At 37.4% G+C, this 121,896-nt stretch overlaps 3 protein-coding genes and 1 non-coding gene across 6 annotated transcripts; 3 read left to right on the top strand and 1 right to left on the bottom strand.

Annotated features, from left to right (window-relative positions):
• Nucleotides 1–324: 324 nt before the first annotated feature.
• On the bottom strand, nt 325–54,693 carry ZFC3H1 (zinc finger C3H1-type containing). The gene is made up of 35 exons (XM_010370729.2): nt 53,881–54,693; nt 47,726–48,142; nt 39,002–39,066; nt 36,163–36,361; nt 35,385–35,608; nt 33,750–33,873; nt 29,829–29,926; nt 28,257–28,466; nt 27,897–28,061; nt 26,865–27,002; nt 26,123–26,244; nt 25,574–25,723; nt 24,672–24,846; nt 24,300–24,431; nt 23,393–23,935; nt 23,198–23,307; nt 22,248–22,379; nt 22,022–22,143; nt 21,020–21,121; nt 20,324–20,443; nt 19,159–19,342; nt 17,664–17,850; nt 15,488–15,676; nt 14,676–14,913; nt 11,193–11,298; nt 10,908–11,106; nt 10,285–10,379; nt 6,216–6,326; nt 5,846–5,950; nt 5,547–5,712; nt 4,358–4,458; nt 2,498–2,599; nt 1,786–1,825; nt 1,423–1,485; nt 325–1,293 (listed from the first exon to the last, which is right to left on the bottom strand). Exons 1-35 carry the CDS (start codon nt 54,476–54,478, stop codon nt 1,156–1,158), a joined length of 5,970 nt encoding a protein of 1,989 aa, XP_010369031.2. The 5' UTR covers nt 54,479–54,693; the 3' UTR covers nt 325–1,155.
• LOC115900197 lies at nt 30,799–30,922 on the top strand. Its single transcript, XR_004059867.1, has one exon. It is a non-coding gene; the product is annotated as a small nucleolar RNA SNORA17 (small nucleolar RNA).
• Nucleotides 54,694–54,806: 113 nt separating the features above from the next.
• On the top strand, nt 54,807–71,844 carry THAP2 (THAP domain containing 2). 2 transcript variants are annotated; one of them, XM_030938604.1, is made up of 3 exons: nt 54,807–54,908; nt 65,373–65,568; nt 67,855–71,844. In XM_030938604.1, the coding sequence occupies exons 1-3, from the start codon at nt 54,901–54,903 to the stop codon at nt 68,278–68,280; spliced, it is 630 nt and encodes a 209-aa protein (XP_030794464.1). In that variant the 5' UTR covers nt 54,807–54,900; the 3' UTR covers nt 68,281–71,844. The 2 variants fall into 2 exon arrangements, with proteins under 2 accessions (XP_030794464.1, XP_010369030.1); XM_010370728.2 differs by having other exon boundaries at nt 54,848–55,424.
• Nucleotides 71,845–77,304: 5,460 nt separating this feature from the next.
• TMEM19 (transmembrane protein 19) lies at nt 77,305–95,600 on the top strand. Of its 2 annotated transcripts, XM_010370735.2 has the most exons (7): nt 77,319–77,544; nt 77,990–78,028; nt 80,871–80,984; nt 88,051–88,188; nt 88,870–89,124; nt 90,469–90,678; nt 92,400–95,600. In XM_010370735.2, the coding sequence occupies exons 2-7, from the start codon at nt 78,001–78,003 to the stop codon at nt 92,561–92,563; spliced, it is 909 nt and encodes a 302-aa protein (XP_010369037.2). In that variant the 5' UTR covers nt 77,319–77,544; nt 77,990–78,000; the 3' UTR covers nt 92,564–95,600. The 2 variants fall into 2 exon arrangements, with proteins under 2 accessions (XP_010369032.2, XP_010369037.2); XM_010370730.2 differs by having other exon boundaries at nt 77,305–78,028.
• Nucleotides 95,601–121,896: the final 26,296 nt, after the last annotated feature.

The raw sequence follows: 121,896 nt of genomic DNA, 5'->3' as shown, positions 1-121,896 counted from the left end.
AGCCAGGTCTCCTTTGCATTCAATCACACTGATATTCAACATCAGATGGCATGTCACTAGGCAAATCATTCAAACTACAGTTGGGAGGCACCTTCTAAACACTGTGAATTTGAGAACAAGGAATTTAATGGTAGTGGAAACCTCTCTGTTCACTGTCCTCACAACAGTATCCATCTTCTCATGAATTAAGAAATCATTAAATTTTTTTTTAATGGGAAAGCAGTTTCAAGATAAAAAAGTATTGCTATAAGTTATGGTAAATATCTTTATCTCCGACTTCGACCCTTTCCCACCAGTGTGAAAAGTGAATAAAGACAGCAAGAGTTTTTAGAAAGTTAACTTATATTAAAAAAGTATATAAACAATTTTAATACTACAAAGTAGTATTTCAATACAAAGCAGTTCAAATATTAACTGTTCTTTAAACTGTTAAACTTTATTATAAATTAAAATTTCTTTACAAAAAAATTGCACATAATATTTGACCACTCTTAGGTTCTGATGCACTGGCATTTGCAATAGTTTCTTTAATCTTCAAGTTAAACAGTCTCGGCAAGGAGTCCAGAACGTAGAAAGGGCAATAAACAACCCTGATAGAGCATTCAAGTGCAACTAGCAGACTTGTGGCCATGGCAGTTACACTTTCCTTAAGATGGACTGCTATAGTTTTAAATCCTGAAATGAAGAATCTCAAAAAAATTTAAAAAGGAAAAACTAAAAGGGACTGCCTGCTTTTTTACTGTAAACACAGCCCTGGATATTAAATCCCAAACAGGAATCTCTCAGGCATCAGAGAGTGTCAAGTGAATCAGGAATAACACAAAATAAAGGAATGGGGGAGAAAATAAAAAACAAAAACAAGGCAAAATTAAAATAAATGTCAGTCACTTTGAGGAACTATACTTACGTATATGATGTTATGAGAATCTGGCAGGGCCTAGAAGCAGGCCAAACAGGAAGTTCATTTATCCAACCGAAGAGGATCATATTCATTGCTTCCGGTTTTGAGGACAGGATATTGTAGGGAACTTGATATGATCAATAATGCTTGTCTGCCTTACACAGACCTTAGCCAGGGATCAGCCTAATCTTGAAGAATCATTCAAATAATTTTGGCAATTATTATAAGGACTTAGAACTGACTGCACCCAGTGTTCAGTGATTCTTGCTTTCTGTTTTGTTACTGTTTAAATTTAAGAGCTCATTTAGGCTGACTCCAATCTCTTGGCACTTGGAAACTAGTTTTCTCAGGTTATCAGTTTTACCTCCTTCTGATGCTTCAAACAAGAGTTGCTGTAAAAGACAGGGAAGCATAGAAGTAAGACTTAGCTAGAGTTAGAGCATTACCACATCAATGGATATGGCACATGCAGAAAATTTACAGGAAAACATCGAGATAAAATAAAAGATAAAAAGCATTACATCTTTCCACAGTGATGCACAAAGAGGTAACTTCTGTAAGGCTCTCTGATATAAACGGTGGACCTGTAAGATAGACATACACACAATTCCATCAGAAAATATAATGAAAAACACCTTCATAATTCTATCTGTTTAAAGAATGGTAATTCACAGTAACATCTGAGACAAAATGGTTATGCTGAGTTTTGGAGTTTCCGAATATTTGGTGCTCTTAAAATGTTAACTACTTTTGTTTCCCCACCTGGTTCTTAGTGTGCATGAAATGCTAACTTCTGTGCTTTAATTCTTTTAAATTGAGAAGTCAACAAAAGGGAAAGAAAAACTTTTAAAAAGTGACCCATCTGAGATTCAACCATGGCTTACCTCTCTTTGTCCCTTTAGAACAATCTCAGCAGCAATGGCTCTAAGAAAAAAAAAAAGGAATACAGAAAAAGGAAAAGAAAAATTTATATATCTTTGAACAAAATGAACCACCACCACTGGCAGAATACTGACTGTGGGAATCTGAGTACAAAACTTCCTGAAAGTTAACAGGCTAAACTTCCAAGGAGGAAAACCTATAGTGAAAAGAAAAATTCAACAATTTTTATCAACTTTACAAGAAAAAAGCAGATCAGTGTTTTGAACATAAATAACGTTCACGAGAGGAAAAAAAACAAAAACAAAAACAAAACACCTCATAATTACTAGTCAAAAATACCTAGCACTAACACCTTTAAAAGAAAGAAGAAATCAGACTATAACAGGGTAGACACGCCACATTTCAAAAGAGGCGGTCTTAAAATGACTGTAGCAGATTTGTTTGATAACAGTACTGTTACTTAAATGTTCTCCTTCAAAGAAAATTAAAAGTCTATGCTTTTTGCTTTTAGAGGCAATTCTTAATGAGTACTCACTCTCATTAAACCTCAGTAAATGCTAAAAACAAATCTAAATTAAGAACAGCAATCTGTCCAGGAAAAAAAGAAAAAAAAATATATATATATATAGATGTCATTTCAGATTTACCTGTCTGGAGCAAACCTTATAAATAAAAGCAATAGCTATAAAAACATGTACATGATTGTTGCATTACATTTTCCAGGTGGCCAGGCATGTTGGGATATTATATGTAAACATCTTGGCTTGAAGTTTCAGAATCTGAACATTGCTTTCTTCCCATTCATGTTGAAGTAACCTGTAAAGTACATTCAGGAAAATGAACAAAGCATTGCAAGTGTAGGGAACCCCAAATGTGCTCTATGAGCACAATGATTAAATCTTTTTTTTCTTTTTTTTTTTGAGACGGAGTCTGGCTCTGTCGCCCAGGCTGGAGCGCAGTGGCCGGATCTCAGCTCACTGCAAACTCTGCCTCCCAGGTTCACACCATTCTCCTGCCTCAGCCTCCCGAGTAGCTGGGACTACAGGCGCCCGCCACCTCGCCCGGCTAGTTTTTTTGTATTTTTTAGTAGAGACGAGGTTTCACCGTGTTAGCCAGGATGATCTCGATCTCCTGACCTCGTGATCCACCCGTCTCAGCCTCCCAAAGTGCTGGGATTACAGGCTTGAGCCACCGCACCCGGCCAAGTATAAATCTTGATTAGTTCAATTCCATAAAGGCTACCCAGCAAATATTTCAGAATGTCTCTTACAAAAATTACCCTGGGACAGGAATGTGCAAACTACGAAGAGGTCAAGTCAAGATCTATGCTCATCTTACCAAACTACACTAAGGTGCATGTATTTCTATAGTACATGAAAGCATTCCCACCAAGTAAGAGTCCCTATTTCCCATCCCAATTTTTTTTTTAAACTAATGGCTTGATACTAATGCAATTTCCTGGTATTTTTCTTTCTTAGAGTATGATCAATCTTGAATATTTCTTGAACTAAAATGCATGTATAGTAACTATTAAAGTTCTCTATTCTCCTGGAAAAAAAGAACAGGGATGACCAGAGGAAATAAGTATCAAAACACAGAGGTAGGGATTTACCAACAAAATAAACAAGTAAACTACCTACATTCTAAAATGCTTATCACAATAGAAAATTATGTCAAAATATGACCACATTTTCTATTTCACATTTTATCAAAGGTGTTTCATAATTAACATTTCTGTAATGAGCTTCTACAGATTGGCAGGCTTGCTAAGAAAATTGTAAAATACTACCATTATGTTTGTCTCAACTGTAGTTTTTAAACTTTTATACGATTTTCCCCACATACATGCTAAATGAAATGTAAATCCTTTAAAACACAAGGGAACATTTTATAAATATTTTAGGCATCTTATGATCCATAAAACGATAAGATACAACTGATGCAGTGGGAATGACTGTACAAGTGGAAGCCAACGCATTAGCGTGCAGGGTATCTTTTTGAATTAAAAAGCATAATTCTTGTGGATGAAAGTGGGTTTGCTGTATCAGAGCAGAGAAAGTACAAAGAAAGGCTAATAAATCTCGTTCTGATTGAATATATGAAATCCCTAATCAGTGCTTCAAAAATGTGGTGTGAGGGCTCAAGGTCAGGAATCTACATTTTAAATGAGCATCCCAGGAGATTCTAATGTTTGCCAATATTTGAGAGCAACTGACCTATGTGAAAATATGAAAACCTCTTAAATAATATTCCCTTGCCATGGAAAACAAGCTTACTGCTTATAATGCACATACTAAGGACAGATGGTGTGTGTTTAGGAAACACAGATGAACTTTACTTGAATGGAATTACTTGCCCCCTTGTAACTTGAAGTTTTCTGAAGCGACCAGAATTTTTACACTGACTTTTGAATGAAGAGCTAAATATTGGCTTAACAACTCTGAAATTAAGTAGTATATATTCATGAGGACATAATGGAACAACAGACTATTTTTATCAAGTTTTCAAGAATAATTTTATATGAAGAGCCTATTCCATTAGGCAGAGAACCAAAAGAATGTTACTTTTTCTTACCTCAATGCAAGTCCAGAATTAGCTGGCATAATTGAACAAAACCGTTCCAAGGTTTTGGAATGCTGGGTCTTTGGAACACAGCTCAAATAAAATAAAATAACCTGTAAAGGTTGAGGGGGGCGAAAAATGAATGCAACCAAAATGTGAAATCCAATTACCTATGTGTTTTAACACGAAAACCAAAATGGTCTTTAAGATATGGATGTATAAATTATAGTAATGTATGATGTTGTAAGTTACAGTTCCTACCATTAATTTTATTAGTGACTTTCCAAATATGAATTAGGAAATATGGTCTAGTGATGAGAACCATGGGCAGAACACTGACAAGAAGCCAGGAGTCCGGGTTTTCATTCCTGAGTCTACCTTTACTTGCTGTATAGCTCGGCAAGTCATAGGGCTAATAATACCTGCCACATCTTGCTCATAGAATGCCCGTGTGTAAATGACTTAATGTCCATAAAGTGGTTTGAGATCCTGGGATAAAGAATGGCATAGAAGTACAAGCATAGTAATTGGTTATCCTGATTAGCAACAAAACCACCCCACCAAAAATAAATAAATAAAACATATATATGTTTTAGTCTACAATGAGCTTTAGCAAGGAGCTTTTTAGCCTATAATGCGCTGAATAAAAGTAGTGCCTGAAAAAAAATTTTTAAAAAGGTAATCACAAAACTATCTTTAGATTCTACTTTTAGAATTATATGCAGCACCTAATTTTAAACTTCCTTATGCCTTACGTATAGCTATATTTGCTTGACAAAATATTTACAAAAAGAGCAGCTACAACACATAAGCCCATTCTTACTTATTTTGAAGTTACTAAATTTTTCATTCAGTAGAATTTTCAACTACTCAAGCAAAACATTACAGGTATTACAATAGAATCTTTGATTTGATGTGTTTTTTCATTAATACGCATTACACCTTAATATCCCTTCTATTTTGCTTCAAATGTTAAATTTTCATAACTATAACATAATAATTAATGCACATTTTAATTGAGCCTCAAAGGGTTCTATTGCTAGACTCTAAATAGATAAGAAACATGGTCAAGAATAATAGTGAATGTTAAGAAAGTAGTCCTAGAAAAAGCTCTCTTGATATAAAACAGGAGTTTTGCTATCATTTTTAAAGTCTCTTTGTTTTATACAAACATCTAAAGAAAAAAGTTTTGAGTTCTTACCCTATTATGAAATTCATAGTTGGACCAGTAATCAGCACTGCTATAAGGAATGGGGTATCGGGCAGGGACTGTAACCAAACATCTATTCACTAAATCAGTAAAAAATTTGAATTCTTGAACTTTGTTTCTGGATCCAGCAGCTCTATTATTCGCAAAGACAAGATAACTGCCAAAAGAAAAATATTGTAATTTAGAATAACTAAGCCAGTAGTTCTCTCACCAAGAAAGCTGGTCACCCCTTTCCCAACCATACCCCTTTATCCCCAAATCCCATTCTTATCAAGAAAAATTAAACTTACTCCATCCATATCTTCTGTACTATATCACACCTCATGGCCACCCCTAATGCTGCCTCATATGCCTCCACTGTCTCTTTAATACTTGATTGAAGAGGATGACAAAGGCTGTTTAAAAAATGAAGGAAAACATGTCTATCATTCAATTCTATCGGGTGAAGGAATGACAAAGGATTTTAAACATTACAGATGTTATTACAATAGAATCCTTCTTTTGACCTTTCTTCTCTAGTATAATGTAAACCTTAGCATCTCTTCAATTGTGCTTCAATGACTTTAACATCAAGTTAATTATAACAAACACAGTGTAATTCAATAATAAACAGCAAATGCAGGCCTAGTATGCAATATCTCTCCACAGTGGATGTCTCACCAGTATATCAGCCACAAATAAGGAACTTGGTGGTTAAACATATCATCATCAAAATTCCCTTTACATAAACGAGATGGAATGTCAATTGGTCCTGGAATATTTAAAAGATACCTGAAAAAAAACCAAGTATTGTTTTAAATTATGCCTATACACACATGAATTATACACATATTTTTTAAAATCATTGTTTCACTTAAATTTCATTTAAATGTTTTTTAGAAAGCAACGAGACTTTCTTTTCATATGCATACCATACCTCTTTGGTCACATCTCTAGGTTTACACGTTATTCACAATGTATTTTTTGTTTGTTTGTCTTTGAGACAGAGTCTCGCTCTGTCGCCCAGGCTGGAGTGCAGTGGCACAATCTTGGCTCATTGCAGCCTCCACTTCCCAGGTTCAAGTGATTCTCATGTTTTAGCTTCCTGAGTAGCTGGGACTACAGGCATGCACCACAGCTAATTTTTGTATTTGTAATAGAGACGGTGTTTCACCATGTTGGCCAGGCTGGTCTTGAACTCCTGGCTTCAAGTAATTCACATGCCTCAACCTCCCAAAGTGCTGGGATTACAGGCATCAGCCGCTGTGCCTGGCCACAATTTTATTATTTTATACCTATATGAAAAACTCTCCTCCTAAAATGAATTTTTTATTCTATCCCCAAGATTAAACGAAACCCCATAATCCTCTAATTAAATCTAGTTTAAAAAGAACAAATGAGTCTACCAAGTATCTGAAATTTTCCAATGAAATCTGTACTTTCTTGTTAAAAAAAGATTTACAAGGCCTTGGGCTGTGGCTCACACCCGTAATCCCAGCACTTTGGGAGGCCGAGGTAGGTGGATCACTTAAGGTCAGGAGTTCAAGATCAGCCTGGCTAACAACTTGGGTGAAACCCCAAGATCTCTACAAAAAACACAAAAATTAGCCAGGCTTGGTGGTGCATGCCTGTAGTCCCAGCTACTCCTGGGCTGAGGCGGGAGAATAGCTTGAACTCAGGAGGCAGAGATTGCAGTGAGCTGAGATCACAACACTGTGATCCAGCCCATGTTAAAGAGTGAGACCCTTTCTTTAAAAAAAAAGGATTTACTAAACCTTATGTCTGAAAGTAGTCTCTCTCACATACAGCCATATACACATAAAACCCATTTAAGTTTAATTTTAGACATGATATCAAAGTGTATTCCGTAACACATTAGCCCATAAGGTACCTGTCAAAAGAGATATATGATCAAATAAGGTTGGGAAATACTACAAATTATAGCCCCTTCTTGAAAAACCACAATACTTACTAGGATTGTAAGTCGATCCCAGTAACTCTAAAAAGTCAATCAGTAAAGAATTCTACTGGACTAAGTCCACTTTCCTTCCAATGTATTTTAATCTGTGTGTAAGATACCACCATCCTTAAGAATAACATTTTTAAAGGAAATACATTGATCACAAAAATGACAATCTAGTATAACTATTTGTCTTAAATTTTTAAATAACTGCAAGGGGACAAGTCTTAATGAATTAGGCTGCATCAGGGGCAAACATAAGAAAGAAAAGAAATAGAACATCTAGAAGTCAGGTTATCATCCTGACTTTGCCAAGACAAGCTACATTACCATGAGTTAATCCCTTAAGTTTCCTCACTGAAAACTGAGATGGTCAGAAGAGATAACTTCAAATCTAATCTACTTAAGACTATAATCCCTAGTTTAACTTTAGTAAAGTAAATGATATCCCCAAATTAATTTTTCTAGCTATCTACTTAATCTTCAAATTGACTTGAAACACATGAGAAAATTACCTATCTAGTTCCTTCTGCCTGCCATCTTTATACTAAATGTCACATAGAGAGTTGATTCAACTCCAGGTAAAAATTACAGTGCTAAGTATTTTGCTTAACAATTTCTACTCATGAAATTTTTAAAGTATTTTGAACCAATTAAGAGCAGATTTCTCCTATTAATAAACATCGACAATTTATAAAGCTTAAAAACTTGTATCAATATACAATAAGTATGGCAAGGCCAAAAATTATCTCATCTATCATCATTCTCCTAATATCTGATGAAAAAGACTTTCTAAATTAACAGAAATGCACAATCTTTGTGTAAACAAGGCTTTCATTATTGTCGAAATAAGCTATAAACAGAATACCTTTTTCTCTTAATTCTCAGTGAATTATGACTATTTCCACAAAATAATTTAATAAAGATGACTTAGTAATGAGAATATATTTGGAGACAACTCATTTTAAAATTTTTATTGACGCTTACGTATTCTGCCTTATTAAGCTGGCATCAAGAAGATCTGAAGATCTTTGATTAGTTACCAAGGCAGAAATTGGTAGCATTTTCTTTTAAACTAAACCAATTATCTCCGTGCCCAAGGGAAGACCAGAACCAGCAATCTCTAAAGAGCTTGGTTCAGCCTTGAATTAGTCCTTTGCCTCAGCTTGAGATGTTACAGTAAACTAATTTAAACGAGGAAGAAATTGAGTATGGAGAAGCTGAAAAACCTCTAAATTCCTTATAGAAGTTTAATTATTTTCTATTAATTTGCATTTAGAATTATTTCATTTGCAATTATTTTTAAATATTAATATAGATATAACAGAGCAGAAAGAAGGGTCCTTTGGGAAGGGCACTAAAATCGCTATGGCAATAAATTGCTACCATAAGAGGACATATATAAAGACTCAAGTCTGGAAGGGAATAGTGTCCCCAAATCTCAAATGAAACTGCCATGTTCACAAAAAGTTCCAGGGTGGGCCAGGGCACAGTGGCTCACAACTGTAATTCTAGCACTTTGGGAGGCTAAGGCAGGCGGATTGCCTGAGCTCAGGAGTTCGAGACCATCCTGGGTAACACGGTGAAACCTGTCTCTACTAAAATACAAAAAATTAGCCGGGTGTGGGGGGTGTGCGCCTGTAATCCCAGCTACTCTGGAGGCTGAGACAGGAGAATTGCTTGAACCTGGGAGACGGAGGGTTGCAATGAGGTGAGATCGCACCACAGCACTCCAGCCTGGGAGACAGTGAGATTCCATCTCTTAAAATAAAATTTAAAAAAAAACAAAAAACAAGGTCTAAGTTGGATAGATCACTTACTTAACAAAATTTGGGCTTTAAGATTCTATTTTCACTCATCTGTATTTTCTACAATAAATTTTTTTGGGAGATATTCAGCTTAGGTCTTTCTTCTCTCAGTTCTTCCTAATACAAAATAGAGTATGTCATGATAAAATATTTTCCTTTTGATGCTGCTTTAACTTAGGATCAGCAAACCATGCCTATTTTTGCAAACAGCTGTACTGTTACACAGTCATAACCATTCATTTACATTTCATCTATGTCTGATTTCTCAATAAAGCAGCATAGTAGAGTAGTGGTAATAGACTACATGGCTACATGGCCTGCTAACCTAAAATATTTACTTTCTGGCTCTTAAGAAAAAAGTTTGCTAACCCCATAAAGAGATGAGGAGGACAAAGGAAAGATAATTTTAAGAGGCTCCCCCCCAAAAAATCATTATTCAAAACCTGCCACGACCTCTTATTGTTGGAATAGGAACTCTCAGGAAAGACAGTAAGTACAGCTCTATATGAGCTATTAAGAAATTAATGGTTGAGAAAAGGATGCTCTGAAACTTCTTACTCCATGACATATCAGGGGCTAGAGTAGTTCTCTTCAGAATTAAAAAAAGAAAAAGGCATATTATTTACATTCACTTTGATTGAAAATATATTTTGTAAAAAATCACTGAGATTGCCTTGGGATAACTAAGTGCTATAATATTCAGTACTAAAATTAACAACAATAACAATAAAGTAAAAGAATGAGTTACTATAATATATGCCTTACTTTGTATAGTGTGTTTAATCCAAAGAATGTTAAAGAATTTTCCATCTTGCCTCCATTTTTATTGTTCTATTTACTCTGTTTCGAGTATTCTGTTAAGTGGGTATTCAAATACTAAAAAGTCAGTCTAAAATATAATCATGTAAGAAAAAAACTGTAATCTTTCTACTGAACTGTGCTATCTCTCATTCCTCTACAAACTAAGAATTCTACAACTTACCGAAACAGATCCAAGTTATTATACTTCTCAAACCCCGGTTTAAAGAAGGATGCAATAAATTTCCGCAAAAATGGAAGAAGATTATCGCCTCGATTCTATTTTAAAAAGAGGGAGGGGGATATATATCAGGCTTACAATGTTTAATTAAAATGTCACAAGGGAGAAAAAAAGCCTTAAAAAAGTACTCATTAGATTAAGTTTCTTGGGTGGGTAAGGGGCGGAGGGGATGAGTTTGAGACATACTCAGAAAATTGTTATTATATTTTACTCTCTGAATTAAGTTCCATTAACGATTAAACAGCTTAACCTCTAATACTACCATAGGCTCACACTTCATCCACCAATTACGTATTAGCCATCTAGCACTGTGGTAGGCTTTGGGCTGCAAATATGAGTAAACATGTTCCTTGCCTTCAAGAAGTTTAGTATAGCATATATTAAAGTAGCTAGGAATAAAATTACAATGCACTGTAGTAAGTATTAAGGTAGAACTATGGCAGAGAGAGAAGGAACACCTAACACAGCTTGCAAAGGGTAAAAGGACCAGGAAACACTTCCTGGTGCTGACAGGGAAATTTGAAATATAAAAGCATCATATTTAAGAATTATGCATTATTTTTTACCTGTAAGATGAAGAATTTGCACATATGATAAAAAACCTCTGCATTCTGAGGATTTTTTTCAAATGCAGTAAGCCACAATGCTCTGGCTTTGTCATGCTGATTTGTTTTCAAATATAATGCAACGAGGGCTTCCAGCAACTGGCAGTTAATGGGACATGATTCCAGTAAAGATTTACAAAGCTCCATTGCAGCCTCATACCTTAACAAAAACAAAAACAAAAAGGCTAAAGACGTGAAAAGATCACTTTTTAATACAAGGTTAGCTGCTTGGCAATTAAGTTGTACCTCTCCAGGAGTTGGTGCAGAGCAATCATGTTTGTGTAAAGTGGAAGGCAGGCCTCTATTCTTTCCTCAACAGTAAGGCTCTCATCTGTGCAAGCTTTCACCGCATCTACTCAAAAACATCACATGAATCATGTCAATCATAAAAATGAAATATTTGACTGTGTTACTTCAACTCCTAGAGGCCAATGGGAAAAGATGACCCCTCCCTTTGATTACCCATCCATCATCTTATTCACCTTTACTGAGCTTCTGGCTTTTACTCAAAGGAAGTTATCCAAGCAATCTCCAAAATCCTAAAATTCAATTCCTTTCAACTTTTCCTCAACTTCCCTGGTAAGAATAAAGTCATTCCATATGAGCTTTTGCATCTATCAGTGTTTCCATTTAAACAAGTATCTCTGTTGTAATTATCCTAAATTCTTTAAAACCCATCTCAAAAAAAAAAAAAAAAAGTTATAGAATAAATTATCTTTTCATCTTTCCCTGACAACTGCAAAGGAAGTCTTGCCCTGCTGCCCCACAGCCATTTGATTGTCTCTCCAAACTAGATCCTTTCCTTACTCCATCAAACACACTTTTCCCCTTGTAAAGAGTTCTTTCTTGATCTTGTTGCTACTTACTAAATGGTACAGTGTTTTACTTTGCACAGCTGTGACCATTTCCTCCTTACCCAATGGTACCACAACTTCCCAGATCCGTGGAGTTTAAAAGTGAATGCAATCACTTTAAAACTCCACTCCTGAAGTTCACTTATAAGGACTCCTATCTAACCAAACATAAAAGCTCACCTCTACCTTCATTTTATTTAACATTTGACAGTGTTCTTCCCCTTCTTCTTAATTTCTTCTTGCCTCTGCTTCCAAGAGATTGTTTAAATTTCCTCTTATTCCCATTTTAATGACTGCACTGTCCCTTTTACTCCTTACTGTTATGCTCTTAAATCTCATTTCCTCAGAGAAAATATCCCATAGCCTCAAGTACTGCATAATTTACTTCAAAAGCACATTATAAAAACTGTAAAGCATTCTGTAACACAGTAACTTCTATGTGAATAACACTCAAATCCACTTATGTATTGATAATTGTCCAAGTACGGTCCACTTCCTTTTTTTTTTGAAACGGAGTGCGCTGTTGCCCAGGCTGGAGTGCAGTGGCACAATTTCAGCTCACTGCAACCTCTGCCTCCTGGGTTCAGGCAATTATCCTGCCTCAGCCTCCCGAGTAGTTGGGATTACAGGCACACACACCACCATGCCCGACTAATTTTTGTATTTTTAGTAGAGATGGGGTTTCACCATGTTGGCCAGGCTGGTCTCAAACTCCTGACCTCAGGCAATCCACCTGCCTCAGCAGATTATCAAGTGCTGGGATTACAGATGTGAGGCACCACGCACGGCCAAGGTCCACTTCCTTACTTCCTACCGCCAACAATCATTTCCACTTGAATGACCAATTACAAACACAAATACTACTCCTACCATCAAAATCAGTCTTCCCAACTTACCAGTTTTCTACTAATGACATTTTCCTTTTCCCAGTCTCAAAACTCTGAAACCTTTCATTACTCCTTCTCCTCTTCCCTGACATTTAATCTGCAACCCGCCCCTGCCTTCCCCTCACATATTTCTATGTGATAACTTAAAACGTCTCTAATATCCTCCTTCCCAGGATACTTTTCTTGTACTTCAGTTACTGCCATCAGCTTCTGGTTGGTTTTCCTACCATTGGTGTAATTTCTCTTCAAGCACATTCTTTCTTAAAGAACCTCTACTGCCATCAAGTCTACCACATTTTCAAGGTTCTTAAAAATCAAGTATCATTCTACTTATCAGGCTTAATCACTACGATTGTCCAGCACAGAACTCTCAGTTTGATAAGACCTATCCCTTTTCCCAATCACACTTCAAATCCATTGCATAAATTCCCATCTACCTGTTGCTTTTTGTTTAACTCCCCTAACAATAATGTCCTTTCTTTTCTTTCCTTCCTTCACTGGGTATTTAACAAGCATTTAATAAGCACTTAATATTTTGCCACACATCCTTACAGGCCCTTAGAAGTAAAATGATAAATAAGACAAGGGTCCACCTCCATCTCTGAGGAGACCCACTTTGTCATACTGATAGCCATGCTTCAACATCTAGCTCCAGGTCCCCATTCTTCTATGAAGACTTCCTTTATCATGTCAATCTATAATAATCTCTTTCCTTTGGGTTTATGGCCAGTATCAAATAATTCTATAAATCACAGATCCTAGTCTCTTTTTTTTGAGACTGAGTCTCAGTCTGTTGTCCAGGATGGAGTACAACAGCGTGATCTCAGCTCACTGCAACCTTCGCCTCCTGGTTCAAGCAATTCTTGTGCCTCAGCCTCCTGAGTAGCTGGGAATACAGGCATGCATCACCACGCCCGGCTAAATTTTGTATTTTTAGTAGAGATGGGGATTCGCCATGTTGGCCAGGCTGATCTTGAACTCCTGACCTCAGGTGATCTGCCCACGCCTCCTTGGCTGGGATTACAGGCATGAGCCACTGTGCCCGGCCCTAGTCTCTTTTATGTAGCATACAGTTTAGACTATATACTAACACACAGTTATATGACCTTGTATGTTTAATAATTATGACAAATGTATAGATTTTATCTTCTGACTAGGCTATATACTTCTTTTAGGAACAGGTTTTACATCTTTTTTTTTTTTTTTTTTTTTTTTTTTTTTTTTTTTTTTGAGACGGAGTCTCGCTCTGTCGCCCAGGCTGGAGTGCAGTGGCCGGATCTCAGCTCACTGCAAGCTCTGCCTCCCGGGTTTAAGCCATTCTCCTGCCTCAGCCTCCCAAGTAGCTGGGACTACAGGCGCCCGCCACCTCGCCCGGCTAGTTTTTTGTATTTTTTAGTAGAGACGGGGTTTCACCGTGTTAGCCAGGATGGTCTCGATCTCCTGACCTCGTGATCTGCCCGTCTCGGCCTCCCAAAGTGCTGGGATTACAGGCTTGAGCCACCTGCGCCCGGCCAGGTTTTACATCTTTTAATGTGTTCCACAACAGGCCTATCATTTAATATAGAGAAGCAACCAACCTCACTGACTCCTGGAGAAAATATTAATTGGTTGAAAAGATACAAATCTTTAAACTTCCACCTTAATGGACTGCTAAAAAAAAAAAAAAAAAGGTGCCTAGTTCTCTGATTTAATCAATTCATCAAACTTACATAATTTATTTTCTCTACACATTTAACAGATACCCTTTGCCACAATCAGAAAGATAATGTAATATCACTGCAGTTATTGGTTTTCAAAGATGCCAGTGTCCATCTTCTCTGATTCAATACTTAATTTGCCTTATAAATTATGAAACTAAAACTTGCAATATAGAGATATCAATTTGTTCCACTTAATTATGGAGAATCACAATAATGGGTAGTTAATGTTCTAAACACTGATGTTATAATATAACAGTTGATATTACAATTTATAAACTTTATACTTACCTTCAAAAACTGCTAACAACATGTCAGGATTAGTCTTTACATCTTTAACTGCTTGCCATGGCATTACAAATGATTCTGTGTTAACAATTCTTGAAGGATTATCATTAGATGGATCATAAAATTTTGAAGGGAGAATGTTGAATTCAATAAGATGTATGTAGGCCAACCATGCCAAACATCGATCACTTGTTTTAAGGTATTCAGCAACTATTCCATCATTAGCAGATTTCAATGCATTCTAGGAAAAATTTAAAATTTTTTGATAAAAAAATTAATTAGAGATGTCAATACCAGATAAACATAATTTTTACCATGCTAAAGTTTATAAAATAATAAAATGGTCACATTTGTTGGTACATCTTAAGTGTCCTGATACTTAAAATCTAGTAAGACAAAGACAAAACAGTAAAAAGAAAAAAAATTTTTTAAACCACACTCATATAGATTATTTTCATCAGACTGATTTTTTTCCCTTATGGCTTGAATCTTGAAGTTTATCTGTGGATACTTAACATAAAATACTTTCATTGAAACCTTATAAAAACTCTACTTATTATAAAACTCTACTTATTAGTATCTTATAAAAACTCTACTTATTAGTATCTTATAAAAAAAGATACTACACCCATCAGGCAAATGAGGAAATAAAGTCATAGACTTACCCAATGTCACACGACTTAGCAGTAAGTGGAAAAACAAGGATTCAAATCCAAATCTTGTGCTTTCAACCATTAAATAATGCTATGGATAACGGTGTAGACCTTTTAAACTTTTTCTACAAAATGCAATTAAATGCTGTAACAAGTGCTTACCTGTAAAATTGCCAGTGCACTTTGGCATCTCCCAGTAAATATGTGCAGTTGAACTCTAAACAAAAGAGCCTCTAAAAGCTGAAAGGACAAAATATTGGATGTTTCCCGCTTGGCTGCTCCCATTAGAAACTCCAACATTCTCTCACATACGTAATCCTTCTCTTCAAAGGTGCTTTCTAGGTGTAAAAACTGCCCAAAGGGCCTTTATATTATTAATCTTGCCTTACAGGAATAAACCAAAACTACAGACTTTACACATTTCATTAAAAAACCATCTCATAGTAAATCTTCAACTTCTGCAAAAAGGATAATTGTAAAAATGTATAAATCCATCTTCTAGTACTACAACCTAGACTCCCTCTTCTATCACATATCAAAAAGTGGAATCAGATGAAAACTAAAACAATACAGATATACTCTTATTGTCATCACTGAAGCAATTTCATTTCTCTTTTCCCTGATTTAAAAGGTAAATCGCAGCAAGATCAGGATGAATATCCAAAGTTCACATTTATTATCACATACAATTTGTGTTGCTTAGGTGTGTGACTATATAAAAGTTTTGAGAATAGATTTATATTAGAAATATGCTGGGCACAGTGGCTCACGCCTATAATCCCAGCACTTAGGGCGGCCAAGGTGGGTAGATCACGTGAGTTTGAGACCAGCCTGGCCAATATGGTGAAACTCCATCTGTACTAAAAATACAAAACTTAGCCAGGCTCAGTGGTGCATGCCTGTAGTCCCAGTTACTTTGGAGGCTTAGGCAGGAAGACCGCTTCAACCTGGGAGGCGGAGGTTGCAGTGAGCCAACATCGCACCATTGCACTCCAGCCTGGGTGACACAGCGAGACTCCATCTCAAAAAAGATTTTTTAAAAAAGAAAGGAAATGCATGACAAAATACATTAAAGACCAAACAACTTCAAAGAAAAATATTACAACTTTTGAATATTCTACACCCTATAAAATCTTGTGGTGATCAACAGCATTCACTTTGGTACAAAGTGCTCTAGGTTTTAAAAAAGAAAAAAAAAAAAAAACAAGCATCCTTTACTATCTAAATCTGTTCAGTACCTACGTTCAAAGAGTAAGAAATAGAGTAGGAAGTTTATTAAGGGGTATCATGTTATCTAAATCTATCAGGTTCACAACTTCAGTTGGTAAGTAAATGACAGATCTGACAGCAACAGACTTATTTAAAAATTTATCTGAAACTAATGGCTCCCAAGTTCAGGTGATAAAAGTTCAGGTGAATATTTATTTTATTTCTCAAGTGGATCAATTATAATTTTAAGTCTGGGTAAAAAACATCCCATTCTTGGCTGGGCATGGTGGCTCACATCTTTAGTCCCAGCACTTCGGGAGGCCCAGGCAGGAGGACTGCATGAGCCCAAGAGTTCAAGACCAGTCTGGGCAACAGAGCAAGAACCCATCTCTACAAAAAAATCTAAAAACTATCCAGGCATGGTAGCACCCATGTGTGGCCCCAGCTACTCAGGAGGCTGAGGTAGGAGAATCGCTTGGGTCCAGGAGGTAGAGGCTGCAGTAAGTCATGACTGCACCACTGCACTCCAGCCTAGGTGACAAAGTAAGACCCTGTCTCAAAAATTGACAGCCAAAAAAACCATCTCATTCTCTTGGAGAAAGAAGAAGAGGCCACTTTTTCTCAATCAAATGTTTTTAGCTTGGCAACTTTAGATATTAGTGTGAATTACAGATTGGGATTATTTCTATAAGCATGGAAACAAATAATAAAAAGACAAAAATGTTTCCTGGCAGTCATTATAATTTTATAGAGGCAATTTAAGATAAATTTAAAAGAAACAATTATTTCAGGTGTTTTGCAAAAGCTACACTTAACTTTGCCCAAGCTAAAACTGTGTAAATATAGGTAAGTGTGAAATTTTTAATAATTTTACATTTTTTCTTTACTAATAAAGTTAACAAAAACAAAAAAATCACTGCTTCACTAAATATTTTCTTCTTGCTTAGTCTAAATTCTGATCCAGAAATGGCTTTGTGGTTACTAAAAACTGAAAGTAAGATTATTATATCCATATTCAGATAAGGCATATGCTCTATTAAGCGACATATCAATATTTAAGATGATCCAAAGGATTACACACACACGCACACACACACACACGCACATGTACGTTATCTTTTCTACTCACAGTCCAAAAGCTTTGATAATCTGGAGCATATTCAACAGCTGTTTCACACATTTCCTGCACCTCGTCCTTGGTTCCTCTTTTTGAGAACAATCTGAGGTAATGGCACCAAATTTCTGGATTATCTTTGTTATTTTCCAATGCTCGCGCCAGAACGTTTAAAGCAGAATCCAAGGATTCTGAGCACTCCCTGTATATATAAAAGAAAAGGCGGGAGTGCTTTTTAGAACCTGCTTGAAAATTTAAACAGGGCTAATACAATGAATCAATTTTAAAATTCCATTTTTATTAGAATTTACCAGGAAGCCAGGATCACTTATGAAAAGGGGTACTAGATTAAGATTTTAAATCACGTGTCTGAAAGTTTCTGATTTTCCACAGACTCAACAATGTTTTAAGTGAATGTTCAGTAAGTATTTACCACAGACAAAAGTACAGTGTTATAAAACCACTAAGATTATCAACTTCAAATGTGCTTTATGTCCATATTCAGCAACACCTTTTATGATTTACACTGTTCAAGAATGGGAAAAGTTAAACGACTCTCTCTCAAGGCCAGCTACTGCACGTACAAATATCAAAGCTTTCAGTATAATAGTTCTTTTCAACGGTCAAGGGCTTGCTATCTCTTGGAGAAGATAATTCTTTCTCATGATCCTATTCATAAAATAATGTACGGTTCTTTTGGTCTTCACTCAGCAAATGAGTCAGAAAAGAAAACACTGTACTTATCCCATTAACATGGAAATGACACACAGGAAAGTTAAATAAGCAACACATCCAGGCATGTGTGGGTTTATTAGCACTCTGCAGCACTGCTTTATTTAAAAGCTTTTAAGATAGTCAAATATTTCAAAGAAATGTGTTAAAAAAAAAAAAAAACCCTTGAATTATTGTAACTATAAAGTTATAATTATGAAAAGACTATTCTTGGCTTATTTATACTACCAAGAAGTTAGAAGATGCCATTTGCAATACAAACTATTGGTTGTATAAGTTATTACTATTTACCTTATTTAAATACATATAATTTAATATGACACCGAGACAAAGAAAATTCACCATAACTTGGAGGTTCTCAGATAAGCTTTAAATATCCATTACAAATTAACAAAATTTAACCTGTTCCACCATTATTTTATCATAATTTTATTTAAAAACTATGACTACTATGATTTTTTAAAAAAACAATAATCAATCATTCCACCAGTCAGAATTTACTGTTTTAACTAATCCTACTTTGAAATAAGAGCCTACTGGAGTAAAAAACTTTAGTATAATTTATTACCCATACACTGAGCCATGCACACAAACTCAAGATCTAATCTTAAACTTGTCTAATAGCTTTTAAACAATAAAATGCTTTTGGCTTTGTCAAAAAACAAAGACTCCATTGATACTAGGAAAGAAACCTAACTGATTACCATAGGTAAAAAAAACCTCAAACATAAAAATATAAATGTGCAACCGTTTACACAAAGATTTGAAGCTGACCTACCCCTCATTTTGATTCAAGTACTTGTACGCAAGCTTGAGCCAAAGTTGTACATGAGAAGGATTTTCAAGCACACTTGCTTCTAAATTAGCGATGTCATCAGTCTCATTTGTAAAGTATCTGACATCATCTGGAGTGACAACTGTATCCAGAGCTGGAACATTTATTTGGTTCTCTGGCTGGAAAGCTATTTAAAAAAAAAGTGTTATTAGCTTCATATTTTCTTTAGTCCACAGATGCAAGAAAAAGAAAACAATTGTTCTCATCTTTAAAATAATTTAAAAACCTAAAGATTCTAATGATATGTACTAGCTCATAGCTTTAAGGTAGAGCTATGACATAATTTATTGCCCAAACCAGGACCCTTCTAAGTGGAAAGAGGAGCTATTAAAGATTACACCAGAACAAAAGGAGTAATTAGGCCTCTACTATTTTAAGGCTAAGTGACATTACCTTTTCAGTCGACTTATCAGTAACCATGATTCAACTGCTTTTTCATTATTATCAAATGAATTCACATTTGTTAAATTGCAAATTATAATTAAGAAATTAAAAGTCATACTTTATAAAGATTATTTTACTATATCTAAACTAGAAAAAAAGTGTTACATTAGTGTAAATAAGTATATAATAGTATTCATCTCTTGGATACTTGCTAATTCACAAATAATGCAAACTTGAAATTAGAAAGTAAAATGAGCCAAACATACAGGCACTCATTCATACATTATTCTGTTCATTAGTTCATCTATCATTTGTTCATTCTCATTTTTTGAGCCTTCTGCATGTCAGAAAACATATTCAAAGATGAAGTAAAATAGAACACCTGCCCTTAAGGAGGACACAGGCTAGGCAGTGGTTCTCAAATGGAAGCTACCTTCCCAGACAAATAATGTATGTTTGGAAATATCTGAAGCAGTCATAATTATTTACTAAGCAGTACTGCTTGCATTTACTGGAGAGAAGCCATGAACACAAATATTGTGCAATTTCAGAGGCAATCCTGCACAGTGAATTAACTGTATTGCCTAAAAACCCAATGGCATCGTTTTTACAAAAATTTTTTTTAACTAGGCAAGCTGATACACCAAAGGATTAGCAAAGTGTTAAATAAAGATGGAACACCACAATTTAATAATTCTGGATCTTAAATTACATAACGTCTTACCATACTTAATTGGTCCTGTAGACTGTTCCTCATCACTACTGAAGCTATTATCTGAAATAGGTTTTCTCCAAAACTTTGGCTTCCACTTTCTTTTATCTTTGTAGGTTGTAAATGGAGGAGCTAAAGTAGATAGGAGAAGATTGTTAATTGACATAACTAGTTTTTTTTTTTTTAACATTTTGAAGGATATTCAATATTTGAAAAGAACTACATTCACTCCATCTTAAAAACGGTATGTATTTTTTTTTTTTTTTTGGACACAGAAGTCTCGCTCTGTCACCCAGGCTGGAGTGCAGTGGCGCAATCTCTGCTCACTGCAACCTCCGCCTCTTGGGTTCAAATGATTCTCTTGCCTCAGCCTCCCAAGTAGTTAAGGCTGCAGGCACACGCTACCACCACCCAGTTACTTTTTATAATTTTAGTAGAGACGAGGTTTCGCCATGTTGGCCAGGCTGGTCTCAAACTCCTAACCTCAAGTGATCAGCCCGCCTAGGCCTCCCAAAGTGCTGGGATTACAGGCATGAGCCACCGCACCTAGCCTGAAATGATATGTATTTTATATTAAGAACATAATACCAACAAAATCTGTCATACAGAAACTAAAAAGTCCTTTTCATAAAGAGATGCAGTACACACACACACATACATACATACACACACACACACACACACACACACTCTTATATATGTACTTACTATGACCTTTACTTTCATTGATATTGCTAACAAGGAGAACAGCCATCTGGTCCATTGACATTCGATCTTTGTTTACTCCAAAAAGTTTCTCAATGTATTTTTCTGAAATACATGCAATGCAATCTTCATGACAAATATCAATTACAGACTAGGATAATTAACATGTATGACGTGAACTTGTTTAAGAATTAAAGGCGAGTATATGGTACTAGGCAATAACACCTATGGCATTTGAAAGGGCAAAGCCTGTATTAACTACTATAGCAAATCCTACCACATCATATACCCAATTTGGGCTAAAAAAAAAAAAAAGTTCCTGAAATGAACTAAATAATTAAGTTAAAGTCCCAATTTGGGAGCAATAAAATAGATTCAGTGACATTACAATCACTCTGGGCTGTGATAACACCAAATTTAGTAATTATTATTTCCTTTACTTTCAAAAGATTTGTAGCTTAAGGTTTATTACTTGGCACCAAATCTGAGAAAAAGTTTAATAATATTTGCGCACAATGTGTGACAGTAATCTCTGCTTTCTACAAAGTGTATGAAGTCTTATTTCATTATAGAATTGGAAACAACAGCCATCGTAACTTCCAGCCTTCCTCTATTTTTGAAAACAGTAAGTAAAAATAGGGTCCTATGTTAAAATCAACAGGAAAGTTTCTATACAAACAGCTTAATATTTTCTTTTAAATAAATGGAACTAAATATTTAAATGAGCTCTGTCCAAAGAACTTTCTGCAATGTTGGAAATGTCTTAAATCTGTGCTGGCATGCACTTGCCACACGTGGCCATTGGGTACTTGAAATGTGGCTAGTATAACAGAGGAGGTAAATTTTTACCTTAATTATACTGGATACAGCAAATCTAGATAAAGCATTATGGGTAAACACACTGAATTATAGTAAGTATTTTACAATTTCAACAACTAAACATATAATTTTTAAGTTGCCTAAATTCAATTTTCATTTGAGAGAGACTAAGAAATCTTTAAAAACCTGCTGCAGCAGTAATTTCTTCACTAGTACTTGTCTCTGCACAACCAATCAATGACAGATTATATGACAGAATGTCCTGGAATAATTGTTTTCGGCTAAGCGTATAGTCTTGTATATGCTGCCTAAGATAAAAAAAAAAAACACAGAAAAGATAATCATGTACATATCAAAGTTAAGCAAACAAGACCGTTTTTCAAATTACAGAAGGTTCACAAAAACTACTCACCATTGACAATCATCATCATTACATGTTCCTGTTAAATCAAAACGGCAGAAACACTGATCTGGTTCAATCATATTGCTGTATGATACTGAGCTCAGGGGAAGTTTTTCCTTGGTTCGATAGTATGGACTAAATCTAAGGTGAAAAGAGTGAACAGGTATATTATGCCCAATTAATATTCCTCTGAAAACTAAGAAAACTTTAGTTTTTCTTTTTCAAGTTAAAATTTCCATACTTACTATTTATGAGGTTTTTAATCTAATTACATTAATGCCAAAATTAATTCGAGAAAAGACCCAGAATATCAAGTGATAGAAACAAGCCGCTTACCAAAAACATAAAACAGTTGAAACAGAAAAAACCTTGTATTCTAAAAGTAGTTTCTCACCACATGATAAAATACTATATAATACTGGTATTTCTTACACACATCACCAGCTAAGACAAGAAAATCTGGAAAAAGTCTATACTACCTGGAAGGTGCTTTACAATTTTCAGATAAAAACATGCAACCCTTTAACATTCTCACAACTTTTAAATGTCTAAAAACTTTGGGGGACCCACAAAGTTAATCATTTGAAAACATCTAAATACTCTGAAGGCTGGCCAATGCACTTCTTACCCTGAATAACAGTAAAATTAAAAATCAAAAATTAAAAAAACCTCTAAGACTCCAATTATTTTTCCTAAAATCCCTAGCGAACAGAAATCCAAAATTCTCCACATTTCTACGAATAGCCAGAAACTGGAATTTGATACGAATTGATAAATCCAAGAGTGTGGTTTGAGCCCAACAGCAGGACACTTAATTTTTACGTTCCTTAAAAGGGTAAGTCTGGTTATCGAGAGCAATGATTCAACTGCGTTTTCATTATCATCAAATATTCAAGGTAAAATATTAAAAACCAAAGAGAAATCCTGAAATTCAAGCTTATTGAATCTTTCTTTTATACCTGTAGGACTTAAAAACTAGAAGAGGACTATGGTAGGGTCTAAAAGGACATGGCTTCACTTCCATTGTTTTACTTTGTGCTGTGACAAAATCCACATCTACAGAAATCTCCTGCAAAAGAAAATAATAATTCTGTAAGGCAAATAAGGCCGGGGTGAATTTCAGATTTTAGAGAAAACACGAAATGTTCAATTACCTGACCATGCAAAACCTTCTCTGTAATGCCTGTGGTGGTTTTTAAAATCAGCTGTTTTAGGCTGTCAGCTTTTGAATATAATTTTTGCAATTCACCAATTTTTAACCCTAGAAAAAGTTCTGGTTTTTCTACCGTATTTTTATTAAGCTTGTTTATGCATTCTTTGTTAGTGGTATCAGTGTGCTTAAGGTTAGGTTTAGTAAAATAATTGGATTCTAAAAAGGATCTTCTTCGCTCTCTGCTTGAACCAGACAAAATTTCATCATCAACATCATTTTCTTCAGTGTCCAGGGTTAATTTATCTTGTGTCAGATCATGAAGTGAGGGTTGAGGTAAAGAAAATTCGGGTTCCTCTTCCACAACTGGAGAGATATTTTGTTGTTCCTTTGCTTTAAGGGCTCGGGCTTCTTTTAATTTTTGAATTTTCAGGGCATATTCATATTCCAGCTTTTGTAACCGTCTTTTCTCCATAGCAATTAGTTCTGCTGAATGCTTTCTTGGACTTGATACTGGAGAACTGTCCAGTCTCATCATTTTGTTTGGCTAAGGGAGAAAAATGATATAAATACTTTACATTACTGTGATTTTATAAACAACTTCTGGTAAGATAATTGTGCTATCCCCACCATACAATGCTAACATTCCAAAACTAAATCAATATGGAGAACAGAGCTTAACCTAAGTAGCCAAAAGTTTTGCTAGTTAATCTATGACTTATGAAAAAAACAAAGTCAAGACAAAATAACAAAGTAGGCATCCAAAAATGTGGATGTCATTTAAAAACAAAGCTTTAATCTTAATCTCTTGGAATTTATAGCAGAGTTACTTTATATATACATCTTACCCTTAAAACTATCATAAAAACTTCCTGCTTTCTAAAAGTAAAATATTTCTATAAAAAACTCACCCCAAAGCGATCTTGTTCCAGTTTACGTTTTCCTATTTCTTTACTAGCCACTGCCTTTGCCCGAGCAAGCTCTTCTCCATATTTTAGAGTCAAAGCTTTCTTAATTGTAACACGCTGTTGAACTCTGTGAATCTGAAAATATAGAATAATCCTGAAAATGTAAATGAAAACCTTAAAACAGGAAATTTCTTCTTCTCAAATACCGCAGCTTTATTCAACTGAAAATAAAAATATTCCAATATTATTTATCAATAAGAAACTATAGGTTACACATATTTTGCTGGCTTTAGTATATGGTGGTTTGTCTTACAGAAAATTTGGCCTATAAAAATGTGTAGTACATGGGAGACTAGCGTATTTTAAAATAATTACTTGTTCCTGAAGCTTCTTCAAAAACATTCTGTTAACATTAAGAATTTTTTCAGTTGCTTGAAGCTGTTCTGTAAGTTTTGTAATCTTTGCTTCAGCATTTCTAACAGATTCTTTCTTCTTGGCTTCTTGCTGCACAAGATTCTTTAAAACAGATTCATCTTTCATCAAGAGAATCCTAAATGAGAAATAACAAAATTCTTGTTAATGTTTCCCCACAAGAGCAGACTAACACTGTCAGAATAAAAAATTTTCAAAGTAGTAGCACAATTTTTAAAAATGCATCTACAATGAGACACAGATAAAAATTTAAAGGGATGAATATTTTTATATTCATCACACAGGTATTTAAAGTAACACTGCTGCACTGATAATAGTAACTATGAGGCTGATCTCTTAAAAAAAAAATCCATTTAAGCTTGAGGTAATGTCAATTACTGTTGAAAACTTATAGTAAATATTCAATGTTGGGCCAGGTGCGGTGGGAACACATTTCTCTGGTTGAAGCGATTCTCCCACCTCAGCCTCCCAAGTAGCTGGGATTACAGGCATGCACCACCATGTCTGGCTAATTTCTTTTGTATTTTTAGTAGCAACAGGGTTTCACCATGTTGGCCAGGCTGGTCTCAAATTCCTGACCTCAAGTGATCCACCCACCTCGGCCTACCGAAGTGCTATGATTATAGGAATGAGCCACCACACCTGGCTGGTATTTTTATTTAAACATTAATTTCATTACTTTATGTAAATGTAGTATCATTCAACAAAATGACAGACTTCTACATTCTACAAAGTTTAAGTGAGAAAATGTATAATTCTACAGTATGCTTATTAATAACATATACCACAAAAATATATTTCTCTACTACAGGAACAATTAGATATGTGAAGATAACAAGGCTCACCTATGTTTTTTCAGTTTTGATTCTGCATCTGTAACCTGCTTAGTAACCATTGCTATCCTGCCAATACCATCAATTTCCACATCAGAGTTTGCTGGAGATGATGAACTTGTCTTCAGCTGATCTGATTTAATCAAACGCTGTTTCTCACGGCTAAAATTATCAAAAAGGATATATGCATTATACCCAAGAATAAACTTAAACTAATTTTAAAACGTATTCTATTTCATGCAGTAACAATATTAATCACACCGACTAACAATAAAGATGATGACCAACATGCATGACCCAAGTTAACATTCAAAGTTGATAGTGGAGTCCTTCTCTTTGAGAGTTTTCATCTTTTTTCTAAGCTGGTTATGTCGCAGCACATCACTCTATTCAAGTCTATGTATGATCATCCAGCTCCCTTTTCTGTGTGAGTTATAAAACATTAACTCTGTATCTTGGATAAAACTATCATCACTCATTTCTCAGTGCCAACGAACTCTGTAAGAGAAGTTTTGAAAACATCACATACTTTTAATGTAAATTACATAAAATTACACTTACTTGGCAATCTCTTCCTTTAACAATCTATATTCAATCTTCTTTTCTTCAGGCAAAGCCTCCGGTGTTCGCAAAGGATCATTTTCTTTTTCAGATTTTGGAGGTACTTTCGGTTTTGAAGCTTGCTAAAAAAAAAAAAAAAATTGAAGTCAACTAGATCATCAACTTTCCAAAATTCCATACTAAGATTTATATTTTATATTGCAACCCAGCGTATACTGAATTTATTTAGAAATACCTGAATGTCTTCATCATTTTCTATTCTTTTTTCTAAAACAATGTTGGTTGATAACTACTAAATTGTATATGCCACCAAGCAGTCAAGATCTACAGTCTGAAAATCATTGTATTAAATAATAGCTGAACAACAATTGAAATAGGGAAAAAAGGATAAAAGTTGTACTTAGATAATAAATTTTAATAAAAACTGTTTTCTGGTAACACAACACAACTCTAAAACAACAGTCTCCCTACTACAAAGAACAATTATCCAACCAATTTTACTATTTTGAAAAAGGAAGTACTTAATAGGAAACACAAATAATGGAAACTTTTAATAGTAAAATGAATCTACATTGATACATGCTTCATTACATAAAGTCCTAATAGCACAAATACTTAAAATATGTCCAAAAATCAATGTTATTAAAAATCTATAACTTTATGGTTTAGTTTTCAGGAAAAAATAAATTTTACTGATTGTCAAAAGGTAATCTTTCTTACCACCTTTAATTATTACACTTACCTCAGCAGTTCGTCTTGCTTCTTTAATCATGGACTCTAATCCACCAAAAACACTATTTGTTGACTTAGAAGCCTCTCCATCAGATTCGCTATCATCTGAATCATTTAGTGTTACAACCACTGATTTATGCTTTGGAAGCTGCAAAGACAATATATTTATTACTCGTGATAACAAAAGGACATCATTTAACCTCTCTGAATTTCAATCCACAAAAATAATGGGCTCCAAGTAGACAGTCTATGTCTCCTTCTAGGGTTGTATTATATAATCCACTGTGTCAACCAATACTGGTTATATGCCCGAGACATAAAATGTATATTCTTTAAGTCTTTCTATACCATAATTACTCTCATTAAAATTTTATTTTCGCTTTCTATATAAAGAACCACAATGCAATTTAACTCTTTTAAAACCAAAGAAAAATTATTTTGTTAATTTTACATAATTATCAAAATTCTGTACTTTGTGGTTACATATAGAGGGTCAATTGCCAAAACTGGCTTACCTAACAGAGGCAAGATTTCAACTTGTCTTTGTTCTATTTATTTTACTTTGAAGCCATTAGAAAACAAGATAGAAACAAACTATCATTTCAACCTCCTTAATAAACATCACTAATAATTTCTTTCATAATAGTGTAGTCATTGATTGGAAAACATACACAAAGTATACAAAGAGATGGGAGAAATAAAAAACATGTAATTTGTTAAAATTTTGACTCCAAAAAGATAGAAAATCTGAATAAGCCAATTTCTATAGAAAAAAAGTTGAAGAAACGACAGAGGAAAGTATACCACTCTGATGAAAACAATAACTCCCCCAACATACTATCACCAAACTTTACCAGTTTTCAAGTGAAGGTGTTGCTCTCATTTTATCAATAAATTAAAAATAAATTTTAAAAATTTGTATTTATATGTGAATATATGTGTGTATATAAATAAACTAAGGGGTAGAAAACAGGACAACTAAACTTCATAGAAATTTCTCACAACTGTTTGAATAAAAGTAGCATTAAATTTTTGTTTTTACCGAGATCACAGTTCGTGGAAGACGAGGTCCTCTGTGAAACTTTGGATTCTGTATCCTAGGCTGAGACACTGTGTTAATACTGACTATTGATAGATTGCTTCTTGGCACAGTATGTGAATTGTTCAGAACTGGAGGTGAAGGTGGGTCACTATTACTGGATGTTTCCTATATAAGGAAGAGAAAGATATGAAACATTCCTAAATAAAAATAAATTTCTGCTACCTTTAAAAATCTGGAGCATGTTAGAATTATCCCCACTTGGCAGAAAAGTCCAATGAAACCCAAGTAACCAGAAAAAAGTAGGACTACCATAAAGCTAAGCTCAAGAGCACCACCTAGAGGTTCAGATACCTAAATTACCTCTGGCTTAAAAGCTCTTTTATTTGCTAGAGATTTAAGTAGTTCTTCTCGAAGCAGCATTTCTTCCTCCTCTTCCTCATCTGCAAAAGGTGGTTTTGGAGGCTGTTCTGGATCTTCAGGTGGGAGAGGTGGTAATGGTGGTAGAGGAGGTAGAGGTTCAAGAGAAACACACAAGCCTTCCACATAAGGCTGGCTCAAAGGTGGCAAAGACTATGTTTTAAAAAAAGAAATAATTACAATGCAAATTTTATCAACTCAAATGCTTATCTCTGCAGCAATATTAAACTAGAAAAAAATAAACTTTATATTATTATTTTAGCTGTAAGTATAGTAAGCTAAGTATATGTTAACCTCAAAACAAACCCAGAAATCAATAGCCAACCATGAAAAAGTGTTATTTTTACAATTAAAAAAAAATCAACAATATTTGAAACATTTATTAACTTCAAGGAAAATTATAGAAACTTCTCTGTTCTCATTCTTATATACATTTAGCATTCTAGAAAATATAGATATCAAACTATACAAGGTCCTTCCTTCTAGATGACTATCTGAAAGCAAGAAGAGATACTGAAACCCAAGACATATTTCAGTAAAAAATAAAAATTAGAAACCAAGGGATTCTGTGAATAATAGTCCAGAGTACCTTAATCATTAATTAAGTATCAAGAAGAATCACCACTATTCTCTTAAAATGGTTTCTTAGAGAATATCTATAAAGGAAACTAATTTTACACAAATCCCTGAATTTGGGTATGTATTTGCATCAAAGATTTTCCAGTATTTCTCTCGGCATTTAGTTTATTTATTTCCCAAAAGAAAACATTACAACGAAGAAAGTGCTGTTTTCTCTCTCACTACTGGCTCTAATATTCGCCTCACCATATATGTTCTAGAAACACACTACACATCTTTCCTGAAACGGAAAGGTTCCCTCTTACACCTACTGAGTGAGAGATACTCAATTTGATCTCTAGGCTCTCACAATCTAAAAATAATGTCAAAACTTTTAATGTCTGATTCCTCTACTTCCTTTTTTTCCTTTTCCTTTTACTGTTTTCGTTTTTTTATTTTGTTTTGTTTTTGTGGGAGGACTGGAGACAGGGGAAAAGAAATTAACTTCATAGAAAATGCTTTTCTTTTGCTGGATTTTCAAGTTAAAAATAACCATCTTTCTGAAAAGAGGAGAAAGGAGAGAATATTAATTTTTAGAAGCATCCTAATGCACATAAATTCCAATTCCCTAAAAAAGAGACAGTCCAAAACAGTAGATAACTTCTGTTTTTGAATAAATTTTCTGAGTAGCTACTAGATGAGAGTAAAGAGAAGAAGGAAACATGATAGGTACCGAAAAGTCAACATGAAATTAAAAATTAGCTATGAAAAAAATCTATCAAATGGATAGCTTGCTGCTTTAATCAACTGTTTATTCTACATATTTCAATGCTATTAATTCTCATAAGCAATTCTGATTTTTTAAGCCCTCTTCAAACCTAACCATTCATTTGTTTTTAAAAACAAATTAGAAAAGCCAAGACAAAATAATTTTCTTAGAAATCAATTTTGACTTACAGAAACCTGAGGTGGTGGAGGCAAAGAAAGAGACGGTGCTGGAGAAAAATACCCCAATGAACATTCAGAGAAAAATGGCGGTTGCACTGGTGAAGGAGCTGTAAACAAATTTTTTGTTAAGAGTTTAGTAACAGAAATATTTCACCAGGAATACATTAGGTTTATGTTATGTTTGAAGAAATACATCTAGGTGGAGTGCAAATTAGATTTTATCAACCTCTGATAAAATCTTTAACGCTCATAAGTCCATCTCCAGCCATTTAAAATTGTCATATCATCATAAAGTCAGCCATTCACTTCAAACTAACGATTAGTCCCTCAAAACTCTCACTTTGTTCCACTTTTAACCTAATGATAAGAGCAGGGAATAGAGCAGGAAAGGCTAGAAGCATACTTAAAAAAAGAAAGAAAAAAAAGCACACACACACACACACACACACAAACAACAAAACCACAAGCATACTTTTCAAGAAATAATGAAACAAAAAATTCCCTTGAATCCTGCCAAAGTGCCCTAGCCAAAGGAAAACAATGATGTGGTGACTTCATTATTCCCTTCTTGTGGAGCAAAAGAAAGTTGAGGACATGGACTATATAAGCTGTGTTGAAAGCAAATAAAACCAGGAATGAGAAGAATTACTTAGTGTATTTAGTCACTAAGGTAGACATTTTTTCACATTTTAATTTTGAAATAATTACAATTGATGCATCTCAGCATTTTTCTTCCTTGGTAGCAGATAAAAATAATTGTGTATTTTATCTTCAATGACTTGTTAGGCTCACTGAAATATAGCAGTTTCAAAGACTACTCTTAATACCCTACCCACTAACTATATAATCTTAGAGAAAATCTAACATTTCTTCTTTATCCCAGTTGTCTCACAAGTCAATACATTATTATCCACATGCCTTATATGGGGTTGACTTGAGTCCCAAATGAGATCATCTGAATATACATTATCTTTGGAACATTTTACATAGCGCTGCAGATGTGGCTGCTGTGTCACATTTGTGTTATTAGGTGGCAGAGAGAGGCTATGTCTATGCTCAGTGTTCTGCCCCATGAACATTTGAATGTTTAATAGTCTGACATTTGATGGTGCTCTCATTTTATGGACTTGGCATGTTTTCCCTTCCTAGTATCTGGGAGAGAGGGTGGACCTAGTGAGTGCACTGATCTCCAAGGAAAGCCCTCCAGCTTGCACTGTCCTCATCCAGATTTAACCAGCCCTGACTCACTGCCAGGTGCCAGGAAAGGCTTCTGAGGACTTTCTAACCTTTGTGTTGGGCCCACCACTAGGGGGTCTGAAAGGACAGTGGGAAGGTAGAGGGTGCCCTCAGCAAGAGGAGCCTTCATTCATGAATGTTAGAAACTACTGGCAGGAAAGATGAAGTCCATTACGTGCTGGTTCATGCTACCCACCATGTCAGGATCATCCAGGAGGACAAAGAACTGGGAAAGTGTTTGCTGGTGTTTGATTCAGTTAATAGTATTAACAGTAGGTACTTCTACTGTGCTCTTGATTCTGTGTCAAGCTTTCTTGTTATCTATTTATTTTTGAGACACAGTCTCGCTCAGTGCCCAGGCTAGAGTGCAGTTGCGCAATCTCAGCTCACTACAACCTCCACCTCCCAGGTTCAAGTGATTCTCCTGCCTCAGGCTCCTGAGTAGCTGGGACTATAGGGGCGAGCCACCACTACTGGCTCTAATTTTTGTATTTTTAGTAGAGGCAACGTTTCACCATGTTCATCAGGCTGGTTTCAAACTGTTGACCTCAGGTGATCCTCCCACCTCGGCCTCCCAAAGTTCTGGGATTATAGGTGTGAGCCACCGTGCCCAGCCATTCTTGTGTTTCAACACAGGAAGGAAGTTGACATAACTTGTGATTGGCTTATAGTATGAGCACTGGCCAGAATGACGAGGTGGACCAGCCCCAGTCCAGATCAAGATGCAGAGGCCAGGATGTGGGCCTAGCCCTGTGCCAGGAGGCTAGTTGGAACAGAGGTGCAGATACAGGTTCCATCTGCTCTGGGACCACCAGTGGTACTCAAAGTATTTGCAGCCTCAAAACCTGGCTTTCCACAACTCCACCCGCTCCCAAGGCCATGCAGCTGCAGTTCCTGCTCTGCTTTCATTACATGGATGGGCAGGCTGGCATTGGGATGCCCACTGTCTCTGACCCTGGCCTCTCTACCTTGGTGGCACTGTGTGCTCCAGCTGGACGGGGCAGCTGCCGGGACCACCCCATAATTTTAGTATTCTGATTTTTAAGTTGTTCTGCCATTGTGGTATCCCGGTGAAAAAAAAAAACAACCTTCCAGGAATTTTTGAACTGCCTGGAACCTCAGATCCTAAACTGATTTTTTACTGTATTTGAATTATCTTGTTTTTTTAAACTTTTTTTTAATACAAGATAAAGTGAATTAAAAGATATTTTTAATGCACATTTCTTCAAATATAATACGTTTGTGTTGGCAAAATTTGAGAAAAAAATTGACCTTGAATGGAAAAAATACATATATATAAATATCTGCAGTTAATGTGGCAAAAAATTAAAATTTGACAAAGCTGCATAGAGAGTACGTTCTCTACGTTTCACAAAACCATTTAAAAAGCATAGATCATAAAGTTATTTTATAGAAATAAAGTATTAATAATATTGTCGATACTTGGGAATTACAAAAAATCATCTCCAAGAATCTGAAAATAAGAAAATTAAAGATTGACCAAAGCAAGTTAAATTATGTTATCAAAACATAATATAATGTAAGACTATCACATATCAGCTTACAATAACAACCTGAAAAATGAGCATTTTGGTAAACACTAGCCAAATAATACATATTTTGTTTTGTCTCTAGTCTAGATACACCAAAGTAGGATTCCAGTTTTGATTTGGTCTCACCATGTGACTACAGGGAGAAATACACTGATCATGTGTTCTTCCAAATTCTCCAGTTCCTGGAATGCCAACTGCATTCTGCTATCTGCCTCAGTCTTACGTGTTTTAAATTATTTGTGAAGGAATAGGTCTCTCACAGCCAATCACCCCTGAACATCAACAAAATCAAGTCTCTGGCCCTCAAAGATAAGTCAGATTCTAGACAATGCAACCTAAAGGAGAGTTACAGCCCTGACCAGTTCTAACTAGTCTTTCCTGAGATGGCACTAGTATAATTTTCTGTCTCAAAATTTCTACAAATTATCATACTAGAAAGAGACAGGAAGCCAAATAGCAAAAAAGGTCTTTTGTTCTTTGACTAAAGGAGAATGAATCTTGGATATAAACATCAAGAGTTTGTTTTTTTAAAGAGTAGTGTTCTCATCTTTCCCATTCTTCACTTTTCATTTTATTTTTTGAGACAGAATCTTCTCTGTTAGTCAGGTGGGAGTGCAGCGGTGCGATGTCAGCTCACCGAAAACTCCACCTTCCAGGTTCAAGCAATTCTCATGCCTTAGCCTCCCAAGAAGCTGGGATTACAGGCACATGCCACCACACCCAGCGAATTTTTGTATTTTTAGTAGAGACGGGGTTTCGTCATGTCAGCCAGGCTGGTCTCCAACTTCTGGCCTCAAGCAATCTGCCCACCTCAGCATCCCAAAGTATTGGGATTACATGCGTGAGCCACTGCATCCGGCCCAATCTTCACTTTCTAGAGCAATAGTTAACAGAGTTTAAACAATGCCTTATTTATTTTTTACTTTAAAGGCTATCTAGAAACACTTGGAAATAAAGATTAATATTACTTATTTGAGGTTTGCTCTCTAAGTATTCACAACAACAAATAATGTCTATCATCATACAGTTCATCAGCAAATCTCACTTGCATTACACATTCTTTCAAGGTTTTGAGTACCATAATGACTATTCTCTACTTAATACATGTAAATACACAAAGGTTTCAAGTTTTGGCTCATACCTGGAGAATTGGTTTCACTATCTGTATCCATAGCAACTTCTTCATAGTTATCATACTGATAAATGCCTCCTCCACTATCAGTAGGTTGCTTATCTAAGGATCGCCTCAGGTCAGGATCTGAAGACTAAGTATACAACACTTTTTTTTAGTTTCAAAGCATTTTCTGTCTTGGGTTACAAATCACAAAAGAACTGATGGTTATCTTCTAGGGAAGAGTATCAAAAATCATGGTGATTCAGTTAGATGTGCCTATCACATCTTTGGGAGATTCAATTTAAATGACAGCTACACTGGCTGACATTTCATAACTGTATAATGAGATAGATAATGGAATTTCCAAAATACTAGCCATACAGATGAAATCCCCCACTGTTAGCTAAGCCACTAATTAGCTCTTCTTGTAAAAATGACATCAAACTCTTGTACACTTATGACTTCTGTATGATTAAGAAACTAGAGAAATATAAGCAAGTTTTACATCATCATGACTACATAGAGAACATTTCTCTAAAAATTCAAAAACATTTTAATTATGAATAAATTAATGATACCTGAAAACTACAAATTCTGGGTAAATGTGTTTACCTATTGTATGCTGTTTTCTTGTCTACTTCTTACTATGTTTCACTCAGAGACAGTTTATAATAAACTAAAAACTCGCAAAACCTCTTGAGGAGGTAAAGAATAATGTGCAAATAATACCATATTTATCTCTAGAAAAAGATTCTATTGGCCCGGTGCGGTGGCTCATGCGGTCAGGAGTTCGAGACGAGCCTGGCCAACATGGCGAACCCCGTCTCTACTTTTAAAATACAAAAAAATTAGCCAGGCGTGGTGACGGGCGCCTGTAATCCCAGCTACTCGGGAGGCTGAGGCAGGAGAATTGCTTGAACCTGGGAGACGGAGGTTGCAGTGAGCCGAGATCATGCCATTGCACTCCAGCCTAGGCGACAAGAGTAAGACTCCCTCTCAAAAAAAAAAAAAAAAGTTCAAAGTATAAATATTTACAATATTCCTTGCTTAAGCAAATCTAACTCCAATTAATGAATTTACTCTTTAATATCCCTCTATTCTTCATTAATACATTCTCAAGTGTACTCTTTTTGGGCTTTTTTTCTTCTTTTTGGGTGCACAGGGTAAAAGAAGGGAGGGAGAGAGAAAAAGAGAAGACAACAAGTATATTCATATACATAGTAAATGTTCAACAAATGCTTGACCACTAAACACAAAATAGCCACATGCACTAAGGTTACTACATGATGATTTAACATTAAAATAGTCCATACTAGTCATGACACAATTCTCAATCTACATTACTAAACAATGAAAAACTAATGAAATTCTACCCCTGTATTTAAGAAACAGCCATTTTGTTTTCACAATTTAGTAATCCTACTTTCACCTAAATAGAAAATGGTAAGAAAGCTAAAAGTAGTCTCTGCTAATCATAATTTTAGCCTTCATTTTGTCCTCTAATACCTACGACTACAAAAGATGCTTTCCCAATTATAACCTACCTTCCTTTCTTCCAACAGTTATTTATAAAATAAGCTTTCTTATTTGACAGAATCTATGAAATAAGACTTTAAGGAAACTTAGAGTAACGTTTTGATTTTATATTTTTGCATTTCTTACTTTACTTCTTGATCTCCTCTTGCCACCAACCAATTTCATGAATCGATTGTACTGTTCTTCCTGATTTGAGAGATCTCGAATTTTTCTGATTTCTTCCTCTCTTTTCCTTCTCTCTTCTTCTTCAGCTTGTTTCCGCTGATCCTCTTCTTTCTGTCTTTCCTGTTCTTTTTGTTGTTGTAGTTTCTTCCATGCCTTTGTTTGCTGCTTCCTCAATGCTTGTTTAGCTTTAAATAAAAAATACATAAACATTAGTATCTGTCAGGAGATAAAAGAAAAATAAGAGTCTTTAAAAATATTTTCATTATCGATTCATCAATGATGATGCTCCTCTTAAGTTGTTTATATAAGACTGTTTTCCATTTTAGGGCCCTATAATTCCCCAAACTCAAAACTCTGAATTAAAATCCCAAAACTATACTGATAATGAATTCAGCTAGAAGAATTTAACAAGCAGTGGCTCACACCTATAACCCCAGCACTTTGGGAGGCCAAGGCGAGCGGATCACCTGAGGTCAGGAGTTTGAGACCAGCCTACCCAACATGGTGAAACCCCGTCTCTACCAAAACTACAAAAAATTAGCTGGGCGTGGTGGTGGGCGCCTGTAATCCCAGCTACTTGGGAGACTGAGGCAGGAGAATCACCTGAACCCGGGAGGTGGAGGTGGCAGTGAGCAGAGATCACACCACTGCACTCCAGCCTGGGTGACAAGAGCAAAACTCTGTCTCAAAAAACAAAACAAAACAAAACAAAAACAAAAGATTTAATAAAAATGATCACCTGTAGTGCTAACTTTTTTGGCCGAATGTGTTTTTGTACTTGTTTTAACTTTTTGCTGTACGGTTTTCGTCTTAGTCAACTTTTCTTTGCTTTCTTTCATCACCTGCTGTTCTTTTTGTTGCCATTTTTTACTGGCTGACTGAAGGGCCAAAAGGCGAAGCTGTAATTCAGATAGTTCCTCTTCATCTTCACCAAGTTTCTTTAAAGCAAAAAGAAAGAGCTAAAATTTTTAATTCTATTATTTAGCTTATACATTTTATCAAGTCAAATCCTTTATAAGATAAAAATTTAAAGTTTGAAGGCAAATATGACAAGGCAAATACAGATAACATAAGTAAACTAATTTACTTCCCATAGCCTAAGACTCTAATGTAATTCCTAAAATACGAATAGAAGTTCAGTCTGCAGAAGGTATGTGTATATAGGTAATGTAGGGTTGGTGAGGCGGTACAACTGATAGAACAGGATAATGCAAAAAAATAAAAGAGTTAGTAGCTAACATTTAAAAGGGCTTCCCAAACCTGAAAGAGTAAAAGTCTGATGGCAGCAAATGCAATGAAGACATAAGACTCAGGAGAGGTAAGGAAAGAAGAAGGAAGTGGTTCCCTGATCACGTGCTTTGCTGGCCTCACCAGTAATACAGAACAACAGACATCCTCAAGATTCAAATGTACAAATTTTCTTTTACGTGTATATTTTTTAATTCTTTAAATTACTAGTGAAGGGAAAAATCTACAGAGATTTGCTTACAGCTGACTGTTATGTGTTCTAAGGCTACAGATATTTATCTGAATATTTTATATATTTTGAAAACAGACTTTTCTTCAGGAAAGCTAAAACAGGACAATAATGTTAAAAGCAGATGTCTGAGACTTTTTTCCAATTGAAATAACTTTTGCATTTCACTTTCGAAATATTCTCCACATGATAGCAAAAACAGAACTGAAAAATGGCAGGTTCCGAAGAGGTTCATAATTAGAGTCCATTGATTTTAATAAGGGGTGGGAGGATAGCTTTGGCTTCCCCACTCTTGAAGTTAAACACAAACTCTGCTTTTTCTTTATGTATGTGCATGAAAGGGAAAGGAAGAGTCAAAAAAGATTCCAAAAGATGAAGGGCTACTTATCTAATAACTTTTTCTTATAGGTAAATTATATTTTCTCCCAAAATCCAATTAAATTATTTCTATTGTTAAACATAAAGAAAACAGTGGATACTAACTAACGATTTCACCTGAATATGAACTACTATAAGCCCTCAACTACTGTCATACACTTCAGTACTTCAATTTAACCAAACCAGAATAGTTACCCTTTCCACTGTTGGTAACTACATGTAAGCAATAATTTTAAAACTATCATGATACTTTTTTAAGTTCTCAGTCACTTAACTGTATCAAATTCTATTGCCTAGTACTGAAATTCTAGAGCTGTGCTGTTCAATATGGCAGCAATGAGTCACATGTGGCTATTTGAATTTAAATTACCAAAACTGAATTTAAAAATTTGGACCTAAGCCACACTAATCACTTTTCAAGTTCTTCATAGCCACGTGTAGCTAACAGCTACCATATTGGAGAATACAGCTATAAAACATTTCCATTATTGTAGAAAATTCTATTAAATAGTACTCATGTAGAGAGTTTAACTAAAATAAAGCTATCCTCACTGTTCCACTGAGACAAAGTCTTTTTGTTTTCTTTTGTTTTAAATTATTTAATTTTTTTCAAGTTGGGATTTCACTATGTTGCCCAGGCTGGTCTCAAACTCCTGAGCTAAAGTGATCAATCCACCTCAGCCTTCCAGAGTGCTGGGATTACAGGCATAAGCCACCACACCCAGTGAGACTTTTGATTATTTTTTGCAACTACTCCCTTTGGAATGAAAGAAACCACTGATTCTGTCACCTACCTATATGATACGTGAGGTAGTTACTTGAACAGCAAGAGCACAGAGCTAAGCTCGTTAGTTCCCATTAGTCAGACATGCTCATTAAATTACTTGCTCTGACACTTAATTCCTATATAACTTTAGGCAAGTCACTTAATCTACTCACAGGACTCTTACATCATCTATGAAATGTACATAATGTCAACTTGATTCACAGGGTTATTGTGAGGGTATTAAAAATGTGTATGTGTACGTTATAGTATCATTTCTAAATTCAGGGCCATCTTTTTCCTAAAGCTCCTAGACCATTTAAATCATTTCAATTTATACAGAAAAACAAACTGAAATCTCAAAAGAAAAAAACTACAGATATTTCAGATCTCGAATTCAACAAACTGAAAAGGCTTAGGTTACTGAGTGACTGTTACATGTCAAACACAGTGCTTGATGCTTCTGTATTTCATTATACTGAAGCCTCACAACAACCCAGAGGACAGAAGACGTTAAGTTCATTTTGTAGAAAAGAATATAGAAGCAAGCAAAGGCTAAATAGTTTATACAAGGTCACTCAGCTAACAAGAAGTGGAAATAGAATTTGATACCAGGTGAAGGTCTACCTAACTCCAAAAGCTTACCCACACAGGATAACCCACAAAAAATGGAGAAAATATCTGGATCAAAATTAAAGGTTTCAAAAAAACAAATGATAAAAAAAGATCCTGTATGAATATATATAACATTTAATTAAACATCATTTGCAGAACCCAGGGAAAAGAGACTCCAAGATGTCACTACAGAATTTCTTATCTTTAAGGCTTATGTCCAAATGGAGTTATAGGAATGATGAAAGAAAATGAGTGAAAGACAATTTCCCTTACAACAGAACAAAATAAAGCAATGTGGAAATGGGTCTTACAGAGATGATACAGTCTCACAAAGCAGCATCTTACCTTTTCAGACAGAATATCTGAGGTACTAATTCTTCTTGTTAAATTTTGTTCTTTATCTTGTAATCCTTTAAAATAAAATAATATTTTTTGAATACTCCAAAAGATAGCCACAATCTAAAATAAAATAATCCTATATAATATCTGGTAATTATTTTAAAGATATCATTAAAGGGTCTCATTTTCTCAATCTCTCAACCAAAGGAAAATACCATTAAAGAGAACAAAAATCTGAACAAACTTATCAGCCTCATTCCTGAAAGTTATAAGGCAAAATGATTCAAAATATTAAAATAAAACCACACTTTTAATAAAATGACTTCTGAACTACAAACAGTCATTTCAAGTAAGAACAGAATTTATAAAGCATAGAAACAAGCAGCAGCACTTAATTATCAACTGGATTATCCACACTGACAGATTATAATGATGACTAAATTAATCCAGTCCTCTAAACTGAAATAAATTCAATGTCTACATTTGTGCATTAGAGAACTGGTCTTTTATTTAACCTAGAAAAGCGTCGGTAGAGGCAGCTTAAGTATCAATAAAATTAAGTCCATCCATACATTTTTTTCTAAACATCTAGCCTTGGGCCCAGATGACTGATGAAACAATGTACAAAACCTTATTTATATATTATGTAATCTACAACAGCTTTAAACATCACATAATAAAGTTACAGAATATCTACAATCCTGCTGAGATACTTTTGTAGCTAGAACAGATTATGTTAAAAATTCAGAAATCTTTCCTTAAGATGACAAAACTGAAGTTGCAAAGCTAGGATTTAAATTAGATCTTAACTTCAAGCCTAGTGTTGTTTACCATAACACCACACCTGTCAATGTTCCAAACATCCTAATTTGACTGCTCAAGTGAACCAAAGAATATGCAACTTATTCAATAAATAGAGAAATGACTAATCAAGCACCTCAATCAATGTAAATAGAAGGCAATGACCAAATTTCAAGACAAATGAGTTCTGTTGAAAGGCTTAGTCTATAAATGTGAACTTGCTGCAACATGATTGATACAGTAGAAAATAATTTGAGCAACCAGGTGCAGTGGCTCATGCCTGTAATCCCAGTGCTTTGGGTGGCCGAGGCAAGTGGATCACATGAGGTCAGGAGTTCGAGACCAGCCCGGGCAACATGGCAAAACTCCGTCTCTGCTGAAAATACAAAAAATTAGGCATGGTGGTGCGTGCCTGTAGTTCCAGCTACTAGGGAGGCTGAGACAGGAGAATCGCTTGGAGCTGAGAGGTGGAGGTTGCAGTGAGCTAAGATTGTACCAATGCACTCCATCCTGGGCAACAGAGTAAGACTCTGTCTCAAAAAAAAAAAAAAAAAGAAAAAAGAAAAGAATTTGAGCATAACACAAATTTATATGTGTGATTTGTCTCAGAGAAACACTAAGACTGCAGAAAACTGCACCCAAGTGATCTGAGCCATGTAGGAATACACAAACATACACTTCAAACACCTATCAAATACCCAAGTTCATTGTGTGTGTTATAAGGCACATACATCCACATCTGGTACTACAATTTACTGTCTGATTTCAGGTAACACTCCTTGTTTTACTTCATAATAACTCATAAGTAGCAAACATTCCACTTCCACAGGTATACTTCAGGTCTATTTCATGGAATGCTGACATGTTTACTTTAATATTTCACGCTTTTTCCCCCCATTTCACATGCAAAGCTGTGCTATCATTTTTCATTTATTCCTATCTTTTATGTGCCACGGATAAAGTTTTTGAGTGCTGATCCTCTAACCTCATTTTCTCCACACACCCTATTGTTTTTATTGCACAATTTTGCAGTGTGGTAATTTTGGGGAATGCATATGTCCCATTGTAGCAAAAATGATCATGCTTTTAAAAACAACACAATAGTAATAACTATCAGACAAAAATAAACAGGGAAACATTAAACACTAAATTATTCTCCTACATGAGAAACTTATGAGTTTCATTAGGTCATGAGAAATCTACTGGTCGATTAGGATCTCACTTGTCTATACAAAATGGCAGCACCTCCCTTTAATGTAGCATAAAGGCAAACATCTATTAACATAACAGGTACCTTATGACTACACTGCTACCTTAAAAATAAACACAATAGGCCGGGCACGGTGGCTCACTCCTGTAATCCCAGCACTTTGGGAGGCCAAAGGCAGGTGGATCACGAAGTCAGGAGATGGAGACCATCCTGGCTAACACGGTGAAACCCTGTCTCTACTAAAAATACAAAAAAATTAGCCAGGCATGGTGGCAGGCACCTGTAGTCCCAGCTACTCAGGAGGCCAAGGCAGGAGACTGGTGTCCATCACAGAGATGGAGCCTGCCGTGGGCTGAGATCGCGCCACTGCACTCCAGCCTGGGCAACAGAGCGAGTCCGTCTCAAAAACAAAACAGAAACAAAAACAAAATAATAAATACAATAAATTCAATAAATACAAATTTCAGACAATAAATATAACTTTACACAAAGATTATAAACGCAGGTTTAAACTGATCAAATGGGTAGCTAGATATTGTTCTACCACTGTCATAGGTCTGTACAATAAAATTATCTCAAGTTTTACTCAAAACCTCCAAAATGAACACTGTTCTTGTCACACAGAATTTAAAATATTACCCACTAAAAGTCTAATGTGAGCTAAAGTCACCAGCACAGAGGTAGTAGTTAAAACCACAACAATGAGAATACCTCTAGAAAATGGGACACTGAGGACATGACAAATTAAGAAATTACATAGGAAAAGTATTATTTAAAACAAACAAAAGACAGAAAAGGAAAATCAGGAAGTTATTTTTAAAATCCATTACAGAAATCCCAAAATTTCAAAGGAAGGAAAACATCACTGAATATAGGTGAGATGTCTACCCCAACAGAGTATTCTCAACAATGCAGCCAGAGTGATGCCTTAAAAATATAAAACAGATTATGTCAGTCCTTTGCTCAAAACCCTGTAAGAGGTCACCATTTCACTAGGAATAAAAAAACAAAGTTCTTATAAGGCTCTGTCTATAAGATCTGCCCCCTCTTGCCATCTCCAACAACTTCTCTCCCATTATTCATCCCCCTCACTCTCTCTTCTGTATTAGTACAGGACTTCTGGTTCTTCCCCAAACATGTCAGGCATCCTTCTGTATTATGGTCATTTCTCTAGTTCAGCAATGCCCAAACTTCAGCATGTAGCATAATCAACAGAAGGGCTGAATACAGATTGCTAGGCCCCATTTCCAGAGCTCCCAGTTCAACAGATCTAAGGTAGAGACTGAGAATTTGTGTTCTATCAAGTTCCCAGATAATGCAGTCCCCAGAAACCACATTTTGAAAATCACTGCTCTAGTTATTCCTTTTGTGTAGAAGCCTCTTCCACCAGAAATCCATTTGGCTATTCCTTTACTGTCTTCAAAGTCTTTCTTTAAATCTCACCTTCAAATAGATACCTATGCTGACCACCCTATTAGTGCTGCAAGCTGTATCCTCAATATCCCTTTCCGACTTACCCTGCTATACTTTTTCTCTTTCGTAACAGTTAATTTACTCATCATGTTTACTGTTTTACCTTCTAAAACGCAAGCCCATGAAAACATAAGTAACTATTTTGCTCACCAATTTATTTCCAAGAGTGTGGAATAAAGTGCTCAACTAATTTTTGAATGAATGGAAGAATGAAATAAAAAACATCCACTAAAATTTGCAATTAGGTCACAGAAAACTACCATGAGTAGTTTCAGTATTGTGATGGGGGTAGAAAAGCAAACTGTATTGGGCTAATAAGGAAATGAGAAGTAAAGTGAAAAGCTGGTACAGACTACACGTCTCAGAAGTCTTACTGAAAAGAGGAAGAATACTTGACATAATTTAAGACAGAACGTAGGATAAGGTAGAAGAGGATTTCCATTTTTGGATGGAAAAGTCAAATATATTAAGAACACTCTAAGGAGACAATGGTTCAAGATAAAGTAGAATAAATAAAGCAAGGTCCCAGAGAAGGCAGAAGAAGTTAAAGAGCCAGGGGAACAAGTTAAAACAAAATGGTCATGAACAAGAGAATCATTACCCTCAGGATGAAAGAACTGAAGTGAAAATTGATATGGATTACAAACAAATTTATGGTCAGGAAGTGAAAAGCTGGAATTGAGTGTGATTACCTCAAATAAGAGACAAGCTTATATACTGACAATAATAAAGTTTGAGTAAAGGGCCTGAAAAAGTTATGAACGTATAGAAGAGTTGTCAAGAGATATGGAAAAAAGGCTCACCAACAACATAAGTTTGATAGTAGAATCTTGGTGAGGATTGGTGGGGAAATATACATGTAGAAACAATTATATAATTTACTGATTCAGATGACATTTTAGCTTCTTTGATTTTCCTCCAATCACTCTTCCATACTGATGCCAGTTATTTTCTAAAACACACATCTGATCACATCATTTTCTTGCTTAAAAACATTTAACAGCCTACCCAATGTTTAAAGGACAAAATTCAAAATCTTTAGCAAAATATTAAACATCCCTCCCAATCCAACACTAACTTGTCCTTTTATAATTTTATGTCCAACCACTCACCAAAAAAAACACCATTATCTCTCACACTGCATACATATTTGATGAATCTCAATGCCCTTAAAAAGCCCTCTGTGCCTATCTGCTCATTGGGTTCCTTCTGACTTCCCCAGTGGAAAAGATTCATTTTTCCAGAAGTATATCAAACATTTACATCTCTACGAAACCTTTCTAAATCCAGGTGAGGATATTTAATCCTTCCTGTGTTACTCTAGGCTTTCACACATAACTCATATTATACTCCATGATAGTTATTTGTGTGTCTTTTCTATCCCTCTGTGTTATACTTTTCAAAACTACTTGTATAGAATCATAGTACTAAATTGAAGAGGGGAAAGAAAGGCATCTCCCTGAGAATGTGTAACCCAAAATAATCATCACTTAGGTTTACAACCAAATTCACACTATACGGGCAGCCAGTGAGGGTTGAACTGATTTCAAGGCTAAAGTCTTTAGCAAATTCTCTCTGGGGAATGTATCTTTGCCCCAGGTCTCAAAAACTTCCCACTACTAAAATTCAAAAGAAAATGACCACCTCACATTAAAACAAAACAAAACAAAACCACTAAATGTTCAAGAAAGAAAGTACCAAAAATGAGTAATAACAAAAACAAACATCAGAAATCAAACTCCCAAAGACCTCAGATATTGAAAATTAGCAGGGATAGGAGATAAAACAAAACAGACCTATGGTTAATTTGTTTAAAGGAACAAAGATAAAGCTGAAATTATAAGCAGGGAGAAGAAAAGTGCAAAGAATGATCAAAGTGATTTGAAAACAAACAAAAATGAAATAAAAATAAAAACTGTAATTGAAATTTAAAACTCAGTAAGTGGGCTTAAGGCAAATCAGATACAGCTGAAGAGAGAATCAGTAAAATGAAAGATGTATCAGAGAAAATTTTCCAGAATTTATCAATTACAAAGTGACAGAAACTTAGAGAAATTAGGAGACATGAAAGATAAAGTACGATGACTTAACATAACATACATCTATACAGAGTTCCAAAAAAGAGAGAGAATGGGATAATATTCTAAGAGATAGTGATAATTTTTTCAGAACCAATGCAAGATCCAATCCAGATTCAAGAAACAACAAATTCCAAGCTGGATACAAAAAAAGAAATCTACAATCAGCACATCACAATTCAACTACAGAATATCAAAGACAAAAAGGATATTTAAAACAATCAAAGAAAAAAGATCATCTTCAAATTGGAAACCATTAAGACTGATAACTTTTGAAAATCAACAATGGAAGTCAGAAAATATTGTTAGTAAGAACATAATTAGGGGCTGGGTGTGGTGGCTCACACCTGTAATCCCAGCATTTCAGGAGGCCAAGGCAGGAGGATCACTTGTGCCCGGAGTTTGAGACCAGCCTAGACAACATACTGAGACCCCGTCTCTACAGAAATTTTTAAAACATAGCCGGGCATGGTAGGACATGCCTGTGATCCCAGCAACTCAGGAGGCTGAGGTGGGAGGATCACCCGAGCCCAGGAGGTCAAGGCTGCACTGAGTCATGATCACACCCCTGCACTCCAGCCTGGGTAACACAGTGAGACCTTATCTAAAACACACACACACACACACACACACACACAAAGAGAATGTATTTATACATATATAATTCCAGACATAATACAAACAGTGAGCCAAGAAAGTGCTAAAAATATAGGCAAAACTTAGCAAACATCATTCTTTGTATTTTGGGGAAAGGGTAAGGTTCTTGATTAACTTTAAACACTGGCAGGAATATAAGACCAGAAATTTAGTATTTAACTTCCAAACTAGCAAATGAAAAAAAAAAAAATTGTGTGAAGAAAAATAAGAGACTAAAAAGAAAAAAAAATAAAATAAAATAAAACCAAATGTCAATAATCATAAAAAATGTGAGTAGACTATGTTTAAGCTAAAGGACAAAGATTGTCATACTGAATTATAAATTAAAACCAGCTCTATACTATGTACAAGTAATATCTGAGACATGAGGATATAGAAAGACTGAAAGGGTGGGAAATTATATAAAGAGAAAGATGATGTGGCTATTAATATGTAAGACAAAATAGTCTTTTAGGCAAAAACGTCAGAGATAAAGTCACCACATAATGACTTAATTACCCAGCTTCAAAGTATTTAAAGCAAAAAGTAAAAATCACAAATCCATCATCACACTGGCAAATTTGAACAAACTTCTCTTAGTAGCTGATCAAGCGTATCAAAAAATAAAAAAGTGAACAACACAAAAAGCTCAAGTAATCTATATATTTCTTTCAAACATACACAGAACTCTTACAAGAACTGATTACATACTACACAACAAAGGAAGTCTTTAAGTATTTCAAAAGATTGGTTATCATAGCAATCTTATTTTCTGACAGTATGATCGACTTAGATATCAATAAAAAACACTGCTAGACAACCTACATGTTTGGAAGAAACATACTTTCAAGTAGCCTACAAGTCAATGAAAAATAAAAATTAGAAAATATTTAGAATGAATGAAAAAAGTTAAAACATCCCAACTTGAGACAGAACTAAAGTCAAATTTGATGGCCTAAAATGATCTTAATAGGAGAGAGGCTGAAAAACCTCTGTACTTATTTCAGGGGAAATTAAAGAAGAGAGCAGGGAAAAAACCTATGTACTTATTTCAGGGGAAATTAAAGTTTAAGAACCTATGTACTTATTTCAGGGGAAATTAAAGAAGAGAGCAGGGAAAAAAAAGGTACAACTTACAAATACTACAGATAAAAAAGTAAAGGATTCTTAAGAATAATTTTTATAACTTCTATAACTTATAGGAAAGACACATTACAAAAAATATATAGTTTACATAAACTGCCTTAACAGAAATAGAAAACACAAAAAGTCAGATTAAAACCTTCTCGGAAAAAAACTCCACCCACGCCCAGACAATTACCAGCAAGATCTACCAAGTATCTCAGAATGTTTCCAATCTTAAACTATTGCAGAGAAAAAAGATGAAACCAGCCCCAACCGATTTGAGTATCACAACCTTACACTACAAACTGGCAAGGAAAAAGAGGGGGGAAAAAATTACAGGCTATGAACATAGCCTGTAAAATTCTAAACAAAACACTAGCAAACCTTCATTTGTAATTGCTGAAAAGTTGGAAAAACCCAAACATAATGGGGAAATGGATAAACTATAGTTATGATGGGATACTCAACAAAAAAGAACTACTGACATATACAAGTACATGAATGAATTTCGAACACATTATGCTCAATGAAAGAAGTTATAATCAAAGGCAATATACTGTATGATTCCATTAATGTGACATTCTGGAAAAGGCAAAACTATAGGGACAGATCAGTGGTTACTAGGTGAACTAAGGGCTGAGGGAGGGGATAACTACAAAGACACTTGGAGAAACTGTTTGAGGTTGATGAAAGAATTCTGTATATTAATGGTGGCTGGTGATGGTTATGCACTGTCTGCATTTGTCAAAACCTGAAGAACTACACACACATTTATAATGTTAAAAGGTAAGTTTTACTGTATATAAATTATTTCTTAAAAATAAAGAGGAAAAGAAAAAAGCCAAATCCATGATTTAAAAATGGTATATCATAAACTGTATTAAACGCAAGCATACAAGGGTGGTTTAATACTAGAAATAAATTATATAATTCATTACACTAACAAATTAGAATAAATTAGATGCTCATCCCAATAATGAAGAAAAAGGATTTTGTAAACTTCAACATCCATTCACACTGAAAATTTCAAACTAGGAATAGGAGTAAAACTCTCCCTTACCCCACAAGGGATACCTACAAAAAAATTAACATCATATTTAATGACAAATGTCAAAACCATTTTCTTTAAATTAGGAAACAAAGGTGTCCACTATTATCACTTATGTATAACATTCTATTATAGAGGCCAGCATGTCAGGCAAAAAAAAATAAAGAAATAAAGACTAAAAGTAAACAAAATTAGTAATTATTCAATAATATGTCTACACAGAAAGTACAAAATTTACAGATAATTATAATCATTTAAATGAGCGTACAATCATTTAAATGAAGTACACTACCAAAACAAGTAGTTACTCCTTTAGAGAAAGAACAGTCATTACTAACTGAAATATTTAATTCCATTACCTTGACTAGAATCAGTAGTGTCGGATTTCAGGGAAAGAGGTTTTGCTCCATCTTTAACTTTTTTCAAACGGTTCTTATCTCCTGGTAAAGTCAATTTTTGCCTGAGTGGTTTTAATTCAAATGCCTGAAAAGTTTTGACTTGTGTTTTCTCCTCAGGAGCTATTTCTTTACTTGAATCCTTTGTAATACTGACATTATCAGTGCTAGTTTGGTCCTCAAAGTTCAATGTTTTAGGATCTTCCTGCACATTCTCTTCTTTGCTACTCAATGCTAGTTTTTCATCCTTATTGATGCATTCTAGTTCCAATTGTATTTGCTTATACTTTAGAAGCAAATCTTCAAAAGTTTCTTCCACACAGTTTTCATTTTTTGATGAATAATTTTGTTTTCTTGATGGAGACCTTCCAAAACTTTTGGCTGAGCAGCATATTAAGGAAACCAGTTTCCAAAAATTTTCCACAGTTAAATTTAACAAAAAAAAAAAAAAAAAAAAACCACATAGATTATGGATGAATTTTCTCCCTTTTTAATTTTTCAAGAAAAATGAAACGATATTTTTAAATTACTAAATTCCATTTAATGTATGTGCAGCTAATACCCACTTTCATTGTGTCCATACTTGAATTTAATAAGTACCATATAAATAGTACACTTACAAAATCACTAGTGTCATAATTACCAGTAGTATCCATAGATAGTCCACCTAGTTAGGTTATATAGCATCCTTCCTTCTGTAAGTGCCAGGAAAGTCATAATTAGCTGTATGTTAAAGATTATTTTCTGAATGAAGAAGGGAGAAACTGAATGGTTTGCCACGTATGTGGATAATTTACACTTCAGGGGGCTGGGCGCGGTGGCTCACGCCTGTAATCCCAGCACTTTGGTAGGCCGAGGCAGGAAGATCACTTGAGGTCAGGAGTTCAAGACCAGCCTGGCCAACACGGTGAAACCCCATCTCTACTAAAAATACAAAAATTAGCCAGGCGTGGTGGTGCAGGCCTGTAGTCCCAGCTACTTGAGAAGTTGAGGCAAGAGAATTGCTTGAACCCAGGAGGCGGAGGCTGCAGTGAGCCAAGATCCCACGGCTGCACTCCAGCCTGGGCAACAGAGGGAGACTCCGTTTCAAAAAAAAGAAAAAAAAAAAAACAAAACACTTTAAAATAGTACTCAAAATATATCTCCTATTTTTCCCCTACAGAGAAGGGAAAATGTAATGAAAATAATCTGAAGCAACTGTTCTTATTTTCTTCTCTAACACAGTGACACACGAAAAGTAACTTCTTCCTTAGAAATAGCTACACAATTTCAAACTACAATTTTTATTCTAAACAATTCATACATGAGAATTGTTATACCTCATTTTTCCAGACCAGATATTAGCAAAAGAAAAGACAGCACTTCCTGGGATTTTAATATACCATTTATAGATTTTTTCCTTTTTTTGAGACAGTTTCGCCCTGTCAGCCAGGCTGTAGTGCAGTGGCGCGATCCTGGTCACTGTAACCTCCGTCTCGCAGGCTCAAGCAATTCTCCTGCCTCAGCCTCCTGAGTAGCTTGGATTACAGGTGCGTGCCACCATGCCCGGCTAATTTTTGTATTTTTAGTAGAGATGGAGTTTCACCATGTTGACCAGGCTGGTCTCAAACTCCTGACCTCAGGTGATCCACCTGCCTTGGCCTCCCAAAGTGCCGGGATTACAGGCATAAGCCACCACACCCAGCCTACACATCATTTTCAGTTGGCTAGGATGTAACAATACAGTACCCCAAATATGGTTCTTCTATTTAAACTCCTCACAGGACAAGCAGCAGAAAAGGTTTTTAAACTCTCCTGATGATCAGTTCTAAAAATGAGAATTACCATCATTTGAGAAACAAAAATAAGCAGTAAGTACATCTGAAAATCTTAACAGTTCTACAGCAAAACTGTTCTAGTAAATCTCTGGTTTTCTGATCTCTTCAAAGTCAAGTTTCTTGCAAGAAAACCAGTTTCTCTGTACCCTTCTTACCAAATGGAATCTGGTTTCTGTCCCATTAATCTAGAGAGACTGCTGTGGCTAAGTTTCCTTATCAATGTTTTCAAACCTTATTTTTTTTTTTACCTGACCCCTATGAGAATCTGACACCATAAACCACTTCTCTTTTGGCTTCTATAACTCCCCGTTCCCTTTGTTTCCCTGTTTGTTTTTTGTCTTTTAAGTCTCCATTGAGTCCTTTCTAACTTGTGAAATAATGGTGCTCTTCAGAGAGCACTACTTAGCCTCTTTCTCTTCTTATTTTGAGCATTCTAATGCACCTCCACCGTTTTACCTACCACAGGAGAGTTTACCCTGGTGAAAAGATATTTCTCTTATCTCCTACAAGCCATCCTTCATACTGCTGCTGCCAGAGTAATCTTTCTAGAATAAAAATATAAGATTACTCCCCTTGTTGTAATCCCAGCACTCTGGGAGGCCGAGACAGGTGGATCACGAGGTCAGGAGATCGAGACCATCCTGGCTAACACGGTGAAACCCCATCTCTACTAAAAAAAATACAAAAAAAAAAAAACTAGCAGGGCGAGGTGGCGGGCGCCTGTAGTCCCAGCTACTCGGGAGGCTGAGGCAGGAGAATGGCGTAAACCCGGGAGGCAGAGCTTGCAGTGGGCTGAGATCCGGCCACTGCACTCCAGCCTGGGCGACAGAGCAAGACTTCGTCTCAAAAAAAAAAAAAAAAAAAAAAAAAAAAAAAAAAAGATTACTCCCCTTGTTTAAATTTCACTAATAAAAAAGTCCAAAATCCTGAGAATAAATATAATCTGACCTGTGCTTTCCTTTCCAAACTTACTTTTTCCCTGTTCATCACAATTTTTGCATAGCTTTGTGTCTAAGTTTGTCTGTTCTTCAACTTAACCCCAATTCGAGCGTCACCTCTATGAAGCCGGAGTTTCTCACTCCCCCTTCCCCTCTTATGCACTCTTTGTACGTAAGTTCTATAATTATCTGCATTTATATCTTACTTTTCACTGGAGTCATTTAAAGGCACAACTGCAGTTAAAAAAAAAAAAAAAAAAAAAAGACTGAAGACCTTGGAAATATCTGCAAAGGGAAATGATTAAATATACTAATAAAAATGCTAAATAGAAAAATAAGGAAAAGCAATTGAGTTACAACTATAACTGACTAATCTCCTTTAAGGCTAAAGAAAATCCCTATCTATACAGAATAGCTAAGATCAAACCAACACTTACCAGATTTAATTTTACGCTTGTCAAGATACAATTTCTAACTGAACCTTGGTTTAAACAAAAAGAAGTGCTATTCAACCTTTTCAGCTACAGCTGAAAATGGAATGACTTTTTACTGATGAGAGACACTGGCCTAATTATGTTAGCTCTCATCAGATTTGAAAGTTTAAAAGAGCAGTCATTCAAGGGAGACATGCTAAGATGTACTGACAAAGTGTCTATCATTAAGAAAAATTAAGGATGAAAATAAGAACTGCAATTGAATCTAGTTTATTCTATTTCTTTAAAGTTGCAACTAGCATATCTTAGTTATTACAGTGAAAGGAGTTATGACAAAAACAGAAATAAATAAACCCTATACTCAGGCTACTTTACTTCTAAATTACAGAAATATGCCACAGAGTAACCTGCATTATTTCTTTATACAGTATTTGCAAAATAAAAAAGGTATTATTATATTATTATAATCACACAGTGGAAATATGAATTAAACTGAGTACAATCTTGATATTAAATAAATTTGAATAAAGTGTTGTAACAAATATTTTGTTTGCTCACATTATACAAAAGTAGCTGGGAACTACGTTTTCCTTCTCAAATTCTTAAAAAGAACACCACCTCTAGGATGAATCAGTGATACTTCATGAGGAAAACAATGAGCAGAGGATCAAAATAAGCATCCTTTTAAGTGCAGCATCTGTGAAAAGAAAAACAGTAAGATATCTTATTTATGACAAGTTACTACAGAAATCAAAGTCACACAGACTGGATATTTTCCGGTACTTTTTTTTTGCAACATCATATGCCAGTTTACTAATAAAAACATACAAGCTTACCAATTAATAAAGGTCTATGATAGAGGCCCAAAATAGTATTGAATAAACACGCAGAAGGAGGATAAAAGCAGAAAGCCCACTCACCTCCCCCTTTTCTAATACAGAATAAAAATTTTAAGAAAAACTTTTGAGCTCCCATAGTACTTTTTATACACATACCTCAGTTTCAACTTTTTACATTAAACTACAACTACTTATTTTCATTTGTTTCCCTAATACAAACTACAGGTTTCATCTTTGTACCTTTACAAAACACATAGACTGGTGGCTCTCACCTATAAATCCCAGCACTTTGGGAGTCCAAGGAAGGAGGATCTCTTGAAGCTACAAGTTCAAGATCAGCCTGGGCAACATAGCAAGACCTCGTCTCTTCAAATTTTCTTAAATAAATTTAATAAAAAATTTTTTTAATTGAAAAAAATTTTAAAATCATACACACACATATGCTCAAACAGCCTTTCTGGCTTTTGGATTGAAAATAGACTACAAATCCATGGATTAAGAAACATTTTCTAACCTTCTTGGAAGAACCATGTGCTGGCTTTTAAAAAGTTAAATATCTACATAATTTTCTTTTCTTTTCTTGAAACGGAGTCTCGCTTTACCGCGCAGGATGGAGTGCAGAGGTGCAATCTCTGCTCACTAAAACTCCGCCTCCCGAGCTCAAGCGATTCTCCTGCCTCAGCCTCCCGTGTAGCTGGAAATACAGGCGCCCAGTGCCACGCTGGCTAACTTTCTTACTTTTAGTAGAGACAAGGTTTCACCATGTTGGCCAGGCTGGTCTCGAATTCCTGATCTCAAGCGATCAGCCACCTCGGTCTCCCAAAGTGTTGGGATTACAGGTGTGAGCCACCACGCCCAGCGCCTACATGATTTTCTCTGAAACAATCCTAAAATGTTCCTAACCCAATTTTTGGTTGCAGAAGTAAGGTTTTTCAGGGGACTAGCATCAGAAGCTGCCGTTTCTTACCTAAATGTACATTCCTTGCCCCTTTTACATCATGACATTTGAGAAAGACCTATTCTGGACCTAAGTGTTCTATAAAAGTAATTCTGATTGTCTTCCAAATAACTGTCATTACTTTTAAGTTTCATATATAATGACGAAATTAAAAATCACACTATGGGAATTACAACCAGTAATGAAAGTCTTTAAACTTTTGCGATGGTCACAGTGTAAGTCAAGATAGGTTTTACAAACCCATTATAAAACAGGAAACCTTCGGATGAGTGATTCCTCTGTATAAATCCTGGGTAAACTCAGTAACGTTTAAAACTGAGAATAAGGTTACAAGTAGCAAAAATCTGGTATGTTACTATTTCCTTTCTCAACGTATCTGTAATCTCCACCCTCGCATACACATTCCTTCACTCTAACGTATTAAAATAAAAATGCTGATAAGTTTATCTTTCTCTTTCTGGCCCTCATTTGGTCAGCACGAAGAGTTACACAATGCGCAAAAGTGAACACAGATACAAACGTAAAGGAGGTAAAGCGTTCCAAAAAGATCAAATAAATCAAAAAGCTCTGAAACAGACTTGTTAAAGACACCAGAGTGTTTTTTTTAACCTCCCCTCCCCTCCCCCGCAATTTAAAAGGCAGCAACCGGAATAAATCAAGATAAAAACAGAATCACGAAAATAGTGCAGGACTGCGCAGACAAACTTTTACAATTTTCAATGTCAAACCGCAATATGATAAAGCAACAGTATTTTTTGTTTATGAATATTTTTCTCTAACAATATGTCAACTTCGCATAAAATACAAAGTTTCTGTCCCAGCAAAAATACAAATGCTAATGAAACTTGGGCTTCTAAGGTATTATTACAAATCAGACTTAACTGTCTTAGATTTCATTAGCTTAACCCAATCCATAGCACGTTAATATATCCAATGAAGCAGTCTTAAGAATAACGCTATAGTGTGACACACGGGGAATTACCAAGGAACAACTTACTTTAAGTATACTGACACAGGGAGAAATCAGCGGTTCTGATGATTCAAAGTTACACTCGTCTCACAGACCTAGTAATGACGCTAAAGGGAACTTTGGTAAGTGACACACCCAGCGCCGACCGCCACGTTAAGGATACAGCTCTTCCGAGGTGGAGAGGGCTCTCGCCAGCTCTGACTGCTGCTGAACCCGGATCCTGCTCCTCCTCCCAGAGGGGGTCTGCACCCCGGCTTGCCTCCTCGCTCACCCACTCCTCGCCCCCGACTCCAGCGACTCCCACCCCGGTAAGGCCTGCCTCGAAAGCGGAAACGGTCCAAGGCGAGGTGGCTCCGCTCCCAGAAAGACGGCCGGGGACTGCTTTCGGACAGTGAACTCGAAGGCATCCGTACAGAGGGCGGATGAGACCGGAATGGTTCTTTGGGTCGGTAGCTGCTGGGTCCCCTGAGGTGGCCCCGCTCAGACGCGTGCCGCGAGCGTGAGAAATTCCTCAGCTGCTGCTGAGAAGAGGACGATGACGAGGAAGAGCCACCGCCTCCGCCGGATCCACCGCCCCGGGCCGAGTGAGGAGGCCTTCGCCGCGGATAGGGTAACAGCCCGCCGCCACTGCTGCTGCTGCTGCTCCGGCTCCGTATCTGGCTGTTATTATCGTCGTCACTGATCTCCCCATCTTCAAGCTCCCCTTCTTCCTTCGGCGAGAGGCCACTGGAGGCCGGGGCCGGAGTATCTGCGGTCGCCATCCGGGGAGCAGCGCCTTCCACACAACCTTAGCTCTCCGGCCGGGGATCCACCCGACAATTGCCTCGTTTCCGCCGGGTCGGTGCGGTCTTACCCTACTCGCACACCTAGCGGCCTCTGTTCCCCAACTTCCCCGCACCCCAGCTCTCTCTCGCCGGACCGTCGCAACCCAGTTCCTTTTCCTAGCGCCCCCTTGCTCCTCAGCGATCGGGGTTCTTCCGCCTCGCGAGAAAGGGACTCTGGTAGCGGCTGTACCCGAAACGTCACTTCCTGCGACACGCAGGAAACAAAGGCTCACAGTTCACGCGATAATAAGACCACTCGATACTCACTAGGATTTGTAGTCTTTCTTCTTTCTTCGGATTCACTCTTCCGGTCTACGGGTCAGACCCACTGCAGGATCTGGCCTGGTACAGCTGGGTGCATGCAGAAGTAGGTGGAGCTGCTCTTAGTTGCATCTTTGAGAGAGTTTTATTGTAAAACTCTTATAATTTATAGTAATCGGAGGGGAAAACACTTCCTTTTAATTGCTGTGAGGACCGCTGCCAAAGAAACGCAGTAGATCCGCTCTCTTTTGGGGGCGGGGAGAGAGAACGGGTTGTGTCCGCCATGTTGGTGAAGTCAAGCGAAGGCGACTAGAGCTCCAGAGGGCCAGTTCTGTGGGCTCTAGTCCGCCATATTAATAAAGAGAAAGGGAAGGTTGACCCTCCCTCGCCTCCGCCCCCACATACACACCCCTTCTTCCCACTCCGCTCTCACGACTAAGCTCTCACGATTAAGGCACGCCTGCCTCGATTGTCCAGCCTCTGCCAGAAGAAAGCTTAGCAGCCAGCGCCTCGGTAGAGACTTAAGGGCGCTGAATGAGTGGGAAAGGGAAATGCCGACCAATTGCGCCGCGGCGGGCTGTGCCACTACCTACAACAAGCACATTAACATCAGCTTCCACAGGTAACCTGGGCAGGGAGTGGGGGTGACGGAAACTGGAGTTCCTATTCTGGCTATCGCTTGTGTGGAAGGAACAGGAGGATTCTCCTAATTCTAATAACTTTCCCAGCTGGTAGCAGGGAAGCATGATACGTCCTTTGTTTTTCTCAAATCCGTCCAATTTTTCCCTGCTTTCGGGGAAGCTTTACTCATTTTCTAAAAGAAATCCAAGTACTGTTTGGTGATTACCCCTTAGTAAAAAAGTAACAGGAGGATATCGTAATTTTCTACTCTTTTATTCCTCTGTTAGACCGGGTCTTGACATGAATGACGCCGTAAGGGAGAAAGAGATCTTCCCATTCAATCAGCTATCACCGTAAAAGCCTGCTGTGTTCCTGTTAAAATTAGGAAATTCTCACTAGATGAATTGACTTGGGAGGCATTTAGATTTCTAATAGTCACATAGTAATTCTGCGAAGGAATTGAGTCATCTTTGATAGCCATGGAATTAAGCGATGTTAATTAAAGTGCAAAAGATAACCTTTCTGTTCTTACTAGAACAGAGTAATAAAAAGAACCTAGGTTTTCTTTTGTTTGCTGGAAGAAAAATCAAAATTATTTAGTTCTGTCAAACCAGAACTCTTGAAAGCACTTTGAACAATGCTTGGAAAATAACAGGTACTCTGTAAATGTTTACCTTCTCTGCAAGTGCCTGCCACGTGCCTGAAGAAAAGACACATTAAAAAGTTAAGTGACACCGGTCCTGATTTGATATATTTTATATACCTAACAACGTATGTGATGTTAGTATGTAGAAATTATATCCTTGACCTTTTTCCCTACCTCACTATTACAAACTGTACTTTTATTAAAATCTGCCACTTAAAAAAAATCTTGTGATGTTTCTGTTTTTAAATTAGTTGATGCATGTATAGTGCTTTGTTCATTCATCCATCAAGTATGTACGGAGTTCCTAATTACCTGACATTGTGCTAAGGATCCAGAAAGGTCTAATCCTCCTGGAGTTTAGAATTTAGTGGTGGAGAAAGACATAAATCATTATAATTAAGTGCCACAGAAGAAACATTCAGAGACCTGACTTAGTCTTGGAAAGTCAAAAAACACTTCTCAAAGGATGTGATATTTCAAATGAGACCAAAGGATGACAGATTTGGTCCTGCATGCTACTTAAGTATTTTCTGTTTTATTCTAAGAGTACTTAAGAAGCCATGGAGGGTTTAAAAAATGAATGGCACGATTAGATTTGCATATTAAAAAGTCCTCTGGTTGCAGTGTAGAGAATCGTAGTATTACTGAAAGTGCTGGTCAAGGCATCATCGGGAATGAACTTGATGAGAAAGGAACTTATTACAGAATATTAATGTACCTATTTTTTCCTTCACAGGGAAATCTTGTTACAATGTCAACTAAACTAAATCCTGTACTCAGTTGCTGGCATTAGGGAAGGTGTGAGCTGACAGAGAAAAACTAGTTAGGAAGCTGTAGTAAATAAAACAAGGAAAAGTCCACCCAATTTTCTAGACTAGGGTGATATTAGAGTAGAATTGGAGAGGAGGGGACAGATTTGAGAAATGTTCTAGGAGAAACTACTGAATTTAGTAATTTGGATAGATGAGGGAGGGTAGTCCAGACACCAGTAACAATGTTTAACCCAGTTGTGTTGGCTCACACCTGTAATCCCAGCACTTCGGGAGGTCAGGGTGGGCTGATCACTTGAGCCCAGGAGTTTGAGACCAGCCTAGAAAACATGATGAAACTTCGTCTCTACAAAAAAATTAGCTGGCCGTGGTGACGCGTGCCTGTAGTCCCAGCTACTTGGGAGGCTGAGGTGGGAGGACTACCTGAACTGGGGAAGTTGAGGCTGCACTGAGCCAGGATTGTGCCACTGTACTCTAGCCTGGGCAATACAGTGAGACCCTGTATTGCCAGGGTCAAGAAAAAACAAAAGGCCGGGCGCGGTGGCTCAAGCCTGTAATCCCAGCACTTTGGGAGGCCGAGACGGGCGGATCACGAGGTCAGGAGATCAAGACCATCCTGGCTAACACAGTGAAACCCTGTCTCTACTAAAAACTACAAAAAACTAGCCGGTTGAGGTGGCAGGCGCCTGTAGTCCCAGCTACTCAGGAGGCTGAGGCAGGAGAATGGCGTGAGCCCGGGAGGTGGAGGTTGCAGTGAGCTGACATCCGGCCACTGCACTCCAGCCTGGGTGACAGAGCGAGACTCCGTCTCAAAAAAAAAAAAAAAAAAAAAAAAAAAAAGAAAAAACAAAAAAAAGATGGATGGTGGTACAATAACATGCATAAAATTTGCCTATGAATTGAATATTTTCATGTGTAACCTCAGAAATTTAGGTCTTAAAATAGTATTCGTTATAATAAAAATACATTCCTAATTCGTAAATACAAACCAGGTCCAATTGATTCACTCCTTTACTACTGGGACATTAGTAGACTTTTTTTTTTTTTTTTTTTTTTTTTTTGAGACAGAGTCTCATTCTGTCACCCAGGCTGGAGTACAGTGGTGCGATCTTGGCTCACTGCAACCTCCACCTTCTGGGTTCCAGCCATTCTCCTGCCTCAGCCTCCCGAATCGCTGGGACTACAGGTGCATGCCCACATGCCTGGCTAATTTTCATATTTTTTAGAAGAGACTGGGCTTCACTATATTGGCCAGGCTGGTCTCGAACTCCTGACCTCGTGATCCGCCTGCCTCGGCCTCCCAAAGTGCTGGGATTACAGGCATAAGCCACTGTGCCTGGCCATTAGTAGACTTCTGTATCTCCATGTGCAAGTTATTTTGCCTAAACTTACTGTCTCTATCTTTTTTACCTCTTAGCCAACTCTAGTCTTAAGTCTCCCCAGTAATCTGAAATTGCTCTTGCTAACATGACCTTTATGTCTCTCTACATTCATTTTTCATGGTGTGTGATCATTTCCTCCTTGAAATACTCTCTACTTTTAATTGACACTAATTTTATGGTTATCTTCTTACTTTTTTGGCCTGTCTTCAATCTCCTTTGCTACTCTTCTCTCTACTCCTTAACCCAGGTCTTCACACTCATATCAAAATAATTTCAGCTGTTCTGTGGTCTCAGCATCTACCTGTTGATGCCTCCCAAATCAGTATCTCCAGTCCATCTCTGTCTAATGAGTTCTAGACCTATAGGCAAGTGTCTACTCAGTATTTCTCTGGTCTTTTAGTTACCCAGATTTGTTATCTATATTGACAAACTGCCCTTCCCCAAACATACCCCCACTTTCTGTACTCTGTTTCTCAGTAAATGAAGACACTACCCATCTGGAAACTTGGAAGTCTTTCTCCCTTGACTTCTCACCATTACACCTTGATTAGATTATTACAGTAGGCTTTTAACTGGCTCACTGTTTCCATCCATGCACTCCTAGCCACTCTTCTATAATCAATAGTATGTTGCTAAATATTTAATAAATGGTTCTCTAGGGAGGAGAAAAAGCCCTGATTTGTAGTGTTTCCCCACCTTCTATGATGTAAATACTACTACCAAGTCTAGTTTCAAGCTATCAATATAACATCACTGATTATGGAGTTGGGAAGAGATGTGCAGTCTCACACTATTCTATAGTATTTCCACCATACAGATACAACAGACAACCTTAAGAGTAAAGATAACAGTAAAATCACTAGGAAATTTGGGGATTTGGGTATTCATTACCTTTTCATTTTAATTTATTTAATTGCAACTTTAATTTTAATAACGGCTGTGTTTAACAACTGGCTCACAGATTTTCTGTTAACAATCAGCTCTCACAATTCAGCCTTTTAATGGCTTACCATTGCCATTTTGGATAAGGTGGACAAGGTTCAAAATTACTCTTTGACTTAGAAGGTCCTCCAGCATTATTTCATAACACTATTCTCTGTCCCCAAGATATTCTTAACACTACTGACCCACCCTAACTTTCCTAGCTGATTCCTATAATTTTTAAGGCCTCCTGACTAGACTAGCTCTTCCTGTTTTATGATTCCATACAACCTTGTACTTACCCTTTTATAAGACTCATGGACACTTGTAGTTACTTTTATTATAATAATAAATAGCATTTATTTAGTATTTAGCAGGTACTGTGCACTGGGCTAAGCATTTACTGACATTTTTTCATTTAATCCTTATGACCACACTAGGTGCCATTCTTATCACCACTTTATATATGATAAAAAGGAGACCTAAAAAGGTTAACTTGCCTAAAGTCACCCAGATATTATGCAGAGGAGCCAGGATTGGTGCCCTGGTTTGAGTCCAGAGACAGTGACCACTGTTCTATTGCATCCAACTAGTTGATTCCCTACCTTCCCCATTACAGTATACACTCATGAAAGAGAAGTACTATGTCTATTTTGTTTACTACTGTGTCTTCAGTGCCTAGGACAGTGCTTGGAATGTATGAGGCATTCAACTGATTATTGAAGATGCACACAACATAGCACTGTTTAAACTACTGAGTGACTTTTCAAAACATCAAATATTTGTAAGAGCCTGGTTCTATTACTGTATAGATAAGAATATATCCTTCTCTTACCATAATATTAATTTCGTCATATTTATGTGATGATTTATTATTAAATTAAGGTGAACTTAAATTTAGCTTATGGCTATATCTCCCACTCTTTGAATGTGCTGAGAAAAGTCCAAACAACACATCCAAAACATGATCAAGGTTAGTGCTGTACAAAAACATTACACCAAAATTAAATATAAAATCATTGATTATTCATATTCTGTTTCAGCACAGAAAAATCTAAAGACTAGTAGTGCCAAATTAACCCCATTAGTTCATTGATTCATTGATTCAGAAAAGTTCATTGAGTGCTTAACAGGTACAATGCTAGATACTATGCTAAACTCAGGGACAAAGCAGTGAAAAACATAGCTCCTACCCTAGAGAAACTTACAGTCCAGTGGGAAAGATAGAAAAGTAACCAAAAAACTGTGGTATCAATGCTATAGCAACATCTAACCCAGTCCTCTGATCATGGAAAACTTCCTTAATAAGATAGGATTCCTTAACAGTCTTAAGTAGAATTTGGTCAAGTTAAGGTTAGATTCAAGGCATTGATTTCCTAATTAAGGAGCTAGTTTTTAAAAGAGCTTTAAAAGAAAGAGAATTAAGGACCTGAATAATATCTGAAAGACAGTCTTAGAGTGGAAGAGTCTTACACAAATAATACAATGATAGTACTTATTTATTGAGTCTTTATCGAGGCCCTGACAAGAAGAAATATGTTAAAAGCCTGATTTTTAGCTTAGTCTTTAGGAAATATTTCCAAACTGTCAAATACTGGGACAGAGATCTTTGAAATGAGACTAGATTGTTGTTAAGAGGTGAGGCTAGGCAGAGTAAGTAAGTTATCAGAAAATTATTCAGCCAGGCGCGGTGGCTCATGCCTGTAATCCTAGCACTTTGGGAGGCCAAGGCAGGTGGATCACCCGAGGTCAAGAGTTCGAGACCAGCCTAGCCAACATGGGAAACACCGTCTCTACTAAAAATACAAAAAAAAAAAAAAAAAAAAATTAGCCAGGTGTGGCGGGCGCCTGTAATCCTAACTACTCAGGAGGCTGAGGCAGGAGAATTGCTTGAACCTGGGACGCAGAGGTTGCAGTGAGCTGAGATCCTGCCACTGCCCTCCAGCCTTGGCAACAAGAGTGAAACTCCGTCTCAAAAAAAAAAAAAAAAAAAAAATCTCTCTTTTCTTGTAAAATAGAAAAAAATGCATATGTGAATTGTGGAGTGATATACAGATGTTAGTATCTTCAGATCAGGGTGCCTATAGGGTTGAGGGGGATGGAGACAGAAGATGGGAGAGTGTTGACTGTAAATCCAGACATTCATTTCTTTGTGCCCCTCATTGCTGGTAATGTTAGCAAACCTAGTATATGCTATATACCCAAAGCTGTTACCTAATGAGGCTGCATTTGGGGGCTTCTGAACCACATGATCTTCTAACTTGGATTTTGTGGTTCTTTTTAAGCACCAGTCATTTAATAATTAATATCTAAAGGATAATGTAGTCAAACCAAAGAGTTTTACACAAGCTTACTACATGCGACTGTTGATTCTTATATTTCCAAGTTACTGGTATAATTTTTAGAGACAGCCCCTTATATTTGTCTCTTCCTTAACAGGGACACACTGGATGCATATCAGTATATAGTTGACCCTTGAACAATACAGGGTTTAGGGGTGCAGAAGCTCCCTCACCACACAGTCGAAAATCAGAGTATGACTTTTGATTCCCCCCAAATTGAACTAATAGCCTTAAACAATAACACAAACAATCAACACATTTTTTGTTACATGTGTTCTATACAGTATTCTTACAATAAAGTAAGCCAGAGAAAAGAAAATGTTATTAAGAAAATCCTGCCAGGCATGGTGACTCACCCCTGTAATCCCAACACTTTGGGAGCCCGAGGCAGGTGGGTCACCTGAGGTCAGGAGTTCGAGACCAGCCTGGCCAACATGGTGAAACCCTGTCTCTATTAAAAATACAAAAATTAGGCGGGCGTGGTGGCAGGTGACTGTAATCCCAGCTACTTAGAAGGCTGAGGCAGAAGAATCACTTGAACCTGGGAGGTGGAGGTTGCAGTGAGCCGAGATGGCACCATTGCAGTCCAGCCTGGGCAACAAGAGCAAAACTCTGTCTCAAAAAAAAAAAAAAAATCTTAAGAGAAAATATATTTACTATTGATTACGTGGAAGTGGATCACTATAAAGGTCTTCATCCTTGTCGTCTTCACATTGAGTAGGCTGAGGAGGAGAAGGAAGAGGGGGGTTGGTTTTGCTGCCTCAGGCATGGCAAAAGTGAAAGAGGTGGAAGGGGAGGCAGGAAAGGCAGGCACATTCGCTCTAACTTTATGGAAATACATCATAATTTCTGTCTTGCTCTTTTTCATTTCTCTAAAAATGGTTTTATATCGTACCAATCCTTCTTCCCTGTTTGCTTTAGTTTCAGTGACCCTATTATAGAAGGGTCCATGTCATAAAAGAAATCAAAAGCAGTCTTAAATAATCAGAACCCTTCTGCCAGATTTTCTAATGTCAATTTTTCTGGCATTGCTTCTTCTTCAACTTCTTCCTCATCATCTGGCAGTGGTTCAGAAGCACTCAGCTCCATCAAGCAGTCTTCTGTTAATTCCTCTGGTGTGGTGTCTTAAATCAGTTCTTGAATTTCTTTAAGATCCATTTCTTGAAACCTGTCATTGTCCACCTTTTTTGCCATATCAACAATCTCTTTCATGATTTCCCTTATCAGCTCTGTCATAAAGACTGTGAGGTCACGCACAAATACACAGTTTTCTTTCACAGGAATTTATTGTTTTGGGCTTGGTGTCTTTCACCACTTTTTCTGTAACCATTTTCAATGGTGCAGTCCTTGTATACTTTTATGATGTTTTCTATCTTTGTTGGGGTTTTTTTCCATCACGTTGGCAATCCTTTCCATAGAGTACCATGTGTAATGTTAAAACTTGTGACCCTCTGATCTAGAAGTTGAATTAAAGACATTGAATTTGAGGGCAAATAGACCACTTTGACACTTTCTGTGTTGGACTCACGGATCTTGGTGGCCAGGGGCATTGTCCAAAATGGAAAGAACTTTAAAAGGCCATACCTTACTGACAACGTGCTTCCTAAATTTAATGGAACCAATCCAGAGAAAGGGTTCTCAGTGTCTGGGCCTCTCATTTTACAACAAAAAGACTGGCAGCTGGTGTTTATCTTTCCTTTTCAAGGCTCAGGGTTTAGCAGGTTTGTAGATAAGGGCAGAATTGATATAAACCCAACTGCATTTGTACAAAACAGTGTTAGCCTATGCCTTCTTGCCTTAAGTCCTGATGTTTGCATCTCTTCCTTACTAATAAATATCCTTTGTGGCATTTTTTTTCAAGAAAGGGCATTTTTGTCTGCATCAAAAACCTGTTCAGACAGATAGCCTTTCTCTTGAATGAACTTAATGGCATCGGGGAACATCTGCAGCCTCTTGGTCAGCAGAAGCTGTCTCTCTCTTATCTTGACATTTTTTAAGCCAAACCTCTTTCTAAAATTATCAAACATCCTCTGATGGCTTTAAATTTGCAGCTTCAGATCATTCACCTTCCTTTTGTTTTATCATATGACAACCTCACTTTTTCTCCAGAGTTCTATATAAACTCTAATATGATTTTTCTAAAAATTTTCTTTCTAAAAAAAAACTACCTGTAGCCCTGGAATATAGGTATGACTTTCTTACAGCAGTTGTGCACTCACATAAAAGCTGCATTTCCAATACAGAATAGAAAGATATTTCACAAAAAGTGCAAGATCTTTGTACCTGCTGGCATAGCTGTAGCAACAGCTTGACGATTTTTTTTTTTTTAAACAATGGTCCTGGATTTATTTATTTTGAAATGGCAGGCAACCACAGCTGCAGACCTAAATCTGTGGGGGATATATATATCTCTCTCAAGCAATTCAACTTTTTCTTGTATTGTCATGACTCTGCTTCTTAGAGCACATCCATCATCACTAATGGCACTTCATATGGGTATCATGGTATTAGTTAAGGTTTATGATATTGCACTAAATACAATGAAAAATATGCAAGAACTGCGAGAAATCACTTTCTGCCATGATACACAACTTACTGGAGAGACAAATTGCTCAGACAGAGAGAATTAGCATCACATGGCACGTTAAGTGGGTACTCACAGCACTTATTGAGCTCACCACAATAGAAGATGGCTATGAAATTATTACAGTAGCACAGTATGTACTACAGTTGGTTTTATGCAGTTATCATTATACTGCATCTTTGCATTTGTTTACATTCTTCTGGACTGAATGATGCCATGTATGGTCTCTGTAAATTTGATAATTTTAACTTTTTAAAATCTATATATTTCACGGTAGTAAATGACAAATAGACTAGTATGTGTACATTTTATGGTAGTAAATGATAAAATAGACTGGCATCTACATATATTTTATATATTAATGACATACCTTTGTCTTAATTTTTTCAATGTTTCCAGGCTACATGGTTTGTCTGCAAGTTTTTTCCAATTGTTTCAAATTCCAATGTATTCATTGAAAAAATGCACATATAATTGGACTTGTGTAGTTCAAACCCATGTTGTTAAAGCGTCAACTGTATTTTATACTTGAAATATGAAAGGAAAAACATTGCTACAAAGTATTTTATGTTTTTGTAAGTTTGCTTTCTGCTGCACTACATAATTAAAGAGTTGACTTTTTAAAAATATTTGCTGTTTACATACAGAATATTATTATTCTGTATTTGTATTAATTTAGCAAATTTTGTTGAATCCCTGCTGTTTGCAAAGCATTGTGCTAAGTGTCAAAGATAAATACAGAATATATACCAAGATATAATGATCCCTGTCCTCAAGAAGTTTATAATCTTTATGTCATTGGAAATTAAAATGGAAAAATTACAAAATAATGTGGTAAGTGTCATAATGATGGGACATAGAGGAAGGAGTACCAGCATCTGCCTAGGCTTTCCTTGACAAAATTTAATATTTAGATATCTGACTTTTCTTGACTACATATATCAGCAGTAGATTAAAGCATGGTGAAATTACTCCTGCTTATAATGGTTCTACTTAAACTTGATCTAAATCAGTTTAGTCATGTTTTATTTTACTGCCCAGATTAAGGGCTAATTGGGAAGAAGTGTCTCTTTTTAAAAGCCGTGAAATATAAAACGACTCAAGTCAGTTTCTGACTAAGTTTTTCAAACTTATAAAACATTACCATGAATTGGTTTCTGTTTCAGTGTCTGGATATTGTGAGTTTAACATTTTCTATGTAAATGGGACACACTTTTAATCATCTTCGAAATTTCTTTTAATCATTTAGGTGCAACCAGAATTATGATAGTTGGAACTTGAGTTGCATATTTTTTTTGTTTAAGGTTTCCTTTGGATCCTAAAAGAAGAAAAGAATGGGTTCGCCTGGTTAGGCGCAAAAATTTTGTGCCAGGAAAACACACATTTCTTTGTTCAAAGCACTTTGAAGCCTCCTGTTTTGACCTAACAGGACAAACTCGAAGACTTAAAATGGATGCTGTTCCAACCATTTTTGATTTTTGTACCCATATAAAGTCTATGGTAGGTAATGTTACTCTCTTGTTTTTAAAACCATTTTTAGAACCCATTCCTTTTTGTTTATGCAGTTATTAACTGAAATTCATTTATAGTGATATGCCTCAAAAAAGTTGCAGACCTTCCTCTTGTACAGTAAAGGTACAGGCTAGAATCAGAGTTTGGGTTTCCTGACTCCAATATTCTTTCCCCAATCCAAATTGTTTTACTATATTGGAATTTTACATTATTACCAATTATTATTAATAATTGCACCACTGGTAAAACTGAAAAATCATATGAGTAATGAAACTTCCAGCATCACTGTGTTCTGATTTTAAAATGACATACAAATAACATGTGTAAAGTACTTTAAGAGCAGCACAGCCAGAGTTACACCAAAGAATGTAAGTTCAGAGGGAGGCAGACATAACAGAAATCTTCAGAGAGCTTGGGCATTTAGAGTGGGCTTTTGAAGCCTTGGGAGTTTAAAATAGAGGAAAGGGATCTTGGCTTTGCACAGAATAATTACAGTTGCATGATGAGATCAAAAACCAGTGGGCTGAGGGGTGAGTAGGAAATGTTAGCAAGTGATATTTGAAAGGAAAGAATGAAGAAAAAATGAAGCAAAAAAAGTAAAATTAAAAAATGAAAGAATTAACATATAAGATGAATGAATTAAAACAATGTTTTATCTAGTTAGGGAAGATCTGACCAGAGAGGAAAACCTAGCTAGGAAAGACAGGGTCACCAAGGGTAAGAAAGGGTAAAATGAACACAAATAGTTTAGCTTTGAAAGGCAGGACAAACATGTTTTCCTCTGAGAGAGGAAAAACTACTGTTTTTCTTGTTTGTAACAGTTACACTTTTAAATGTATATGAGTTATTATCTGAATGGGAGACCAGGTTGTGGTAAGCTAATTACCACTGATGTTAGAAAAGCTCCAGGAGGGCAAGAACTTAGTCTTTTTCATGTGTGAATCCTCAGCACCTCAAACAGTGTCTGGGACATAGTATATACTCAAATACTGAATTTGAAATGTACCTTATTTTTGACATTTTGATTATTTATTTAATAAATACAAGTAAACTTTCCATTATGCCAGAATCTAAGCTCAGTGCTAGAGATACAAAGATCAAAAAAGAGTCCCTGTCAATTCCCTAGGCAGAGGGACTAACTGAGGTTTCATGAGGATAGGAACCATATTGTCTTATTTGTTCAGTGTTGTGTCCCCAGGAATTCATAGTATGTGTTTCAAAAAATGTTTATGAATAAAAGACACAGACTTATGAGGATATGATATAATCTGGAAACTCTCAGTGGCTTAGTATTGCTGGAGTATAAATCAAGATGGTAAATTGCAGAATGGGGTGAGATCCTAAATTGTATAGTATGCCACGTAAAGATTTTTTTTTCCTTTAGATAATAGGTAGGCAAAGAATAATTTGGCCAGAATAGAAATGTCAAATATTCTAGAAAAATTATTCTCATGGCAGAATGTGGATTAATGAGGATCAAAATGAAGTGCAGAGATCAATAAAGAATAATACAGTCAGAACAGATATGATAGAGGCCCAGTGTAAGTAGTGACATCGAGAATGACAGTGTTCAGCCTTACTGTGGAACAGAGAAAGGAAAAAAAAGAATGACAGAGAGGAGAGGATTCATGGTAGGAATATTTAGTGGGTAGAATTAACAGGACTTGATGACCATTTGAATGAAAGAAATAAAAGCAAAAAAAACTCCTGATTTTGGCAAATATTCCTAGCCAGATTTTAAATCCTTGAAGATGTAACCATCAAAAATTAATAGGTAAATATATTTAGAAACTTGATACTTAAGAATATATTTCTCCAGATCCTTCAGTTTTCATTAAGTAGGACCCTGGTTCTAAAATATTCATCAGATTGAGAAAATGGTATTTAATTAAAAGGGGATCAAATTAATATCATAAATAACATCTACATATATTCTAAATTGACCTTAGTAAATTGGAAAGGATCTTTAAAGTCTCTATAGAATCATAGTCAATAATTTGGAAAAAACCTTGGACGTCCATTGTCTATTTCCAAATCAATGTTTGAATCTCTCTGGATATGGGACAAAAAGAAGTAGGTGACTAGAGTTTATTCAGCCAGTTAAAAAACTTAATCTTGGATTACATGAGATGGCTGCTGCTGTTTCCTATTAAGGTTTTGATATTGACTTTTAAAAGAACAGTTTAAATACTCTGTTATCCAAAACTGGACACTATTTGCTTATTTGTGATATTTCATAATTTATGTTCAACCCTCTAATTTTATTCGGCTCAGAAACTCAAGTCAAGGAATCTTCTGAAGAAAAACAACAGTTGTTCCCCAGCTGGACCATCTAATTTAAAATCAAACATTAGTAGTCAGCAAGTACTACTTGAACACAGCTATGCCTTTAGGAATCCTATGGAGGCAAAAAAGAGGATCATTAAACTGGAAAAAGAAATAGCAAGCTTAAGAAGAAAAATGAAAACTTGCCTACAAAAGGAACGCAGAGCAACTCGAAGATGGATCAAAGCCACTTGTTTGGTAAAGAATTTAGAGGCGAATAGTGTATTACCTAAAGGTACATCAGAACACATTTTACCAACTGCCTTAAGCACTCTTCCTTTGGAAGATTTTAAGATCCTTGAACAAGATCAACAAGATAAAACACTGCCGAGTCTAGATCTAAAACAGACCAAGAGTACCTTCATTTCAGTTTAGCTTGCACAGAGCTTGATGCCTATCCTTCATTCTTTTCAGAAGTAAAGATAATTATGGCACTTAACGCCAAAATGCATTATTTAATAAAGTTTTACTTGAAGTAACATTACTGTATAATTTGTGAAGACTTGATTACAAGAGAATAAAAAAATTTGTATGAAGTTTTTATTTGAAAATGAATGGAAGTGCCTTACGTTAGAATTATGGACTTAAAATTTTTGCCAATAAATTGTATGTTTGAAAGGTGTTTTTTGTTTCTGTCTTTTTAAACTACTATTAAAAGAACAGCTTATGATAAGTAATATGTTTAACTTATATTAGAAAAGAATTTTTTCCTGTACCAAAGTTGGCATATTACACTCTAAATAAGATGCTAAATAAGAGTTAACCAACATTTACATGACCTTAAAACTGCTGGGTTTTGTATTAAATTATAATTGGCACTGTGATTTGAAAAATTTATAGAAAAAAAAAGGTACAGGGCAAGTTTTTAAATTAAAACTTTCTGTATTTTGTTTTACCAGTAAAAGTGAGCTTGTCATGGCCTCTATCGTAAGAATATTAGATTTTAAAATAGGTTGTAAAATATTTTGAAAATATTTGAATGTGAAGTACCATTGAGTCATCCAAACTAGGTAAGGCCTCAAGTACTTTAAACTAGTAAAATCTAGTAGCTGATAATATTCACCTAAGAAAATGTTGTAAAATAATTCAGAGTTCAGGACCTAGCTAAGTAAATGTATACTACTCTTTTTCTCATATTAAAGACCTTACATTTCCAACTTCAAAATTGGTGCTTACGTATTTGTTGATAACCAAAACTCCTAAGGTTTTCTGTTTTCTTTTTAACTACTTTCTAAATGCATGCTATACCTCAGAAATAGTATATCAATATAGTGGGATTTTTTTTTCCTCTTCATAAACCCACAGTAAAATTTAATCACAGGAAACTACTTATATCTTCACAATTTGTATTAATAACTTAAAATGGCATCAGTTTATCTTAGACATCAGCTTGCTTTTTATCTCCTTTTTTAGTGAGTGAAATAGAGCAACCAGCATGCCTGTGTTCCCAGCTACTTGGGAGGGTAAGGTGGGAAGATCACTTGAACCTAGGAGGTTGAGGCTATGGTGAGCTGTGATTGCACCACTGCACTCCAGCCTGGACAATGGAGTGAGACCCCTGTCTCTAAAACAACAACAGCAAATACAAATAAAGCAACCATAGTGCATAAGGGAAATTAAATGTTCCCTATAGAAATATGCGTATATCTGTGATAATGGTATGCAAATGCTAATTATTTTACAAAATAAAAGTATCAGAACTATTCTTATCATTGGCACTTGAACAATTAAAGGGTTTGCTTTATTTCACTAATGTTTAATAGGAACCCTTTGCTTCAAACAGCTTTGTTGAAATCATGTAAAAATGTGTTAATATATAATCAAGTTATTTAACTCAACCTATTCAAACTTGTGATACTAACATACGAAGGTAGCATAATTCATAATTATGTCATAAAAAGTCATAAATTGCTGTAAAACTTTCCTATAAAGTAATAGCTACTTTATGATTAAAAAAAAATTCCCACTTTTTGCCAACTATTTAGGATTGCATTTGCTTGGATCCTAGTAAGAATTCTTTTACAGTTTTAGCACTCTCTTTACTAAGGAATGCCTCCCAAGGAAATGCAAAGGTAGGAAAAGTCTCTTAGAATGCCCATGAGGTATTTAAAACAGATATTTATGAAAATCTTTTTGTGGATGTTATAAATCTTGCTAGTTATTTTATCTTTATCTTAAGTATTAGATGTAGTTCCTTGGAATTGTCATTACATATTTATTTTTTTCTAGTATGGTTTCAAATAACTTTTCACCAGCATATAATAATCATCAAACATTTACTGACCACATCTACCTTATAACTCAAAATAAGTTGGACAAATAATCATTTGAATAAAAACTATTTTTTCCAAGTATAACCACTCTCATGTGGTTCACCCTTCACCCCAGATACAAAACACTTATGTAGCCCAGTTCCCATCTACAATAATACCTTGAAATCTTAATAAATTTTAAAAATCATAAAAATAAAATATTGCAAAATACAACAACTTTTTGACAAGGTTACTTCATCTTCATTCATTATTACTTGACAGTATTAAATAAACTACTACTCAATAATTTTAGAGTGAACTTTTCTGTGTTTTCTCTGTCATTTTCGTTTTACTGTCTTGACAACATGCTCCAAACTCTTTGCATCAAATTGTTTTATTAGTATACATTTGTCTACCTTTGAACTAGCTTTATTCACAGAGAAAAACCTAAAAGGAGTCTATTAAAATCCTGTTTCAGTTCGATAGGTTTCTTTTTATCACCCTGACCATAAAACTAACTGAAATTATAATAGCTTTTTTTCCTCTGCTGGTCACAACACAGATCTTCTGTTTATTTGTCCTCTGTCTATTGGGCACCAACCTCTACAAAGAACCAGCCAAAGGCTGGGTACTTGATATACAAAGGAATATGACATTATTTTCTACCCTCAAGTTGCTCTATCTCCTGAGAGAAACAAGTAATATTTATAACACAATATGATAAATGCTACAAAATAAATAGCTATAAGGTCCCTTTGGTAAATGCTGTTGAATTGGAATTCAGTAAGAACTATAAACTGTAGACCTTTTTATAATCAAATGCTTTTGTTTTGAAACAAAACAGATTCCTCCTTGTATTGACTTAGCAAAGGAGGTACAAGGACATTGGCATTTGACCTGAATTACGGTGTTTTATTGAAGGAGCAATAAGACAACATGTTTACCCTTTAAAATGAACACTGAACAAATGTGTTGTTAATGGTATCTTTGTTAAAAGGAAAACATAGCTATAAATAAAATAGTACATCAAAATCCAGTACTGGAGTTCATTTGAAATTTGGTATTTTGTGTAAAATAACAAACCTATGAACACAGATTTTTAAAATAACTCAGAATCTTATAAAGCACTTTGGTATTTATTTGTTCTCTTTTTCCTTACATTCTGTGTGGTAGGTGGTATTACCTCTGATTTACACATGAAGACATCTTTGTTAATTCAATTTATTTATTCATTTGGGCATTTACTATGTGCCAACTTGCACAAGGAATAGAAATGTCTGTGATCTAGATAGTTCTAGATTGAACATAGATCTTCTGCCAACAAATCCTCTCTGCTGTTCACATTACCCTTTGTTTAACATGTGAAGCAGGTTACTAAAATAGGACAAATCATGTGTCTTAAAATATGAAAATAGTAAAGTCTTTGAGGTCACTTGATCTTTTCTATAAAGTAGACTTTATAATACTGTGTTTTATCTCATTTCTCAATGTTAGAATACGGGTAGATTTTAATTTTGCTATAATACAGGAAATGGTTCATCTTTGTACCAAAATATTGGATTCTTCTGATATTTAGACAGTTGGAAACTTTCTAAAATTGAGGATTTTGTAATGTATACTAAAGAATTGCATATTCACAAAAATGTATTCTGAGTATGGTGATATTAAACATTTTTCCCCAAGGAAATTACTGTCATGCCTGTTATTTCTAAGAAATGTACATAAATATTTCTGTGAAAGTTCTTTTACACTGACCCCCTAAAAGATTTCTGTGAAGTCCTTCTCCCTAAACTGAAGCAAATGGTAAAACAAATAAAGATAATGTAAAGCCTTGAAGAGAAATTATTTTCATTTTTGTTGCTCAAGTTGTATCTAAATGTACATTATAGTTTATTTGCACTGTTTTAGATACTGGTTAGGCAATCTAGACGAGATATACAAAGGGCTATAAAAATGGTAAGAGTCTATCTCTATCCTGACCATAATTTGAGGCTCACACAAAAATGTATTTGCAGGCTAAGTACAGGGGTTCATGCCTGTAATCCCAGCATGTTGTGGGGCTAAGGTGGGTGGATCACTTAAGGCCAGGAGTTTAAGACCAGCCTGGGCAACTTAGTGAGACACCCGTCTCTACAAAAATAATGAAATAAAAATTAGCCAGGCATGGAGGCATGTGACGTAGTCCCCTAGCTACTCAGGAGGCTGAGGCAGGAGGACTGCTTGAGCCCAGGAGTTCAAGGCTGCAGTGAACTATGATTGCACCACTGCACTTCAGCCTGGGCAACAGAGTGCAACCCTGTCTCTTAAAAAAAAAAACAAAAAACAAAAAAAGACATCAAAGCACAATTTTACTAACAAAAGGGAAAGAAGATTGTGATATTTTATTAATTTTTTTCTGATTAAAACATTGTTTCGGGCCGGGCGCAGTGGCTCACACCCGTAATCCCAGCACTTTGGGAGGCCGAGGTGGGCGGATCACAAAGTCAGGAGTTCCAGGCCAGCCTGGCCAACATAGTGAAACTCTGTCTCTGCTAAAAAATACAAAAAATAAGCCAGGCATGGTGGCGGGTGCCTGTAATCCCAGCTACTCAGGAGGCTGAGGCAGGAGAATCGCTTGAACCCGGGAGGCGGAGGTTGCAATGAGCCGAGATTGTGCCATTGTACTCCAGCTCCGGCAATAGTGTGAGACTGTCTTAAAAAAAAAAAAAAAAAAAAAAAAAAAAAAAAAAAGTTTGGAATACTGTAATTCAAAAAATGCTATCTTTTTTTCTTTTCTTTTTTCTTTTCTTTTTTTTTTTTTTTTTTTTTTTTTTTTGAGATTTTTCGCTCTGGTTGCTCAGGCTGGAGTGCAATGGCACAATCTCAGCTCAACAGAACCTCCACCTCCCGAGTTCAACTGATTCTCCTGCCTCAGCCTCCTGAGTAGCTGGGATCACAGGCACGTACCACCATGCCCAGCTAATTTTGTATTTTTAGTAGAGACATGGTTTCCCCATGTTGGTCAGGCTGGTCTAGAACTCCCAACCTCAGGTGATCCGCCCACCTTGGCCTCCCAAATTGCTGGGATTACAGGTGTTAGCCACTGTACCTGGCCCAAAAATACTATCTTAAAACTCACTAAGAGACACTGATCAAACTAGGATGTGCCTGACAGACATAGTGTCTGTCCTCAAGGCTACTGGAAAACAGTATTCCATTTATTTATTCCTGCCCTCATTGCTCCCCACCCTCTCCCTAAGGCCCTGTTAGAATGAGCTCAATCTAATACAACAAATACATCTTCAAATTGCTCCCTAGTCTTTTAAAATCTATACTACAAACATTTAAAAAACAAAATATTTGGGTTTAATGTCAAGAAGGCACATATTGGTTGGATGCAGTGGCTCACACCTGTAATCCCAACACTTTGGGAGGCCAAGGCAGGAGGATCACTTATAGCCAGGAGTTTGGGACCAGCCTGGACAACACAGTGAGACCTCACCTCTATTTTTATATTAAAAAATTTTTAAAAGAGGTGTCTGTTTCTCAGATGAATTTTTGGTTTAATAAATTATTTAGCAAACACTCCAAAATGTGTTATTTTTAACTCTTCTCCATTCTCTTGAACTTCCTATTTTCATGTTCTTCTTAACCACCAAACAAACCTTTACAAATTGACCTTCCTTTAGCTTAGTCATTGAGCAAACTCTTTGTCATCTTTCAATTCTTACCTTGGATGCTCCCCTCTCTTGTGTGACACCATCCCTAAACATACCAAAGGGACATAAGTGCTTTTCTCCTTGAGTCCTGTTTATATATGACTTGGATAAAATCATCATCTTATTATAATGTAATGGTCTACATGTCCATTTTCATCTGCTATGCTCCTTCAAGGCAGAGACTGTGGTATATGTGTGTTGGCACTCAAATCACTCAAATATTTGCACATTTCAGAAAATTGCAACCAATCCCTTTGGATTAGATTCAAAGGGATTGTAAATAAAATCTGATAATTTCACACAGTAAGTGCTTTTTGCCATTAGGATAATTTTTGTGATTGGTATTGAATATAAATGTCTATCACAGAAAAATCCAAACTTTATATCAAAGAGCACTTAACCATAAATGGGTATTTATATTGTGAAATTTAAAGAGCAGCACAACAATGAACTTTCAGTTTATTCTATGATTGCTATAGTAAGTCTCAAACTGCATGTTTTCTACAGGAAAGAAATCTTGGGAAGACAATTAACTGTTGGAAGCATTTAAACAAATGTGTTTGTTTCTTAACTTCTTAGAGTCATTAATAATACACTTTAACTATCCCATGTAGAGACAATCTTCCTCAAATTTGATCACAGGTGTCTTTGAGTGGTAGGGATGCCTACTAATAAAGAATAACTACTATTAAGTTAAAGAATACAGTTTAGGAAATGCCTAACCAGAAATTTTCCATTGCCAGAAAATGGCTTCTAAAGTAAATAGAAAAACGATGACTTTGTTGAAATTTTTAAGATTGATAGTCTATAAAATTTATGACAATAGATTCTTTTAAAAGTATACAATAGTCCCTCTCCCCTTATCCTTGGAGATACATTCCAACACCCTCAGTGGATGCTTGAAGCCCTGGATAATATCAAACCCTATATATACTATGTTTTTTCCGATTCCTATATACCTATGATAAGGTTTAATTTATAAATTAGGCACAGTAAGAGATTAGGAGGAATACCTAATAATAAAATAGAACAATTATAACAATATATTGTAATAAAACTAAAATTAGGGCACTGTGATACTGCAACAGTCCATCTGATAACTGAGATGGCTCCTAAGTGACTAACGAGAGAGTAATGTTTATTGCATGGATATGCTAGATAAACAGAGGATTCACGTCCCAGGTGGGATGGAGCTGGATGGCATGAGATTTCATCATGCTACTCTGACTGGCATGCAATTTAAAACTTATGAATATTGCCGGAATTTTCTTTTTAATATTTTCAGATTGCTACCAGTGGAAGGTGTCCAGGTTCTTGGCGTTTTGAACGAAGAATTGGACAAAACAAACAAAGCAAGGAAATATTGAAGCAACAAAACCAGAGATTTACTGAAAACAAAGTAAACTCCATATGGTGAGAACCACCTGAGCATAGGGGCTCAAGAGCCTCCTTACAGAATTTTCTAGGGTTTAAATACCCTCCAGAGGTTTCCCATTGGTTACTTGGTGTACACTCTATGTAAATGAAGTACTAGCCCGCAATCAGTGTGATTGGTTGTGAAAAACAACCAATTAGAGACTGAAGTGAAGTTACAAAGTTACACTCCTACCCAAACGTCTGATTGGTTGCAGAAAGCGACCAAGCAGAGATACTTTCAATTTTCTATCTGCCACGCAGAAAAAAAAAGGGGGGGGTTGCAGAGGGAGTAGCTTCGGGTCCTTTTATTACTTAGGTGTGGAAAGTTGGGGTTTTCCTTTTGGTTTAGCTCTAGGAAGTCAGCATGAATCAACCTTAGGTTCCCTCCCTCCAGACCCTATTCTCCTGCCTCAAGATCATGTTTAACCCTTGGTAACTGAAACTGCCTATTGCACGTAAGGAAGAACTACCGTATTTTAATTATAGTAACTCCTCTAAATTATTTTGGTCTTAAGCTAGAATAACTTTTATGGAGAAAAACATCAATAATAGGTCACTAAAAAAAAATACAAGGGAAAATACTCATTTGAAGCGTCAGTTCACTGACACTACTATTTAATATGCATTTTTAGCCAGATCTACTAGTCATGAGAAAATCATCCCTGACATCCAGGAATTGACCTGACACAGCTACACCCCAGTGTTGAGAGATAGCTTGACATTCACAGCTAGGCTATGATTTTCCTATAGAACACCAACTAATCAGAGAGGGTCACTCTGTGACTATGGTGAAGCAAGGCCAAAAAACAAAAACAAAAACAAAACAAAACAAAAAAACAGACCAGTTTATAATTTTGTCTAAGCAGAGACAAAAACAATGCCACTGTGCAAACCCCAAAACATTAGCTTTTATTATTAATAATTTTACCCAATAGTCTGGTAACATTGATATTGGCCAGTCAGCTTGGTAAGTAAGATAATCCAAACATTTACCTATGCAGAACAGACTAAGACAAAAAGAAAGTAGGCACATAATAAATTTCAGCATAAAGACCATATGTATATTATCTAGTACAAGAAGCCCACTACTATTTAGTCCTACTTCACAGATTTGTTCTTAGTTAACTACTTAATTAGATGCCTTACCAAAGAAAATGACAAGCAGTCCTGGCATGTATTTTGAAATTTAAAATTATGTGAGCTTTTTTTAAAGTAACTACTCTTGGGGGTTAAAACACAAGTGCACACTGTGTCTGAAATGAATTTGGCTCCTCTTCTTACACTGTCAGCAATTAACTGAAAAAATTGATAAATAATGTGTAATTATCAGTTAGTTACTGTTAACCCGAGCAAACAAGTTAATTTCACATAAAACAGGAAATCAGGCTGGGCGCGGTAGCTCAAACCCGTAATCCCAGCACTTCGAGAGGCCGAGGTGGGTGGATCCCCTGAGGTCAGGAGTTCGAGACCAGCCTGGCCAACATGGCGAAACTCCGTCTCTACCAAAAATACAAAAATTAGCCGGGGTTGGTGGTGGCGCCTGTAATTCTAGCTACTCCGGAGGCTAGAGTAGGAGAATCGCTTAGAACCTGGAGGCGGTGGTTGCAGTGAGCAGAGATCATGCCACTGCACTCCGGCCTCGGCAACAGAGAGAGACACTGTCTCAAAATAATAATAATAATAATAATAATAATAATAATAATAATGATGATGAAATCAGCCACGATTCAGAATTTTAATGCTAACAAGACGTTTTGCTTTCTAAATGAACACACTTTAAATATAAGGGGTGTGAGGACAGGTATTTCCACAATTTAAGTGGTGTTATGACAATAATGACGAGCTCAGTAACAGAATCTATGTTTAACTTTACCTCGCTAGCAGCCAGGAGTCTAGCACATTATAGGTACTAAACAATGCTGTTTAGTACCTATAAAGTGGTTTCGGAGAAGCAGTGCAAATGCAGCCGGAGAGGATGCCAGCAGTGCCCGCCCACTTCAGCGAGGTGACGTCCCCCTAAGCAGCTGCGGCGCATGCCCACAACGGGGGAGGCGCTAGACGAGGAGGCGCGCGGAGGCGCGGGCTTTGCTCCTGGAGTCTCGGCCTTGGCCAGTTGGACCTGGACCCTAGGGCGGCTTGCGCAGCTGTCGGGACGTGACTGCGTTCAGCCGCGTCAGGCTTGCTTCCCAGACTTGCCCAAGTTCGGGTGCCCTAGCTGCCCCTTTGCAGCCGCGGACCTTTGCCGCCCGCGGGTGAAAAGGTTGCGACGGGAGGTGGGTGGAGCTCGCCAGCGCCGGGACCGCGGATTGGCTGCCTCGGCTTTCTCTTTTCCCCCTGGTGCTTCGGCGTGAGGCGCTGAGCAGCCTGGAGCCCGCCCTCACCGTCGATCGGGTAGCGCTTTGCTTTTGCTGTGAGGCGTTGACCTCGCCCATACGAGTTGGAGCTCTCCGTCCAGCAGGAATTTCCGGAAGGAGTTCGAATTTTTGTGATTTTTTTGCTTGTTTGGTCGGTGGAATATGTTGGGATTTATGTTTGCCTCTGAACAAGTGTCTTGCTCACATCGTAAATGACTTTCTCTCCGAAACGCTAAATATTCTGTCCCGCAGGAGCGCATATCCTTATTTTCCATGACAGATCTTAACGACAATATATGCAAAAGATATATAAAGATGATAACTAATATAGTTATATTGAGCCTGATCATTTGCATTTCCTTAGCTTTCTGGATTATGTCAATGACTGCAAGCACCTATTATGGTAAGTATGAATGTTCTAAGTTGTTTCTCTGTAATCTAGTCAGTGAAATTTAAAACCATACCATTGTGAAATCCAAAACTCATATCCTCTGAATGGTTATGAATGGTTGTGTTTACTTAACTTCCATAGCCTGATTTAACTTAGTAACATGATAATATAAACAGTGCCTTTAATAAACGCTTGTTGTGATAATTCGAGTTATACCTATTTCTTTTTTTTTTAATTTTTATTTTTTATAAGATGGGAGTCCCTCTGTGTTTCTAGTCTGGTCTCAAACCCCCAGGCTCAAGTGACCCTCCCACCTGGGTCTCCCAAAGTACTGGGAATACAGGCCACCACTTCTGGCCTAGTTATACCTATTTCAAAATGTCTTTATATGTTAAGTAACTATTCCATCTGTCTTGGTGAAAGATAAGTGAGGTGAACATAGCTTTGTAAAGCAATTACAGTCATGCTTTTAATTTTGAATAAGAATATTAGTAATGGACCAGAAGCGGTAGCTCACGCCTGTTATCCCAGCACTTTGGGAGGCAGAGGCAGGAGGATCAACTGAGGTCAGGAGTTCAAACCAGCCTGGCCAACATGGTGAAACCCCAGCTCTACTAAAACTAGAAAAATAGCCCAGGCATTGTGGCACGCACCTGTAATCCCAGCTGCTCGGGAGGCTGAGGCAGGAGAATCACTTGAACCCTGAAGGCGGAGGTTGCAGTGAACTGAGATTGAGCCACTGCACTCCAACCTGGGCGACAGAGCGAGAATACGTCTCAAAAAAAAAAATAGTAGTGTAGTTTATCAGTTTCACATGTTCTGTTAATATAATAAGAATTAAAGACAGTATAACATTTACATTTGGAGAGCTGAAGGACTTATCTGCCATTTGGCTGCTTCAAAAGAATAGACTCCTTTTAAAGCCTAAAGCTACATTGCTTAAATATAAGGTACTCTGGACTCAGATCTTTAAGGTTTTGAAGGTGCTTTAGAGCGTAAGCCTCCATTTACACAAACTTCCTTCTCCTATGAAAACAAAATACTGGTCAGTTTACAACAAGGGAAAAATGAAAAGGAGAATGAGAAAGTGAACTCTCTTAAATGGTTATATCGTAAGGGGATTGCCATTTCAGACTGTAGGCTTTTTGCAAAGAGAACACGTGAATAATTGGAAAGGGTTCTTTGGGATACAGAAGCTCTCAGGGTTGTTCATTCATAATGATTCACAGTGGGGCGTCAGAGTTTTAGGGGAGGGGTATAAGAGAAGATTCTTGTTAGTGAATGGTTGTCATGCAGTCATAGTATTTACTATGACTTGAACTAAATAGAATAAATCAGGATTTGTAAACTGAAATATCCCTCGGACCAGTCACCTAATGCAAATGAATGAAACTGTGTAAGTTTTTGTGTGTTAGACATGTGGTAATAGTTTTCGCTTCCAGAAATAGGATATTTCTCATCTTTTGTTGAATGCTTGGGCCCTCTTTGTCTTTCATTTCCCCCCCTTTTTTTTTCTGAGACGGAGTTTCGCTCTTTTTGCCCAGGCTGAGTGCAGTGGCACGATCTCAGTTCACTGCTACCTCTGCCTTCTGGTTTCAAACAATTCTCCTGCCTCAGCCTCCCAAGTAGCTGGGATTACAGGTGCCCACCACCATGCCTAGCTAATTTTTGTATTTGTAGTAGAGACAGGGTTTCACTATGTTGGCCAGGCTGGTCTTGAACTCCTGACCTCAGGATCCTCCTGCCTTGGCCTCCCAAAGTGCTGGGATTACAGGTGTGAGCCACTGCGCCTGGCCCATTTTCTCATTTTTGATAGAAACATGGATACAAGCAGTGGTTCACGGTTTTCTTTACCATAAGGAAATCACTTAGCCTTGGCGTTTAGGAGCCTTCAGGAGTGGTGGGAAGTTTAAACGGGAAAGCCATGGCCTGTTTAAAGGAGGGGACCTCTCTTTACCTTCAGTCAATCCTACCATGTTGGCCAGAACTTCCCAATTTTGAAACAGAAGCCAAGAATCTGGATTTTTATATGATATCTTCTAATCTTTAAATATTGATTCAAATTATTTGAAAACACTCTGCTAGCCAAACATCTGTGAGCTGGATGCAGCCTCTGGAATAATCAATTTCTAACCATTGAATCAGGTATCCTCTAAAAGGCAGAGAGGAGTAAGACCCTGTTACAGAAAGAGTTCATTCTAGGTAGTCCTTGAAATTTAATATATGCCCCCTTGAAAAAAAATGAACCGGAGATTCATTTTAAATATCTAGATATCCATTATTATCATAATCAGTAAAAGGTTTTCAAAACTTGAACATAACCTATTTGGCCATTCTCCAGTAAGACTGCTTCTCTGAAAATATGCATGCATGTCTCAACATAAATACAGTTGTGCTCTGCCTAACAATGTTTCGGTCAATGACGGACCACACATATAATATGTTCCCATAGGATTATAATACCATATTTTTACTCTACTTTTTCTATGTTTAGATACACAAATACATTCTGTTATAATTGCCTACAATATTCAGTGCAGCAACATGCTATACAGGTTTGTAGCCTAGGACCAATAGGCTATAGCATATAGCTTAAGTGTATAGTAGGCTCTACCATCCAGGTGTGTGTAAGTACAGTCTGATGTTTGCATAACCACGAAATCACCTAAGGATGCGTTTCTCAGAACATATCCCTATCTTAAGTGATGCATGACTATATTTTTCTTTGGTGACTTCATCTTGGTGTTTGTACTTATGACAGTATTTTAGTCCAAAAGCAGTAATGGAAGTTTACTGCCAAAACTAACCTGTGCAGACTTCACACAATTTGTGCTCCACCTTTGTAATTTTTTAGGTAACTTACGACCTATTTCTCCATGGCGTTGGCTGTTTTCTGTTGTTGTTCCTGTTCTGATCGTCTCTAATGGCCTTAAAAAGAAAAGTCTAGATCACAGTGGAGCTCTAGGAGGTATGTTTTTATTTTGAATGTTTACAGTAACTACTAAGTACTTGCTTATATAATTTAAATTTATGTTTTCTAAATTCTGAATATATGAGACTGACTACAAATCATAGTGTTACATATTTTAGACAATGATAAAGTTACATCTTGCTCAGCATTCCTATTGTCAAAATTTCAGAAACTAACATACACTTTTAGTGTACCATACAAATTAAATTTTGTGATTGATACAAAGTAAATTAATAGGATAGATGAACCTTGACTTTTCTGCTCCTTTAGTTTGATTAATTAGTCTTCTACCAGCAGAAACAGTGGAGCACTCCTCCTAGATGTAAAATAGAGCATTCGGAGAGAATAAACTCTTGGAAGTTGCTGTTAGTAATCTCAAACAGAGCAGTCCAAACTTAGCATTCTGGATTAATTTTCCAAAACTGAGTTGAGAACAGGCCATGTATTCATTCTTTTAGCAATTTTTTTTTTTTTTTTTGAGACAGTCTTGCTCTGTTTCCCAGGCTGGAGTGCAGTGGCACGATCAGCTCACTGCAACCTCCTCCTCCTGGATTCAAGCGATTCTCATGCCTCAGCCTCCGAGTAGTTGAGACTATAGACCTATGCCACCATGCCCAGCTAATTTTTTCTGGTATTTTTATTAGAGACAAGGTTTCGCCATGTTGACCAGGCTGGTCTCGAACTCCTGGCCTCAAGTTGATCACCTGCCTGGGCCTCCCAAAGTGCTGGGATGACAGGTGTAAGCCACCATGCCTGACCCATCTTTTAGCAAATTTTTATTGAACACTTACTAGTATGTACCACTGTTCTAAAAACTTGGGCTATATCTGTAAACAAAAAGAACATGGTGTCAGTTCTCATGGAACTTATATTCTTTAGGGCAGGTAGATAATATATAAAACTGTTCAGGTAATGATTAAGTTTATGAGAAAAATGAAAAGATAATTAAGTGTTAAGTGCGTATTTTGGAAGATGTGGTGCATTCTTCTATAAATGGTGTCAGGTGCTTTTCTGTAAGGAGATCATTTTGCGCTGGCATCCAAAGAAGCTAGCAATGAGAGCTGACAGAATCATGTTCCAGGCCGACAGAATAACAAGTGCAAAAATCCAGATATTTTAGAGGCCTATTTGAGAGTAAGAATAATAAGGCTCATTTGACTAGAAAATAGTAACAATAGGAAAAGAAGTGAGAGATAAAATTGAATAAATAAACTCTAGCAGTGTGCTCTCATGGTCCTATGGTTTTGTCAATTTTGCGAAGGTCAAAACTTTTGTACTCTTTTTCTTAAAGAGGGAACCCCAAATTATATAAGCTTCGGGCTCCACAAAGCCTGGATCTCCCCCTTATTTCATTTTTATGGTATAGAGAGAATTAAATGAGATAATTTAAAGTCCTTACCTCATTGCCTGGACACATAGCCAACATTTATTCAGTGCTTGTAACTATTATTATTAGGCAGAGTTCTTCAAAATCATGCCAATTCTCTTCATAATTAAGAAATATTGTTTAAGTTATATTGTGAGATTTATTTTCCTTTTATGGGGTAGTTGAGAATTAAAGTTAACTAGACATACTGATATTTTTGTATGAATTTTATTTTACCATATAATCAATAAGTATTAGGAATGGTTATGTTTTATCTATTTAACAAATGTTTATATCACACTTTCTATGTACCAGGCACTGCTGTTAGCACTTTGGTAGTATTAACTCATTTATAACAAAACTTGAACAATCTCTGCTTAAATATAATAACATGGAGTTATGCTTTGCTAAAAAAAGTTCTTTCTGGGCTGGTCGCGGTGGCTCACACCTGTCATCCCAGCACTTTGGGAAGCCAAGGCTGAAGGATAACTTGAGTCCAGGAGTTTGAGACCAGCCTGGACAATATAATGAGACTTCACCTCTACAAAAAAAAAAAAAAAAAAATCAAAAACTTAGCCAGGCATGGTGGTGCACACCTGTAGTCCCAGCTACACAGGAGGCTGATCATGCCACTGCACTCAGCTTGGGCAACAGAGTGAGACCCTGTGTCAAAAAAAAAAAAAAAAGCTCTCAGATATCCTCGCCTTGGAATTTATTATTCTTATAGAAAGAAAGGTCAAGTCCTTCTTGAAATTCTGTCTTCCTTGAGTTTCCGTGCTGTATATTGTCCTGCTTCTCTGGCATTTATGATCTCTACTGTTGTTTCTTTCCTGCTGCTGGAAGGGCTGCCTTCTAGCCCTTGGGCGTCTACTCCTGTCCTATGTTGATTAGAATTAAAAGATATGTATTTGAAACCTAACACTGCCACCTGTTATCAGTGCAAACTTGGGAAAGCTGCATAACTCCTAGGAGCCTCACTTTCTTCTCTCTTCTAAAATACCTCCAATAGTAATACCTTATGGGCTTATTGGTGAAGCTCAAACAAGATATTATGTGAGGCAACACATCTTTGTAAATGGTGCAAAAATGTTCATTGTTAGTGATTATGTACTTTCAACCATATTTTTATACGTGAATGACTATTAAATTGGCATTGCCACAAACATTTCTTTCTTCATACCTCTGCTCACGTTACTCCTCCCCCTCTGACCTCTCTCCTACCTCATATATGCTGATTATTATTATCATCTGCATTAATAGACAAGTATATAGAGAGGTTTCAAAGATGAAGAGACAGTTCTGGGTAGAAAACAATGAGAACTGCAGAAAATTGAAACTAATGCTTTCAGAGTAAAATTAAATGAAGTATTCCCACTAAGAAAGTTTCTAGTTCTAGGCTTCTTAGTGCTTAATGAAGTATTCTTATTGAATAGGATTCAAATCTAATGAAGTCATTTATTTGCTGCCAGCCCTTAGAGATGGAAATGATCAGATGTAGTAGTAGATGGAAGCATGTCATTAACTTACTTTGAGTAGTAACTGATAGTTCTAAAGTCAGGTAGCAAAAATATAATATGCATGTTTCTAAAAATTATCATGGTGGTATAACATGCCACTTGATCTGTTTAAGCGTAAAGGAAATCTACTAGATTGTGAACTCCTTGAGGACAAAGAGTATCTTATGCTTCTGTGTCCCATGTTTCTTTGAATAGTGCTAGAGACATAATAGATGATTAGGAATAGATGTAGTCTGATTTTTAAAAACCTTTGCTTTTTTCCTATTTCATTCTATGAAATGTTTATCTTTTTTTTCCTACCTTTTTGTGAAAAAAAAATTTATGGCCAGGTATGGTGGCTCACACCTGTAATCTCAGCACTTAGGGAGGCCAGGGCAGGCAGATCACTTGAACCCAGGAGTTTGAGACCAACCTGGGCAACATAGTGAAACCTTGCTCTACTAAAAATACAAAAATTAGCCAGGCATAGTGGCGGGTGCCTGTAATCCCAGTTACTTGGGAGGCTGAGCCAGGAGAATCGCTTGAACCCAGAAGGCAGAGGCTGCAGTGAGCCAAGATCATGCTGCTGCACTCGAGCCTGAGTGATAGAGCGAGGCCCTGTCCCAAAAAAAAAATGTTTTTTAGAGGCAGGGTCTTGCTCTGTCACCCAGGCTGTAGTGCAGTGATGCAGCCATAGCTTAGTGCAGCCTTGAATTCCTGGGCTCAAGCAGTCCGCCTGCCTCAGCCTCCTGGGTAGTTGGGACTACAGGCACACGCCACCACACTCAGCTTTTCTGTTTGGAACTTTTTGTTTCCTTAAGGATAAAAAAAAATCTAATGCTGATTTAAAATATATCATAGTAGTTGGGAATACTATCCTAGAGTATGACTGCAAGTCACTTAAACTCTCAGTGTTGTACTTGTCCTGTCTATAAAATGTGAAGGAATAATGGTATCTATAGCAATGAATTATCTTGAAGTGTTATCCATGTAAAATGCTTAGCACAGTACTTGGCATACAAATATTTTATAGATGTTAGTTATTATTACTGTTTTCCTTCCACTACTGCTATCCACAGTGATACAAGTTTGACCATGTCCCCACCCAAATCTCATCTTGAATTGTAGCTCCCATAATTCCCACATGTCAAGGGAAGGACCTGGTGGGAGGTAATTGAATCATGGGAGCAGGTCTTTCCCGTGCTGTTCTCATGATAGTGAATAAGTCTCATGAGAGCTGATGGTTTTGTAAAGGGGAGTTCCCCTACACAAGCCCCCTTGCCTGCCGCTAGGTAAGATGTGACTTTGCTCCTCATTTGCCTTCAGCCATGATTGTGAGGCCTCCCCAGCCATGTGGAACTGTGAGTCAGTTGAACCTCTTTTCTTTATAAATTACCCAGTTTCAGGTTTATCTTTATTAGCAGCATGACAACGGACTAATACACACAGTTATAAGGAATTTCACTTTGCTACATCATGACTTTAGTGTGTCTAGGATTGAGAAGTAAGAGTTACAGAACTTCCTCAGGATCTGGGTATTTAGAACCGTTCATGACAGAAACACATACCTCAGTATTGAGAGGATTGGGCAGGGGTTCAGTCACACTTAGTCTCTAAGCTGCACACTGAAGTGGAGGACTCTGGTCTTTTGGAGAGAGAGCAAGCATTGCCAGAATAAGGAGAGGGTCACGTGAGGGGGATTTGTGGTAAAGTGTTTGTGGAAGAGCACAGCAAGAGGGGGTGTTGTCAGGAGAGGCCAGTTGTGGTGCTCTGTGTGATTTCACAAGGGTGCCTGACCTCTTTTTGGTCACTATACGTTGGGTCTGGTTTCAGTCTTTCTGAAGTGGAAACCTCACTCTGTCATGTTCCCAGAGTTGATTAGAGCCTAGACAACTGGTTGAATGGTGCTCATTGTCATAAAGAATTGCTATATGAGCCAGAATGCCACTTTATTAATCAGATGGAAGAACTACCAGGCAGAAGAACACAAACATCACTGTTCAGGCATGCCCTATTCTTGTAGTCAGGCCACTTGAGAAGTCGGATTATAGTTAGAAGGCTGCTTTGGTGAGTACAAAGTCTGAGAAACAGTTACGCAAGTCCACAAATCAAAGGTTCCCCTCCCTTGGACGTGGTTCAAGAAGTCTGCCAACCTCTGGTTCTTTTGGCCTTCACTTTCTACATTTTGGGCTAGCCAATTAAATTATCATAGAATATGTATGAATCAATAGGTTAGCCCTGAGTTTATTAAATTGCTATGAGGCTGGGCGCGGTGGCTCAAGCCTGTAATCCCAGCACTTTGGGAGGCCGAGACGGGTGGATCACGAGGTCAGGAGATCGAGACCATCCTGGCTAACACCGTGAAACCCCGTCTCTACTAAAAAATACAAAAAACTAGCCAGGCGAGGGGGCGGGCGCCTGTAGTCCCAGCTACTCGGGAGGCTGAGGCAGGAGAATGGCGTAAACCCGGGAGGCGGAGCTTGCAGTGAGCTGAGATCCGGCCACTGCACTCCAGCCTGGGCGATAGAGCGAGACTCCGTCTCAAAAAAATAAATAAATTAATTAAATAAATAAATAAATAAATAATAAATAAATAAATAAATAAATTGCTATGAAATTCCAGTCCTGCCTCTCTCTTTTACGCCTCCTGGAGATTACCCAGGTCACCCTGGTTGGAATTTGGAGTATAACTTGACTCCCATTGTCAGAAATTTGTAGACAATGTCATTTTACTCCCCTGATGCTATCTGTTAGGTACAGAATTTACCTGTTTAAGGCTCAGAAGGCAACCATAGTCCTCAAGTCTTCAAACTGTTTGGGAGTACCCTATTGTCATATCTGTGAACCCCTTATATTTAGAGATCTGCAGGATGGAGAGGTGGAAAAGATATGAACAGGAGATAGCAGTTACTAATCTAAAATGTAGACATAGGTGGGAGTTGCTAAAAGTTCCAAGCTCTCTTAGGACTACAGAAAGAAACCCTTCCCTCAAAGCTTGTCTTGTTCATTTCCTCAATCTGAAGCTATCGCCAACATGAACATTGATCACCTCATGTGCTATTTTAAGGTGGTTGAAGTAAAAAGGATATAGATGCCATTTGTAACATCTCAGTGTATTTTGTTTAGGGCTCTTCTACTTTGGGTTTGTTTAGAGATGGCGGAACAAATTGTTAACAGTGAATATTCATGAAGAGGAGGAGGGGAGACACTTTGACTTTCAATTTGTATACCTCCATATGTTTTGACTTTCCCCTTCAGTAGTTGCATACAACTTTTCTAATGTTTTAAAAATCAATTGAAAAAACTTAAAGATTGGATAACAATATTATAATATTTATCATGATTATTGTTGAGCTTTTGACACTGGAACTGTTGCTGTTATTAGTATCCATGACATTAGGTAACACTTATTAAGGACCTCTTACATCCTGGATAATATAATAAGCATATTGCAAAAATTATCCCTGACTTTTTACAGCAAGCTGGTAAAGTAAATTCTGATTATTCTCATTTCATCAGTGCAAAATTGAGACTTCAGGAGGTTGGGTAACTTATCCTAATCTTGAAGAGGTAAGTGAAGGAGCCAAAGTTTGAACTCTAGACTCTTCAACTCCAGAGCTGAAGCACTTTGTTATTGTTAATACTTTATATCAAGTTACCCTATTTCTTGTACTCTCAATTAAAAGGTACCAAAGTTAAATACCAGTAATTGAGCATCTCTGGAAGAGTCGATGAATAACTATCTCATTGGTTGTGATATCTGAACTTTGAGCTAAGCAATGGAAAGGGTTATTACAGAAAAAGAAGGCCAGGTGCAGTGGCTCACTCCTGCAATCCAGCACTTTAGGAGGCCATTGCTGGGCAGATTGCTTGAGCCCAGGAGTTTGAGATCAGCCTGGGCAATATAGTGAGACCCCATCTCTATTTCTACTTTTTAAAAATAAAGGTATTTTAAAAATATTATCTAAAATAATATCTTACATTCATATGGCATTGCTTGAAACGAGATTAAAATATGGTAAAAAATGTGTACTCAAAATCGCATTCAGTTTACTGCTTGGTAACAACTTAATTGGCAAAATGCAAATTGTTAGAAATGTACATTTCAGGTTATAATATAAAAATGGAAAAATCCATCCTTTTTTCACAGCATTGATGTATGAATTGAATATAATTCTGTGTTTATATATGTTTCTTTCAGGGCTCGTGGTTGGATTTATCCTAACCATTGCAAATTTCAGCTTTTTTACCTCTTTGCTGATGTTTTTCTTGTCTTCTTCAAAACTCACTAAATGGAAGGGAGAAATGAAGAAGCGTCTAGATTCAGAATATAAGGAAGGTAAGATTATGTTTGATATTATTCAAAATAGTAAACTTCATTTCATCCTAACATAAGCTTTTTTTTTTAGACCGAGTCTCGCTCTGTCACCCAGGCTGGAGTGCAGTGGCGCAATCTTGGCTCCTTGCAAGCTCTGCCTCCCAGGTTCACGCCATTCTCCTGGCTCAGCCTCCCGAGTAGCTGAGACTACAGGTGCCTGCAACCATGCCTGGCTAATTTTTTGTATTTTTAGTAGACGGGGTTTCACCGTGTTAGCCGGGACGGTCTCAATCTTCTGACCTCGTGATCCGCCTGCCTCGGCCTCCCAAAGTGCTGGGATTACAAGCGTGAGCCACTGCGCCCGGCCAACATAAGCTTTCAATCAGAATGTTGTTTAGACTGTCAAAACACATCAATTTTATATGAGAATTCCTTTAGTAGCCAAATTGAGTTTATAATTTATTTCACAACAATGGGAAATAACAGCAGAATTTTAGAAGCACTAGAGTCTATCATAATTTTTCCAGATTTGTTAATAACAGTATAGAATCTGGGCAAATGTACCATAACACTTTTACTGTTTTGAAATATGTTTTCGTTGTTTTTCTTTTCTTAAACTTTAAAACATAAACACCTATAACTGCATGGTTTTTCTTCTAAGGAGAAGGCATTTGTTTGTCCTTTTCATCTGTTTGTTTCCAGGTGGGCAAAGGAATTGGATTCAGGTGTTCTGTAATGGAGCTGTACCCACAGAACTGGCCCTGCTGTACATGATAGAAAATGGCCCTGGGGAAATCCCAGTCGATTTTTCCAAACAGTACTCCGCTTCCTGGATGTGTTTGTCTCTCTTGGCTGCACTGGCCTGCTCTGCTGGAGACACATGGGCTTCAGAAGTTGGCACAGTTCTGAGTAAAAGTCCTCCAAGACTGATAACAACCTGGGAGAAAGTTCCAGTTGGTGAGTCCTTTTCTTCTTTTTGACCTATGGGCAGACACAGTTGGTGAGTCTTGATTTGAGAGTCTTTAAAAAAAAACCAAAAAAACCTCTTGATTTAATGTATTTCTTATTTTAGAGCCTTTTAAAAACTTTATTTAGTCTCTTTAATAATTGGAAAATTTCTATAGGCTATTAAATTGGTAATAATAAATAGTATTTGCAGGAAATGTTAGCAAGACCTAGATAAGCAATACAGGAACACAGAGATTGATTTGCAAACATATCAGTAGGGAAGGAAAAGAAAGGGAACAATGGAATATTTATTGAGGGCCTGTTATGGTATCAGTGCTTTAACACATATCTCAATTCTCCATTATCAACATTATCAACAGCTACATAGGTTGAACATCGCAAATCTGAAAATCCAAAATCCAAAATGCTCCAAAATCTTAAACTTTTTGAACATTGACATGATGCTCACAGGAAATGTTCATTGGAACATTTCAGATTTACGTTTTTCAGATTTGGGTGTTCAACTGGTAAGTCTCTATAACGCAAATATTCCAAACTCTGAAAAAATTTGAAATCCAAAACACTTCTGGTCCGAAGCAGTTCGGGTAAAGAGAATACTCAACCTGTACTGCTTTTTCTTTTTGTCTTCTGATGCTTCTCTTTTCGTCCCCTTCTTTTCTTTCTACCCCATCCTATCCCCCCATCATCGCCTTCTCCTCCTTTTTCTTCTCCTCTTCTTCATCATCGTTATAACAGCTAACACATTTTAGATACCTACTTCAGAGCACTATTGTAACTGCTTTACACGGATTGCCACTTAGTACTCCTAATAATCATATGAATTGGTTCTTTTATTATTTCTGTCTTATAAAGAAACTAAAGGACAAAGAAGTTAGGTAAATTAACTACAGTCACATAGCTTAAGAGTAGCAGAATTGGGCCTGGCAAGGTGGCTCACACCTGTCGTCCCAGTTAATAGAGAGACTGAGGTGGGAGGATCACTTGAGCCTGGAGTTGGAGGCTGCAGTAAGCTATGATCACACCATTGTACTCTAGCCTGGTTGATAGAGCAAAACCCTGTCTCTGAAAAGAGAGAGAGAGATTGAGAGAGAGAAGCGGAACCAAGATTGAAACCAGGGAGTCTGGCTTCATTGAACCATTCTGCTTCATTGCTTAAAATGTCGAGAGTTGCTGAGGAGAAAATACTATTTTCTAAATAGCTACAGTATTTAGATTGCTTTAAAGAGAATGCTTTCTTTAAATTAGTCTTGATTAGATAGGTACCTTGCTGTCCTTGCCTTTATGTGTTTGCTGATTATTAACCAGATGATTTTCTACATGTTTCTTCTTCAGGTACCAATGGAGGAGTTACAGTGGTGGGCCTTGTCTCCAGTCTCCTTGGTGGTACCTTTGTGGGCATTGCATACTTCCTCACACAGCTGATTTTTGTGAATGATTTAGACATTTCTGCCCCCCAGTGGCCAATTATTGCATTTGGTGGTTTAGCTGGATTACTAGGATCAATTGTGGACTCATACTTAGGGGCTATAATGCAGTATACTGGTAAGAACATTCCTTCATTCTTGCAACTTATTGGTATGTTAAAGAAATAGGGAAAAGAAAGAAAAAATGTCAACAATGAAAACAAATCCAAAGACACAGGGTGTTGAAGGACTAGAAATGATAGGGCAAAGTCTCTCACAATTTTGGTTTTCTTATTCTTTTGTATTAAATTAATTGAAAGAGAATTAGTCGAATTAGTCCTGCACAGCAGTGATTCTCAGCTGTGTGGGGAAGACGCAATAGTGCAGAGAACAGACGCTTTTGTGTGGGCCATTACCTAATCCCAGAAAAGCAAGACATTTTGGATCATATCATTTTAACACAATTCCTTCCATTCATTTTTCTATTCCATTTGAGGGATAATTGTACTAATCTGACTATACATACCACCTACTTTTTTACTGTGGTATCATGCTAGCTATTCTTGCCCCTGAGTTTTTTTTTTGCTTCAATCAAGATATACGGTAGATGGCTGGGTGCAGTGGCTCACATCTAAATCCCAGCACTTTGGGAGGCCAAGCGGGTTGGATCACTTGAGGTCAGGAGTTCGAGACTAGCCTGGCCAACATGGTGAAACTCCATCTCTACTAAAAATAAAAAAATTGTCTGGCGTGGGGGCGCCTGCCTGTTATCTCAGCTACTTGGGAGGCTGAGGCAGGAGAATTGCATGAACCTGGGAGGCGGAGATTGCAGTGAGCCGAGATCATGACACTGCACTCTAGCCTGGGCAACAGAGCAAGATTCCATCTCAAAAAAAAAAAAAAAAAGATATCTGGTAGAGTGGTAGAGTATGCTTTTCTCAAAATTTTCTGTGCTTTGCTTCTAAGGCTCTCCCATCCTATCAGTGTACTCACATATTCTGTTAGGTGTGTATTTGCTCCTCACTCTCATCAACCATGTTTCTCCTTTGACATCAGGAAGAGGTTGGAAGGCTAGAGAAGGGTTCTCTCAGTACAGTCCTCCCAGCGCTCTTCATGCCTCAGAAAATTTATGTGCCCTTCCTCCCCTCTCCCCATCAGTCAGAATATTTGTTCTCCATTTTGTTAGTCTCATTTAGATTTTAAGGACGAAGCAATCTGATCTTAATTCTCACTAAAGGGTCAATAACTCTACATGCACAAACAGTAAATATGTTTTTTAAAGAGTGTGAGTTTTATTCTAAATTAGATTCTAACTGGGAAAGTTTCTGATTGCATTGAGTGGGTTGAAAAGAAATGCGTGCAGTGGGGGAGATTTTGTAAATCTTCGTGTGCCTTCTTTGTGCCAGCCCCATGCTCAACCGTGCGTTTACAGTACTGCGGCCACAGACATGATCCCTACTCCCAGGGACCTCATAGATCAGTCTTGGAGGGGAACCACTGGGAAGGCAGGCCCAACCAGCCATTTTCATGCCCTCTCTGCTTTTCATGTTCTCTCTTCCACTTCTGAAGCAATTCCAGAGGTATTGACAGAAAATTACTGAGCATTCAAATGGGCCATTTGTAATCAAGGGTCCCATATCTCTCATCATATAAATGATCCATTAAAGTCATTTAGCAAGTCACTTAGAACCTTTCAAAGATTGTCTCCTTTGGAGGAAAAAGCCTATTTTGTTCTTTTTTAAAAATTAAGTACATGTACTCTAGAACTTAAAGTATAATTTAAAAAAAAGAAAAAGAAAATAAAAAACAAAATCAAGTCATTTGGATTTTCTACCTCACTTGCTTCTTTTTCCATTCCAGGGTTGGATGAAAGCACTGGCATGGTGGTCAACAGCCCAACAAATGAGGCAAAGCACATAGCAGGGAAACCCATTCTTGATAACAATGCGGTGAATCTGTTTTCTTCTGTTCTTATTGCCCTCTTGCTCCCAACTGCTGCTTGGGGTTTTTGGCCCAGGGGATGAACTTTATTTCATTTCCACAGGTTGAAACTGGTGAGTCCAGCTAAATTTGCAATTCCAACTTCCATCCTAAGAATAATAATTGTAATGGCAAAGCAGAAATGCCAGCTCCTCCTATATTCCATTGTGATGGGATTTCACATTTTGCTCTCATCAACTCCCCTGTAACAGCTAGCATCTTTCTAGTGAAAGAGAAGAATTCCAAGAACTTACGCATACTTTTTTCTGCTGAATGGAAGTCTTGAGCAATGAAGCTATATTGTCCCTACATACTGCTATATATTGAACTGAAAGTTCTTACATAATCAGTGTCAAGTTTTGTCTTATTTTGTTTTGTTTTGTTTAAACTAGTGTGGGAAATAAAAGTGATGATATTTAAAATAGTTCTCAGTTGAAGCAGAGAAATGCCACTGTGCTAGTTGCCCAAATGTTATGTCTATTTTAAATAGTTCGAGCTGATGTGTGTGGAAGCCTAAATAAGTATAGTATCCCGAACTTCTCCCATTCATTGCTATTCACAATTGGGAAAAGTATGGAGATTGGTTCCTAGTGAGTTTTGTGGCCTACTCCACATTTATTCTTCCTTCCTCAGGGTTAGTGATGAAAAAAAGTAAATATCTTTTTCATATGACCATTAGAATGTATGAAAAAAGTTATCTTAACTAAAAGCAAAAGAACTTTATCTTATATCTAAAAAATGTATACTTTACTATATGTTTCAGTTGCTCTCTGAGCAGAAATTATCTTCAATTTAATATGTGGAATGTATTTTCTAGCTTTCTTTGAATTATGTATGGCAGCCTGGTTTAGCATTGGCATCCTGAACAGTTAAGAGTCACTGGGAAATTATTGTGTTTCTTTATAAATTTACTATCATATCAATTGCTGGAAAATGCTATGGTTTTCTATTATTACCTTCTAAGTTGTATTCTCTCTTACACTGTAGCCTCAACTAAGGCAAATTCTGCTTTTCAATTTTGTTCTTCACTCTGATTTACTGTGTGCCAAAGGAGTTTTGACATGGTACAGAGTATTGTACTAAAAGTATTTTTAAATGTTTTTCATGTGATTTCTGTACCTTCTTCCTCCTGCCCCTTTTGCTTTTTTAAAGAAAATGGGGAAGGATTTATGAATGTACCACCAGCAGAGTGGATAATGCTTACAGTTCTTTATTGGTGGCCCTACTATGATGATGATCTAGAACTGACTTACTTCAGGACAGAAAAAAAAAAAAGCAATCACACCCTTAATCTTTAAGCCAGTCAGATCAGGGGGTTGCAACAATTGGGTTAGAACTTTGGGTATATATTGGAAGCACCAGGGCATGTTTGCTTTTTTTGTTTGTTTGTTTTTTGAGACAGAGTCTCACACTGTGGCCCAGGCTGGACTCCAGCACAGTGGCATGATCTCGGCTTACTGTAACCTCTGCCTCTCGGGTGCACACGATTCTCATGCCTCAGCCACCCAAGTAGCTGGGATCACAGACGTTCACCATCACGCCTGGCTAATTTTTGTATTTTTAGTAGAGACAGGGTTACGCCATGTTGGCCAGGCTGGTCTCGAACTTCTGACCTCAAGTGATCTGCCCACCTCAGCCTCCCAAAGAGCTATTACAGATGTGAGCCACTGTGCCCAGCCACCAGGGCATGTTTTTAAAAAAGTACTGTTGTCTGGGTTTCACACTGCAAAATTCTGATTTATCTGATCTAAGGTACAGCCTGGATATTAAGACTTTTTAAAGCTCTGACTGTACATTGAATCATCATGTAAGGAGGTTTTAAAACACTGTTGCCAGGGCCCCTTTCTAGACCAAGTCAGTCAGAATATTGGACAATGAGGCCCATGCATGGGTATTTTTACAAAGCTCTCTGGAAGATTCTAATGCTTAACCAAGTTGGGAAACACTGAATAAGAATATCCTGGGCCAGGCACAGTGGCTCATGCTTGTAATCCCAGCATTTTAGAAGGTCGAGGCAGGTGGATCACTTGAGGTCAGGAGTTCAAGACCAGCCTGGCCAACACGGTGAAATACTGTCTCTACTAAAAATACAAAAAATTAGTCAGGTGTGGTGGTGCGTGCCTGTAGTCCCAGCTACTCAGGAGGCTGAGGCGGGAGAATTGCTGGAACCTGGGAGGTGGAGGTTGCAGTGAACCAAGTTTACACCACTGTACTCCAGCCTGGGCAACAGAGCAAGACTCCATCTCAAAAAAAAAAAAAAAAAGATGAAGAATATTCTAAGCACTAGAACTACTGAATAAGAATGTCCTAAAGCACTGTATCTAAGCACTTGGAAAGAATGGGACTTTTCAGTTTTCGGGAGATAACTATTAGCAACAACACAATATGTTATCTTTATGGATTAATAACTTCTGGTAATTACACAGTGTCATACAGCTACATCACTTATAAAATCATGTGTCAGTTTTCACACAGCCTGCACATTGTTCTCACATGCCCTTTTTCTTTTCCCGGAGATTCATCCTCATGACATACGAGGGGACAAAAATACTTATTGGAACTATCTTTGGATTTAGTAGAATCACTGTATCATTAACAGTTTGGGGAAATACTGCTTTGCCATCCTATATTTGAAAACTTAGGTCTAGTTGTGTTTTGCATCAAAATTTTTGAGATATTCAAAAACTAATAGGATCTGTATAAAATATTTCACTCAAAACTACTGAAAAAAGTCTGGGATAGCAGCTCATCATCAAATATACTATTTTTGTGGTGATTTATGAACATCCCCACTAAGTATAACTAAAGATCATAAAGAGCCTCAGATCAAGTTTGGTCAGGTTTTGTCACCAAACTTTATAAAGAAACTGGTTTTCATAGCTTTTTGGAGATGAGAATTGAGGATGAGAAATTGTATCTCTGTCCTTTCTTTTTGTAAGTCTTACATGTAACATCTTTTGAATTGGGTATTTAACTAATTCAACATATTTTTCCTCTTTGCAGAATGGGCAGTTCATGTTAAAAACACTTTTCATGGAAAGAGCTCTATGTAACAGTATAATAAAACTACCTACCTAGCAGTATAAAGTATACTATTTCTTTTCATACTGTTCTATGATAGAAGAGAGCGGATATATGTGGCTTGGGACAGCTCCTGAAGAAGACTTCCAGGAGTAGCGTGTTGAAAACTCATTAAATGGAGCCACCAGGAGACCAAAGAATTGATTCAGCAGGACATTCTATTACTAGCTTTTCTCATTACTTGAGTTACCTATTTCTCATATATATCTTTCCTGTTTCTAGCTGCTGTACACGTAGGATGCTGCCTGCAGAAATACCAACCCCACCCCAATTAGATAAAGGACTAGTATAGAGAGAAAGCATGTGAAATGATGTTTTAAACTTTGCCGCATGCCTGTGATATGAACAGCTGCTGCCTGTTAGGCACAGTGGGTATACTAGGGCCCAATCATCTGACCGTCCTGATGTTTTATCTAATGTTCCCAGTGCTATCACAATGAAAATGATCTGTACTAGCCACCATATCTCAAGTGAATTGTGGTGCGCTTTAAAAATGAAAACACAGCCAGGCGAGGTGGCTCATGCCTGTAATCCTAACACTTTGGGAGGCCGAGGCGGGCAGATCATGAGGTCAGGAGTTCAAGACCAGCCTGGCCAACGTAGTGAAACTCTGTCTCTACTAAAAATACAAAAATTAGCTGGGCATGGAGGTGTATGCCTGTAGTCCCAGCTACTCAGGAGGCTGAGGCATGAGAATCTCTTGAACCCAGGAGGCAGAGGTTGCAGTGAGCCGAGATCGTGCCATTGCACTCCAGCCTGGGTGACAGAGCGAGACTCCATCTTGGAAAAAAAAAAAAAGAAAAGAAAAAAATGAAAACACAATTATATGGCTTAATTATTTAATCTCCTTATGGAGTATCTATTTTTATAACTCCAAGTGGTTCTTGATATTTTTAAAATACTTAAGCATTCAATATGTATTCATTGAATTAAGTTGTTTGACTCTAATCATTGTTTCTTTTAAGAGTGACTGGAAGGTGATAATCAGCACCATATTCCTGGAGGAAAATAAAAAATGAAAAACCAGTTTGGCTGCCTGAATTTCTGAGAACTGGAATGTTTCCAGCATTTTTCAATCATGCCAAACAGTATTAATGGTTTTGAAAGTAATGAGTCAGGAATTATTGAAGAAGTGAAGGAGTGGCAGGGCAAGGCTTGACATTATTTTCCCTGATAAAACTAAACTCTCCATTTATCATAACTACCCTCTTCAAAAAAATTTGTTTTTGTAGATCTAATTGTGAATCCAGACAAGATTTATTTTTATTTATTTATTTATTTTTTAAGACAGAGTCTTACCCTATCGCCCAGGCTGTAGTGCAGTGGCATGATCATAGCTCACTGCAGCTTCAACTTCTCCAGCTCAAGTCATCCTCCCACCTCAGCCCCAGAGTAGCTTGTCCTACAGACTTGCACCACTATACCCGGCTACTTTTTTTTTTTTTTTTTTTTTAATTTTTTGTAGAGATGAATCCAGACTATGTCCTATGTTGTCCATATTGGGTTTGAGCTCCTGGGCTCAAGCGATCTTCTCACCTCGGCCTTCCAAAGTGTGGGATTACAGGTGCAAGCCATACACCCACCCACAAGTTTATTTTATAAATATGACAACTCTTTTTTTAAGTTTGGATTTTTTTTATTTTTATTAATATTAAATAATACACTGACTCTACTCCTTTTTAAAAATTACAACATTAGGCCAGATGTGGTAGCTCATGCTTATAATCCCAGCATTTTGGGAAGCCAAGGTGGGAGAATCACTTATGGCCAGGAGTTTGAGACCAGCCTGGGCAACATAGCAAGACCCCGTCTCTACAAAAAATAAAAAATTAGCCAAATGTGGTGTACACCTGTAGTCCCAGCCACTCAGGAAGCTGAGGTGGAGGATTATTTGAGGATGGGAGTTGGAGGCTACAATGAGCCATAATTGTGCCACTGCACTCGAACCTGGGTGATAGAAACTCTCAATTTAAAAAGTAATAATAAAAATAAATAAAAGTTACAACATAAGACATAAAGCGAAAGTTTTTTTTTTTTTTTTTGAGAGGGTGTCTCGCTCTGTCGCCAGGCTGGAGGGCAGGGGTGCAACTTCAGCTCACTGCAACCTCCGCCTCCTGGGTTCAAGTGATTCCCCTGCCTCAGCCTCCTGAGTAGCTAGGACTACAGGTGCACCCCACCATGCCCGGCTAAAAAGCTTAAATGTTCTTTTGCCCCCACTAACCCCTCAGCAACTGAGCTCCTCCTATCTTCCCCAAGCTAATTATTGACATAAATTTGGGACATGGGCCAGGCACAGTGGCTTATGCCTATAATCCCAGCACTTTAGGTGGTTGAAGCAGGAGGATTGCATGAGGTCAGTAGTTTGAGACCAGCCTGGTTAACATAGTGAGACCCCCATTGCTACAAAAAAATTTAAAAATTAGCCAGGTGTAGTGGTGTGTGCCTGTAGTCCCAGCTACCCAGGAGGCTAAGGCAGGAGGATCACTTAAGCCCAGGAGTTCAAGGCAGCAGTGAGCTATGCTTGTACCACTGTACTCCAATCTGGGCGGCAGAGTGAGACCCTATCTTTAAAAAATAAAAATAAATTTGCAATATTTTGTACATAATTTGTTCAAGTGTGTTTTAACACACTTTAAGCTCAGTGAAATTGTTGTAATTAGTATTGTCTTTTTGCTGCTTCAAGTCAGGTGTTTATATCCTAGAAAAATATAGGAAGAAGGCCAGGCACGGTGGCTCATGCCTGTAATCACCCTAGCACTTTGGAAGGCCGAGGTGGGTAGATCACTTAAGGTCAAGAGTTCGAGACCAGCCTGGCCAACATGGTGAAACCCCTTCTCTACTAAAAAATACAAAAATTAGCCAGGTGTAGTGGTACATGCCTGTAGTCCCAGCTACTCAGGTGGCTGAGGCACGAGAATCACTTGAACCCAGGAGGCAAAGGTTGCAGTGAACTGTACTCCATTGCACCAGAGATTGCACCACTGTACTCCAGTCTGGGCAACAGAGTAAGACTCCATCTCAGAAATAAAATAAAAATCTAGGAAGAAAGATTAGAAGGATGTACACCAAAATACTATTGTTATCTGAGATAATTACAGATGTATTTAATGCTGTTAAAAAAACACATACAAAATAATTTTAAGTACTTTTTTATAAAGTCTATAATCAAATTTGTTTTTTCTATGAATCAAAAACATGCTCAAAGTAACAAAATAATCTCTGGGAATTACCCCCTTTCCCCTCCACCCCCTCATCATTATTTTAAATCGTATTTCTTCTCTTAATAAATGACTTTATTAACAATGAACTGAAAGAGTAAAATGGAATTTTAGTATAAATAAAAGTAACAGTGGATACTCAAGGGAATTTTTTGATACCTTTGAGGCGGGATACTTCCCTTGACCTCTTCACAGGACTTGTGAAGGGGTGGCTCGTTTACTCAGCCCGAAGCTCTGAACCCCTCAAGAAGGGGGAGCACACAGGTGAGCAGGTGTAGCAGCCGGAGCGAACAAATGCTGGAACCATCCGGTCACTTCTTTCCGGTAGGATCAAGCTTCGAGCAGTCCCCATGGCAGCGTCCAAGCGTGTTACAATGTTTAGCTTTGCCATCCGGGAGCGTGTGTCTGTGACCCCCAGAGCCCGAGAGGGCATGTGTTACAATCAGTGCTCTTTTAGTGTTTGCTGTCCGCAGATGGCTAAGTGTTCAGTACCTCAGTGGAGGGTGAGGGTCACAGCCCTTTTTTTTTTTTTTTTTTTTTTTTTTGAGACGGAGTCTCGCTCTGTCGCCCAGGCTGGAGTGCAGTGGCGCGATCTCGGCTCACTGCAAGCTCCGCCTCCCGGGTTTACGCCATTGTCCTGCCTCAGCCTCCCGAGTAGCTGGGACTACAAGCGCCCGCCATCTCGCCCGGCTAGTTTTTTTTTTTTTTTTGTATTTTTTAGTAGAGACGGGGTTTCACCATGTAGGCCAGGATGGTCTCGATCTCCTGACCTCGTGATACACCTGTCTCGGCCTCCCAAAGTGCTGGGATTACAGGCTTGAGCCACCGCGCCTGGCCGGGTCACAGCCTTTTATACTCTTCCATCTTGGTACTCAAGTTCTTGTCCAGCATCCAGGAAGAATCAGGTCATACGAACCAGTTGAAGGGTGGTGTATGCGGATTGTTTTACTGAGCGATGGAAGTGGCTCTCAGTGGGAAGGGGAGCTGGAGAGGGATGGAGTGAGCAGATTAATCTTCCCCTGGAGTTTGGCCATTGCTGGCCAAACTCTTCTCTGAAGTCCTGCCATCAAGCCATCCCTCTGAAGTCAAGCTGCTTTTCTCCAACTGCTTCTTCTCTTCTCTCCTTGTCTGCTGCTCCGCTCTGCTCTCCTGCCAGTGGAGCTTGTGGGTTTTATGGGTACAGGGTGGGGGTGGGGCGGGCCGGGGTCCCGGTTTTGGAAAAGGCAATATTTGGGTGGGAAAACGGGGATGTGAAGTTCTCATTTAGGGCTGCAGGTCCAGGCTTGAGGGTGGAGCCCTCACGAGGGACCACTCCCTTTTCCACCTAGTATTTCTCTGCTTCTTGTTTGTATCACCTTCGCTTTCAGATTCTTATAGAAATTAATGTAAGTATCACGTGCCTTCTTGCCCATGTAGCCAATCTGGTATGAGACTGGAGTTTTGGCAGATTTTTCAAATTCTTCTGATCTTGCTTAGCAGTTTACATTTGGAATAATACATGGCAGACACCTTATTGCATGACAAAATTCTCAACACATTGTCATAGAATTCTAGAATAAAGAACTTTAAGGAACCTTTTTACCTCATTGCCCAGACTTGAAGCTAAAAAATACATATACTATTCATATGAGTGAGTATATTCTTATCCAACTCTTGAATGTTTCCTTTCCTTTATGTACCCATCCATTATGGCTAGGATCCTTTTCTACTCCCTTATTGATCCTTCAAAAACCAGCTCAATAACACTTCCTCTGAGAAGCTTTTTCAGAGTGTAAGAATTTTCTCTTTCCATTAAAAATTATTTGAATATATTTTTAATGGCTGGGCAATCCAGCTTAGAGATCACCATACTTTCATTTGTTATTTGAGGGCATTTAGTTTTTTGTTCTATATGTGTTATAATAAATAGCATAGTGATGACTGCTTTATGGAAAAGTCTTGGACTACCTTGTGGAATTATTGCATCAAAGGCTGTTGTTAAGCATTACTTAATTGCTTTTTGGGAAGATTTCAACAGTTTCTAATAACTCAGTGTATGAGTGTACTGGTCTCACTGCAGCTGCAGCAGCACTGAATATTATTGCTTCCTTAATCTTTACCATTTAGATTAAAAATGGTATCCTGTTTTTAATTTATAAGAAATGAATCTTGAAGTAGGACATAGAAAACTACACAGTCTATGTAGTCTTCCAAAGGAAAAGCATTTTGGAATAATAATAGTAGTAGTTTACTCTGTGCTAGGTACTGTTTTAAACACTTTCATACATTAACTTACTTAATTCTCACAACAACCATATGAGGTAGGTACATTATTCATTTTTGTACCGATAACAAAACTGAGCTCAAAAAGGTTAAGTAAGAAAGCATGGGTCATAGACACTCAGATTAACTAATGATAGAAGGAAATACTGAGCAGTTAGGGAATTATTATTTGTGTTGTAATAGCAAAGGTATAGCTTGTTCAACCAGCACTGAGATTTTCCAAAAGAAGAAAAAAAATCCAGTAGATAATTGTGCTAATGGGACAGGAGAATTGAGAGAATTGAACTATTGCCATTCAACAGCCCCTCTAATTGCCCTCTGACTGAAGTTTTTGTTTTCTCTAAAGCAATTGGCAGCAGATTTAAAAACTTTCACATTCACGGTTAGTGAATTTAATTACACTTCTTCTAAGGACAAAGGCCAAAAGAAAACCAGTAAGTGGGCCGGGCATAGTGGCTCACGCCTGTAATCCCAACACTTTAGGAGGCTGAGGCGGGCAGATCATCTGAGGTCAGGAGTTCAAGACCAACCTGGCTAGTTTCACCATGTTGGTGAAACTCCGTTTCTACTAAAATACAAAAAAGTAGCCAGGCATGGTGGCGTGTGCCTGTAATCCCAGCTACTCAGGAGGCTGAGGCAGGAGAATTGCTTGAACCCAGGAGGCAGAGGTTGCAATGAGCCAAGATCATGCCATTGCACTCCAGCTTGGGCAACAGGAGTGAAACTCTGCCCCCTCCCCCAAAAAAAAGAAAAAAAAAAAAAGAAAACCAGTAAGTGTCAAAATAATTATATCTTGGGTGAGTACAATGTTAAAAGGAATAGTATTTAGTTAAAAATATTTAACATACATAGTTGTTGATGTGAAATATACTCATAATGTATTAAGCAAAAAATAATTCAAAAACCAGAATTGATGGTATGGTCCCATTTGGTTTAAAAAATATATTCCTAACATGATATAAATGATGAATTGATGGGTGCTGACGAGTTGATGGGTGCAGCACACCAACATGGCATAAGTATACATATGTAACAAACCTGCACGTTATGCACATGTACCCTAGAACTTAAAGTATAATAAAAAAAAAAAAAAAAAAAAAAAAATATATATATATATATATATTCCTAGAGGCTGGGCACAGTGACTCACACCTGTAATCCCAGCATTTTGGGAGGCCAAGGCGGTTGGATCACTTGAAGTCAGGAGTTCGAGACTAGTCTGACCAATATGGTGAAACCCCATCTCTATTAAAAATACAAAAAAAAATTAGCCAGGCCTGCTGGCGCACACCTGTAATCTCAGCTACTTGGGAGGCTGAGGCAGGAGAATTGCTTGAACCCGGGAGTTGGAGGTTGCGGTGAGCCAAGATCGCACTATTGCACTACAGCCTGGATGATGAGAGCAAAACTCCACCTAAGGGGAAAAAAAAAACCTATATATATATATATACACACACACACACATACACACACACACATAGATATATAGCCATAGAAAAGAAGTCAGGATGTGTATATACCTCCAAGGAGTTGAGATTGTTGGGGCTTTAACATTTTCTTTAACTGTATGTTTTTGCATCTCCTACAATGAATATTCTTGCTTTTGTAACTAAATAATGCAGTTTTTTTGGGGGGGAGACAGAGTCTCACTGTGTCACCCAGGCTGGAGTACAGTGGCACAACCTCAGCTCGCTGCAACTTTCGCCTCCCAGGTTTAAGCGATTCCCATGCCTCAGCCTCCTGAGTAGCTGAGACTACAGGTGTGCGCCACCATGCCTGGCTTTTTTTTTTTTTTTTTGGTATTTTCATAGAGATGGGGTTTCACCATGTTGGCCAGGCTGGTCTCAAACTCCTAACATCAAGCAATCCACCCGCTTCAGCCTCCCGGAGTGCTGGGATTACAGGTGTGAGCCACTGCACCTGGCCTAATGCAGTAATTTTTTATGAAAAGGGAGATGGAGAAAGGAAGTGGTCACTTGATTATCACAGTACAGTGCAGAGGGGATATGATGGTTTTTTGAGTAAGTGGTTCTGGGTCATTTGATATCTGGGTGAGAAAATACATAAATATTTTGACCCCTTTCTCATACCACAAAGAAAATACATTTCAGATAGATTATAGACTATATTGTTTAACCTTGTGAAAGGTTAAACAATAAAATTTTTGGGAAAAACAGAACAACTTTGTGACTTTGAAATGGGAGGACATTTCTTATTTATTTATTTATTTAGACAAGTCTCCCTGTCACCCAGGCTGCAGCTGCAGTGTGATGATGTGATCCTAACTCACCACAGCTCTCAATTCCTGAGTTCAAGTGATCTGCTTCAGCCTTCCGAGTAGCTGAAACTACAGATGTGCACCACCACACCCAACTCATTTATTTTTATTTTGTTTAGAAACAGGATCTCACAGGCTGGGCGCAGTGGCTCACACCTGTAATCCCAGCACTTTGGGAGGCCGAGGCAGATCGCGAGGTCAGGAGATCGAGACCATCCTGGCTAACACGGTGAAACCCCATCTCTATTAAAAATACAAAAAATTAGCCAGGCATGGTGGCGGGCACCTGTAGTCCCAGCTACTCAGGAGGCTGAGGCAGGAAAATAGTATGAACCCAGGAGGCAGAGCTTGCAGTGAGCGGAGATTGCACCACTGCACTCCAGCCTGGGTGACAGAGCGAGACTCCATCTCAACAAAAAAAAAAAAAAGGAAAAAGAAAGAAACAGGATCTCACTATGTTGCCCAGACTGGTCTTGAACTCCTGGCCTCAAGCGACCCTCCCTCCTCAAACTTCCAAAGTACTGGGATTATAGGTGTGAGCCACTGTGCCAAGCCCCAGTTTATTAAATAGAACACAAAAGAAGTACTAATCAGAAAGAAAGGAAGTTTGGCTATGTTAAAATTAATAATTTCTGGTCAGCAAGGCTGTATTAAGAGTGAAAAAGTTGCTTCCAGAGTAGTAGAAGATATCTGCAGCATGTATGTCCAACAAAGGATTCATATGCAGAGTATAAAACAGACAGCTGCAAATTAATAAGAAAAGTCCCATCAACTCAATAGAAACATGAGCAAAACAGTCACTTCATAAAAGAGGATATCCAATGGCCAATACGCATCTGAAAAGGTGCTTAACATCTTTAGTCATCAGGGAAATGCAAATTAAAACTACACTGCATACCCCACCTACCACAATAGCTAAAGTGAAAAACAATAGAAAATACTAAATTGTTGGAGGAGATGCAGTTCAACTAGAACTCTTGTACTGCTACAGGGAATATGTTTAGTACAACCACTTTGTAAAAGTGTTTAGCAGTATCTGCTAAAGTTGAACACATGCACTTTGACCCATTGATCTCTTGCCGAGGGCACGTTCTCAAAAGAAATACCCATACAAGTTCTCTTCCTCAGTTTTCACAATGTCATGTTTGCTGCAGTTATTGATCATAAAACTCACAAGGCCAGTAAGACTCAAGGTATAAGGAAATATATTCCACCTCTTGATGGAAGGAGTAGCAAAGTTAGATGCAAGGGGAAAGGTGGCAGAGAGGTATTATGCATTGGGGGTTGTTATTCTTTTTTTTTTTTTTTTTTTTTTTTTTTGAGACGGAGTCTCGCTCTATCTCCCGAGCTGGAGTGCAGTGGCCGGATCTCAGCTCACTGCAAGCTCCGCCTCCCGGGTTTACGCCATTCTCCTGCCTCGGCCTCCCGAGTAGCTGGGACTACAGGCTCCCGCCACCTCGCCCGGCTAGTTTTTTGTATTTTTTAGTAGAGACGGGGTTTCACGGTGTTAGCCAGGATGGTCTCGATCTCCTGACCTCGTGATCCACCCGTCTCGGCCTCCCAAAGTGCTGGGATTACAGGCTTGAGCCACCGCGCCCGGCCTAGGGGTTGTTATTCTAACACTATACCATGTTGTTGCTTTCTCAGCTTCTGAGTATCTACCCTCTTTCTGCTAGGCAGTCTCCCTTCTCTGGCAGTGATCTTGGCCAAGACTTAAGACAACTTCGTGATAGGGTTTCACCAGGTCATCCACATGCTCCATGGGAAAAATCCCTTGCTTTGACAGCCCCTGAGAGTGCTAGTCGATCTCAGTGTAGCAGCACCTATCTGGTTCACCATCAGAGAGGCAGGCATTTTTGTGTTTTCTGGAATCCCTGGCCATGAGTCAGCCCCCAGAGTAATAGTCCATTTAATTTTCTCAGGCATGAGTCAGGCTCCAGTCATCTCTCTCTCCAACTAAAGGAAACACTCTTCAAAGGTACACTTAATGCCCCCTCACTAGGCGTGATGTTGGAAGATGGCAATCTCCCACTCCTCTCCAAGTTGGAGATTTACAGCCTGACTACCACTCCCTCTAAAGAAACTCTTCCCTACTCTTACAAAAGCTTTTTCCTCTCAGATCCCATTTTATGACCCTTACCTAGCTAAGGAGTCTACAAGTTTTGCAACACCTTGTAGACTTGTGTCTAAACCATTCTTTTTATAAGTTCTACATAGAGAGATGTATGTCTCACCCTCAGTTCAGTTTCCTGTTGTCTATTATACCACTTCTCAAGCAAAACTAGGCAATTAGAGCCAATTCTATCCTAAAACCCCATTTGTTAGCAGTGTACACATATGATGTGTGGCTAATGTGTAGCAAAACACTATACACTGGTGTATATGTATGATAATAGAGGGTATGACAAAGTTCAGTGAGACCTCTCTACCTAACTGCTTGGTGACTGAATTGTGAAGGTTCATGACAGGTGTGAGGGGTGACTGTGACTATAAATCAGGTGGAGGGAGTTGTGTGAAATGAAGCTAGAGAGGTATGATGAGATCCATTTGTAAAGGCCCTAATGCTAGTATAACCCTGGGGCAAAAAGCAAATCTGTTAGTCTTCCTGTATGGAAAAGTACTGTAATTTCTATTCCACCACATTGTTGATATTAAATGAGTTAATATATGTGAAACTCCTTTGGAGAAACCATGTATAGTAGACAGTTAGGGTCCCCCCAAAATGTCCATGTTCCAATCCTCAAAAATGGCAAATATTTGCCTTCTGTGGCTAAGAGGACCTGCAGACATGATTAAGGTTAAGAATTTTTAAACGGGGAGATTAACCTGGATTATCCAAGTGGACCCAACCTAATCATGAGTCCTTAAAAGCAGAGGACCAGTCAGCAAGATAGTGGACTAAGAAGCTACAGGCCCTCCTCCTCCCACAGAGTCACCAAATTAATAGCAGTATACTGACCAGAATACCTCTGTGGGGATGCTAGAGGTCAGTTGAGAAGCTACAGCACCAAAGTTACTGTAAAACTAAGAAGGGGGCTGGGTGTAGTGGCTCAAACCTGTAACCCCAGCATGTGGGGAGGACAAGGCGGGCGGATCACCTGAAGTCAGGAGTTCGAGACCAGCCTGGCCAACATGGCCAGTATTTTTTGTACTAAAAATACAAAAAAATTAGCCAGGCATGGTGGCAGGCACCTGTAGTCCCAGCTACTTGGGAGGCTGAGGCATAAGAATTGCTTGAACCTGGGAGACAGAGGTTGCAGTGAGCCAAGATTGTGCCACTGCACCCCAGCCTGGGTGACAGAGCGAGACTCCATCTCAAAACAAAACAAAAACCAAAAAGGGGGTACCAGCAAAAGGGATAAGAAAAGAAGGACATTATATAGTGATGGAAAAGTCAATGCTTTAAGAAAATATAACAATTTTTAATATTTATGCACCAAACCTCAGAGCACTTAAATATATGAAGTAAACTTTGACAGAATTGGAGATAGAATTACATAGCCACATAACAGTAGGAGACTTCAATACCCCACTTTAAAAAAAAAATGGGGAGAACAACCGGCAGAAGATCAATAAGGAAATAAAGAAATTGAACAACACAACAGATCAATTGGACCTAAAAGATATATACAAAACACCCCACCCTAACAACAGTAGAATATACATTTCTTTCTAGGGTGCATAAAACATTCTCCAGATAAACCACATGTTAGACCACAAAACAAGTCTTAACAAATTCAAGAAAATTGACATCACAATGGATTAAACTGGAAAGCAATGGCACAAAGAATACTGAAAAATCTAAAAATACGTAGAAATTAAACAACATACTACTCTTGACCAATAGGTCAAAGAAGAAGTCACAAAGCAAATTGGAAAATATCTTGAGACAAATTAGAATGGAAACAATATTTCAAAACTTATGAGATGCAACAAAAGCAGTGCTAGGAGAATTTTATAGCTATAAATGTGTACATTGAAAAAGAAGATCTCAAACCAACAACTTAACTTTACACCTTAAGAAACTAGAAAAAGATGAACAAACTAAATCCAAAGCTAGCAGAAGGAAATAATAAAGATTAGAGCAGAGCAGAGAGAAACTAAATAGAGAACAGAAAAACAGTAGAAAAAATCAACAAAACTAAGAGTAGCTTTTTGAAAGGATCAATAAAATTGACACCCCTTAGCTAGATTAACTTAAAAAAAGAGAAGACTGAAATAACTAAATTCAGAAATGAAAGAAGAGACAGTACAATTAATGCCAAAGAGATAAAAAAAAGAATAGTATAAGTGAATACTATGAACAATTGTACAGCAACAAATTGGATAATCTAGAAGGAATAGATGAATTCCTAGAAATATATGACCCACCAAAACTGAATCATGAAGAAATAGAAAATCTGAGCAGACCAATAACAAATAAGAAGACTGAATCAATTCAATAATCAAAAACCTCCCAACAAAGAAAAGTCCAGGACCAGATGACTTCACTGGAAAATTCTGCCAAACGTTTAAAGACTAATTAACATTTATTTTCCTCAAACTCTTTCAAAAAATTGAAGAGGAGGACACACTTCTAAGCTTAATCTATGAGGCTATGATTACCCTAATACCACAGTGAAAGACACTACAAGAAAAGAAAACTACACACAAATCTCCCTGATGAATAGTGATGCAAAAAATCTTCCACAAAATACTAGCAAACAGAATAGCACATAAAAAGGATTATACAGCACAACCAAATAAAATTTATTCCTGGACTGCAAGGATGGTTCAGCTGGTGAAAATCAGTCAGTGTAATACACCATATTTACAAAATGAAGAGCAAAAGCCACAGGATCATTTCAATGGATGTAGAAAACACATTTGACAAGATTCAGCACCCTTTTATAATAAAACACTCAACAAACCAGGAATAGAAGTAAACTACTTCATCATATTAAAGGCGATTTATATACGAAGTCTACAGCTAACATTATACTCAATGGTGAAAGACCGAAAGTTTTTCTTCTAAAGTAAGGAGGAAGGCCAAGATACCCACGCTGGTCACTTCTATTCAACATAGTTTTAGAATTTCTAGCCAGAGCTATTAGACAAGAAAAAGAAAAGTATCCAGATTGGAAAGAAATAAGTAAAACTACCTCTGTTGGCAATTAACATGATCTTATATGTAGAAAACCACAAAGATTTCACCAAAAAACCTATTAGAATTAATAAATGAAGTCACCAAGTTGCAAGATACAAAAACAACACAAAAATTAGTTGCATTTCTGTACACTATCAATAAACAATCTGAAAAAGAAATTAAGAAAAATTCCATTTACAATAGCATCAAAAAGAATAAAATACTTAGGAATAAACCTAACCAAGGAGGTAAAACACTTGTGTGCTGAAAATTATAAAACATTGCTGAAAGAAATGAGAGAAGACACAAATAAGTTACAAGACATCTTGCGTTCATGGATTGGAAGACAATATTGTTAAGATGTTCATACTACCCAAAGCAATCTGCAGATTCAATACAATCCGTATCAGAATTCCAGTGGGGGCCAGGCACAGTGCCTCATGCCTGTAATCCCAGCTCTTTGGTTGGCCAAAGCGGGTGGATCACTTGAGCCCAGGAGTTTGAGACCAACATGGGCAACATGGCGAAACTCAATTCTACATAAAAATACAAAAGTTAGCTAGATGTCATGGCATGCTCTTGTAGCCCCAGCTACTCAGGAGGCTAAGCTGGGAGGATCTATTGAGCCTGGGAGGTTGAGGCTGCAGTGAGCCATGATTCCACCACTACACTCAAGCCTGGGCAACACATCGAGACCCTGTCTCAAAAAAAAAAGAAAAAAATTCTAAAGACATTTGTTATAAAATAGAAAAATTCATCCTAAAGTTCATATGGAATCTCAAGGGACCCTAAATGGCTAAAACAATTTTGAAAAACAGTAACAAAATTGAACGACTCACAAATTCTTATTTCAAAAATTATTACAATGAGACAGTAATCAAACTGATGTGTTCTGTCATAAAGACAGACAAATAGACCAATGGAATAAAATAGAGAGCCAGAAATAAATTATCTTATATATGCTCAAATGATGTTTGACAAAGGTACTAATAATAGACAATGCCAAAGGATAGTTTCTTCAACAAATGATATTGGAATACTGGGTATCTGCATGTAAAAGAATGAAATTGGATCCTTACCTTACACTGTATACAAAAATTAACCCAAAGTGAGTTAAAGACATTAACATAAGATCTTGGCTGGGTGCAGTGGCTCACTCCTGTAATCCCACCACTTTGGGAGGCCAAGAAGGGTGGATTGCTTGAGTCCAGGAGTTTGAGACCTGCCTGGGAAACATTGCAAAACCCTGTCTCTACAAAAAGTACAAAAAATTAGCTGGACATGATGGTGTGCCCCTGTGGTCCCAGCTCCTCAAGAGACTGAGGTGGAAGGATCTCTTGAGTCCAAGAGCAGAGGTTGCAGTGAGCCAAGATTGTGCCACTGGCTGCACTCCAGCCTGGGCAACAGAGCAAGATCCTGTCTGGGAAGAAACAAAACAAAACTCATTAACATAAGATCTAAAACTTTAAAACTCCTAGAAGAAAATGCAGGAGCAAGCTTCATGGCATTTGACTTTGCAATGATGTTTTGGATATGACAACAAAAGCACAGGCAAGAAAAGCAAAAATAGACAAATGACACTACACTAAATTTATAAATTTTGTGCATCAAAGAACACAATCAAAGTGTTCTTTGGGGAAAATAATTGCAAATCATATCTCTGATAAGGAGCTAGTATTTAGAATATAAAGAACTACAACTCAACAACTGAAAAATCAAAAAATCCAATTAAAATATGGGCACAGAACTTGAATAGACATTTCTCCAAAGATGACATACAAATAAATAAGCATATGAAAAGACACTCAACATCACTAATTATTAGAGAAATGCAAATCAAAACCACAAAAAGATGTCACCCATACCCATTGGGATGACAACTCAAAAAAAAAAACACAGAAAATAGCAAGTGTGGACAATTATGTGGAGAAATGAAACTTGTGCACTGTGTTGGGATGTGAAACAGTGTGACCACTATAGAAAACAGTTTAGGGGTTCCTCAAAAAATTAAAATTAGAACTACCATATGATCTAGTGATTCCATTTCTGGATATATATCCAAAAGAATTGAAAGCAGGATCCCAAAGAGATAGCAGGGTCTCAATCCCATGCTCATGGCATTGCTATTCACTACAGTCAAGAGATGGAAGCAACCCAAATGTCCCTCCATGGATGAATGAATAAACGATATGTATTATATACATACAGTGAAATATTATTCAGCCTTAAAAAGGAAGGAAATTCTGTCACATTCTATAACATGGATGAAACTGGATTGAGGACATTATGCTTAATGAAATAAACCATTCACAAAAAGATAAATGCCATATGATTGTGCTTATATGAGGTATCTAAAGTTCACAGAAACAGAAAGTAGAATGGTGGTTACCAGGAGATAAGGGGAAAGGGAAAACAGATGTTTAATGGGTACAAAGTTTCAGATTTCAGGGGTGAAAAAGTTCTAGAGATCCGTTTCACAGCAATGTGAATATACTTAACACTATTGAACTGTACAATCAAAAATGGTTCAGATTGTAAATTTTATGTTTTTTACCACAATTCAAACAACATAGGTAAATACAAAAGAGAACTCTTCGTAACTACGGTCAAAGAAAGTGATGTAACAACAGAGGAGTCAGAGAGATGCTGGTTTTAAAGATGGAGGCAGGAGGTTATGAACCAGGGAACATGGGTGGTCTCTAGAAGCTGGAAAAGGCCAAGAAATGTGTTCTTCCTTATAGCTTCCGGAAAGGATCACAGTGCTGCTAAAACCTTGATTTTAGGACTTCTGACCTACAACACTGTAAGATAATAAATTTGTGTTGTTTTCAGCCACTAAGTTTGTGATAATTTGTTACAGCAGCCACAGAAAACTAATACAGCATGTCAGCTTTGAGTGACAGGGTAATGCAGCACAGACTCTGGAGCTCAATTGCTTAGGTTCAAATGCTAACTCTGCCACTCTCTAGCTTTGTGAACCTGTTTACTTCACCTATCTGTGTCTCAGTTTCCTCATCCACAAATTGTTTTCTGGGGTGGGGGTGGGGGATGGAGTCTCACTCTGTGGCCAGGCTGGAGTGCAGTGGTGCCACCTCGGCTCACTGCAGTCTCTGCCTCACAGATTCAAGTCTTTCTACTACCTCAGCCTCCTGAGTAACGGGGATTACAGGTGCATGCCACCACACCCAACTAATTTTTATATTTTTAGAAGAGATGGGGTTTCACCATGTTGGCCAGGATGCTCTTGATCTCGTGACCTCGCTATCCGCCCACCTTGGCCTCCCAAAGTGCTGGGATTACAGGCATGAGCCACCGCATTCGGCCTGTTTCTGTTCTTATTGTTTTTATGAGACGGAGTCTCACTCTGTCATCCAGGCTGGAGTACAATGGTGCAATCTCGGCTCACTGCAACCTCTGCCTCCCCAGTTCAAGCGATTCTCCTGCCTCAGCCTCCCAAGTAGCTGGGATTATAGGTGCCTGCCACCACGCCCAGCTAATTTTTGTATTTTTAGCAGAGACAGGGTTTCACCATGTTGGTCAGGCTGGTCTCGAACTCCTAACCTCAGGTGATCCACCCACCTCAGCCCCGCAAAGTGCTGGGATTACAGGCGTGAGACCATGTCCGGCCTATAAATTGGGGTTATTAATAGTACCTCATGACGTAGTTGGGAGGATCAAGGGAGTTAAGTCGCCTAAGGTACCTAGTACAGTTTCTAGTAGACATTAAGTAGTCAATACGTTTTACCATTACTATACTATTCAACATGACTAAAGAGCCATACAACTGCAAGTTTCTTCTTTTATATTTATTAGTGTTACTATTCTGTGAAAAAAGATGAGTCCCAATCTGATATGCATAAAGTGTTTGTGTAATTCACTTTGCAAAAAATAATTTTTTTACACCAAGCTATATTAACCAAACCTCATTCTTAAACTTTTGGGGTCATTTTTCTCCTGATGAGATAAGGCATACTAATAGGCACAAGGCCCACTATGCTTCTTTAGCCTTTTCAATAGTTATTCTCCTAAAATGCCTCGTGTATTCAGGCCATCCTGACTATTACTGGTTCCAGGATATACTCTGTGCTTTCTAATTTCACCACATTGTTCTGCACATTCTTTTTAGAGGGCTGTTGGTTCTGTACTGGTAGAAAGTTCACTGGCATCTGTGAGAATGTATATGTACTTCTGCATTTAGAATTAGATCCTGGAGTGATTCAGGAATGGTAAACTAACCTGTGCGCCAATTTACAAATTCCTTTCCTCTCGTTTAATTTTCACCTCCACCCTGACCTCCAAATGCTCCTAGAGCCCTTAAGGGAAGAAATAGGAGGTATTACAAAAAAAGTAGGAGGTCCTCTCTAGATGTCTAGATCACTGTGTTGCCTACTCAGCTTCACTCTGGTAGAAAGGGGGAAAAGTCAACTGACTTGAGAGGACACATGGTCTCTGAGCCATCTTTGTGCCATGATTGCTGTCCCATTTTCCCTAAGAGCTGGATGGATTTCACCAGTTTTTACATGAGTAATATGACATTTTGGAGGGTTGGGCTGTTGGAGGGTTTTTTCACTACCCACCCATCAGAAGTGGGTTGAGAAGCCACTTTTGGCTTCTCAATTGTAATTAAGATTGTTAAGGTGACTTTACCCTGTTGGTGTGTAACTAATAATGCAGCCTCCACGAGATGTAAATGCTCTTTTAATTAGCATGGTAAAACAAAAGGGAAGATACACTCTTACACAAAGGAATAAGAAGCTTATTACACAAAACAGTTCAGGTTTTGTTTTGGGGTTTTTTTTACTTTTCATTTGGAATGTTTAAACATATACAGATTAATATAATATACATTGATAAATTCCATGACCTAACTTCAACCCTTATGGACATGCTGCCATTCTTGTTTATCTAGACCACCACTCATTCCCAGTCCCCGCTAGATTTTTTTTATGGTCCTATCCTTTTGAGGTGAATGTTTCTACATTGAAATACACACATATTTTTAACTGTACAACTTTGACAAATGATATGCCTATGTGAAGCACTCCCTTGTCAAGATATAGAACATTTCCATCATCCCAGAAATTCCCTTGTGTTATTTTCTGTCAATCCCTCCTCTTTTCAGATGCAAGACCATAGTTTTGCCTATTCTAGAACAACATACAAATGGAATTATGTAGGATATACTCTGTTGTGTCTGGCTTTTATCACTATAATATCAGAGCTTTCTGTGCATGGTGGCATGTATAAGTAATTCATGGCTTCCCATTGCTGAAATGTATTCTATTGTATGATGTCATCAACAACCTCCAGGATGGCACCTTTTTAGTCCCCTCCCAAAATGAATAGGTGACTAAATATTGATCTGTGTTACCAATAGGACATAGATGAAATGACGATGTGTGACTTCTGAGGCTAGGCCATAAAAGACATTGCTGCTTCCACCTGCTTTCCCTGGGATCACTCATTTTGGGGAAGGCTAGTCACCATGTCATGAGGATGCTAAAGCAATCAGCAGAGAGGCCCATATGGGGAGAAACTGAGGTCTCTTGCCAACAACCAGCACTGTGTAAAATAGATCTGCAGTCATTGTCAAGCTTCCAGCCTGGCCAAATGTTAACTGCAACCTCATGAGGGACTTCAAGCCAGAACCACCCAACAAAGCTGCTCCTGAATTCATGACCTACAGAAACTATATTCATGGGAGATACGGGTCTGCAGTTTTTCTTGTAATTTGGCATTAGGGAAATGCTGATCTTATGAATAGTGAGTTAGAAAGTGTTCCCTCTGCTTCTATTTTCTATAACAGTTTGTAAAGAACTGGTATCTTTTGTTCTTTAAATCCTTGGTAGACTTCACCAATGAAAACATCTAGGCCTGGTAATTTCTGTTTGGAAGGTTAATTATTGATTCAATTTTTAAAATAGAAAGACCTGTTCAGATTATCTCTTTTTCTTTGTGTGAGTTTTAGTAGATTGTGTCTATGCAATAATGGGCAGTGGCCAGGTCAAAGGTGGAACAGGACACAACCAGCAGAAAAGCCCTGAGGCAGGAAAGAGCTTGGCATGTTAAAGTAAGGGAAAAGTGGCCCTTTTGTCTGGAACCTAGTGAGCCATAGTGGGAGTGAGACAGGAGGTGAGAGCATCAGGCACAAAGAGACTAGACCAGTGAGCTTTGCCTTGACAGAATTTAGGACTCTATCTTAGGGCAATGGGAAATCACTGACAGCTTTTACGAATCTCCTTGAATCTGAGATGTAGCCACATTCTGAAGTCCTCATTCTCTTTAAGATCTGCATTCTGCAAAGCCAAAAAATCTGTCTGGGGAAATTCAGCAATGACCAGTATGAGAGTAGATCAACAGGCAAACATTGATTTCTATTTTTTGGCACAGGTATTAAAGCAGTTGTTCTCAACACTGGCCTCAAAGGGAATCACCTGGGGAGTTTTGAAAATTCTTACTTCCTTGAAACCCCAAGTTTAGAGACTTGATCTAACTTGTCTGAGATAAGGTAGGAGGATTTCTAAGTGCTTCTCAGTGATTCATCTGTGGAGCCAAGGTTGAGAACCACTAGCAGGGAAGCTAGAATGTTCACAGATTTAATAATTTGTATTCTACTATGTATGCATTCATTTTCAGAAAGAAGTTTTAAAAATAGCTAATATGTTTGCCAGGAACTATACTTAGTGCTTCAAACAGGTAGGCTTTTTTAATGGTCATGACAACCCCTCAAGAATTTTCTTACATACAATTAAATTTTTTAAATCTTACTTTCCCCCATTGGATAGATAAGGAAATTGAGATATAGAATTTGAATAATTTGCCCAAGGATTCATCACTAATAAACAGAAGAGCTGGCATTTGAACTCAGGAAGTATGGCTCCTAAGTCCTCTTTTGCATCTACTGTTCCCAAACCTCTATTTATGGAGTCAAAATTAAGATGACAACCTGCCTGCTTTCTACATTGCCAGCACAAGGAAAGAGAACTGCTTCTTTTAATTCAGGTCCTCCAAAAACCAGACCCAAGCCCAACGGGAAAAAGTCATAAAATAATAATCTCCACCAAAAGGGAAGAAATTTTATATTTATATATTTTTAAACCACATAATGAAATTCAAGTGTTATAAAGAAAAATTGCTAGAAATATAAAAATGAATTATATTGGTAGGTAAACTGAAAAAGAAGTAGGTCACTGTAGTGGCCTAGAAGGTAAAGTAGAAGAACTCCCTCAAGGCATACAGCAAAAAAAAGTGATATGGAAATTAGGAGAGAAAAAATAAGCAACTGGAGGAAAAAGTCGAGAGGTCTAATATATAAAATTATAGGCATTCTAGATACACAAAAGAAACATTGCAGGAAGGCTAAAGACCTAATTTTATAAATTAAAAGAGCTCCCAGAAATCCAAGGTAGACTAAATTGATGAAAAATGATATATACAAAATCAGGTAAAATTCCTGAACTTTGAAGAGCAAATTATTATTTCCTACCATTTAAAAAGAAAAAGTTGTCAAAAAAGAAAAAGAATCAGACTTGCATTGTACTTTGTTGGAAACCTGAAAGCAGTAGAATATCATCTTTAGAGAAAAGGCAAAATTCTCTACTTAGCCATGATATGTGAAGTATATCCTAAGCCCCTGACTGGCTGAATGGACCCCTCTTGGCCAAGGAGAACCCAGAAAAACTAAAAATTGAATTTCTAGGCCATGACAAGACAGGAAGTCAGTCACAGTCACACCTCAGTATACCCCTTTGTTCATTAACTGTTACCAGATCTTTTCTTTCTTCTTCTTTTTTTTTTTTGGAGATGGAGTCTTGCTTTGTCACCAGGCTGGAGTGCAGTGGCACAATCTCAGCTCACTGCCATCTGCCTCCCGGGTTCAAGCGATTCCCCTCCCAAGTAGCTAGGACTACAGGCATGTGCCACCATGCCCAGCTAATTATTACTATTATTATTATTATTATTATTGGTATTATTATTGGTATTTTTAGTAAAGATGGGGTTTCACCGTGTTGGCCAGGATGGTCTCGATCTCTTGATCTCATGATTCACCCGTCTTGGCCTCCCAAAGTGTTGGGATTACAGGCGTGAGCCACCACGCCCGGCCCTGGATCTTTTCTTAAGAGTTAAATAGAAAGCAGCCTTGGAAAACAAAGAATGGAAAACCCTTCCACTAACTTCAGCTTCAACCACCACCCGACACCATGGCCAGACTCCCCTCCCTTATGCAGTATAGACATGGCAGCTTACCAGTTTCACAAAGTATTCCTTCTTGATGAATAACCACTGACCATGGGCTGTTTCTGGCCGGTTTACAGAGGCTACCCACACAGCACCTCTGTGTCCTAAGTTTCACATTTTGATGTATAGAGCCTAATTTTACTGCATTTTAACGTTAAGTCACCACCCCAAAGTGAACGTATGTGACATGTATGTTTGCTTACCATGCATTACCACAACCCCCCGCCCTTCATGAATATTTATAGTTTCTCCTTTAGCCTGTTAAATATGTGTTTAGCCAACCCATTTAGCATAAAACTTTTGGTCTTAGCTGGAGGCTCTGCTTCCCAGACTACGGGTTGCAGCCCTGCTCAAGAAATAAAGTTCTCCTTTCCAGATTTATAGATCTCATGGTTTTTAGGTTGACAGATGTAATTAATCTGTCAAAGGAAAAAAAGGTCTTTGAGAATGTGCAGTAATACATAGGTTGACATAATTAATCTGTCAAAGGAAAAAAAGGTCTTTGAGAATGTGCAGTAATTCAGAGGGCCACTCACATGACTCGTCTGAGAAAGATATTAAAGAAAAGACAACAATTAATCTGTACAAGCGCCTCAAAATCGAAGAGGGAAAAAACAGAATGAGCAAAAATACACCCTGCCGTGTATATGCATAGTTATACATAAATGAATAAGAATATACTGGGTGTATTATTCTCACACTGCTATAAAGAACTACCTGAGGCTGGACGTGGTGGTTCACACCTGTAATCCCAGCACTTTGGGAGGCCAAGGCGGGCGGATCACCTGAGGTCAGAAGTTCAAGACCAACATGCTGAAACCCTGTCTCTACTAAAAAATACAAAAAAATTAGCCAGGCATGGTGACGGACACCTATAATCCCAGCTACTTGGGAGGCAGGAGAATCGCTTGAACCCAGGAGGTGGAGGTTGCAGTGAGCCGAGACGGTGCCATTGCACTCTGGTCTGGGTGACAGGGCGAGATTCTGTCTGAAAAAAAAAAAAAGAATGTAAATATAAAAGCTGTTCAAAAGATTAAAATGATGAAGTTAACAAGATAGTGGGCAAAATATCTCAAGCAAATGCAAACAAGAAAGCAGAAATGCCACCAATAATATAAGAGTAAGTGGAATTTAAAATAAAAAACACTAAACAGGATAAAGATTGACATTATGTAATTTTTAAAAGGCACAATTTGGCCAGGCGTGGTGGCTCGTGCCTGTAATCCCAGCACTTTGGGAGGCCAACACAGGCAGATCACTTGAGGTTGGGAGTTCGAGACCAGCCTGGCCAACATGGTGAAATCCCATCTCTACTAAAAGTCTAAAAATCAGCCAGGCTTGTGGCAGGTGCTTTTAATCCCAGCTACCCAGGATCCTGAGGCAGGAGAATTGCTTGAACCCAGGAGACAGAGGTTACAGTGAGCCGAGATCGTACCACTGCACTCCAGCCTGCGTGACAGAGGGAAACTCTGTCTCAAAAAAAATAAATAAAAGATAAAAAGTACAATTTATGCAAAAGGTATAATTTTATTGTGCTTATTTTATTTATTTTTTCAGAGGCTGGGTCTCATTCTGTCACCCATGCTGGTAGGCACTGGCATCATCATAGCTCATTGCAACCTTGAACTCTTAGACTTGTGATCCTCCTGCCCCAGCCTCCCAAGTATCTAAGACTACAGGCATGTGACACCATGCCCAGCTAAATTTTATTTTATTTTATTTTTATTTTTTTTTGTAGAGACAGGAGCTTGCTATGTTGACCAGGTTGGTCTTGAATTCCTGGCCTCAATCAATCCTCCTGCCTTGGCCTCCTGAAGTGTTGGCATTACAGACATAAGCCACCACACCTGGCCTGAAAAAGGTAGAATTTTTAAATTCTCTACACCAAACATCATACTGGTAAATCATGTAAAGCAAAAACATTAGAAATGCATAATATAGATAAGTATTTAGTGGCAGACATAAGTGTATTTCTCTTAGAATTGATCAATTCTAGGGGAACTGCACAATAAATTACCTTGCTTTAATGGCTACATTTAGAATCTTGTATTTCTCTAACAGACAATATTCTCTCTTTTTTTTATATGTCCTTAGAACATTTATATATATCATGTATTTTCTCATGAAGACTATTTAAAAAAATAAATTTTTAAAAGTAGAGATACTAGTGACTACCTTCTCAGATAATAACATAATAAAAATTAGAGGAAAACCAAAGGTAAGTTAGAAACTATTTTGGAAACAGTGAAAAGAAGACTGCATACCAAAACTTATAGGACATTTGAAAACTGAATCCAGAATGAAATGTTTGCCATTAAATAAATTTATTATTAAATAAGAAAAAAAGGAACTAATTTTTTCATCTTAAAAATTAAAAATTAGCAAAGTATACTGAGACATGAGGATTTAAAAAAAAAATCTAGTAGCCAAAATCAGTGAAACAGAGAACAAACAAAAAGAATAGAAAGTGTGCATAATTAAATAAGCTGGTTCTCTGAAAACAAAATAAATAAACTCATGAGTCTGATAAAGTAAAATGGATACAGCAAAAATAGACACAATTAGGCATGAAAAAGAAGACATACTACATATTCAGCAAAGCAGAAAATAATTATGAGACTACAAGGGGACTTCAAAAAGTTTGTGGAAAAAAAATGGATTAAAAGATAAAAATAAACAGGAGGCTCACTTGAGGCCAGGAGTTTGAGATCAGCTTGGGCAACAAAGAGAAACCTTGTCTCTACAAAAAGAAAAAAGATACAAATAAAAATTACAAATTTTATTTCTCAACATGAGTTCTATCAAGTCCAAGACAGTTTTGTAAGCCATAGTATTAGCCATTTAGCCCATCCCTAAAGAACTGAGGGTCCTGGGAATTTAACCATGTTAATGTAGTCTTTTTTACATTATTTACTTAAGGAAAATGGGTTCCCTTTACAGACTTTTTAAGATAAATATACAAAAATAAGTAAGAAGGAGCCACATCAGGACTGTAAGGTGGATGCCTAATGATTTCCCATCAAAACTTTCACAAAATTGCCCTTAATTGATAAAAGGAATGAGCGGGAGCATTATTGTGGCAGAGAAGGACTTCAGTAAAGCTTTTCTAGATATTTTTTCTGCCAAAACTTTAGCTAACTTTCTCAAAACACTATCATTGTAAGCAGATGTTGTTGTTCTTTGGCACTCCAGAAAGCCAACAAGAAAAATTCCTTGGGTATTTCAAAAAACTGATGCCATGACTCTGCTCTTGACCAGTCCACTTTTGCTTTGACTGGACCGCTTCCACCTCTTGGTAGCCATTGCTTTGATTGTGCTTTGTCTTCAGGAGTGTACTGGTAGAGCCGTGTTTCATCTCTAGTTACAATTCGTTGAAGAAGGACGTCAGAATCTTGACCCCTCTTGTTTAACATTTTCATTGAAAGTTCTGCTCTTGTTCGTAACTGATCTGGTGCAACAGTTTTGGAACCCATGAAATGGAAAGTTTGCTCAACTTTTCAGTCAGAATTGTGTAAGCTGAACCAGTTGAGATGTCTATGGTATTGGCTATTGTTTGTGCTGTTATTCATCAGTTCTGTTCAGTTAGGGCACAAACATGATTAGTGTTTTCCTCAAAAATTGGATGATGTTCCACTGCAGACTTCATCTTCAATATCATCTCTTCCCATCTTAAAAGAAGCTACCCATTTGTACACTGCTGATTTCTTTGGGGCATTGTCCTCATATACCTTTTGGAAAGCATCAGTGATTTCACCTTTCTTCCAATCAAGCTTCCCCATAAATTTGATGTTTGTTCTTGCTTCAATTTTAACAGAATTCATGCTGCTTTGATTGGGGCTTTTTGCAACCTGATGTTGTATCTTTCTTAGTGCCTCAAATTAGATCCTGTTCAGACATGTTATAACAAGTTAGTACAAGTTTGCTTTGGTGCAAACAAATTTTGGAATTTGTGTATAGGTTTTTTTTTTTTGTAATACACTTTTTTTTTTTTTTTTTTTTGAGACGGAGTCTTGCTCTGTCGCCCAGGCTGGACTGCAGTGGTGCAATCTCAGCTCACTGCAAGCTCCACCGCCTGGGTTTACGCCATTCTCCTACCTCAGCCTCCTGAGCAGCTGGGACCACAGGTGCCCCCTACCTCGCCCGGCTAGTTTTTTTGTATTTTTTAGTAGAGACGGGGTTTCACTGTGTTAGGCAGGATGGTCTCGATCTCTTGACCTCATGATCTGCCCGTCTTGGCCTCCCAAAGTGCTGGGATTACAGGCTTGAGCCACCGCGCCTGGCCGTAATACACATTTTTTATGAATCTTTTGAAGTCTTACCACCAGCAATTTTACAGCAACAAATTTGAAAGCCTTAAGCAAATGAATAATTTTTTAGTAAAATATTTTACCAAAAATTGGTACTCTGTATAAAATTGCAATCTTTACAAAAGAAATAGTGCTATGGACTAAATTGTGTCCCCTAATATTGAAACGCTAACTCCCAATATTTGGAGATAGGGCCTATAAGGAGGTAATTAAGAGTGGGACCCTAATCTGATAGAGTTGATGCCTATGGGAAAAGGGGGCTTGGCTCAGTGGCTCACGCCTGTAATCCCAGCACTTTGGGAGGCCGAGGTGGGCAGATCACAGGGTCAAGAGATCGAGACCACCCTGCCTAATATGGTGAAACCCTATCTCTACTAAAACTACAAAAATTAGTTGGGCGTGGTGGTGCACCCCTGTAATCCCAGCTACTTGGAAGGCTGAGGCAGAAGAATCACTTGAACCTGGGAGGCAGAGGTTGCAGTGAGCTGAGATCGCACCACTGCACTCCAGCCTGGCAACAGAGTGAGACTCCGTCTCAAAAAACAAAACAAAACAAAAACAAACAAACAACAACAAGAAAAAAAAGAAAAAATAAGAAAAGGAAGAGTCACTAGAGCTCTCTCTCTTGCTTTCTGCCATGTGAGGACACAATGAGAAGACAGTCATCTACAAGGAGAGTCCTCACCAGGAATTGAACCAACTGACACTTTGATCTAGGACTTTCCAGTCTCCAGAACTCTGAGAAATAAATTTTTGTTGTTCAAGTCACCCAGTCTGCAGTATTTTGTTATGATAGCCCAATCAGACTAAGACAGATTTTGGTTGCAGAAGTGGGGTGCTGATGTACAAATATCTAAAAATGTGGAAG

The sequence above is a fragment of the Rhinopithecus roxellana genome, chromosome 10 (genome assembly GCF_007565055.1).
Source record: "Rhinopithecus roxellana isolate Shanxi Qingling chromosome 10, ASM756505v1, whole genome shotgun sequence".
Taxonomy (NCBI): Eukaryota; Metazoa; Chordata; class Mammalia; order Primates; family Cercopithecidae; genus Rhinopithecus; species Rhinopithecus roxellana.
This window is presented reverse-complemented; position numbering and strand designations above follow the sequence as displayed.

What these genes read in the sequence shown, in the direction of transcription:
- ZFC3H1 (XM_010370729.2), bottom strand. Translation starts at nt 54,478, where the DNA reads ATGGCGACCGCAGATACTCCGGCCCCGGCCTCCAGTGGCCTCTCGCCG. An exon ending in TAGTGAAACCAATTCTCCAG is followed by an intron (nt 29,927 to 33,749) that starts GTATGAGCCAAA and finishes ATTTGTTTACAG; the next exon opens with CTCCTTCACCAGTGCAACCG. An exon ending in TGAAGAAGCTTCAGGAACAA is followed by an intron (nt 24,432 to 24,671) that starts GTAATTATTTTA and finishes CTATATTTTCAG; the next exon opens with ATTCACAGAGTTCAACAGCG.
- THAP2 (XM_010370728.2), top strand. Translation starts at nt 55,354, where the DNA reads ATGCCGACCAATTGCGCCGCGGCGGGCTGTGCCACTACCTACAACAAG. An exon ending in ATTAACATCAGCTTCCACAG is followed by an intron (nt 55,425 to 65,372) that starts GTAACCTGGGCA and finishes TTTTTGTTTAAG; the next exon opens with GTTTCCTTTGGATCCTAAAA. An exon ending in GTACCCATATAAAGTCTATG is followed by an intron (nt 65,569 to 67,854) that starts GTAGGTAATGTT and finishes TATTCGGCTCAG; the next exon opens with AAACTCAAGTCAAGGAATCT.
- TMEM19 (XM_010370730.2), top strand. Translation starts at nt 77,899, where the DNA reads ATGACAGATCTTAACGACAATATATGCAAAAGATATATAAAGATGATA. An exon ending in TCACAGTGGAGCTCTAGGAG is followed by an intron (nt 80,985 to 88,050) that starts GTATGTTTTTAT and finishes TGTTTCTTTCAG; the next exon opens with GGCTCGTGGTTGGATTTATC. An exon ending in AGATTCAGAATATAAGGAAG is followed by an intron (nt 88,189 to 88,869) that starts GTAAGATTATGT and finishes GTTTGTTTCCAG; the next exon opens with GTGGGCAAAGGAATTGGATT.